This window comes from Oxyura jamaicensis, chromosome 2 (genome assembly GCF_011077185.1).
Source record: "Oxyura jamaicensis isolate SHBP4307 breed ruddy duck chromosome 2, BPBGC_Ojam_1.0, whole genome shotgun sequence".
Classification (NCBI taxonomy): Eukaryota; Metazoa; Chordata; class Aves; order Anseriformes; family Anatidae; genus Oxyura; species Oxyura jamaicensis.
This window is the reverse complement of record NC_048894.1, coordinates 55,056,164-55,174,958: the sequence shown is the minus strand read 5'-3', so window position 1 is coordinate 55,174,958 and position 118,795 is coordinate 55,056,164. Positions and strand designations below refer to the sequence as shown.

General features: G+C 39.0%; 1 protein-coding gene across 3 annotated transcripts; it reads left to right on the top strand.

Moving 5' to 3' along the window:
* The first annotated feature begins 20,615 nt into the window (after nt 1-20,615).
* On the top strand, nt 20,616-72,892 carry RAMP3 (receptor activity modifying protein 3). Of its 3 annotated transcripts, none has more exons than XM_035318525.1 (4): nt 20,616-20,806; nt 39,226-39,270; nt 41,129-41,261; nt 54,029-54,182. In XM_035318525.1, the coding sequence occupies exons 1-4, from the start codon at nt 20,755-20,757 to the stop codon at nt 54,147-54,149; spliced, it is 351 nt and encodes a 116-aa protein (XP_035174416.1). In that variant the 5' UTR covers nt 20,616-20,754; the 3' UTR covers nt 54,150-54,182. The 3 variants fall into 3 exon arrangements, with proteins under 3 accessions (XP_035174416.1, XP_035174415.1, XP_035174414.1); XM_035318524.1 differs by lacking the exon at nt 54,029-54,182 and adding an exon at nt 71,356-72,892 and having other exon boundaries at nt 20,625-20,806; nt 39,226-39,255; XM_035318523.1 differs by lacking the exon at nt 54,029-54,182 and adding an exon at nt 71,356-72,892 and having other exon boundaries at nt 20,630-20,806.
* The last annotated feature ends 45,903 nt before the right edge of the window (nt 72,893-118,795 follow it).

Below are 118,795 nucleotides of genomic sequence, written 5' to 3'. Positions count from 1 at the left end.
AATTGAATATATATCTGTTAACATATATTGAGGGCTTCTGTTTTTAAAGATGAATGATTTGTGATCACCTTAGCCAGATTCCAGCATAGGACATACAACAAATTATATCCTTGCAGCTTTGTCTGTATTTATTATTATTCTTCAGTTTCTAGTTTAAACAAGTTGTGTTGTTTAGCGTAGTTAAATGTCTGTTCTATTCCACTATGGAATAGATTGGATTTTAGGTTATAGCAAATGATTATCAAATTGAATTGACATAATAGCAACAAAAAATAGTACATGTACTGTGTTTTGAGGTCCTCCATAATCTGCAAGGAAATGTGAAAGTGCAAAGATAATTATCCATGTCTGTGGGGGACCGAAACCAGAAAAGGGAGAAGAACCTCCGCTCATGTGCAATCTCTTCTCTGTTCTTTGCTGTAAGGCCAGGAATCCAATCTCCAGACTTTATGAAACTGGCATGACTCCCTCTTGAAAAATACCTTGCCCACACTGCTGCCTTGGGGCTTACCTTGCAGAGAAGCATGTCACGGTGTAGGATGTGATCCTGTCTGGGGTTTTGTGCACCTTTCAATTTAATAAAGAAATTGAGGTATCTGCATCCAATCTGGTGAATGAAACAATTGGGAGAAAAGAAAGAAGGAAAGATTTTTTAAATTTTTCTTCTGTGAGCTTAAAAAAAAAAAAATGAAATTACTGATTTATCAGCCACTTAGCTAGTGGGGCTGTGGAAGAAGACAGCACTTCAGTGCAGGTGGAACACATAAACCATCAGCCCCCTTCCATTGATAAATTCTGATGAAATGGATGAAGACACTGAATTTTGTGATAGTTGTTTCCTCAAAGGACAGGCTTTGAAACCTGTATCTTTGTTAGAAAAGCATGCAAGAAAGTGATTCTTAAATGAGACATCCCAAGAGTGCTTTGATGTTATTGCAAACACTGGGAATGTTCCCTCCTATTCTCTGAGGCACATTGGATATCTATGCAAGTCTTTGGACAGATGGATCTGATAGCATTAGTGTCTGGTGAACTTTTCTGGAGTTCAAGGGAAGACACCAAATGCAGAGAGACAGCAAGAGGCAAGCAGATTATCCACCAGGAGAGGTGGGAATGCTACAGCACTGGTGGTGTAGACATGTTGAAGGGATGAGGAAGTGAGTCTAAGTCAGGTGAAGTTACTGTCGATTTTTCTTCTCTAAACTTCTGTACTCAGGTCAATTTAAAAAGAATGTGTGAGGGACCCTAGCTGAGCTGGAGCAGAAATTAGGGGAAAAAGAGACCTCAAAAGTTATGGGAGTGCATCTGGATATTTAAAGACCTTTCATCATCCGTGTTGTCCCTGTCATTTATAGTGACTTGCAGTGTCTTAAACAGCTTTAAATCTGCCTGTTTCTTCCCATTTCTTGTTATTTACAGATAGTAATTTTCAGCTGTTTTCTGCTTTGGTATTTCTATGTTACCTTATTTCTTGAAGTGATTTCTTCACAGATATGAACACCTTCATCTCCAAAATAATAGAGGCAATGGATTTTCATCAAACTCTTGGTGTCTTTACTAGGTAAATGATTACCTTTCCCAGACTTTAAATTCTTTCTGCACGGTGCTTGCATTTTAATCAGTCAACCACTTGAACACAGGTGTTTCAGCTGTTCACTTCTAAAGCAATGATATTCAATAGCAGAGATCCTGAAATGCTTGTAGGGCTGTCTCTATTCAAAAAGCTAATTTGCTACAGTAGGCAGTTAATTCTGTCTTTCTCTCTTTTACCTTATATTAATTGTTTAGCACTATAATAACACTGCTAAAAGAAAAGTTTGTTGTCTGAGATACAGCTGCATTGATTCTACTTAATTATATCCAAGGAAAAGTACCCTTTAGAATTTTTACAAAGCAATGTTAAAATATCTCAAAATAATATGTTGAGACTTTATGTAGTAATATCACAAGCTTTTAAGTGGAGCACTGTTGCTCATTCAGAGCAAAAACCAATTATGTCTCTTTGGATGAAAGATGCATAAATCTCCACCTTGTTTCCAACTTTAAAATATATTCTGAAACAAAAAATTGTTTGCACATCTAAAAATGCACATCTGCACTGGATAATAATGAAAAGTAGGTGACAGTAATTTGTTGGTTTTGTTTCTAAATCTTTTATAGATTAAATGTTTTCAATCAGAATCAGAATCTTTCTACTTGTCATGGTTTTGGCTGGGACAGTTAATTTTCTTCACAGAGGCTCACACAATGCTGTGTTTTGGATTTTTGATGAAAACAGCGGTGATAACACACTGATGATTTTGGTTGTTGCAGAGCAGTGCTTACACAGAGCCAAGGACTTTTCAGCTTCTCATGCTGCCCAGCCAGTGAGGAGACTGGGGTTGCAACAAAAGCTGAGAGGGGACACAGCCAGGACTGCTGACCCAAACTGGCCAAAGAGATATTTCATATCGTATGATGATGTGTTCTGCAATAAAAGCTGGAGTAAAGAAGGAGGAACGGTGTGGGTTGGGGTGCAGGGGACACGACGATATTTGGAGTGATGGCAATTGTCTTCCCAAGAAACTGTTGTGTGTGATGAGCCCAGCTTTCCTGGACGTGGCCAAATACCTGTCTGCTGATGGGAAGTAGTGAATGAATTCTTGGATTTGCTTTGCTTGCACACAGCTTTTCCTTTACCTAGTAAAATGTCTTTATCTCAACCCATGAGTTCTCACACTTTTACCTTTCTGATTCTCTCCCCCATCCCAGCAGGGGAGAGTGAGCAAGTGGCTGTGTGGTATTTACCTGCCTACTGGGACTAAACCTCAACAATCCTTTTTGGCACCCAATGTAGTGTCTAAAGGGCTTGAGATGATGACAAATTTGATTGCAGTGTGGAGTGTGCTAGATCAAATCAATAGATGTTATAGTTGTTTAACTACTAATTCCCAGGCTTCTTTGCTTGCCATGGAGCTTGCTCGACTTACTCTGTGTTGAGTCCAGTGCTTGTTAGTTGCTGCCTTTGCTTCTGCTCTTTGTTCTGTTCCTTATCTTGCTTTGCTGTGCCTGTGAACATTTTGATAACAGCTACTGCCATGAGCCTGGGCTGGCAGACAGCCAGGGCATTGCTGATGTCCCTTTGCCGCTGTACTGGACAGGCTGGAACTCCAGACTGATCTCGAGTCAGAGGGACTGTAACCTGTAGATGTGTCCATATGGGAGCACGTACATCCCGAAGAAACTCTGGCCATGGATAAGTCCACTCTAGAGCAATTACACCTTGAAGCATCTGTGGCTGCAGAGAAATCCCTACTGGAGGAGGTACACCTTTCCTTGTCCATGTCTGTCAGTATAAGGCCATGCAGAATACCTTGAAACATCTGTGACCCTGGATAAGACCATGGCACAGCAGGTGTCTGAAGGTACTGTAGCCAATGGAAAAGGCCATGCCAGAGTAGGTACACCCAGAAGGTGTGCACTTCTATGTAGAAAATTAACTCTATCCCAGCCAAGACCATGACACGCCTAATGCCTCTACTGTGGACTGTGGCAAAGCACTCACTCAGCTACCACCTACTACTGCCTTTTTCTGTTGTCTTCTTGGACTAAAAACTCTTTTGGGGCCTGAGACTGAGATTCAGAATTGTTTCAGCCCTTCAGAGTTCTTTATTTGTAGGAGATTTTAGAGACTGATAGACAACTTAGTTTGTGCTTCTTGTGACTTTTTTTTATTTTTATTTTTAACATCAGCTAACCTACTCCTGATGAAACAGATCAATGTGTTTCACTGATGTTTAGTAAATGATATAATCTTTTTTTTTTTTTGTTTTTTTTTTTTTTTTTTTGCAGTGGTTTGGTATTTTATGATAACGTACACAGGTGTAGCTGTTCACAGACATGGCATGTATATTGAAGCAAACTGATAAAAATGATTTCCATGAATGTTTTTCATATTGTAATACTGCTTTTCAGGCTTAAATTCTCACAGTATTTCTACCTAAAGGCAGAAGAATAAGGAAGAGAAGTCTCATGGGAATACACTTCTTGTACAAGTCACAACTCAGCTCTTAACACTCAGAAGATTTATAATGAGTTTATTCTCTCTGCATGCTTAGTTAAGTTGAAACTCCAAAACTTTTAAGGATTGTTTTCCTGCATAGAATCATAGAAAGGCTCAGGTTGGAAGGGACCTTGAAGATCATCTAGTTCCACCCCCATGCCATGGGCAGGGGTGCCATTCATTAGTTCAGGTTGCCCAGGGCCTTATCTAACCTGGTCTTGAACACCTCCAGAGATGGGGCATCCACAACCCCTCTGGGCAACCTGTTCCAGTACCTCACCAACCTCTGTGTGAAGAATTTCCTCCTAACCTCTAATCTAAATCTCCCCTCTTTTAGCTTGAAACCATTCCCCCTTGTCTTGTCATTATCTGATTGAGCAAAAAGTCACTCTCTATCTTTTTATAAGCCCCCTTTAAGTACTGAAAAGCTGCAATAGGGTCACATCTGAGCCTTCTCTTCCCCAGGATGAACAGCCTCAGCTCTTTCAGCCTTTCTTCATAGGAGAGGTGCTCCAGCCACTTGATCATCTTTGTGGCCCTTCTCTGGACCTGCTCTGACAGCCCCACATCCTTCTTGTGGTGGGGGTCCGAGACCTGGATGCAGCACTCTAAGTGGGGCTTCAGAAGGGCAGAGTAGAAGGGGGCAATCACCTCTGCTGGCTATGCCTCTGGTGATGTAGCCCAGGTTGCAGTTGGCCTTCTGGGATGCAAGCACACATGGTCGGCTCATGTCAAGCTTTTTACCCATCAAAACCCCCAAGTCCTTCTCTGCAGGGCTGGTCTCAATGGGTTCTTCTCCCAGTCTGTACTCATATCCAGGGTTGCCTCAACCAAGGTGCAGTACCCTGCACTTGGACTTCTTGAACCTCATTAGGTTCACATAAACCCACTTCTCAAGCTTGACCAGGTCCCTTTGGATGGTGTCCCTTCCTTCTGGTGTATTGACTGCACCACTCAGCTTGGTGTGATCTGCAGACTTGCTGAGAGTGCACTCGGTCCCACTGTCTATGTCATTGATAAAGATGTTAAACAGTACCGGTCCCAAGACAGACCCCTGAGGAAAACCACTCATCACTGGTCTCCACTTGGACATAGAGCCATTGACTGCATCTCTCTGGGCATGATACTCAAATCAACTCCTTATCCACTGAATGGTCCACCCATCAAATCCATATCTCTCTAATTTGAAGACCAGGATTTCATGTGGGACTATGTCAAAGGCCTTATAGAAGTCCAGGCAGATGACACCGGTTGGTCTTCCCTTGTCAACTGATGCAGTCACTCCATCACAGAAGGCCACCAGATTGGTCAGGCATGATTTGCCCTTGGTGAATCCATGCTGGCTCTCGGATCACCTTCTTGTCTTGCATGTACCTTGACATTACTTCCAGGAGGATCTTTTCCATGATCTTTACAGGCACAGGGGTGAGGCTCACCAGCCTGTAGTTCCCTGGGTCCTCCTTTCCACCCTTTTTAAAAATGGGAGTGATATTTACTTTCCAGATACCAGGAACTTCACCTTCACTGCCAGGACTTTTCAGATATGATGGAGAGAGGCTTGGCAACTACATCAGCCAATTCCTTCAGGACCCTGGGATGCATGTCATCAGGCTCCATAGACTTGTACTTGTTTAGTTTCATCAGGTGGCCTCGAACCTGCTTGTCACTTACAGTGGGTGGGACTTTGCTCCCCTGGCCTCCATCTACAGCTTCAGGGGAACAAAAGACTTGGGAATCCTGACTGGCAGTGAAGATTGAGGTAAACAAGTTGTAGAGTACCTCAGTGTTCTCCATGTCTGTTGTTACATGTTCACCCTTCTCATCCATTGGAGGGGGCATTGATACCATACACGCTGCTTGGCCTTTCTTTACTGAGCAATATACCTATAGAATCCCCTCCTGTTATTCTTTGGATCCCTTGCCAAGCTCAGTTCCATATGTGCCTTGGATTTACTGATCTCATGTCTGCACATCCGGACAGCATCCCTGTACTCTTCCCAGACCACATATCGCTGCTTCCACTGCCTGTACATTTCATAGAATCATAGAGTCATAGATTATCTGAGTTGGAAGGGACACACAAGGATCATCGAGTCCAACTCCTGGGTCCCCATAGGACTACCCAAAAAATCAGACCATGTGTCTGAGAGCATTGTCCAAATGCTTCTTGAACTCTGTGGGGCTCGATGCTGTGACCACTTTGCTGGGAAGCCTGTTCCATTGCCCAACCACACCCTCTCTGTGAAGAACCTTTTCCTGATATCCAGCCTGAACTTTCCCTGTCACAGCTTCAAGCTGTTCCCTTGGGTCCCATCACTGGTCACCAGGGAGATCAGCACCAGCCTCTCTACTCCCCCTTGTGAGGAAGCTGTAGACCACAATGAGGTCTCCCCTCAGTCTTCTCTTCTCCAGGCTGAACAATCCAAGTTACTTCAGCAGCTCCTCATACACCTTCCCCTCTAGACCCTTCACCATCTTTGTTGCCTTCCTTTGGACACTCTCTAACAGCTAGCTGGGTGATATTTTCTAGAAGGAAATTAAGTTTGTTAGACATGACCTTCCCCTTGTGAACCCATGTTGGCTCTGACCAATGACTGCGTTGTTTTTCAGGTGTTTTTCAATAACTCCCAGAATAATCTTCTCCATAATTTTACTGGGCACTGAAGTGAGACTGACAGGCCTGTAGTTGCCAGGATCTTCCTTCTTGACCTTCTTGAATATTGGGACCACATTTGCCAGCTTCCAGTCAGCTGGGACCTCTCCAGATTCCCAAGACCATTGAAAAATAATTGAGAGAGGTCCCATGATGGCATCAGCCAGCTCTGAGTACTCTGGGATGAATACCATCAGGCCCCATGGGTTTGTATGTATCCAGGTGGAGCAGCAAATGCTACACAAGTTCATTTCCTTAATTTCCGTCTTGTACCTCAGTTTGACCATCAGGCCCTTGCTCAGCCATCCAGGTTGTCTGCCCTCGCTGCCCACTTTCTAACACAGACAGATGGAGAGTTCTTGTGCTCTAAGGAAAACAACCTTAAGAGTCACCAGGTCTGTTCAGTTTCCTTGGTTTGATCCATTTTAGGTAGTTCATAGGCAGTTCTTTTTTTTAGAGGAATTGTTTTTTCTCCTATCAATATAAAGTTTAGCCACTGCACACAAAATCTATCCAAGCAGAGAGGTATTATAAAGAGAATTTAAAGAGATTGGCAATATATTTAAATGTGAGGAGCTTGCATTTTTTCTTTATTGAATAGTATTTCAAAATCCATACGCCTAAAGCATATGTTTTAGTTCTTGCTGTTTAGTGTTTTGGCAGAAGAATATAGACAAACAAAATATTTGTATCCCAACACCTCACCAGCTTGATAGGCAAAAGCAGTGAATTATAACAATAAAAATGTGATGATTGTAGTTACTTAATACATTATCTTCATATATCAGTATATGGTATCAATGTAAAAATGTTGGCAGAAATGGTAAATGGACAGGTGTTTTGAGTAGTCAGGAAAAGAAATGATACCTGAAAAAAACTCCCTGAAATGTAGCCTATGCTGAAGAAAGACCTTTGGATCCTTGTTTTTGATATTTGGAGCCTGAGTTCATGTGTAAATATTACAGGGACAGGTACTCTAGAAGCTCATGGAGTATAAAAAGTTTTCGTGACTGCTCTTTAAATATATTGTTGATCATAGCACTGAAATTAGAGCCCAATAATGGATATTTTAGCTAGTGACAAAGGACACCAGTCCTTAGCCTGGCAGACCAAAACTTATCAGTAATGTCCTTTACTGACCTTGCAATGTATTTCTCTAACACAGAAAATGAAGTGAATTCCATCATCTCCTTTGTCTTATGGCCCAGCTCTTCACCCAGCTAGACAGGTCACTATTTCTTGATACTTTACTTCCAGAGTCCAACCTTCCTTTTTGGTAACAACACAGGACATTGCATTAGTCAGTTACAAGCTGTTCCTTCATAGCTTCTTACAACAATGTTGTTTTTGCTGCTCCCTCCAGCTTGTCTCCCTTTGTCCTGGCTGCAGGTATGCTGTTTCTAGTTGTTATCTTCAGTGCATGCTGAAGACTTATGAATACATTAGACTTCCAAGTACTGTTGTTATGCGAGTGTTTGTTTATGCTAATCTGCAATATATATATATATATAAACACACAGACATACATGCATACATTGAAATCTATATATATATTCACTGATACCATCTGTGTATGTATATATATATATGTATTCATGTGTGTGTGTTACTTTTTCCTGGTTGTTTCTAAGAGGTGATTATGATCATTTTGTACTATGAGTGGGCAGAAGTAAAAGCTGTTTTTAATGCGAATAACAATGTTTTCACTAAAAGAACAGCTTGTTCTGACAAAATCTAAAAAATTCTTCTTTCAGATAGGAACCCAGCTGGGGCTTCTGCAGCCTGCTGTAACATCCACAATAACAAAATCAGTAACTTTCCCTTTTCTCCTTCTACACCACTCAACAAATAAGGCTTATGGAAGACAGACCAGCAGTCATTCTGCATTTAAAGGATGTGAAAAAACTTGCTGGGATGATTAGTCATGAAGTATATATTGTGCCTCTGGCAGTTAACTAAATATTTTATCTCTATACAGTACCCTTTGCTTAAGTGATAGTGTCATGGGAAAACCTCATTCCACATGGGGATGAGTGTGGAACCTCATTCCACATGGGGAATGAGGAAAACCTCATTCCACATGGTTTAAACCAAATAGGATCAAAGTGCTACATTGATCTTTCAACAACATGAAATTAGGCAGCAATCAATGAACTATTGCTCTCAGGATCAATATTAGTAATACAATAGGTAAACCTCCAGACTGGACATAGTAATGTTAGTAAACATCAACAAATTTCTAAACACCCTTTATAACAAATGCAAAATGGATTTCTTAAATGCTAGTCCCATGCTAGGGATCTAATGACTGTTGCCCTTTACTGTGCTATGCTGAGACCTAAAAGGTGTCCAGTGCATCTTCAGTGTGCTTCAGTACATGAGACAGACTGATCCTTTGCTCACTCTGCTTTGCCAGAGCAATTATCCATGCCCAGGATGACAAAGTGATGACAAAACTTTTCAAGACCAGTCATCTTCTGCTTGTGACTTACTTCCTGCATTTATCTTCATCATGAATATGGGTATATCTTTCTCTGCAGTAAACAGCAGTCATTATTGGAATATTTTGCTACTGTCTCGCCTTGAAGTCTTTTATCTGAAAAAAAAAAAAAAAAAAAGTGCTACACTAACATATCTTTTTGGCACTGGAAGCCTTACACTGTGCTTCTACTATTGTAAAATGTCCAATCTAATCCATTTTGTTCTTGATTTTTTTTGAAATCTATTAAACTTTCTAAAGAATGGTTGATGTCTTGCTTATGAAGTGCTGTATACCCTACAATAATATCCCATTATGTGACTGTTGGCTTCCAGATAGTTTTCTGTTAATCATGCAATCATGTTATCTGTTAGCATTGCTATACAAATGCACTTGAGACTCAGTATATGAAAAACTGTGTTTTTCCTTTGCAGTTATTCCTGCAAAGAACTTTCCTACTTGGAATTAATTACCTAATATGTTAAGGAAATGCAGGTCTTTGTTCTTAGTAGCTTGCTGACCTGCTCACAGAGGTGGCTCCACCACAGCACAATAGCTGCGTCTAGATTTTTATATACTGATGTCCACCACATAAAACTGTGCTTATTAAGGAGTATTCAGAGGCTATAGTGAGGCTTGACCAATTACTGTATTGGGATGTCATGCTCTGGGGTAGTTCAGAAATAGGTGTTTGATCCCTGGTTCCTGCCTATTAGCACAGAACAAACTCTGAATTTACTTGCTGGACTCAAGGGAGAAGGATAAAATAACTCAGTGTTTTCTTACATTATTTTTGGTCCAAATCTCTGTCAACTCTGGCTTTAAAATCACTCCCATAACTGATCACTAAACTTCTATTTTAATTTTATTTTTATTTTTATTTTTTTTAACGTTTGCACAGTAGAGGGAGCTGGAAGTTTTAAAAATATATTCAGTGTGTTGTTGCCTATAAAGATAAGAAATGTGGGTGGAATAATGCATGAGGTTTTAACAGTGCAGCTCAGAAAGGTGATGGACATTTATTCCAAGCCATTAAGTGAAGTGAGTCAGAGGACTGTAAGTTAGTAGCATTAATGGTCTTAAATGGCAGCACAACTATGAGTAGAGGCAACATGCTGCTCAACCATATGATTTGCAGCTGATTTTATTAAACTGCAGCTTGCATTGCTGCTGTTGATGTTCACAAATATTTATTTAATGGAACAATTTAAATGAGAGACTTGTACATATATGAGTACATTTTCAGTTACGTTTTATGATTTGAAATCCAGATTTATTTTTTAATTTTTTTTCCCTTATCTTGTATTTTAGTTTCTGTCAGACGGGTTTCAGTACAGCCTCAGATTTGGTCTGTCAGAGCTGCCATTGTGAAAATGATCCAGGTTAACCTCTCATTTTCTTACCTCTGTAGGATTAAACTATCTATGCTAAACCCATTTTGATAAAACTGGGCAAGGGAGAAGCTGTACATTTAGCTGTGCTGCTAGATCTGGAATAAAGTATAAACCAGTCTTATCTCCTGCCTTCCCAGATCTACAGGCACCTCATACGCTCTAATAAAAAGTACCTTCATCAGTGTTTATTTCCAACAGATTCAGGAATGATCAGGAATGATCAAAGAACAAGTAGTCAAGTTTTCTTCATTGTAATTTCTTAAGAGTCTCTAAACAGATGCAGAGGAGTATGGGGAGACTTCCCTGCTCTGCTGAGGACAGAATTTCTTTCAAGTAATTTGGTTATATCCCAGCTTCTTTACTAATTACAGAGAGGGCCAGCTCAATCTGCTTCTTCTCAGGGTGTATCCGCTGTGTGACACAACACCTGTGCTAGGTGGATAGGCAGAGCAGGTGGAGGATAGAGACCTCATAATACTGTTTAGGCACATCACACTGCATATGGCCAAAGCCATGGTGATCTCTGTGGGTGTGAGTGCTTGTGGCATTACCAGTTGGAGAAGCTTTGTTTTCCTTCATGACCTCTGTCTTTTTAAGGATTAGAGATGCATAGGGGAAATGTAAGTGTATAAAGGTATTGGCAAAAGGTAGAGAGGGGAGTGTTTTGTAGGAGTTTTCAAATAAGGACAATTTTGAAAAATGAATTTAAGCAGCAGGATTTCTTAATGTGATGAGCTGGTGAGAGCAGATGAACTGGTGGCTTAAATTACTTCAAATTCAATTAGCAGGGGAAACAATAGAACAAGAACTCTAACAGCATGGATAGACAGACCTTAAGTAATAGGGGAGAGCAGCATGAAAATAAGCAAGCCTTTGATATGTGAACTTAAAGGGGATCACAAAGTTAACTATATCAACAGCTGGGGTGTGTGAAAGACAGTGATGATGACAGTGTTTATCCAAGTGGCAGAATGAGGCTTGGGGGATGAATAGTGTGCTGGAACAGCTCTGAAGAGCTGTCCCTTGACCAAGTCAGCTCACAACTAGCAGTGGGATGTCTCAAAGGAGACATTAGGATGATGGTGTGAGAGGCAGCATTAAGCAGAGAGGGAGAGGTCAAGATTGAAGCAGCAGATTGGAGACAAAATTATCCAGAGACTGTGGGAAACAAAAAGGAACCAAGGAGACTGAGGAGAGAAAAAAGGCTGACTGGAAGATGACAGAGTGACATGTGAGAAACAGGCAGAAAACTAGACAACAGTTATGAACAGATAGAGCTGTCAGGATCCTGAGTTCATTAACAGGCCTTAATAAACCTCTCCCAGGGTCCCCCCACACCACCTCCTCCTCCTCTGGGCCTGGGGGCACACCTCTCTGGCTCAGGCTGAAGTGTCTCATCCTGCCCTGAGCCCCATGGCTGGTGGGCCTGGCCCAGGCCTGCCTCTGGCCCCATCTCTTGGCTGGCTTCCTTGGACAGGTCACGGACACAGCTGGGGCTGTGCCAGAAGCGTGGGCTGGGAGGGTGACGCACTTGGTGGCGTAGGAGGTGGTAGGGTGCAATGAGGACAGAGCAGTAAGAAGTGACGTTGGAAAAATAGTGGGAGTAGCATTTTGGAAACAGAAATTTTCACTTTTCTGTTGGATTTCTGTATTTTCTTAGCTGTGTTATTAGAATAGATTGCTCTATAGTCTATTATTTAATCATTGTAAGTCACTCATTCTTCTGTTTCTTTGCAGGTGACTACAAGAGTGACAGTTTATGCTGTTACCACAGGGTGTCTCTCCCTGGTAGAGTTTGATATCCTATCTCTTATGACCCATATAATCTCTGGTCCGATACTTACTTTCTCTTTTTTAGTTGAGATAACTCACTTCAAAGGATTTTTTTTGATTAAATGTATCCATTAATATTATCTCTAGAAGAAAAAAGGAAATGTGCTTCTTTGCATAAATCTTCTCAATTACTGCTTGGACAGCACATTTTTCTATAGCCCTCTAAGGAAGATTAAGCGTCTTTTGAAGTTTAGTTTGAATAGAAGCCCTTCTATCAATTAATGAATATTTGATAGGTTCCAGAATTAATTAACTGAAGAAAATAAACATCTATGTTATTACTGCAGGAAACATATATGCCCATCTCTTACACAGATTGATTTAATGTAAATCCATGGAACCGTTCACCTGAGAAACAGTATCATTCCTGGGCTTTCTGAACCCATCTCACAAACTATCACAATGCTACCCCATAATGCTGATTTTTTATTTAATAAAGTAGACAAATTAAAGAAATGTTCAAGAAATTTTGATCTTTTTGTTCATTTTAGTCATTTCTTCTAGGAAAGAAAGAAATGTTAAAGGAAATATCTTCCTTTAAGAGATGGAATTGCTATCTTAACCCATGAAAAGAGCTTTCTTTATGAGATCAATTGTAGACATTTATTCAGAGTTAGATTACCAATGTTATGAAGAGCAGATGAAAAGCAGAGATGATCCAGATAGAGGAACAGGTGGAACATGGGCAGAAGACAGGGCAAGTTTAAAATATTTGGGAGTAATACTGCCTTTAAAAGTAGTTGCATGATTTATGGTGTGCACTGATAGATACTTTTGGTTAAACATTTATGCTTTTTTTTTCCCCACAGGCACTTTAAGGACTTTTGGGGAAGTATAATTATATTTTTGTTCTGGGGTATTCTGTCTGGGTTTTCTTTGAAATATGCATTTGCTTTAACCTTTGAGGGATGACTGAGGCAAACGACAGACTTGCAACAGCAGTGCAAAAAAAAAAAAACCACCTTGCAGGTGTTTCACATTGCTTGACATCACTGTGAACTTTAAATCTTGGCTTTTGGTCTTGGGAAATTTCATGTTTTCTGATACCACTTGCTTCCCCTAGCACAAGGCTGTACTTTCCCCTCATGGCTCTTCTACACTGGGATTTACTTCAATTATTCCAGTTACCCTAGCCAATACCAATGAGTAAATTCCACCTGACATCATTGAGCTATAACTGATTTATCAGCCAGCTGATATACTAGATGGAGATGCTGTGTGTGCATGTGTCCTGCTGGTACAACACCTGCTCCGCCTGTCAACCACTTACTCACATCCTTCCTCTGATTTAAAAGTCTCAGGAGACAATGGCTAGGATATCTTGCCTTTGGAATATTTTACATCTATATCTACTGACAAAGGAGCTGCCTATCTCAGTTAATCTAAGTTATTTAAAGAATTCATGCTCATCATGCTCATGCTCATTGTCCACTTCCCTTCTGTGCAACAATGTCTGGTACATTTAACTCATTATGAGGACAATTGCTATCTCTTTTTGTTGCTTGTGATCTCTTCTATCTTGAAAACAAAAAGGACTGATGATAAGAAGATATCCTGTTTAAGATTTCACTGATACTTACATGAGATGTGATAACATTTTACTACTAGAGTTAAAAACAGGGACAGATTTTTAAAGCAAACTGACTAGATATGAAAGGCTAGATATTCTGCTAAACATAATTAAATCTTCCATATAGAGTGAGCATTTCAAAAGAGAATCTTCTTTCCTTTCTACCATAGTTTATACTTTTATTTTAGGATAGATGTTATTTAGTTTTAACTAACCAATAAATGCATGCTTTAGTTTTCTTAATAATAGCTGAAATTTCCTTAAAATATAGGTTAATTCTCAGTGAACTGGTGATTAGCCACATATCTCAGCAGCATATGCTGCTGTTTGACATAGAGTGAAGATAGCAAGTGCTACCAAGATAATTTAATTCATTGTTCCCAGCAATGTCTAGGTCTTATTTCTGTGTTGCTTCAGATGTTTGAAAAGTATAATTTTCTTTTTATTGATTAAATTTAACCTTTATCCAGTTTACTGCACAGTAGTATAAATGCTTTTGGCAGCACCTCAGAGGAAACAGCAAAATGATGGGAATAGGTAGCCCTATTGTTGTGAGGGGAGAGTAGAATTATTTCTCTTGCCTAAAGTGCCAGCTTGTGACTTACAGTAACTCAGCTCATTTAGCTCTTCTCTGTTTTTGGGGTCAGAAGAATCCATGCAGACGCCATATTTTCTGTTTCAATTAAACCTTTAATTGATGCAATGGTAAATGCAAACAGTAATTGCATTGCTATGTCAGGGAAATTATTGGTCTTCTTCACTGAAGTCAGTCAAAGGGGATCCCAAGGCCTATGAATTGAAAAGTACACTCTCATGGAGTGAAAAAACCCAGGTGAATGGATACACGTGAGGTTCCTGGAAAAAGCTATGACAGTAATGAAAAAAAAAGGAGCAATTAAGTTCCTTGGACTCTTTCTTTCCTCCCTTCCCTCTATTCAATGCCAGTGACAATCAGTGATGTGCTTTAGGCACACTGCCAACTAATTTTCTCTGAATTTCACATTGAAAAGCAAAAGCATTTACTGTGCATCACTTCTCAATCAGGGGAAAGGAATGTAGTACTTATAAAGTGAATTCATGACATTAGGTAAGCTCTTTGGGTCTTATCTTGTCCTCAAGTGATGGAAACTGGAGCTCTGTACCATTGTGCTACAAAGGAGATGGGTCAAGTGAAATGTGGTAAAGCAATCTCTGAGTCTGGGCACACATTTTATGCAATTTGTAGCAACTTCTGTGAGACAGAGGTGTAAGTTATCTGTGGATGAACTGTTGTTGCCTTGGGGCTGTAAAGATTACAAGGTTAAAATAATATGATTTATTATGATAGAAGTATAACTGTGAATGCAATAGCGACTTGAAGTCAGCCTTAATAAAATCTTTTTTTTTTTTTTTTTTTTTTAAACTCTATTTTACTTTAGAAGGATAACTGTAATAGTCCTGAATAGTCCATGTCTTGCACTCATTTTATACTTCCAAACAACCCTTTATTAACTATGGCAATATTTTCCATTTTATATAGTGCTGCATTTTTCCATGCTCATTTATGGAATTATCCCATCTAAGAAGTGTCCTGGGCTCCTACCTTGCTCAGCCCTAAAGCCAGTCCTTCATTCATCTAAGAAGGATAATTGATCCATTTTCATGCTAAGGAGATACTGGCTGGCTCATAATTGCAGAGGCAATGCATGCAATCAGAAATCCTAGCCTCACTGAACTAGAAAAGGCTTTCTTGCTTTCTGTTGCAGGTAGGTTGTCATGGCTGTGTGCTGTTTCACCAGTCTCTGCAGAGTCAGCTGAATTTCAAGGGTTATAAAAAGATTTTAAAATATTTCTTCAGATTGCTGCAAAAGAATTAATAACTCAATTTCTGTAAGATTTTGATAAAGAGAAATCATAATATTGTTGTTTCTAAAAAGAAAAAAAAATGTGGTTCCATCTCTCTTCTTGTATCTTTCTCTCTGACTTTCCAAGCTGCAATTGACACATTCCCTGCAGGTATTTCCTAAGCTGTTCAGTCAGTATTAAAACAAACAAACAAACAAACAAACAAAAAAAGGCATCTTCTGAGTGAAAAACCAGGGCCTCTGAAACATATCTGACTGTTGAGTGTTTAAAAAGACATGAATTAATCTTTGCTTTATTTAGTCTGGAAGGAATAGAACATTGTGCACGTTTTATGAACGTTTACATTAAAAATGAAGCCATGATTTGTTTCCTGTGCTGAAGCTAAATTACAAAGACTTTCTTTTATGCTAAAGCTCCTGCCTGATGTACAAAAAGAATGGTAGTGCGCAACAGGAAGAAAAGATCACAATGTGCATGACGTAAACTTACAAACAGCCTTGGGATGGTCCTTTTGATAAGAGAAAAGCAATTGGAAATCAACTACACATTTTAGTTCTTGCAGATTAACTCTCGGGTCCCTTGAAAAGACCAACCAAAAAATTAAAGGCAGATCAGACTGGATGGGATTGAGATCAGAAGAACAGTGTTTGTCCATCTGCACCCATCACAGCTGTGGTGCTGCCATGTCACTGGTACTAGGGGCAGCAAAGCAGGGAGAGCAGAAGTCTTTCAGCTGCAGCCCAGGCTTGCAGTGGTGTGTGTTGGGCTCTCCTGATGCGCTCAAGCCCCCAGCAGAGTGGGCTGTGGGAAAGGTCACGGGCTTTGGCGGAGGGCCCTTGATCAGGGAATTGTTCTCCAGTGGGAGAAGCAGTGACAGAGTTTGCTGCCCAAGAAGGAATGCCAGCTGCCTTCGTTACTATCTGGCATGTGAAGTGAGGCTGGGAGGGATCTACCTGTAGTCCTGGTATCACTGACAACCGATATCGTCTGTAGTTGGATTAACCTAACTGAGCTATTTTAAAAGAGCCTTTCTTCCTGGTTTCCAGAGAGAGGTATTTATAGCTAAATATAGGTTTATATTTATATTTATGGGGGGAAAATAAACAGAGGTCACTTTCTTTAACAGTAAATACAATGCAAAACACATGCAAGCCACTTCAGTTATTTATTTCTTCCTGGAAATAAATGTGTTCTCCCAGAATACTTGTCTGCTTTTCCTCAATCTCTTTAAAAGTAACTTTTATGTTATTAGTCATAGGCATTGGTGTTGATGGTGTAAGATAACCAAGTAGCTTGATTTTTTTGTTTGTTTTGTTATTGCATGAAAACAGTTAACATGCTAGAAACCTAATAAAATAATTGTGTGTTCTGATTTCTTAGAAATAATGTTCAAATTTTCAAGGTTCAAGGCTGCAATGTAATAGCTAGGTCTGTAAAATAAAATAGTTGTAGAGGTGCTAGATAGTCACAGCTCAGCACCTCTGAAATTGAGTGCATTTTGAAATATGTATTGATTGGTTAGGTACTTAACTATGAACTATGCTCAAATCACAGAACATGTGTCTTAAAAAATGCAAATTTTTAGAATACTGTCAAAGTAAGTTTCCTTTCCTAATCCACATCTGCGTTTATGAAAAAAAAGAAAAAAGAAAAAATTTACCTTTTCTATGCACTGTGGTTTTCCATTCATAGGGAGAAGCCTTTTTAACGATGTCTGTTGGCATATTCATACATTTCCTACATTGGTGGTAGAAAGACAGAAGAAAACATAAGTGTGAAATTGTGCAAACAGAATTTGTGCAAACAGGAGGAGGAAATTATTTTAATGACATGCTGGTGCCTGTTATTTTTTTTAAACTTCTGGAGTAGGAAAGTCACATAAGAGCACTGAATGGGAGAGCAAGATGACCTACTTTAGTTGAGAAACACATATGAAGTGAACCTGCTCTTTCAGTCCTCATGCAAGTGAGCAATTCTAATAAAATATGGATTTAAAATCTTAATGTAAAAATGTTGTGTTAGGAAGAGCAGAAAAAAACTTTCCTGTCTGTAACCTAACAAGGTATCTCTCCACAGAAGCAAGTAGGCAGTTTGTCTGGGCTGCGACTTGAGCCTACAGTGAAAGGTGATGTTGCTTTTCATAGTGTAATATCTCCAGCTTTTTTGTTTTATTTTGTAAGCAGGTTTTTCCTTTTTTTTTTTTTTTTTTTTTTTTTGGTTGGATCAGTTCAGCCTCTGGAGTATGAGAGTTTGCTGCTGTATATAATGCTGCCCTTAACACCCTTGTGCTTACAATAACAGTGGTCCTATATGGCTTGGCTCCTTCTATCTTTTCTTGTCACAGACTCCTTGGCAACCTTCAGTGCTGAAAAAACTACTTACCTGTCTATTGCTATTCTTTTATCTATTTATTTATTTATTTATTATCTGCAGGGCACATGAAAAAGTGTGATCTACAGAGGTGGTGTTTTGGGACACTAGGGCAAACTATGGTTTTGAGGTTATTGCAACTGCATAGTGTTGGGGTGGGATTCAGAGCTAAGCACAGCAGAAGGAATTTTTAGCATTTCTTATTTGAAGTGGAATTGGATTTCTACAGGCACAAACACATTATGCTAGTAAGGTAGATTTACAGAATAAAAGAGTTCACAGCCTTTCTAAAGTAAACTTGTTGGCATTAGTGCAGCTGAGGGGGAGAGACAGTCTTAATGAAAACCTTTAAATGTCTTAAGTTTCCTCTTACCAATGGTTCTAACACTGACACTTTTTTTTCAAAGGTACACCTGTGTATCAGACATACTTGTTTTAGTTCATGTTGCTGAAGATATCACCTAGGACACTTGGCCTGTTATATATTACAGCCTGACTGACTCTAAATTAGTGCATTTGCCTATATATTTTAGCTATTTTTTCTGCCTTGAATATTTGCACCATCATAGTGTCTGCTGCAAGCATAAAATTAGAAGTGCTTGCCGAACCTTGCTAGCTGAAAGCAGTAACTTTCACTTGTAAGATCTGTAAATTTCTCATCTGAAGCATGTGAGGATGATGAATACAGATTAGAAGAAACATTAGTGGTGTTATTTCCATATCCTATGTGACAGAAATATTGGCTGTATGCTGTATATTGTAAAATGTTTAATACACAATGCTGCAAATTAAGCATGTATCATAACACTCCTGAAGATCAGTCCAAATTCCTGAAAATACTGATTCTAACTTCTTGATAAGGGGACTTGATAAGGGGAACCAAGATCATAGCGATAGGAAGGATGCAGTGTAAGGAGCTTCATGCTTGTCACTGTGCTGTGCTCTGTACTTCCCTCTGCTCCCTCGTCTTGAAAGTGTGCCTGGCAAAGCAGAAGCAGCAGCTCCTGTGCAGAAGGATGATCTCGTTGAGCTATGGGTAATTTATGGCTTATGGTGTTTTACAAGATTTCATTTCAGTTAAGAGGAAAAGGTGACACACAAATAATAGAAGGTTTATTATAACTGACACACTTTCATGTCTGCAGAGCTATTTCAGCACCTTGGAATCGCAGCCTTCTCTGTGGCTTCCCAGGTTTTCCATTTCCTTCAGCCTAGATAAACTCATCAATCAGAGCTACTCTCAGTTTGTGTATTCAGTAGCTTGCACTTGGATGCACATGCAACGTGTAGTTCTGCTGTGTTTGGGGTTCCACTCTCCAAAAGCATTTTAAAGCACTGTTCTAGGCAAGTGTTTGAAGATTTTGAGAGTGAAATGACTGACATAGAAAAGCACCTATGTTCTTATGCATGGCATGAATATCTTTCTGAAAATTAAACTTTTTTGGTGCATTTGACCTTTAACAATGACCGTGATTTAATGTTCCACTAAAAGGCAGTTACTGAGGTGAACCGTTCCTTGTGCCTAGAAACACACTCTGACTTTTTATTCCCTAGCAGTACAAATATTTTTAGCTAAGAAAAGGTTTCTTTAGCAGCTTCTAAATCTGTTGTTTCTTTCTGGAGATGGTAAATTATTAGAGAGAGGAGAGAATTCAAAGAACAAAGCCTTTAAGTATCGATGAAAAGGAGGAGCTTTACCATCCTCCCTCTGGATAATGCCGCACAGAGATGAAATAGAAACTTAAAAATACTTTAAGTGTTTTTGTAGAGCTCCTGGCCGCTCTGGCTCTGTGTGGGGTTAGGCTAGCTCTCTGCCCATGTTCAGCCGTAAATATTAAGCAAGTTAACATGTTGGTGCTGCATAGGCCAAACTGAAAGGACTGCGGGTGGACTAAGGCAGGTGGCTTCCAGCCCCTTGTGCTTTCAGCGAGGGTGTGGTGGCAGGAGGGGAAAGGCCGTTCCAGCTCCCTAGGGCAGTGGAGTAGGGGTCCCCGACCACCCCCTGCCCCCCGTCCCTCCCCCCCCTCCCCCCCGAGACTGAGGGGGTGGGTGTGTGTGTGTGTGGGTGGGTGGGTGGGGGGGTGGGGGGGGGGGGGGGGGGGGGAGACATTCCTCACGGGCTGGAGGGTCTCTCCTCCACCTTTGGATCAGTGGGGGTGGGAAAGGTATTCGTCTGCTTGTCGTGGCTTTGGGAGGTTCTGGAGGCACAGGCACGTACCCACACAAGCACGCGTGTGCACGCAGAGGCACAGGCACACACTCGTGCATATACCCCCACACTCGCTCTTACATACACACACAGACTCCCTCTCCCTGCCTCCACCCGGAGCACCCCCCCCCCCCCGGTGCAGCCCGCCCAGCCCAGCCCAGCCCAGCCCGGCCTCGGAGCCGCCCCCCCCCGCTGCCGGCAGCCCCCCGGGGGCGGGGAAGCTGCTCCTTGCCCCCCGCGCCCGCCCCCGCTGCCGCCCGGCCGCCGCGGCATGACAAGGAGCCGCCCGCCGGGGGGCTGCGGCTGCCGAGCGGTCGCCCCATGCGGCTTCTGTCCCCCCGCCGCCCAGGCGAGCCGGGATGGAGGCTCCCGGCTGCTGCCGCCGGCATCTTCCCGTCCTGCTGCTGTGGGGTGAGCTGGGGGGGGGCCGGGCCGGGGCGTCCCGGGGCTGGGCGCTGATGCTCCGGGACGCAGCAGCCCCGCGGGAGGCGGCGGGGACCGGCCCAGCATCCGCACGGCGCGGGGGTGAAGCTCGGAAAAGGGAATGGAGTATCTCCTGGGGAGGGAGAGAGGGAAGGGTCGCCTGCCGCAGGGCCCTGCGGGGACCGAGGGTGCTGAGTACGGTGCGGTGCGGGAGGGCGCTCCCCGCTGCGGAGCGGGGTGGGCTGGGGTAGAGCGCAGCATCTGCTCCGCTGGTCCCGCAAGCAGCAGCCCCCTGAGAGAAAGACCCGGCTTGGTCAGCCTCGCGGAGCCTGAATCCGACCCTGGGGGAGGCAGGTTTGATCGCTGGAGAAGGGGAAAGTTTGCAGCTGCCGATTAAGAGGGGCTGTTGTTAGAGTGCTAAGTTACAAATGGGCAGTTGTTAGAAGTGTAGATAGCCTTCAGCTCTTTCGCTTAATGTAAGATTAACTTTATTGCTATAAATACTTGTGTAGGGGTTTTGTGCATGTGCGTGATTTTTTCTTTTTTTCTTTTTTTTTCTTCTTCGTCAGGTAGCTTGTGTTAATACTCCCCGATATAGTATGTGCCGGTCAGGTCAAAAGTTGTTGGGAGAAGGCATTTCTGACCTTCCCTGTACAATAAACTCAGAGATGAGGTTAACTCCCCACAAGTCACAGATAGTGGAGAAGAAAATCAGACCTTGTAGATTTAGAAGGGTTGTCTGAGGACTTTACAAATTCGCTCACTAACTTCACACTCCTACCAAAGTACAAAGCTGGTAAACACTGGACAGCTTTCTATAAAAAGACTCACAAATGCGTGAATAGTTGTATTGATAATGTTCAGTAGCATTGTCTTACCTGTTCTGTCAAAAGAATTACAGGTCAAATACATCAATTTTCTGACCTCTGTGGCTTGAGAATTGCTAAAATCTTATATCGATCACTCATTTTATTTTTCTTCTCATCTGAAAAGGAATTTAAAAAACTGACTAACACCTGCCTTGACAGATGAGGATTTATGCAGTCTTGAAGTTAGGGAACCAAGTAGTGATTTGTTTATTTGTTTTTTTTTTTTTTTTTGACTGTGGAGACATTGTGATGTTTCTGTGACTTTTACAAAACACAATTACTTACTGGAAAATTATTTTCAGAGAATTAGTGGAGTGAAGGACAATATCCCTGTAGCTCAGAAAGGTAGCAGACATTTTTTTTTTTTTACCAGAGACACAGGTAAATCAATTGTGCTAGACATTTTTGACTGTGCTAGTTGCTTTCTTAAAAGCATAAGAGCAAAGAAATGAGTTTAAGGATATGTGTTAACTGATAATACGTCACTTTTGCTTTAAGTCGGAAAGGATATATATAATCAAAAATAAATTAAATCAGAGTAATTTCCTGGTAGAAAAGCCTTTTGGGAGCCTTGAAAGTTTTATGACATGAAATAAGGAAAGTTTTTATTAAGGAAAGCCTTAACGGCTTGAAAACTAAACTTCTTCAAGCAATGCAAACATGCTTTTAGTATCAGTTATTTCAAAAGGTTTTTATTTTGCTTTCCTCCTCATTTTCTAATGGATTCTTTTGATTAACCAGAGACCCATGAACTCTCTGGAAGGTGAAGAGTCTCCAGTGTTAGCTCTCACTGAATTCTGTAGGGAGCTTGGCTTGGTAGGGACTGGGACCTTCTCCCAGCTCAGGTCACTACTTTCTGAGTGTCCTTCTGTCTGTGGCTCTGAAAACGTTATCACTGTATAGAATCATCAGCTGTTTTGTTTCTCCTTGCAAAGATAGCAAAAAAGGCAGTGTGTTTGCTTCTCGGAAGCTCAGAAAATAAAGAAGTTGGGTTTGCAGTGGTGTGCGTATGTATCTGCTGGTGGGAAGGAATCAGTGAACTGAGGCGGCTGGCACAGGAGCACATAATTGATAGTTTCCCATGAGAGTGTAGATGCTTAGAAGGTATCTATGGTTTGCAGGATCTAGGGACTTGGGAAATAGTCATATATTTAAAAGAATCCAGTAGGATATTATGAAATCCACTCCTATGTATGGAAGCTAAGGCAAGGAGAAACTTAAGGGCTTGACCAAGACATTTAACAGACTAAGTAGGCTTTTTATACAAGTAGTTGCTGTTTTGACATCCCTGTCCAAAACTTTGCTCCTTCATTGTTTGCATGATGTACATATTTCAGTGGTGTTATTTGTATATGAGTTGAAAGATGCTATCAGAATAAAGCTGGATATTTTTCAAAATTCTAGAGGAGTCTTTCTCAGTATGTGTATACATACAGCATGTGTATGTATACACATACAGAGAGATTACAATACTTATCAGGAATAGTTTTCCTATGCAGATTTCCAAGATTGTATATAGTTGTTCACATTTCATAATCCTGTTTCACAGGAAAAGCTTAACATTTTGGCAAGAGGTGAACAACCAGACGGTTAGAAAGCTGGGAACGGAGACTGACTTCAGACTCCTGTTCTTACTATCTTTTTTTAAAGACCATATCTCATCCTGTAAACAATCCTGGAAAAAAAAATGTATTAAAATCTGAATTTTCTAAGGTCCTGAGTTCCCCTTGCCTGGAACACAGTGACCATAACTCCTAGGAAGTTTGGACTCTGAGGGGGAACACAAATGGGAAAAAATTTTGCTAGGTTAAAGATTAAAAACCAAATCAACTTGTGTCTGTGTATGTGTGTGTGTATTATTTCCTTATAAATCTATCATGCTGTTCTGCAGCTGCAAAGGGTGGGATGAAGAAAGGGAAAGCCAGTGTGGGAGTGCTGAATTTAGTAGATCCAAGCGGGTGTGCGTGTAAAACAAATAAACCTTTGCAAGGCAGAACATCTGCTTTTGAAACAGAACAGAAGGTTATAACAAAAATTCTTCTCTACCAAAATAAATATGCTTCATTTTGTAAATATATGACTTTCAACCCCAGATGAGCAGGAAGATTAGTGGACCCCATCAACATCTTCTGAAAGCAGAGCATTAAGTGTATAAGCAACCTGTATTCCAACTTGTTGTTGGATCCATATGTTCTTCCCACTGTCCTTCACCCTTTCTGTTTCTCCTGATCCCTTTTCTTGGGAAAGTGTTGTCCTTTCTCTGAGGTCTGCATGGGCAATGGGAGACAGGTTCACACTATGTGTACTTGACAGGGAGACCAGCAGTATTTACTGTTTGAGTTCAGTTATCTAAAGTGTCTGGGGGTGGACTGTAGGTTGCAGCACAGAGCATCAAATGCCATTTCCAACTCGCTTGGTCCCAAAAGCCAGTAGGGATGGTACCAAATGGTTTGAAGGTAACTTCAGATTGAATGTGGGAAGGAAGGAAGTGGGCTTTCTGAACCCAATTTACACCAATCTAAGTGAGATCCAATCCTGAAAACAGTTAAGGTAGTAAACACTTCCTCTTGAATTTGTAAGATTTCCGTGCCTAAATATTAGTTCAGTTTCTAAATAGCTTTGAGGTCTGAGGCCCTAGATTTTAGGTTTGTTTTAGCCATATCTGCAAGAAAAACTATGAGAGGTTGCAAACTGAAGCCAGAAGTCTTTACTGAGATGGGCAGGTAGCACTATAGGTGAAGATACACAAGAACCATGAGATTTTAAGAAAAGGGTCATGAGCAAGAACAGATCACCTCACGGAGAACTGTGGGAGGTTTTGCCAACTAAGTCGTATTTTAAACATTGCAGACGCACCTGTGTTTTTGTTTGTTTGTTTCTTTGTTTTCAGTTTATTCTACCTCTCCATTGATTAGAGATGATTCATGGCTTGGGTTAGAGTCAACTGAATCAAATTTCAGTTTTTCCAACTCAGGAAAGAAACAAAGTGAGGGTGTCCTTTAGAAAACTCCATTTGCTACCATCTGTGTCTTTGCTGTTGAAATTAGTGCTTGAGAGAGAGGTACAAAGAAAGCAAAGCGTGTTTTCATTTAAGGCTCATAAAGAGATTAATTTTCACAAACATAAATGAAGCCTGTTTTAATTCACACCTTTTTATTTTAGCAAAAGCTGTTGCTTTTTCAGCATAGAGGTATATTATTTTGTGTTTTATGAAAACAGCCTGTACTTTTTTTCTAAAATAAGAGTCTCTTCAAAGATAGTCTTGTATTGAGATAAACTGCAAAATATATGACAATATATGACAGAAAAAAAGACATTATTTTAGAGTGGCTGTGTGTGTAGAACAACCTAAAAATCTGCCTGAAGCTTTTGGGTCATGTGGGAGGAAGATATGTGGGTATGAGTATGGGAAGGAAGTGAGTAGATAGCAAAAAAGGAAGTCTTCATTTTCAGAATTTTTTAGGTTTGATCTGCATTCATATTTATGCTTCCCTGAGACCAGACTGAAGAGAGGAAGCAGTTTGGATCCTCTAAAAGGGCTTTAAAAGAAAGTGTAATGGTGCTGTTTAAAATGATCTGAAGGCTAGAGAGGGTCTCAGCCTTTATCTTGAGAGCAGCTTGACATGACCTACTATATTGGCTTGAAAAAGGGGCATGTCTGCGTAACAGCTGGTGGCCTATATTTAGCCCTGGAATAGAGAATTTTATCTGTGTGAAGCAGACGGCCAGATTTATGGCCTTTTGCAGAAAGGATTTTGTTTGCTCCACCTATGCTCAAAGTGAGACTCTGATCTGAAGATGATAATGTGATAGGCCCTCCTGAGGCCATAGCACAGCACTGGACCGACAAAGGCACATCTTGTTCGCATCTAACCTGATTAAGCTGAGTAAGCAAAGGACTATGCAGAAGCACCGCACCCTACAATAAAGCATCTGTTTTATTACTTTCACACCCTAATAAATGGGACTAATTTGCTCTTATTTTGGAGAGCATGATATGGGGAAAAATTCTTCAGGCAGTGTGAGACGAAATACTGTAATTTACATCAGCCAATGACTGTCACTTCGCGTAGTAACTCAGAGTTTTGTTTCCAAATGTTGTAAGTGACCAATTTCTTTTGTGTTCCTCTGTGTGCAAAGAGATTAATGCTAAAGACTGTAATGTTTAGAAAATATTCTTGCACTTTAGATTTTTCAAAAATGCTTAGTTCAAGATGTGACAGGATATGCTATGCTTGGTCTGTGTGGCCCTCCTGTCTTCAATGCCAAGGAAAAGAGAGTTCACAGCTGTTGGGTGTTGTGAACAGACTGGAAGATATTTGGACAGAAATAACACTTTGTAGAAGCCATTCTAGTGTTCATTAATAGGACAGAAAATTTAAGTTTCCTCCAAGGCTTAAGCTCTTGAACTTTAGGTTAGATAGTACTGGGACAGAAGAGGCTTAGAAACTATTGGATTTGATCCATAGTCCTCCCTGTTGCTCACCCCCCTGTGCCTCTTTGTGCACTGGAGAACCTCATTATGGCTGTGAGGAAGATGTCCTCACAGATGTGGTAATAGAGAGGCCATGTGGGTGTCCACAATCAGTCTCACAGAGGAGACTCCACTGTCTGTGGGGTACCTGGACACATTCTGCGGTTTAGAAGTGAAGGGGACCCTTTGTTTGGAGTTATCTCAACCTTGGCATCCGGCTTTGCTGCCGGGTCGCTGCATGGGGCTGTGGAGCAAATTTCTTCATGTTTGTGTTTGGCAAGTCACTGCAGGTGTTGCACAGTCCTTCCACACCTCATGAGTTAATGAGCTATTCCAGCTTTATTCCCAGCAGATCTCCACATATCAAGAACATTATTTGTCTAATGTTAGAAGAGGTTTAATGTTTAGCTATGTTTACTATGTACAGCATTAAGTTTACATCAAGTGAAATATGAAAAAAAAAAAATTGTTTCCAGTTCAAAGACACTCAAAGCTGGAATTTCCATGGGGTCATTGGTTGTAATGCAGTACGTATGAAATCTCCTATATTCTTATTTTAGGAAAGCACATCAGTATATGGTTTTGTTATAAGTTAAGTATCACAAAACAAACAAAAATCTCACACCGTAAAATAACTCAAACTTAGTACTTACTGTATCATATTCAAAAGTCATTGAAATACCTCCTTCCTTGTTTATGATCACTGGACCTAGGCTGGATTTGCATTCAGGCAACCCAGCCTTTGTCATTAGGTTAATGATGCTGCTGAACATATTTCCAGGAGGTTGTTTGGAATGGGAAGTGTTATGCCATAAAATACTTAGTGATGCACAGTGAAATAGAGCTAGTATTGATGCAGTAACTGTGGGTCCAGTTTCTTTTTATTAGCTGTAGTGTAAACCAGAAATGCCAAAGGAAGTCTGAGCAATTTGAAGGAAAGATGAAAGGAAAATTAAGCTCTACAAACTATATGTGTTTTCTTGTCTTTTGGCATTTCAAGATTTTGGAAAGAAATCTTAATGCTCTTCATGCATTAAATTATGTATTTTTAATAAAAGAAAAAAATCTGTGTGGTAGAGTAATATTTTAAATCTGGCATTATTCAGTAGGTTTTAATTAAAGTAGGCTTCAGCTCTATCCTTTTCTTGCTTTTCTGTCAGAGCAGTATGGGACACATAGACTGTCTTAAGGATGTTTGGCATACTGGTCTTCTGGAGATTTGGGCTGTTGCATGCTTAGACATTGTTTGGTTTCCTTTTCCTCTGAGCTACTTCATACTTTATCATGTAATGAATTATAACAAACCTTGCCAAAGAAATAAATATTGGCAGAAACAATCAAACATAAACATCTCCTGTAGGAAGTGGGAATTCTCCATCACTTGCAATCTTGAAATCTACAACTGGAAAGACTTTTGAAGAACATAATGTCATTTGAGCAGAAGTTATTGGCTTGGTGTAGAGATTATTGGAAGAAACTCTTTCCTACTTTCTTGTACTGATTTCTTACATGACTCAAAAATCTTGAGGATAATTTTCCTCAGACTTCAGGGAAAAACAAGTTCACCTCAATATGAGACCAAAGGAGGGGAAAATTTCAGGCCAAGAAGAATGTTTCTGAGACTGTGAAAGCACGCAGACATAGATAAACTGTTTTGCAGCTTCACTGATGGTGTTTGTGCTTCAGAAACTCTTATGGTGTATGGATCAATAGAGAATAGCAAATATTGGTCAGATTATGTCTACGCTTTCATTTTAGTTCCCCCTTTTGGGGATGAAAGACATGAATACACATCGAAGTGACAGGAATTGTATGAAGCACTTTTCTGTAAGTGAGGGTGAATTAAAACACTTCACTTACCCCTCAGTACAGTAGGAAAGAGTTACAGAAACACTGTTACAGTGATGCAGGGAGGCTGGTTTTGTGCAAAACTAAGCAGTCAGCTCAAGTGCCACTAATTAAATTCCCAGTTATGAAACCAAACTCTTATCAGTCACACAGTACAGTTAGCTCTGATGCTTTTTGGAATAGCAAGACATATATCTATATATATTATTGCATCTGAATTTATGCATGTTTATTTGTGCAGTCCCCAAAGTGAGCTTTTGTTTTATTCTTAAATTACTGAAGAAGTTTTTAATTATTTATGGTGTCAAAGTTTGAGAAAAAGGCTAGGCAAATAAGGTATGGATAGTGAAACAATAGGGTTGCTGTGCATCAGGGAACTCTGGATGATGGATCAACCATCACAGAGCTCAGAAATGTCTAGATTTGAGAATCTCAGGAGCCTGCTGTTCAAGTTTGGTTGTATTCACTGTTTTAACCTGACTCCATAAATAATTTCTTCACTCCCTAGCAATTCTTTTACCTCAGGGGACCCAATGGGAGAAATACTTTTTGGTATTTTTCCCTACAGTGTTTACCAGCAATAGGATCTGAATGAATGGCATGAAGCTGTGTTGGGGAGGTTCGTGTTGGATATCAGGTAAAGGGTCTTCACTGAGAGTGATCGGGATGTGGAACATGCTCCCTAGAGAAGTAGCACACCAAGCCTACTGGAGTTCAAGAAGTATTTCAAAAATTCTCTCAAACGTATGGTTTGATTTTTGGATTTGAACTTGATGGTCCTTGGGGGTCCCTTCCAACTTGGGTTATGGTATGATTCTAGAATTCTACAAGCTCTGGAACACTTACAGACTACTTTGTCTACTAAAGTAAACAACCTCACACTTGAATGGTCAACCCAACTTACTCTTTCATGGTAGGAGTATAATTCAGTGAAAATGTTACTTTATTGAAGTTATGTTGGTAAAATAACACAACATGGTAAGTAACAGTATGAGGAGAGGAGTGCGTGTAGCATCAAGACAAGGTGGATTTGCATGCTGGGATTTTTAGTTGTCTGGTCAGAATGTGAAAAAACATTTTCCCAGGCCTTCTGTGTTGGCAGTATCTTCATTTAAATGTTCTGCCTGTCAAGGGAAGAAGAAACTTTTAATGTCTTCAAGTATCTCACAGTTTTAAAGACTTCCTCAGGAGGGAGTGTGCTGTGACCCTTGTCTGTGAAACTTACATGGGTCATTTCCCCTTCACCAGGTTATTTAAAAGAAAATAAAAGAAAAAGCCACCTCTCGGGCTATTCTAGAGAAGCACGTTAGAGTCCGTATTTGCCTTGAGGGACTAGTGTTTTACACTCTTTCACAGGTGGATAGGCATAAAGTCAGTGTGGTGCTGACCTTACATTTCCTTATTATAGGGAACCTTTATGTTCCATCACATTTTCTTTTGTCTTTTCCTGCCTCTTCAGCTAATGACAGGCAGCTGAGTTGCAATAATGAGTACCCATTACATCAAATGCATGCTTCAAGGGTGATCAGATGCTAGTGTCAGACAGGTCCTGCCTGGATATGCATACTGCCTTTTGTGGATATCACTGTTCTCACATAGACTGGGAGAGTGTCTCTCCACTGTAGTTGCAAGTTGGCTGGCTTTTTTGGGAGAGTAAATCTGAACTGTGTTGCCTCATTTATTGATATACCTTTTCCATTAATTACACAGCAGACACATTTCACAGCTATCTCAGGCAGAGAGGGATTGTCATGTACTTCAGTTGCTCTGGCAACATTATCTGAGAGAAGGGGATGGCTGTTTGACAGGTCCTGGCACAGGACTGCTGTTGGGGTGACACTGTGATGTTGATTTCTGTTTCTGGCTTTGGACAAATTTCCAGTTCCATCATTATTTCCGTAGTTGATGTGCAATGGAGATTGCAGTAGCAGTTCCTCACAAGGCTATAATGAACTTGAAGTGCAGACATTTAGGGGGGAAAACAAGGTTTTCACCTCTTGCTAAAAGCATATTTATCTTTGATAATAAATTATTAAGAGCTATGATTTGGTTGGTGAAGAAATTATAAATCTGTGTGACTAGCACTGTATCCCAAGACCCCAAGGACTAGGTCTCACAGAAGTTTAGATGAAAATGAGCACAAGGCTTTTGCAAGGCCTGTAGATACATCCTGAATAGCATTCCTTCCCAGCTACCCTGGGAACAGGGGGCAGAAGTGAATACAACCAGAGATGGTTTGGATTTGTTAGGAAAAGCTGTTCTTATCATTTCTACAGGCAGTAGGCTATAGAACTCCATGAGGAGCATCAGCCTCTGGAACCTTCTTCTGGCCACCATACATTAGATCATGGTCCCTGTAACTTTGCTGATTGTCATGTCTAAACATTTTAAACAGTTTCTAATGCCATGAATTTCTTTCTACTATGGAAACAAATATACTGTTCTTATTCTTCTTCAGTTTTCCTCTCTGGGAGGATCTTGAGTTAGGATTTACTTCAAGGAGCCCATTGATTTATACCACTCTATTAAAACAGTGTGAAGAGAATTTACTTCAAGCAAACCGTTCTGCTTTTGGAATATTTAGTTCATCTACTGTCTGAAAATCAGTGGTTGTAAAAAATACCATTTTATATTTCAGTTACATAGTGCTTCATCAAAAACATCATAATTGGACAGGAAAGAGTTGAAGAAATTTGGCATTTCACATTGAGTCACATGACTTCCATGTAATGCAGATCTAAATATTTGGATGATTGCTAAAAAGTCTCTCTCCTAAGTCTCTTGTTGAACTGGTATGCTTTATTTAAATAAAACTATTTATTTAAATACTGCATACTGGCTATATATTTATTTAAATAAAGAAACATACTAGTTTCAAGCAAAATAATAGAAAACCCATCGAGCAACTCTGGAAGTAGATGCAGGCTGTTCAGAAAGTGTCAAGTATAATTTATATGCTGGCAGCAGTGCTTTAAGCACTTTACAAAGGAATGTGAAAGACATTTGTATTTCTGGTCTGAAAAGTTCACAATTAAAGTATGAGTTCAGAATAATTGGCACGTTTCTTTGTAGTCACTGGAAAGCTAGGGAACTGAACCAACATGAGACTGAACAGTTGATGCCCTCAGTAACGTTCCCTGTTGATTTGCACTGATGAAATGAAAAAGCTTAAATTGCTTCCTTTCATGCTTTTCTTGCTCTGCAGGAAGAAGACTCTAATGTCCAAAATTGTTAACTGTCTGAAATTACTTTACCAATTCAAAGGCAATAACATAATGCCTCAAACCATGATAAAGTGCAGCACTGAACTGCACATTTAGTTTTAAATACTACATTTCTTTGACTAATGTCTTCCACGCAGTTGACACAAGAAAAAAAATACAAAGTATTAAAAAAGCTTCAGCATCAAAGCAAGGAATAATGCAAAGCTGACTTCTGTGTTAGCCTTCATCGCTGGGTAACTTCCTGGGCATAGAGAAACTTTTTTAAGTTTCCAGATTGTACCCTAGTCAAAACCATCTGCATCAGTTAACTGTATCTCTTATGTCTACGTTCCTTTAGCAGACCTGGTAAATTGCTAACCTGGATTAAAAAAGAAAGAAAAAAACACAAACAACTATTTGTCCCACACGAGATCTCCCACTCACTGTCAGCACTGAGAAAATTCCTGAGCTTTCCTTTTGAGTTCAGCCCAGTAACAATCTTTTCATATGTGCCACATTGCACGTTCACATCCCCTAGTTAGCCCAGTGTTCCTTCTCAAAACCAGATTGCTTTGTAGTGTGTTACTGACATGTAGGAGGAGTCACAGAGAGCTGGAATTATATTATACTTTACTGATGCACCAACAGATTGATCTGCCCTGCTGTATACCTTGCACCTGCATGTCCATGTGCTGATACAGGCATGTTTCTTTTGGGGACAATTTTGAATGTAAGTTTGACACTTTTTTTTTTTTTTCCCAAGTACTATATTTATTGCAAGCTTCTGTTTATTTCCAGCATCCTTCCTTTGTGTTGGATTCCTGTCATCGCTTGGCTCCATGAACTTCAGTTGCCTCATTTCCTCTGCTGCTTTCACACTATATGGTGATGTTCCTGTGTCCTGTCCTTGTCCACCCTCCCTGTCCTGATCCTTTAATAAGGAGAAATGTCAAAAGTACAGTTCGTAACTGAGAACAATAGGTAACCTTCTGAGTCATATATATTGTAATAAGAATTATTTAAAGATTGGCAGGTGGGACTTCAGTTTTTGTACCAGTAGCATTATTTTTCCTTTTGTTCTTTTACAGCACCTCCTAGACTTGAAACAATGCAGACATTCATGTTAGTTTTCTCTTAGAGGGTGGGCCACCTGAGAAGATGCGGTTCATTTTGCTATATGTGCTTACATTTCACTGCATAGTGCATAGAGGTACCCAGCTGGACCACTTTTTGAATGATAATGCTGAAATAAGTGAACAAGTTCAATTGCAGTTGCCTTGCAGGGTGGGGAGACTTGGCATGCGCTGTCAGGGAGCAGGAGAGCAGGGTTGATGCTGGGTGGTGGAGCAAGGGGCTGTAGGTAGTGCAGAGCTGTTGGGAAAGCCCTTGCTCAGAGTCAAGTGAAGCACACCAAGTGTGCACACCAAGGCTCTGGGAATATCTTTGACTTGCTTATGTCCTTGCATAACAGAGCAGAAAAAAAGAATACATAGGGAGATGTAAACATTTTGAAATTCAAACTTATCCTAAAGGGGAAGTATTCTTCTAATTAGTTTAACCAGGTGGTAAATTAATACATGACATATCTATGTATTTTAAAAGGTTAGGTTTGCTTTTACAGCCTTTCCCCAACACGTGTTCTCACCTGTAACTTCCTGTTGTTTGTTTCTTGTGCTGTAGGGTTTGAATCACATTCATTAAGACTGGGTAGAAGGCTGGACTTTGCTAGCCACTTGCTCATGTGCTTGTCAGGACTGTCAGTGCATTATAAGTCCCCTGAACAGCCTCACCAGGTCCCCCTGAACCCTGTGTATGGGTCTGGGGGGCTGCACTCACTGATGTGCACCATAGGTGGTCTGGCCCTAGCACATGTTCTGGCTTGCTGGCAAGCTTTCCTGTATGCATTGTGAACCTAAGTAGTGACTCACCTTGTCTCCCATTTTGCCTCTGGCACTATTTCCTCGTTTATGTCCATGCTACCTGGTTTGTCCTCTGCCATGCTGGGGCTGTTGGCGCAGCATGTTATCCACTCAAAGCTCTGCCTGCCTGGTTCAGGCTGGGGGAGCAGCATCCCATTGGCAAAGGTATGACCTGCACCATGGTCACCCCAGCTTGTCCCTCTCACACAGCACCACTCCTGCCGCTCCCTGATAAATGCCCTGACAATGCTGTGCAAAATCAGTCTGGAAATTGTGAGTGGTCCCTGTGCTTTGCCTGTGAGAGCTTGCATCAGAATGGACAGTCCTCAACAATTTTTGCTTTCCTGAGTGTGTTTCAGGCTTTTTTCTCTTAGCAGAAGTTTATGCTTTGCACATCTATGTATAAATTTAATGCTAAATAATCACTATTACCTCTGTTGAGGGTTTACCATCCTGGTGTGATTAGCTGGAGTAAGAACTGGGCTCAGAGAAGTGATTCAACATTTTAAAAACATAACCCAGAGCTGCAGTTTGTGGGAGTATGAATTAGGCCTAAAAGGACAGTAATGATAAAGACTTAGAGCCTTAAGGATGGGCTGCAGCATGGAGAGGACCAGTCAGATGCCTAAGGCACTTGAGCAAGGTATATGGTGTGGTTCCTGGGAGCTATATGACCTTATGCTTTTCACAGCCCTTTATGAAGCTAATGCTGGTAAGACTCTTCTCTTTGAGCTGTAGGCAGTGGCATGGCAGGTTTTAAGATAAATCTGTTTCAGTAATTTGGTTATCATGTTTGCTTTCACTTTTGGTAGATGGGTAAGTCAGCATATGTCAGTCAGATCCTTAGCAAACTGAGATGATTGAAACTCAATGAGTGCTCTTACATGCATCCCATTTTCTCCCAACAGCTGGTGCAGCAAACCTTAGCTTGTAGCAGGAGGTGCAGAAACAATAAGTTCTCTCACGTTTCTCTTGCTGTCAGGTACATGTTTCTGCCCTCGGAGCTCCATAGCCATATTATAACTACGTGTACTTCTGCCCTTCCTTCCAGCACTGTGCTTGAGCTGGCATTACAAACCTGTGTGCTCTAACACAATGCAAAATTGGAATAGAGAGGCGCATGTTCCTCTGCCTTTAGAAAATGCGTACTGTTGATAGTTGGCTGAAGGTAGGTATGGAGGTTATACAGGGAAGGTATATTTGACAAAATGTATTTGAAGGTTTGTCTTACAGTCCTCTTATCCAAAGGTTGTCATTAGGAAACTATTTTTTTTTTTCTCCCAAGACTCCCCATCACCACAGAAAGTTGTGGTAAAGTGAGGGGTGAGATAAAAGTGGATCCAAAGTTGCTCCAGACATGAACTGGCTCCTTCTGTCAGCCCAGGAGGGTTCAGGTGTAGGATCGTCATAAGCTTTCCCATCAAGTTTCAGGACTGCTCAGCCTCTTCATAATCTGAGGTGTCTTGAACACATACATTTGAAAATTCTCCCATACAGCGCTTGTAGAGAGCTCTTTGGAAGGCAGACACATGACATTTATGTTAGCTTACCTTTTCCTTTTGTATTTATACAGACTCTAGTGCAGTGATGTTCTTGAGCTCATAAATGCCCATGACAACAGATAAAGGAATCCTACCCAAGCTGTAGCCAGTATTTTTGTGGTGCAATAGGGTACTTGATGACACTGTGTCAGAGCATAGGTGAAGTTATTTCCACATTATTTTTTATTAGATTAGATACCCTAAAGTGTTTGTGCATTCATGCAAGAAAACTTGTAACAGCATAACTTCGGGTTTAAATAAAAGATTGGTGAATTTACTGGCTATGCAACAGGTAACTTTATGTAACATTGAAATAAATACCTGGAAGAACTTTGGTACAGTTCTGTGAGGTTGATATGCTCAGTATTTAAAATTAGATTTATAAAATAAATGTGAGCAATTAGATTTGATCAATTTGACAAAATCATATTAATAGAATTTTCAAGTCTCTTCTGCATCTCCAACAACTTACAGGTGCATGACTGAAGAGCAACAGATGTCATTTCAAACTGTGGTTTTAATTGCTGTTATGAACTGCGTGTCAGAGCAGTTCTTACACAGTAATGTGCTGCTATCGATAAGATTCTGGAGAAAGGTAGATGATTGTTTAGTGGGTAACTTCCAATATTGGTCTGATGTCCAGAAATGTAGTTACAAATTATATGATGGTGACTGTCAGGATACTCTTTAAAGAAGTAAGTGGGGTATTGATTTGAGGTTCAACTTGAAGTCATTTATTTTTTATTTTTTATTTTGTTGTGAAAAACATGATAGAGAAGAAATACATTTATGGATCAGACCACAGAAATTTCAAAAATTTCAAAGCTGATTGCATCCCAGGCACCATATGCATAGTATTACACTGCTGTAATTGCTGGTGAAAAACTGCACAGTGGTCAGATGAAACAATAATTACTTCATGTCTATTTTGAAGAAGTATTGGAGCCTCTCAAAAATAGTACTGTCTATCTTGTCAGTAGTTGCAGCATTCACAAGAAATGTTAAGCAAGGGAAAATAATATTCTAACATTTCCTTCTTATATACTTATACAAGGTCTTCAAAATTATTACTACCAAGTGATTAGTGGAAGATGCAGTAGGATGTACACACAGCAATCAAAAGGTTGTTTCTGATCTATGAAATTGTTGTGATGTAAAGGCTATAAGCCTCTGAGAAAAAAATAGCAGTGAATAATAACAGTATATTAGAAAAATAAACATAAAGAACTATTTATCTATCTCACAGCAAATCAAGTTTCTATACTTGAAACATTATAGACCAGTTTCTCTCTTATGTATCTGTTGTAGTTTAACCTGGCCGGCAGCTAAACACCACACAGCCGTTTGCTCACCCTCCCCCCTCCCTCTCTGGGATGGGGGAGAGAAATGGGAAAGTGAAGCCTGTGAGCTGAGATTAAGATAGGAAATAATAATAATAATAATAATATGTACAAACAAGTGATGCACAATGCAATTGCTCACCACCTGCTGACCGATGCCCAGCCCAACCCCGAGCAGCCGGCCCCCCACCCTGGTCAGCCACCCCTATATATTGTTTAGCATGACGTCAGATGGTATGGAATACCCCTTTAGCCAGTTTGGGTCAGCTGTCCTGGGTCTGTCCCCTCCCAGCTCTTGCTGCACCCCCAGCCTGCCTGCTGGCAGGACAGAGTGAGAAGCTGAAAAGTCTTTGGCTTAGTGTAAGCACTGCTCTGCAACAATTAAAACATCAGTGTGTTATCAACATTAGTCTCATCCTAAATCCAAAACATAACACCCTACCAGCTACTGGGAAGAAAATTAACTCTCTCATAACTAAAACCAGGACAGTATCCTAATGGTGAATTTACATATTGCTGTGAATCCCATTCTGACTTTCTTTTTTAATGTAAAAATTGTGTCTGTTTACAGAAGGATAGTATAGATAGTAAGAGGCTGCAATACAGGTGTACAAGAATTTGAAGTAGACTGCTAATAAAAGCTTGTTAGATTTTTCTTTGGTTTTCTTATTTTCTACTACTTTATCGTTGTTTGCTTATCTTTTTCTTATGAAAGGCTCTTCAAACCTATTTTTCCTCATCTATACTTTGCTGGTTCTTTCCTTCACCTCTTTCTCTGGCTCCAAGTTGATGGTCTTGTATGATTCCACTAAAGCTAGGGGCAATCATACCTTCTATTACAGTATATGTAGAAAATAGAAGGCCATTTCTGTGATCTATTATTAACATGATTTAACATGCAGGCAACTAGTACAGTTAAACTGAATGTCCTTTTTGTTGGTTCAGGTAGGAGTGTATTGGGATGTATTTTGGCAACTGTTTATTCTGGGATTATGGCAACATCTTCTAGCAGCTGTGACCCACTCATTTTCCCATGTGTTACCTGGTAATGAGATATGATTACATCAGTCTTTCAAGAAATAAACTGAACTTCATCATTCCTAAAAAGGGCTGCCTGAAGGGTCATGTTTTTTTTGTGTGAAAATTGTCACAAACAACAAAATGTAGTCTACTGATTAAATCTTTTTCATGAGTTGAATATCCGAGAGCAAAGAAAACAATGAGGCTTGAGCACAATAGCATGTGCCAGTGTTTATTGTTGTTTTACTCTTATCTGAGTCTATGTGGACTCCTTTGGTTTAGTATAGGTGTGAAACGTCCTGTGCTACTCTGTTTTGATCAGATCAGAAGAGCAAAAAGCAAGTTCTTCAGGGACCAGGGGAATCTGTGATGAGACCACAAATCTGTGAGCCTTTATTCTGTCCTTGGACAACACGGACACATTTTCCCTTACTGGTTCTCTCTCATTGTAAATTGAGTTTCATTTACCTCACCAAGGTCTTGTGAGGATCACTGCAGCAATAACTATAAAGGATTTAGATATTAATGGCAGGAAATAATAGAGTAAGAATTGCAGGTGCAGTCTGTGGTCATCAAGGGGACCATGTATGGTAGTGCATCTAGGTTATTTCCTAAGAACGGGTGGATTTGGCTTCCTCATAGAGTGCGCACTTTAAATTTGATCTTCAGTTTTCTAGACTTGATAAAGCACATTTTCAAGTAGAGATTAAAGAAAAAAACTATGCAGGGAATCAAGTATATTTACTAGTATAATAACTAATAGCCTTGGGGAAAAAAGGGCCTTATTTATGGAAGAGATACAGCCATCAGAGTGTATAGTAATATTTCATGTGTGTGTTTAGTTGCAAAAAAAAAATAATCTGATACATGGATTCCTGCTCTTCACAGTTACAGTACATTCTGGTTCATTGGTAACTAACGTAGAGATTATTGCTTCTCTGGAATAAAAATATATTCCTGATAAGGACCTAAATTCTTCTCAGATGTATGTATGTAACAATTCACTTTTAACAGTTGAGAGCTTGGCATATTTCAGTGAAAGCAAAGAATCAATATGACTGGGACTGGTATTCTGCGACATATATCTTGGTTTATTTTATTGGAGTTACATGCTGGCTCTGAAAAAGGAGCAGGAGGCAACCATCTGTGTGAAATTACTCATTTCATTTCTGATGTAAGGTTAACACTATAAATATTTGACAGCATTTTTTTTTTTTTCAGTAGATCAAAAATAATTGAAGCCACAACCCTCTTAGCTATGTTTGTGAAATCCAAAGTGTGGCTGGTGCTGTGCTAACACAGTGGGCTTCTGTTAATTTCATCCATCTGGATGTAGTGCAAACTGCTGATCAGAAGACTCCTTTTGTTGGCATAGTCTGTTTCCTTTTGGATGCTCTTCTGACATACCTGGGTTAACATGACATCAGCATGAGATGCTTAGGGTTTTTGAACTTTTTTTTTTTTTTTCCCAAAATGCATGGCTCTTTTGTGTAAAAGGTGGAGACCATGAAACGCAGGATTACATTTCCAAATGCACAGGGAACACATTTATGATGAGGATTCATGATTTGGGTGGTGAGGCACAGGAACAGATTACCCAGAGAAGTTGTGGATGCCTCATCACTGTAAGTTTTCAAGGCCAGGTTGGATGGGGCTTTGGGCAACCTGATCTAGTGGGATGTGTCCCTGCTCATGTCAGGGGGTTGGAATTAGATGATCTTTAAGGTCCCTTCCAACCCCAAACCAATCTATGATTCTGTACTTGCTTAATTTTAATAGCAAAGGGATTTTTACGTACTTTACAGTTTAGAATGTGCAGTTGACCTCCATTTCAAGTAGATGTGTTAGCTTCTCCAGCTCTTTCATGTCAGCAGTCTCAAGAACCTAAAAAATGTTGCTGTTCCTAATTCTTTGCATTGGAAATTACAGGAAAGAGTGGTATAGACAGACACATAACAAGTCTGCATGACTCTCCCATTTGAAGGATAGATAAAAAGCAATTTAAAACATAATGTTCTCTAAGTGTTCATTTTTCCTTTCAGACTTACTCTTTAATAAAATCAAAACTAATATTTTGAATCTTCTTATATTCTGTTGAACCATAAATTATGTTCAAGTTTGCTTGTATCTGCATTAATTCTTTTAGATGATAGAATGAAGCTATCTAACTGATCTCTCTTTTCCCCCTTCTAGTTAATGGCCTAATGACGCTTGGATTAGCAGGTGAGGGATTAGCAGGTGAGCTTTACTTCTAAAATTCAAAACTTACAAATTTTTATTTTGTCAGTGACAGCCATTTGAGAAGCACTTCCATTTTATCTCATTTCAATTATTTAACCTTCAGGCATTTTTTTATAGTTGTTCTTGTCCACTGTCTGTATGAACAGAGTGTTTCAGTGTTCTGTAAAGGTCAGTCTCAATAGAGATGGTAAAATTGTAAAATTATTCATAATTTTGAATGCCTTTGGCCAGGGATTTAGACAGACTAGTATGATGTCATATTGTTACTGTCAAATCTCTCTATCAGAAATTCTCTTAGAACCCTGCAAAATACTGAAGTTCTAAAGAGAGCCAACCAAAAATACCAAGGCCATGGAAAATTCATTTTAAACACTCCATTGAGAAGGAGCTGGAGTAAATTGTTGGTATACATTATGTAATGGAGAAGAAACTTGTATTCTGTTTGATTTATAGGATTATAAATCAAGTGATAACTGGCAGTATACATTTTCCTGCCAGGGAAGTCTGAATTGCCTCACGTTTGTCCAAGCATCAATGAAGGATTTAAGCTGTCAGACATAAAACTATCATATCTGATTTTGAATTCTGTCCAGCTTTAATATTCATCTGCACATCTAGCATTGCAGAGTATAATTTACAACTGCTGCAGCTGCCAGATGAATTTGTGGGAATGCTTAAATAAAAAGGTTCATAGTATCATGTTAACTTCCAGAGGATAAAATTACACTCCTCTTATTTCATAATTGTCACCATTTTTGTCACTATTGATTAATTGTAGATCTGATTTTTTTCTGACATTGACAAAGGCTTAGTGTCAGCCATGAGAGCTATGCCAGTCTGATGTGCTGAAGGAGGTATGAAGGAGGGTTTATTCAGATGGCCCCAATTAGTCATCTATACACCTGGAGATGTTTGTGGCTAGTATGAAACAGTAGGCTTAGGGTCTCAGGTTTAGAACAGGCTGTCTAGTTATGAGTGTGCTGTTGTTTGAAAGTTTGTTTTCATGCTTTCAACAGATATGATAGCTGTCTCTTGATTTACACATGAAATTAGTGACTCGGTGACTTCACCATCTGAAGTAAGCTGTGATAGCTTGAGTTAAATCAAAAGGAGCTCCTGTCTGGGCTCTGAAGGAGTCGTCATCTTCATGACGGGGACACGTAACATGCACTTGAGGCTGTTTTACAGTCACATATCCCATTTTGAATGGAGATGTTTGAGTTGCTGATTGACAGGTTAGTCTTCATATGAAGTATGAAACCAATCATCTAGCCTCAGTAATTTTGGACTAAATAGTAAGCAACAGTACACTGTTGAGAGTGAGGGCTGTGTCTGACTTCTCTTTAAGTGAAGACTTGCATACTTCACCTGACTGTATTTGGCCAACACAACATAAAATTAGAACAGAATTAGAAAAGAGGGAGAAGTTGGGAGAAACTGATTATCGTTGTGAAATGTCCTGACAGCCTTAAGTTACTAGTATTTGTTATTTATGTAACAACTGTGAATGAAGTAACTGAAGCTGAGGAAAGAGATAATGAAAATGAAAACCATAAAGCAGTACTTCGTTGTCTAGTAGGCAGCAAGTAATATTCCTTTTTCATGGAAGAAGGTAGGATTTCAGGTTTTCTGGAGCAGCAGAGGATGAAGTAGGAAAAAACCCCACCAGTTCTTTTCAGCAATGATGGGATCCTACTTTTAAAGTAACTAATACAAGGAAAAGAAGTGGAATGTTAGGTTTAGGTTTCCAACAGAAAGAGGCAAGCAGAATTATTTGAAGGAGTTTGCAAATTATGTGTTCATGCTTCTTCTATTTCAATATTTGACATTTAAGGTGCTTTCTTATCTTACCTAGGTGCACATCAACAGACTAAACTCTGCAATGAATCTCTCATGTTAGAAAAGTTGCCTGCCTGTGGAAAATTCTTTGAAGACATGATGAAGAAAGTGGACTCCAAAAAATGGTGCAACCTGACAGAATTTATCATGTAAGAATTAGAGTTTTGATAGTTCTCACTATACAACAATATTTGTCCTTAAGACCAAACAAACAAAAAACCCTGATGATCTCAAATACCTAGAACAGTGAACAGCATTATAAGCATTATACCTATTAAGGATGTGCAAGTTCTCTAAAATTGAATAGTTTGGACATCTCTATTTTATTGCTCACATATAACAGGCTAGGCTTGCCAAATTTGGGTAGTTCTTTTCAGGAAAAAGTTCTACTCTACTCAACATAAATTATATTGAAGTCAGTGAAAGGTGTTTTTGCCTTAGCCATTCACTTGCTTTCATGTTATCATTCAGTTACGACACCAGTGAAAATTCATGATAATGCTTCATGAAGGAATAATTCCACTAATACGCCTTCTTCAGCTTTTTATGTCAGAGCACCTTTCACAACAATTTATGTTTGGTGCTGGATAGCTTTGTCACATAATGGAAGCCAGGATTTATCACTATCCCTAATGCATGTAAAATACTTATGTTCCAGATAAATTAAAATCCTCCTGTATTTGGTTCCCACTTGCATAGAGCTAAGTTGTAGCTCCTAAGTCCCTGAAATGTGGTCCCATGAACACAGGTAGACCCATTTAACTCGAATGTGCATAATAGAACACATTACTGAAAACTAACCAGTAAGTTAATCAACACTAGCTGGTATTATTTTTAACTCAGACAGTTGTTTTTATGTTTACTTTATATTTCATTACATTTTAGACAAATGTTACTTAAATCCTTTTTTTTTTTCTTTTAATTACTAAAGCAATGTACTTTTAAAATCATGCAAGCCTGTTTTCCTCTGTGCAGTTCCCTCTTCTGATTTCCTTCTCAGTAAGATGACAGTAACATTTCTTTGTACACCAATTCAGAAATCCACCTCTTGTATGAAACTATCCTGTCCAAATGTAAAATGATGTGTTGTATTGAAACTGCTGCAGTTTGTTTCTATGCCTCCCAGATAGCATGAAGAGTGAGTGTATTTTGTTTGACTGACCATAGTACTGCAAGACTGACAGCAGTGAGGTTATCTTTGTTTCTGTTTTGTAGTTGCTGGAGCTATTTAAACATCTCTCTACATAGCTGCACACTTCAAACTCTATGCTGTAGGAGACTCACAGGGCTTGTGTAATTTGTGGCATTTTTGGCTTTGTGGAGCATCAGCTTCTTCGATGCATGTCTGCTCATGCATAATGCTTGGTTTTCGGAAGCGCTAAGTACCCTTTACACCAACTGAAATCAGAGAAAACTGCAGGTGTTCAGCACTTCAGAAAATGAGATTCGAATGAATTAGCTCTGGTGTGATACAAGATAGCCTAAAGCAGAACATCTTACCGGATTTGAAACTGCACTGGTGCTTTTTTGAGTGCTGCTCTTGAGGCAGGGTAGTCACAAGGTAGCTGCTGCCACATCTGCCCCAGCTACATTCTCGTCTCATTTGGTCTCTGATCTTTTCTCCTATTTAGTATCACCTTATGTGTATTATGCAAGATTTTAACCAGCTGATAGACCTGATAGGTAATGAAATGTACTTCAGTGCTACGTGCAGTTCCCTATATTTCCCTACCACTGATATCCATGTTGAGATGTTCCACCTGTTGACAGTACTTCATAATTTAATCTTACAACTTAGATGTTTTTCCCTTAGGACTTTTATTTCATAGAATCATAGAATCCTAGAATATTCCAAGTTGGAAGGGACCCATAAGGATCATCAAGTCCAACTCCTTGCACCGCACAGGTCTACCCAAAAGTTTAGACCATGTGACTTAGTGCACAGTCCATACATTTCTTAAATTCATACAGGCTTGGTGCAGTGACTACTTTACTGGGGAGCTTGTTACAGTGCCCAACCACCCTCTCGGTGAGAAATCTCCTCCTGATATCTAGTCTGAACTTCCCCTGCCTCAGCCCCACCCCATTCCCGCGGGTCCTATCACTGGTGTTTATGGAGAACAGGTCACCCCCCTCTCCACTCCCCCTCGCGAGGAAGTTGTAGACCGCAATGAGGTCCCCCCTCAGCCTCCTCTTCTCCAGGCTGAACAGGCCCAGTGACCTCAGCCACTCTTCATACGTCATCCCCTCCAGGCCCTTCACCATCTTCGTCGCCCTCCTCTGGACACTCTCCAACAGTTTAATGTCCTTTTTGTACTGTGGTGCCCAGACCTGCACACAGTAGTCAAGGTGAGGCCGCACCAGCGCAGAGTAGAGCGGGATGATCACTTCACTTGCCCTACTAGCGATGCTGTGCTTGATGCACCCCAGGACACGGTTGGCCCTCCTGGCTGCCAGGGCACACTGCTGGCAACATGCTGTCAACTGGCTGTCAACCACGACCCCCAGATCCCTCTCTGTGGGGCTGCACTCCAGCGTCTTGTCACCACTGTTGCACACAGTGGATGACTTTACAACCTTTCAGCCTTTTAAAGGGTAAAGTGTTAAAGCTCATGGCATTGGAGTGAAAGATGCATTCATGAATTTCCCCTCTAACTGTGGGAAAGAGCACCAGGAGGTAAAGGAAGTAGCCCTTCTTGGTCAGCTAGCACAAATTGCATTTAAATCTGCCAAAGGCATCTGTATACAAAGAAGAAGTCTTGCAATACAGGTACTGCAAATACAAATACCTCTATGTTATAGAGCAATAATTTTAATTTTGCAACTCATAGAATTACAGAGTGAGTTGGGTTGTACTCATCTAAGTAAAAAGGTAATTTTACTTATTTTGAAGAAAGCACTGTAGTTTTGCCCTGTTTGATCTCCTTTACAAATTACGAAACAGAGTTCTTTGGTGATATCTTGTTCATATCGGTAAGTATCCTTAACTAATGGGATTAATTGCAGGAGAGAAGAGTACTTACAGGAGTCAAAGTATTTGACTGCCTTTAATGCAGGTGAAAAAGCAGGCAGCTTTTTACACACTTTGTGCTAAAATTTCTTCAAGAGTTTAAGTATTCTGGTGCAAGATTTTTCCAAGGTTTGGAGGTGATTGATGTTTCTGAATTCTCCTGACATTCAATTAGTTAAGAACCCTTTGATAGGGTTAAAAATGCCTTTGTTCTTTGTGATAGTGCTTCCCCTTTGGTGTTATTTTCATTGCCTTTACGAGAAAATTCCTGCTGTTTTTTTCCTGAAATTACCTGTCAGTCTGAAGCTTTCCTCATTTTTCCTCATATGCAGCACTGGAAGAAGAATGCCATCAATTAATCTGCATTATTTCACAGCTTGGCCAAACAGTCATGAGAGAGATTTCAGTGACTTCAATTTGCTGTCACTTAATTTTAGTGCAAGATTTTCTGACAGCTCTCTTACTTATTTCCCAATTTAATTCTTAACAAACTTGTATTCTTTAAAAACCACACTTTTGGCTAGTTTTAAGCAGACGATGCTGTCATGTATGGCAACTGGTACTGGAAAACAAAATGGGACTTTTAATCTCTGAAGCTGATCCTGATCTTGCTGAAAATGTATAGCAATCAACATATCAACTGCAAAATATCAAGATACCAAGTAACACTTTACAGAAGCACTTCCTGGTAAAATTTTCCCCCTCAGTTTTTTTTTTTTTTTTTTTTTTTTTTTTTCTTCTGTGAGGATTCATACAGAAATCAGGATACACATTCTCTGGGTCAGATTGTCAAAAGTTTTTGAAAGCTTAAATATAATAAGGGTCCAAGTGGGGTTTTCAAATATTTTCAAATTGTTCAGACACATGGGTTTCAATGGTTCATGTTTGGACACTGGAATATGGAAGGCAACCAGAAAATAGAAAAGTAACCCCCCACGCCCCTTTTATTTAAAAAAAAAAAAAAAAAAAAGGCTGGAGACCTTCACTAACAAAAGGGAAGGGGATCAGTCATTCACAGTTTTGTTGGTGCTTTTATGTTATTCAGAAATAGCTCTTAAGATAAAAATACGACTAGGTAGTTAAAATGGCAGGGAATTATGCAACTGAACAATCTGTTTGATTGGCTGCTTTGGTAACAAACACCATACAAATGTAGGAAATACAGATCTACATGGCATGTCAATGCTAAAAACTTTAGTAGCAATTTATACTGAAAAGTGACATATATAAAGAGCTTCGATTAATTAGAAGCTTTTACTTAGTGTATGGTATCAAGCTTTGCTAGATTAATACGTGCTATTGGTTAATCCTGCACCGCATTTCTTAAAGAGAAAGAGTTGTACTACCTTTTTTCACAAGGACGCATCCAGTATCTTGATTCAAAGAGAACATACACTAAAAAAACCTGTCCAAAATAAATGGTATTGTAGCACAGTCCTGTCACCTTTCCTGATTTTACATCATAGTCATCTCTAGAAATTAATATGTTTAGTGATACTGATAGGGCTAATGGCATTTACATACTCATGTCATTTACATACTCCTTTTGTTGACAGATCACCAGGCACCTCTGTTCAGAACTATGTGGATTTCCCATTGATTTGGGCTTGTTTATTTTTTTCTGCAATGAAAAGACTAAAAATACAGAGAAATAAATAATCAAGGGATCACTCCTGGAAAAGTGAAGATGGCCACAATGTAGCTATTTAGGCATAAGCCATCTCCTTTCTCTAATTCAGCTGTTAGAGTTATGTTAATTTTATTGAGCTGCCAGAAGTATCCCTTTTTAGGCCAAAGATGCAAGTTGTATTTTGGAGACACTGAGAAGCAAATGTCACTAAAGAGTGCAATCCTATAACCATCTTTTAAGTAAATATATTGGGAAATAAAAAAGAGGGCAGGATGCTGCATGATTCTGGACAGTGAAAGATATAGTGAAGAGAGTATCCTTATGTTTCCCATTAGAGCTGACCAATTTCTCCGATGTAATTAGGGACAGTGGTGACAGATGAGTCCAGAAAATGATCTTCCTTCAAAGAAATTCCTTTCAGCAAAGACAAATGGATGCCTACTTGTTTTGTATGTGTCTTTTGCTGCACAGTTAGTCATCTTGTATCCTTACACATCTTGTCACTCCAACAATCCTCCCTTAAACTGAATTTCCAGAGAAGCATGGCAAATTGGAGTTCTAAGGAGCACATCCTAAAACTAATTTCTCATGGATAAAAAAGAAAACTATGGAGTGCTTTTTTTTCCAGCTGAATCAGTAAATGAAATAACAATTCATAAGTTAATATCCAAAAGACAGTGTTGTTATGAATTTCCCAGTGCTTGAATCTGCTGACCCCTCCCTGAGGGGACAGACCAGCCTCAGTAACATTTATTTGGTATTGGACTGAAATTGAGAAATAAAGGATTTGATTGTTATCTGTATTCTGTGTTAGTTATGTGTCATCTATTTCAGTGTAAGGCATTCTGTTATCTGAAGGCTATATTACTGTTGCAACAGTCATCTTGTTGCAGTAGTACCTGTTTCCCTGGGAGCTCCCAGCCAATCGTTCTGTGTTTGCCAGCAGTGGATTAAAAGGCTAGGAATGAAACAGCAATTTATGTTTTGGAAGAGAGTTCTGACAGTGTAGTATATATAAGGAGAATGTCTTTTTTTTTTTTTTTTAATAAATTATAAATATATATATATTATTTATTTCAGTGAAATAATTAATTGCAACAGACTTGTTCCTGCTGTTCCTATGTTTCTTTTGACCCCATCATGTCTGTCTATGACCTAGAGAGCCCCTCAGTTTTTCTGAGACATGGTACTGTTTTATGGCACCTGGAAGATGCTACAATTCTGATGTTTCCAAAGTTTTAAATTTGAGTCCTTAGCAGAAGAGGAGATGGAAAAATCTGTCTTTAGCTACATGTCCAAAGCTGACACATTGCAAGTAAACATGTACCTGATGCAATTCTATGCTTTGGCATGAGCATGGTCTAAGGTCCATCCCCACCCTGATCAATTGCTTTCTTTTCAATACACCCTCAGTGTAGTTTTCTGAGAACCCTTTACATCAGAAATGAATTGCATTAACAGAAGCAATAGGCTTCATTCCTACTGAAATTTACTAAGAAGATCCACCCATGTTCTGTACAAATGTTTAAGATTTGAAAAAGGAATTAAGGAAAAAATATGCATATGACTAGAGCCAAACTTGATCTAATCTTCTGAAAAAATAATCCTAAAGCTGTTGCTCAATTTTAAAGTTAACATAAATTTTGCCTATTCAAGTTTGAATTATAGAAGTGACTAGTTTGCAAAGAAACATAGTCAAATATTAAAAGAAAGCCAGTTGACATTAATATCAATGGGAAAACAAACTGTAGAAGGAAACAGGATGATATTATATGCCCCCAGTTCTCAAATCTTTGAGCTAATAAACTTTCTTGACTGAAGTGGGGTAAAAGCCCTCCAAACGGAGTTATTTTCTTGGTCACTTGTGAGTTTTCTTCATCTTTCCTATTGACTGCTGCAAGAAGTCTCATCCAGATGCTGACTGGTGATCACATCCAGCTGCTCATGTCAAAACATCTGTAGAAGAGGAATATGATGTGAAAATCTTAGAAAATCATTGGATTTGTTTTGCAGCTAAGGTGAGGGACTGATTCAAGGGAGCTAATTCTTTTTCACAATAACATATACTTAGAAAGTGGATACCTGTGGTGGTTTTACCGTGCTAGGCAGTTGAACACCACAACCGCTCTCTCACTCCCCCTCCTCAGATGAGGAGGGGAAGAAGTAAAGGAAAGAACAACTCACGGGTTGAGATAAGGATGATTTAATTAAAAAGGGGAAATATATATATATATATATATAATTAAGGAAATATTATTATTAATTAAACAATTCAACTAAAGGGAAAAAAGGGAAAGGGGAAAAGGGAGGGGGAAAGGGAATAACTAAACAAAACAAGTAAAGGCTATGTGGAAGTGCAGAGGAAATAAATTACTCTCTACTTCCCACAAATGAGCGATGCTTGACCACGTCCTTGAAGCAGGGCCTCAACGCACGTAGCCAGTGTTTGGGAGGAGGACAGACGTTTTCGCAACGAGAGCCCACCCCTCCCCTCTTCTTCCTTTTTCCACCTTTTATTGCTGAGTGTGACATCATATGGTATGGAATATCCCTTTGGTTGGTTTAGGTCAGCTGCCCTGCTGATGTTTCTTTCTCACTTTTTGTCCACCCCCTAGGAGGGTCAGAGAGAGTCCTGATGCTGTGCCAGCACTTCTCAGCAGCAGACACAACACTGGTGTGATACCACTGCTGTTCTAGCTACAAGTGCAGAGCGCAGCACTGTATGGGCTGCTGCAGGGAAAGTTAACATCCCAGCCAGACACAATACAATACCTTAGGCTCATTCTTTTCAGCATTATCAGAGTAAAAACTTCGGAATTCTGCATTTGTATTTCTCACATAAAAGATGGGAAAGAACAAAAATGACTGGTAAAGCAGGAGTATACTGTAAGTAAAGACCAACTTTTTGAAACGCTGAGTGCACGTCTTTGGTGTGAGTACTGGCTCTTGCTCTGGTATAGACCTGGTTACCTACATACCTACCTCTAACACTGGCAGGGCACTCCTGAATGAGGAGAGCCAGTTATTAGGAAACACTGGCTGCATGGTCCTGAGGTAGAAGTGGGGATTCCTGGAGCTGAACCTTTGAGCATCCAGCATATGTGTGATTTTAGATCCAGAATAGTACTGATTTAAAGGGAGTACCACTCTTCCTCAATTGTGATGTTTAGGGCTATTTGTGCATTTTTGTGTCAGGATTTATATCTCAGTAGACACATTAATACAGTGGTTATGGTTTATTTTATACAAATTCATGCTGAAATGCTGCAAATCACAGATGTGCTTGCACAGCAAAAGTTCACTGTATTGTTGCTGGGTCCCTGGATCATCTTCTGCAATGTTTTTGAGTAACACTCTATGTCTGAAAAGAATTCTCTTATTTCCCTGAAGATTTATTGGGAAGAGAACCAAAATTCCTTATTTAGCCTGCTGTAACACTTCCCAGTTTTGTCATCCCATATTTCATAGAAGAAAATACTCTTCCTCAGATTACTGTCTCTGTGGAGGAAGGTTAAAGAAACCTGCAGTTTATGTGACCTCTTATTATATGTAGTTTATTTACCTTTAAATGTTTGGTGCTCTGGCATAGAAAGGAGTGTTGTGGTACAGTGCTATTTTGCTTTTTAATAGGGTGGTCTTCCTTCAGGCTTCCTCTATAGACATAGTTGCTGCGTTTTGTTTTTTTTTTTTGAGCTCTCAGTGAAATGCAGATAACAATGGTATTTCATCTGTTCTCCCCATGTATTTCTTTTTTGCCTCTTTAGACAACAAAACTTAAAATATTTTTATATGAAAAAATCATTCTAAAACCTCCTAGAGGTCATGGCAGCAGAGGCAAAACCAGGCTGGTAGTAATTGCCCCAATAACCTTTTATGTTCCTTTTGGGACTCATGCCTTTCTTATCAAAAGCAAAGAAAGTAGTTTATGAATTATAGAATCATTAAGGTTGGAAAAGACCTCCAAGATCCTCTGGTCCAACCATCCCCCTACCACCAATGTCACCCACTAAACTGTATCCCTAAGTACCACATCCAACCTTTCCTTAAACACCCCAGGGATAGTGACTCCAACACCTCCCTGCGCAACCCGTTCCACTGCCTGACTACTCTTTCTGAGAATAAATGTCTGCTAATTTCTAACCTGAACCTCCCCTGGCACAACTTGAGGCCATACCCTCTAGTCCTATCACTAGTTACTTGTGAGAAGAGGCCGACCCCCAGCTCCCCACACTTTCCTTTCAGGTAGTTGTAGAGAGCAATAAGGACTCCCCTGAGCCTCCTCTTCTCCAGACTAAACAACCCCAGCTCCCTCAGCCGCTCCTCATAGGACTTGTGTTCCAGGCCTTTCACCAGCTCCAGGGGCACGCTCCAGGGACACGCTCCAGGGCCTTGATGTCTTTCTTGTAGTGAGTGCCCCAAAACTGAACACAGCACTTGAAGTGTGGCCTCACCAGAGCAGAGTACAGGGGGTCACCTCCCTGAGCCTGCTAGCTATACTATTCCTGACACAAGCCAGTATGCCATTGGCCTTCTTGGCCACCTGGGCACACAAGGCCACGCACAAATTAGTTAGGTGCCAACCAGTAAAATAATGGAAAGGGCTATCACATCTGAGCAGTTGTGTTGTTGTCTTGCTGGTAGCTGAAAATTTTTCATTGCAAAAATAGTAATCTATTATTAAAAAAAATATAAATAAAAAAAAACCCTACAGTTTATAAAATCTCAGTAGACTGCCAGATGCCGGTCTGTGCTGAAAATGTGTGTGTTCACCTGCTGTTTTTGATCAGCTCTAAATCTGAAGGTAATGCAAAGGCACAGCTTTACCCTGAATAAGGCTATATTAGAACATCTTTAAGACGAACTGCATTTCAGGTGAATCTCCATTACTTCCATATAAAAGATACTTGCTTTGTTTATATTGTGTAGGTAAGATTATATCCTGATGAATGTGAATAAAGTGGTTAGTTTGAATTCAGAGATCAGGATTCCTTATTATGCAAGAATATTTATTACTGCATAACTGCTTTCCTCCTGATAGATGCAGTGGCTGAAATATGGTTTCTTAACACAGTTATAAATTTCTTCCTTCACTGCATAGGAAAGGGAAAGACTGTTAATACAAGTCATGGCAGTGAAAATGAATCTAGGTTTGATAATTCCAGATTAGAGGTTTTTTCTCTCTTTAGTATAAAGCTATGGCAATGTGCTCCTATATCAGTCTTCTGTGGCCACCTTACAAGGTCATGAAGAGCATTTAAAAACATCACTTTTTTAATGAACTATTCTAAGTATGACATCTGAATTTTAAGAATTTATTAAGGAAACTGGCATTTATGAATGCTGTGAAAACCTTGCTGATGGTTTTGCTTATAAATCCAAAGCCATGACTGGGCTGCAGCATGCTGTAGAAATAGCAATAAAATCATAGAATCTGGTTGGAAAAGGCCTTCATGATCATCACATTAAACCTTCAACTGATTCCCATCACTAACATCCACACATCATTTAAATACCTCCAGATATGGGGACTCCACCACTTCCCTGGGCAACCCATTCCAATGCTTGCCCAACCTCTCTGTGAAGAAGTTCCTCCTAATCTAAACCTCTGGTGCAATTTGAGACTATGTTCACTAGCAAAGTGTTATTTTTTTAATTTGATGTGATTTCTTGGGTTTTCCAGTTCTGGACACAGAAAATCTTACTTTTTGCAAAGACAACCTCTCTTTGAAGAGCTTCTTTGAAACAGATAAATGGGTTGAATGAAACAGTATAAGGACAAATTGACCAGTTCGGGAGGCTGCACAAAATTCCACGAGTTCAGATGAGATGAACCAAAATAATCTTATTTGTTACATATATACCACAATATATGTTAAAATTGCAGTCTACAAAAGCTTCAGTTCAGCGATGCCACTACTGAGGAATGGGTAAAAGATAAAATAATTGGATTTTTTTTTTTTTTTTTTTTTTTTCTATCTAGGATAACTGTTTCTTTCTTGTTAAACCACTGGAGACTCTAAGAGCTGAGACCTTCCTGTTCATCATTTTACAGAGACTTTTGCAAATCTTTGTGATTGGTTTAACAATCTATTAAGAAAAGAGAAGGATATTCTGAGCCTGCTACTATGTACAGAAAAAAAAAAAAAGACATTTTAATTACCAATAGTTGAAAAACTCATCAATTTTTAATGTCAGATTTCAAGTTTTCAGTTTCACTTTTTCAAGTGCTTCTTCAACATGTTTTCACATTGGTTACGTTTATTTGCCATGACTCGGTGTTTTAAAAAAGAATGAAATCTGGCACTTGTCATTTACCAAAAGGTCACCAGTATAAATATTGGTAATTTCTTCTTAAAGTTAGCAAGGCTGCTGTGACTTAAATTGATCTGATCATACAATTCTGTGATTCTATACTTGTCCCACCTTGTGCATGCAAGTTACCAGCCATTAGTCAGATGAATCCACTGTGGCACAGATCAATCTGAGTCACAGTAGCCTTGCTAAAATGTTGTAACTGGTGGTCTTAACTTCACCACTGTTAAAAACTCTGTCTGAACAATGCTTACTTTACCAAATCATTTAACAAATAGTTTAATATATAAGAATATAATGATCCTAATGATTAAAGTCACTTGGAGGAAATAAGCAATTTAGAAGTGATGTTGGAAACCAATCCCCACTTAAATCTTATGATTGTCAGCTGATAAGTCCTTTCAACATCGTTCATGCTATATTTGAATTTTACTGTGACAAGATCATAGAATCATAGAATAGTTTGGGTTGGAAGAGACCTTAAAGATCATCTAATTCCAACCCCCTGCCATGGGCAGGGACACCTCCCACTAGATCAGGTTGCTCAAATTCCCATCCAGCCTGGCCTTAAACAATTCCAGGGATGGGGCATCCACAGCTTCTCTGGGCAACCTGTTCCAGTGCGTCACCACCCTCTGAGTAAAGATTTTGTTCCTAATATCTAATCTACATCTACCCTCTTTTAGTTTAAAACTGTTACATCTTGTCCTATTACTGTAGTCCCTGCTAAAAAGTTGCTCTGTATCTTTTTTATAAGTCCCCTTTAAGCACTTGAAGGCTGCAATAAGGTCTCCCTGGGGCCTTCTCTTCTTTAGGCTAAACAACTCCAAGTCCCTCCTCCTGTCTTCATAGGAGAGGTGCTCCAGCTTTCTAATCATCTTTATGGCCCTCCTCTGTACCCATTCAAACAAGTCCGTGTCTTTCTTATGCTGTGGGCCCTGTAACTGAATTCAGTACCAGTGGGGGGGGGTCTCAAAAGGGCAGAGCAGAAGGGGAGAATAACCTCCCTTGATCTGATACATACATACATATATATATATACATATTTTTTTTCTGTGCATCCATTGAAGGGATGGGATATGATTGATGATTGAATCATATCCCATTGATGGGATATGATTGGCATTCTGGGCTGCAAGCTCCTGTTCAGTTTTTTATCCACCAGTACCCCTGAGTCCTTCTCCACAGGGTTGCTCTCAATGCACTCATTGCCCAGCCTATATTAATGTTTGGAATTGACCTGACCCAGGTGCAGGACTTTGCACGTGGCCTCTTGAATTTCATTAGGTTCATATGGGACAGCTTCTTCAGGCTGTCAAAATCCCTCGGGATGGCATCCCTTCATTCTAACATGGCAACAGCACCACTCAGCTTGGTTTAATCTGCAAACTTATGTGGGTGCAGTCAGTTCCACTGTCCATATCATCTACAAAGATGTTGAATAATACAGGTCCCAGTACAGACCCTTGAGGCACACCAGTCATCCCTGGTCTCTACCTGGACATCAAGATGTTGTCCACAGAGTTTTGAATGTGACCATCCAGCCAATTTCTTATCCACTGAGTGGTCCATCTATCAAATCCTTGTCACTCCATTTTGTAGACAAGGGTGTTGTGTGGGACAGTATCAAAAGCCTTACACTTACCCAGGTAGATAGCAAAAATGTTGAATACCTCAACCTTCTCCGTGTCAATTTTAGACAGTAATCAATAACAGAAAACAATCTCCATCTGGATCTTATTATTAAAGGTAGCATTTCAATATAAGCAATTTGTATAAATTTGTCTAAAGTTCTTTGGTGGTAAAATAATGTGGCATAACCAATAGACTGATATCAGTTATTCAATACAAATGTTAATCATAGTATGATTTTAGAGACAATTAATATGCAAAAGAATAAAAATATGTTATGAAAATGAATACTTGGTACAAACATTTGTGGTTCTTCTGTTTTCTTTTGCAAGACAGTTTCTACATTTTTGTTTTTCAAATGGATCCACCATGAATAATAGCAATAAGATTAACTCAGCAGAGGCAAAATCTGGATTTTCTTACTTCATGCTAAATGTGGTATTAGTCATGTAGCAATCTGCTGACAGAACAACGAGGTATGAATTAACAGTATCCATTTATTCTGTATTCAGGGTCTTGTTTCAATTACAGACTTTCATTACATAACAATACTTAAAAAAAAAAAAAAAAAGTATTGTACGTGGTTAATTGACAAGGTTCTGGCTTTTCTGTTCACCCTTGCAAAATGGTATGTAATTCAATGTTGGAAAGTAGTTCCAAGACAAGAAATGCTGTGTTCTGCACTCTTAAAGAGATCAGTCACCTTTTCCAGCCTATGGAATAATTTGCAAAGGGCAAACAGATGTGTTACTAGCTCCATTGATTATCTTGATGGCAATGTATAAAATGACTATAGTCACTAGGAAAAATGATACCCCAGAGATACAGCAGCTTTGTAAAACTGAGGATTTTCTTCTATGGTAATAGCTGAATATATAAGGGGTGGAAAGAACAAAAGTTTCCAAGGCATAGTGGATAGGTGAACAATTAAAAGTACCATTCTTTTCAGCTTTCAAGAAACCAATGTTTTACATTTCTCTGGCGTATACAGATCTCCTTCACACATTTCACTGACTGCTAAAGTTGCCCATTTCATATTAAGGTGATTAACATTTCATAACATAGACATGTTTTAAGAGGAAGAAATGTTAAAACAAACATTTTGGTAACATGGGTAAGAGAGGAAGATATAAGAAACTTTTTATTGGATTTGGAATAAACCAGAATGGGGAGGGGTGTGGAAAACTGAAAGAGAAATATAGATAAATATCCAAAGGATATTAGAGTTTATGTAGTATTTACAGGTTTGCTTGTTTACAGTACCCTTGAAGCAACGGGAAGAAAAATCCACCTTCAATGGTGTACAGGCTACACATTCAAAACACATGGGAAAATATAATCATGTACTTGAATAATTGTTAAGCAGAACTTTTCTATACACAGCTTAATCTTTATGCTATCCTTTTCATTCCTTTGTAATGTTGTTACTGTTCCTCTGATTCTGTGGTTAATTTTTCATCAGTTTTGGTATTGTTTGTGAACTGTCCATGGGCAGATAGCAATTTTAAAGAAAACATTTGTTATTCAAATCTGAAAGTGAAATCACTTTTTCATTAATTTATTAGATAGTAGCAGTAATGCTACTCTACTATGAATAGTAGATTTGAAGTTTAAGATCTGTAATCTTAAGATCTTAGTTGCCTGACTTTTGACTCTATTATTTATAGTACGATTTGAGCAGAAAAAACTGCCACTCTCCTCCCACAACAAATGCACTTAGAGGAATTTTATCTGTATTTATAAAAACCAAATGTTTTTCTTAAAATCAGAAAAAAAATATATATTATTATAGTGCTCAAAAAATCAAATAAGGAGGGGTATAGAAATTGTGATGGAAAGTTCTGCTTAGAAGCAGATTAATTTTTGTATTTAGTTTATTTTTCACCATACACCCATGCAGCAGTGGGTATTTCCTAGAGTCTTAGGACTGGCTGAGCTGTGATTTGTGTTTTACAACTGGATATCATCAAATGTTTCTCTATCCTGATTCCACTTTAAGATATGATGCTCTGGAGTTATAAAAGGTGTGTGCTACTCTGGACTAAGTGAAATCTAATAACAGCTTCTACTCAGTAGATGACACTTTAAAAATGGAATCAGAAGCAGTTGTTTGTAAATGAAAGCTGAAGTGAATGTGGGGCGCTCCCATGCCTTTTGTTCCTACTTACCTTGTGATTTTTTTTTCTCTTGGTCAGAAAAATGACTAAACTGACAGGTGCTTTTTTGAAAAAGTCTGGAGGGCCAGCTGTGTAGTGCTGATCTGGATTAGAGCCACATTTTTTCTACTTTTAAGTGAGTTTCATTCATCTACATGGAAAGACAAGCCTAGAGCTGTTGCAATGATATGAGGAGTGTGCTGAGAATTACTAGCTCAGAGCAATACTACCAGGTGGGGAACTGGCTCTTTCCTCATGACTTTGTCTCCTCCTCAAATGTTGGAGGACTGTATTGAACCTAGTTGAGTGTTCATTTCATAAACATTGGTGGAATACTCATTATAGTATGATTGCTGGAGTTGGAACATTTTGAGAAGAGTGGTGTAAAATAAGCCATTATTTTCAGCAGGCTTTATGAAGTGAATTATCAAAGTGACTGATGTATTTGGGAGAAAGCAGAATTGCATCAGCAGATGTCTGATGCTAGGGACTGACCTGCATACCTGCATGCAGTTAGTGCATTTGCACTCAGGTTGATTGGAAGGATAATTGCGCAAACAAATGGTGACTGGTCGTAATATCTCTGGGAAGGAGGTAAGCTTGGATAGATACAAGGAAAGCATATTGTTTGGATGATTCTCTGTCACTGATGGTGGCATATTTGAGCATAATTCTTTGATAACTTGCTTTTTGGTGACTGTCTTGATTCAGGTGTGGGATTCATCTATCCAGTGTACTAGTTCTCCTAGACTTACTTCCTAGCTAATAGGAGCATAAGGAAAATATCTTAAAAGAGATCATGTACACCATGCCTTACAGTTATTCCAATATCTCCACTGACTATAAGAGCATCCCACTTTGTAAGTGTGTGGAAGTTTGTTTTGAAATCTAACCTGACAAGAAATAGTGTGAATGTGTCTTCAAGTGGTGTTAGTAGCTTGGATCATGGCAGTTGTCAAATTAAAAAGATCTCTTTCTCCTTCATTTTATTTTCTCTTTCTTTCTTTCCTTCCCGTGAGCAAAGTTGTATAATATTTGCTTTTAAGCAAGTTTCATTGCAGGATCAGCAGAGAAGATGAGCCCACTGCTTCTCGGGGTTCTCATCACCTTTGTGCTTGGGCTTTTGAAGGAAGATACACGCTAGAAAACAGTAATGATATTCTTAGTGAGACTGAAAGGAGAGGTGAAGTTCGTGGGAAAGAAGAAATTACTGGTCTTCATCTGATTTTGCCTTTACCTTGACATATTATGAAATAATCTGAGTTGTATTGAGAAATAGCTGTTTGTAATAGAGAAAAAGCAGATGAGGCAGCTGAGAATGTGCATCTGTGATTTTTGGCACTGAGAAGTATTTATGAGATGGTCTGATCATCTGGGTCTGAATTCTGGTGTACTTCCTGGTTCCCTTGATAGGTTCTAATACAAGGATTAAAATTTTAGATGTAAAATTTTCAATACTGATGAGTATATTGACACAAAAACACATGATTGAAATTCTTTACTTTGAGGGTGGTGAGGCACTGGAACAGCTTGCCCAGAGAAGCTGTGGATGCCCCATCCCTGGAAGTGTTAATGGCCAGGTTGGATGGGGCTTCAGGCAACCTGATCTAGTGGGAGGTGTCCCTGCCTGTGTCAGGGAGGTTGGAATTAGATGCTCTTTAAAATCCTTTCCAACCCAAACCATTCTGTTATTCTATGATTCTAAGATGTATTTGAATGCCTGTGCCGGAAACATGTCATCTTCATTCATGAGAAACCCAAGAAGGTAAAAGGAGATCAATAATTAACCAAGGTGACAATAGTTTTGAAACTTGATCTTTGAAACTTGGTTTTAAAGTCTTCATTTAATTGACAGAAGCACAAGCTTGAATTGGTAGATATGTAATATCTCCAAGTGGTAGATATGTAATGTTTCATGCTACTTGTAGTGAACTCATGTTGTCTGACATGTATGTTTGTGGTCTGGGAAGTTTGTAAAACCAGGGTGTTCCCTAGCATGTTATCTGGCCAATTGTATTTTTACATAAAGGATATTTCAATTGTGCTAGTTGGAATTGTCACATGTTAACCCTGTTAATTTCAGAACTATACCTCTCTTATTTCATTCCTTTCCTCCCTTTTCTGGTTTTTGTCCTTTACATATGGGTATGTCTTGTGGATATACGTTTTTGGAAAGTTAAAAAAATATATAAAGAAAATGCTCTGAATTCAGACACTACTTTGAGGGGAAAAATTATATGGAAGATATCATGTTTTTACATAAAAAATGTCACCAAGTTTGCACCAGACAATAAGAGGCTGAGACACTAAGAAATAGTGGACAAGATATTTGATGAGCACTGAAAACACAGGCATCAATTCTTGACAGGGTTTTTTGGTATCTCTGTCCAAAATGCTTAAGTTAGAGATCGGCGTAAGGGACTACTGAACATAGACTACTACATACTGAAGTAGCCACCCAGCATTTCATGGGTATTGAAAAGCAAACTAAAAAAAAAAAAGAAGTCAGTCATATAAAAATATATATATTTGGAAGTAAATTCTATGTGGGTCCATAAAGATTCTGATGTTTACTTTTATCTTGTTAGCATGTCAGCATTGCGGGTGTGCATGTGTTAGCAGATCATCTGAGCAAAAAAGCTGTTTTCTAGTAGCAGGCTGTTCATCTTTCTGAAGGAGGTATTGTTCTTGGCAGAAGAACTTTTCTGCTGGGTTTGTCCAGCAGCAGGCAACACAGTTTCGTCTCTCTAAATTCAGTGGTTGGTGACTGTTAGTGACAGAAGAGGTGTCTGCAGAAGTTCAGTTCCCTGTAACTTGTTCTATGTACTCATTGTTGTAATTCCCATTCATTAGAGATGTGTCTATCAAAATTGTAGCATTTGATACCTTGAATTAAGTAAGAATTCAAAGTAACATCCTTACTGTTAAACTGTAAATGTATTGTTTTATGCACTGAAGATATTTTACATGGGTAAAAATTTCCCATTGTAGAAACAGCAAAAAACAGAATGCTGATTTTTAGAGAGAACTGTCCTTAAGTAATATTTCTTTTCCTCAAAAACATACCATGTCACAGACATTTGGAAGTACTCAGTGCTTTTACAAAATGTAGGGTTTAAATGTGTTCAGAGTCAGAAAGATTAAGCTTCAAAGTAATACTCTAATATGAATTACACAGATTTGGGGGGAAAGTTTTTTCTTTTCTTAAAGAAGAATCAGTGCTGAACAGTATTGAATTATTCAGTATAATATTCTTGTATCAAGATAACTGTCCTCACTTAGGATGTTTAATACAATTAAATTCTCTGAGCCATTCAGCTACATACTGCTTTTGTACAATTTCTCCTTTCCAATACTATGTAAAGCTGGAGTTTTGTTCTCTACTGACTGTTAGCAAGTGAATACCAGTTTGTGCATGGAAAGTCCACAGCTACCTGTTTTTTTTTTTTTTTTTTTTTTTTTTTTTTTTTTATTTAAATTTTGGCAGCTGCATGTGGGAGTTAGCAGGTAAAGATAATGAAATAAGTGATGAGTGTAAGTTTGTGATTTTGGTAGGGGTGTTTAAAGATGCAGTGTCACCATCTGACTTGTAAACTTTATGCAACCAAGATTTTCCACATACAGGAAAGGCTTTGCTCAGTCAAAATACTCCAGGAAGGAAGACATATATTTTGTAACAATATGAACTCAAATATAGCTTTCATGAACATTGTTCAGTGTCCTTTCGTTTTGTTGTCTCTGACCCAGCTTACTTGAAGATATCAAGGATTATTTAAAGTAACCTTCCCTCTGTTGTTAGCTTTCATTTATATTCAGCTTTGTTTTTCTTGAAAGAAACTGAGGGAGCAGTAGCAGTCTTGGAACAATGAAGCTCAGTAATCTTTTACAAAAGATTGGGAAAATTTCTGTGGTAAAGTTACCAAAGTTCTTTCCAGCAAATAATTATTCAGAAACTATTATCTTGCTGCTTAGCCAGATTAATACTGTTTAGTCGTTTGCCACTTTATTAAAGGTAGGAGTGTTTTGACATTATGTAGGCCATATACATGGAGGTATTTTTACTGCCATTCCCACTGGAATACCACCTCCTTTATCTGGGTCTGGGTCTGGAACTGATGATTTAAATTGCAATAAAACATTATGGCTGAGGAATTCCACTCTAGGTCTGTGATTTAGCTGTAATTTTATTTCTTTCTGCTATTGAATTTGAGGGTTAGGGTTTTTTTAGTGTGTTCAGTGATTTGGCTGGACGAGGAGCTCTGTTCCTAGGGGAAGGCTACATTTCATTAGACCTAAGTTTAGCAGAACATGGCTATAGTTTTGCAGTGACCACTCCCACATTGCTTTGCCAGTAAAGCAGTTCATTAAAAATGGCCATGCTCATCTAGATTTTCATCTCCATTTGAAAAAGTTAGATTGTCAGTAGCAAGGTTGATGTGATTGGTGTGGGATTAGTTCTCGAAGGATTTGGGCTAATTCATTGTTGCTGAGTTTAATTAACAGGAGAGCTCTTTTTTTTCCCCGCATTTTTTTTTATTATTATATATTATTGATAATAGTCTTGGAGAAGGTCTCTTTGTGTTTTTGTATGCATTTGTTTTACTGTTGAGGCTTAGTTTTTCAACCAATTAGTTATTCAACAGAGATTCTAGCCAGGGCCCCAGGCAAAACTACAAACTGTTGCTGTTCATACAGGTTTCTGTCTTTTAAAATGTACCCATTCATAATTTTGCTTACTGTAAAACTATTAGCACAGTATGTCTTTCCAAAAGCAAAACTTCTGCATTATGGAGAAAAAAAAAAACACAATAGTACTTGGAGAGAGTAGAAAGCGATATCAATTAGTAACATCCACCACGACAGTAGTTCATGTAATCTTAGGACAAACAGGCTGGCAAAACAGGTCTTGTGAGAAGTATGACAAATGTTTTGAAAATACCGAAGAACCTTTTTAGCCACAAGCAATGTAAGTTTAGATGTACAAAAACTGTTCTTCATCTGTCAAGAATCACGTTCCCTTTTTTGGTACCTGAAGAGGTGGCAGGTGGTCACAGATGAGTGTGTGGTGACAAGACTCCATGGGTGATGGCAAGCCTTCTGCAAAAGTACTGCCAGGAGAAAAAAATTGTATTTTAAACTGGAGTCTGTCTCCTGAGCTTACTCTGAAAGATCAGCATCTTTAAGACACATAAATGCTATTGGGTCTTATAAGAACATTCCCAATTCCATGAACATAAGAAACACTTGAGATTTCTTTTGGTGTAGCTGAGCTTAACTGGTCTATAGATAAATGGAACTGTTTATTTCCTGATATGAAATTTTCTGTTATGAAATGTATGTTTTTTCCAAACATCAAAGATCTTTCATGAGGTCATTGTTTTAATGAGAAATTATGGAAGGGAGAAACAACAGGTGTGAAACTCAAGTTTAAAGTAGTTGCAAAAGTATTATGAATCCTTAAATCTGTTTTACTGTTTTATCACATTTACTGACTTGTTTGCAGCATATCTCAAAAGTATGATTTCAAGTTGTTAGGATATGCAAGTTGATGTAACATAAATTTCCTGTAGTGAGCTTTGCTGGAATTGTGCAAAACGTAAAATTGGCAAGTGACTTGCTGAATCTAGGCAGGGTTTTGATCATTGGGTGGAAAATACAAACTCAATACATTTGCAGGGAAATGAAGCAAGATCAAAGTAAGATGTAATGAGTTCCACCTCCATTTTGTGTCTGATTTCTGTTGTTGTGGTTCACTTGCTGTGCAATGCTCCAGAAGCTTTCTTTGATGATAGCCCTTTATCAGGGCTCTGTTGAAGCTTGTCTGGGGGCTCATCTGGCCGGGGTGCTGAGGTCTGCTTTTTGTTGAAACAAAGTGAGATAGGACGTTTATAACTCTGCAGAATTAATTTGTAAGTAAGTATTCTTTAGCCTGGGAACTGTTATGCAATCTTCAGCAACATGGATGTAAAGGGAACTTAACTCCATGAACTCTTTGGAAAAAGAGCCTCTTGCATTTGCTCAGGACTGAGGTACAGGGTATCTTGCATACCAGGTAAATATTGTGAATTAAAGATGGTGGTTCATATAGTCCTTATTTGTAAGCAAGCAGCTTCAGGTCTCAGTCACTGATGGATCTCTTTCATATTGTTGCACTTTTATTTATGTCCTGAGAAAAATGATCAGGTGTAACTTTGTACTTTGCTTTCTGTCCCTGAGTTCAGCATGGACAGCATTTTCCTTTTCTATGCATATCAGTCAGACACAGAGGAAAGAACAGAAAGAAGTTCAGGACATCCTTTCCCCTCTGTCAGATTGTAGAGGACCTGGTGCTCTGTTATCTGAGTAAGTGCAAAGACTGAAGATCGAGCTCTTCTAGAGCTCCACTTCTTCTGAAAAACAGGCAATTTTCTGGCAACTGCCTGGTTTCTTGAGGAATTAAGTCACACGTAGTCATGTTCTGTGTGTGTCAGTGTGCTAGTCCCTCTTAATAGCTGTTGAGCCCCTTAGCTGACTTTAACAACATTTGGAAGAGTAAAGGTAAGCTTAAGACATGAAGTTTCTATAAGTTTCACAAAAGTGGGCAGCTACTTAAAAGAGATTGCTTTCACTGAGGGAAAGGTTGTAGGAGGAGCTTAATTAGTGGGAATTTCACAAGGAGAGAGTTGTTTAGTACCCCAGTTGCTGTTAGAGGAGAATAATCAAAGTTTGTTTTTCATTAGGCAGGAACCAGAAACCTTGACCCCTTGGGCCTTCATAGTTTCCTTACTTACCTTTTAAAAGTGGTAATAAATAATGGCGTCTTCATGCATCTTGACTGCAGTGCTGAGTCTCCCAAATTAGTATCAACTATGCTATATAGAAACTATATAGAAACTATATAGGAACTATATAGAAAACTTGTCCTATCATATTAAAATCTTAAAATGGACTTCAAAATTGAGTGGAAGATGAATATTCATTTTTTTTTCTTTTTTTTTTTTTTTTTTTTTTTTCTTATGGAGTATAGATGCAGATTTATTAGCAATGATAGGATATTTGGTATTTAGTAACAGGAGCAGCCTCACCAGTTTATGTAGGTATAGTCTCTGTTCTTGCCTTGGTTTCTGAGTTGGATTTGGGCACTTCAGCCTCTCCAGATTTTTACAGTCCTAGTAAGCAGCTTGGGTTGTATCTAGGGCCTGGGAGACTCATGTTCTATCTCTATGAACTACTTTGCTGCAGGCAAATTGTGGATCTGCATTACAGTTGAGTTTTGTCATCTATAAGGCAAAGAGAACATTTGCTTCCCGTGTAAATAAATGAGTGTAAGGTATTGGATGAAACATAGGCATTATTAGCCATTCTATTTTTTTTTTTCATATAACCATTAATTAAAAAAATAGAAACCATTTAAATGTTTGGACGTTTCAGTGCAAAAGTCGGTGTCTGAGGTAGCAGTCTTACATGTTTTTTTTTTGTGTTACAATCCCATATTTAGAAACCAGTTGATTTATTTTAGCTAGCATTTCATAACTGCTTTCTGACTTTCAAACCAAAACTATACAGTCGTCCAAAATGGTTTTATTGGCTTACTCATTTTTTCAGTACTATCTGGTCTCTCATTATCACTGCAGGGATGCTTACTTGTGTGGCTTTTTGAATGAAGAAATTGTGAGGTGATGCTGAAAATATGCCACATTTTTTTTGGCTGTTTTATAGCAGAAAATATAAAGGGATGGCTTTATTTTCTTTGCATAACCTATTACCTACAGTTGCAGCAGCACAGCAAACAGAATTGAGAATGAGAAACATACAGCTACTGTAGCTTAATTTTAATACTTGCATGGCAATCTAATACAGGGATTGTTGTTATGTACTTGGGAAGTTTTTGGACTTCTAAACTGAGTGCAGCTATTTGCATATGACTCATATGGTCCCTATTAAGGTAGTCATTAGAGTCTGCATTGTCTCTTAGAGCACAGTATTTTTGTGAGGTTAGACAATGCTACTTTAGCTTCATTTTACAGAGGGACAAAGAAGGAACAGAGATGTATAACTGAAGAGCCCAGACTGTGTTGGCAGTACCTCCCTTTCTTGAGTGTCTGCAGGGCAAGCCACCGCAGTTCCTCATGGTGTTCTAGCGTGGTGCTGCACAGTGCAGTGGCTCAGAAACTGATTCCTGAAAAGTGCAGATCATGGTGCTGGAGTGGGAGGAGTACAACAGAGCATAGAAAACTTGTTACCTCTGCAAAGTTAAACTACCCTTGCTTTTTGGTAATACAATCTGAATTCCCAAATAATTTTGGAATGATTGTAGCTGCAGTTCAGGTACAGACACTTTAGTAGCACCAAGAGAAGAGGGAAAAAACAGGACTTGCATATACTTCACAGGGAATTCATGTGTATCAAGTCATCTGTTTACTGCAGAATAACACACAGTTTCAGGGGCTTTTAGTGACCATAGGGATTTCAACAGTGGTAAAAATCTGTCTTTAAACAACTTACTGTATTTCCCATAATGGCTCATGTCCCTCCATATACAGACTACATGCTTTAACTCCGCTCACAACATAAAATGAATAACAAATGACCCTTCCTGTCCCTCTGTTTTCCATCAAATGTCAGTGTTACTACAGTATCTGCTGGTGTTGCATCAGGGCACAGAACAGGCATTAGACTTCCTAAAATAGTACTGGACCCAGTCTTTGGTTCTGTTTGCAATGTTACACGTTAAGTTCATTTTGAATTGAGTTAGCACGGCTGCTGCTGCAAATCTGAGGACATCTGTTTACTGAGGAGCTTTTTAGCAAACAACTTTGGTATGTCTCGAGAGTTTACACAGAAATGACCTGCTAGTTGTAACTAGGTTTTTATCAGCTGCTCTATCACCGAAGTTGTAATTCAACTTTATAAACTGAGCAGTGGTTTAAAATCAGTGACTCACAAATGATCCTATTTTTACAGCAACATACAATTCTAAGCCAGAAATGTAGTGTCCAGTTAATATTAATATAGCAGCTTAATATCTGTTGCGTTGAACTGATGAAGGGATTTGCCTCACCTTGGCAAATTCCAATAGCACCCATGTTCACCACAGTGATAACTGCCATTAATGTTCGCAAAAATCAAGAAGCATTTTTTTTTCAACAGAATGTGGTAGACGATTGTTTAGCTTTCCATGGCCCCTGAAGTTCAGTTGTATGTATAAGCGTATAAATGTCTATATGCATAAAATCTCATTGCCAGCAGAATTTTGTTGTAATGAACATGAAAAGTACACATTTTTTATGTTCCTCCTGTAAATACTGAGCACACTAAAATAGCGTGTATGTGTTCATTGCTACATACATATTTCCTCTGAAAGCTAGCTCTAGAAGGATTTATTTGGAGTAGTTCTGCCTTCTTCATAACTTGTTGCTCATGGAATAGGATAGTAAATAAAGGTTTTGACTGCATTAAAGACATCGTTCTTGAGCTAGATCACTGCACAGAGCAGAGTGACACTGCAATGTTGTAATAATTTCTAGGATCAAACCAAACTATCTGGAAGATACAGTACACAAATAAATCTTTGCAAGCCAGTTTGAAAAGCAGTTTGGTGTTTGAATCCCATGATGCCAGATCCATGCATAGCATTTTCCCTTAACCTGCCCAGTGCCTTCCCTTTATCTCTGTTTCTCTCTCTGCCACAGAGGTAGGAATTCATGAGGCGACTGACAGCATCTGAGAACCAGTGTGGAATCTTCAGTATATTAAGTACATCCTTTTTTCACACACTGTCACTGATGGCAATGTCTACTTGGGTAGTGAGGTGCATTTATGATGTTATATACATACGCTTAAGTTTTTGCAGGATTAGGATTTCCATCCACCTAGTGTTTTGAATTTGCCTAATACACAGGAGTTATGGGACTGGCTCCTGTTGCCATTGTATAATGTTGGTTTCAGGGAATGCCCCCCCCCCTCTAAACTGGTGTTCCCCCAAAATGGATTGTATTTACAACTAAGTAATTGTTAAAATATAGCTCAGGAGTGCTGGAAGGCAAAGTCCACTTCCTAGTAGTAGCTTCTGCCTTGGTAAAATTCCAGTGCTCCTAAACCTCTGATTTTTATAGTGTAGTACCTGGTGTCAGGCTGTATTTCCCTCCCTGTTCTAGAATTGCTTAATACAGTAGCTTCTGTTGCCTATTGGAGATTAATATTATGTATATATAATATACAGTTACTCTTTACATTTATCTTTTGATATCTACAGTTACCCTTTACATTTATCTTTTCTTGCTATATGTTTAGGAAATTAACAAACATTTAATAATAGTTATGTATTTGGGGGCTTTCTGTTAGATTTATTCAGCCATTTTTCATTTTCTGGCCAGCTGTTGATTTGAAGCCAAGAATGGAGATCTGTAATTGTTTGAAAGGACATCATGTATTTATTATTTTCAAGCCAAGTGAGTAAATCTGTCCATTATTCAGTGGCATGAGTGTAAACTATACTTCATGATATTGTCATTAAACCAGCAAGATTTTTTTTTTCCGCATTCATTTCCTTCCTTACATTTTGTGATGTACTATTTTCTTTTGGCTGAATTCTGTACTAGAAATGCACAACAGCAAATCTGATTAGGAAGTTCAAGTGTTTCTGCAAGAACACTCCTCTTGGCAGCTGTCTTAGTAAAGGAATGGTGAGATATAGTAACAAATCTGCCTGATATGTTAAATGAAAAAATCTCAGAAGCATTCCACTGTACTTGTAGGTTCATAGCTGATAATACTAAGGCTTTCTTTTAAATGTAATAGTGAAACCTCAGCAGATAATTATCTTAAGGTTTGGAATATTATTTGAAATTCATCCAGACATTTACACACTTAAATTATATAAAATCTTGCTAGATATCATACAAGATACGGGGGGGGGGAGGGGTGTTGTTGTTGTTTGGTATTTTCTGCCTCCACTTCAACTGGAAATGATGCAAGAAGAGCCTTTCTCATTGTATGTTATTTATAATTATTATTTCAAAATTTCTCATTCCAGTCTGGATGGAAGTTATGACAAGGATGATCATTCAGTCTGAACTATAATGAAGCATGTGATTTATGTCTAAGAAAATTTCTTGGTTGAATCTTTAAAAAAATAAGATGCTTAAAACATCTTTATTTACTGAAATGTGCCATATAATTAGTAGTACCCTGGAATAGTGATTCTAAACTCTTAATCAGGATTGTGGAGTAGCAGAAATGAGTGCCCCTGAAGTATTTATTGCCTGATTTGTGCCAAGACTTAATTATGCTACATAGAATTTCCCCATATTTTCTGAATACTCAGTAGACTCAAAATAACAAAAAATAACTCATATTATGTGTACCTGTTTGTTTGACAGCAAGACCTTTCCATCATTGCATTATATCACTAATAATGCAGCTGATTTATGTAAAATGGGATAGTGTAACTGTGATGCTTTTTTTTTTTTTTTTCCCCTTAATTCCTGATCCATCTCATTAAGCAATAGCAAAACATCCCTGTCTGCATGTGTGCAGAGAGTCTCAAGGGTGGTCTGTCCGTGAGTGCTGGATAGGAGGCATTCTCTTACTGGAACTGCCAGTGGTCTACTGCCAGTGGCCTTCAAAAGCCTTATTTTGAATAACATGATATATGGTACTCTGCATTATTTTGGGATTTTTTGAAAGAACTGTTTTTCACTGGAAAGTGCTTATTTGTGGAAGCTCTTAATGAAGCAATCTATTTGGTTTCTTGGCCTCACTGTTAATAGAAATTTGAAGGAGGGAGTTGTAGTTTTTCTGTGCAGGGAGCTTGAGGAAAAAGGAGAAAGAATTCACCATTTTCCTCCCTAGGGATGTGGGAAAATGTGGGTAAGATTCAAACCCTCCACTTTGCAGTTTCCTGAGTGGTAGGTGACTACATACCGTGAGATGGGCGAGATGCGATATATCCAGATGTCTATTTAAATGGTGTGAATGGGTAATCCATGACACACTGTCCCATTAAGGCACATGTGTGTGTTAGCATCCCTGATAATAAATAACCATTGTCCAGGTTCTTGGTTCTAAGTATAGATATATATATCTTGGTTATAAATATATATATATATTTACAAAAAACTAACCATGTGATTTTTACTATCTGTTTAAGTGGAAACATAAAGTACTAGGGAAAAAGTATTTGCACTCTGAAAATTATAGTATTGTTCTAGAATATTTAAAATATTTTAGACAGTTGTGTTACAGCTCAGAGAGTGCTTCAAAGAGCATTTAAGTTTTTTTTTTTTTTTTCTTTGAAAGTGAGTATTTTAAATAATATGCGTTATGACCAAGTAGTTGGTTCCTTAATAAAATTTACAGTGATTCTCCTGAGCATACCAGTGGAAAACATATCTTTATATGAATTACAGTGCTCAGACTATGCTTAGTTTTTGTTCTTTGGTAGTGGCCTAGTAAACTGAGCTGAAACTCATGCCTATATTCATTTTTCAACCCACTAGTCACAAAGCTTGTGATATGGCTCCCAGTGAATATACCTTTTCTGAGTATTAACTAATGAGGGTCTTTGTGGCTAGCCTGAAAGAGATGAAAATGTGGCTCAGCAGAGAATAATAACCTTCCCACACATCTTTATAATCCGAGATGTGAAGTATTGGAGCTTGTCCTACTGTACTGCTTTCTAATTACTTGTTCTGGGAATAAGTAGAAAATTGCATTTTTCTTTTCCTTTCACAAAGTGTGTAATTTTTATGCATTTGTGTTGAAGTACCTCATCAGGCCAGGATTTCATTGTGATAGGCATTTTATTTTACAGAAGGAAAGTTTTTCCTACTCTAGCCTTTACAATTCGAATAGAGGGCATTACATAAAGCGTAAGACAATGAAGCATAGGAAAATAAATTTTGCATTAAATATTTATTAAACACTACCTCCTCTTAAAAACAAACAAACAAAAAGAATACTTGCAATCAATTTATCAACTACAAAACTCCCACATTATTGTAATTAGAATTCAGTTGCTCCCCTCTAAAGCAGCTGTTACACAGTACCATACAGAGAATTTTTTGTTAAAATGTGAGCTTTCTGTTGCAGTGTATAAACTCTGAATTGCTAAATTGCACCAACATTTGAGTGAATTGGGCTTTAGTGTTAGACACATAGTTCTCAAATTGTTGAATTTTTGTCTTATTTACATTCTACAATGGAAAGGAAAAAGAGTTACAGTGCAGGTAACCTTTTTGTTTTAAGAGAGAGTATTAAGAGAAAGTTGTGAGGAATTCAAACTATTAAGATGATGTTTATATTCTATTTTGTCTCTTACGGAATCAGACTTTCAATATAATGTAACTCCCTATTTATTTTTATCTGGCCTTTTAGCACCATTTCACCAGATTTTTCTGGCTATGTTTGGGCTTGAAGAGCAAAATCAGTGGGAAATATTTTTGATTACACCATCTAGCGTTTAAGAAAAAACAAACCAAAAAAACACACAAAAAAAAACCACAAAAAAACAAAAACCAACATTTGAACAAAGAATTTGTGGAAGAATAGTGAACTTCCTATACAACTTTATGACCATCCAGAAAAAAAAAAAAAAAAAAAGCATCATGAAATCTTTCGGTTTAGGGTCCATTTCTATGAAGTCTGCAGGTTATCTGGATTTGTTGTTTTTGTTACTCTGCACAAGCAGACAGGCAAACTGAGGTGGCTGTGGGAGCTGGAGCAGCTTTTGTGGAACAGGCTTGCTTGCGAGAGCATGGCACAGAACAGGGCTGGAACAGAGCCTAGCACTCTGGAGTCCTGCCAGGTGTCTGTGCTAGACAGAACATTGACCTGTCTGGGCAACTCAGTGCTAGCTCTGCCATGTTGGCACTGTAGTCCGTCAATCCTCATAGACATGCCCTTAGATGTATTTTATTTCAGGTCCTCTGGGACTGTCTCTTCCATACTCAACTAGACATCTTCAGATTCTAATTTAGTCCAAGAACAAAGAGAATGGATGCATTGGGGTCACATGGAAGAATGGCACTAATAAAATAACAAACAGCTAATATTTGTGTTTTATTTTTAGCTTATTTCCTGTTTTTCTTTTTGGCTGTGGCTGTTGACCTTGTCACAAAAGCTTCCTTTCTAGTTGCTTTGCTTAAAAATATGCATACATTGTGTCTGTATGCAACTGCGTGACAGAGCATCAAGTTGTGGACTTGTGAGATTATCCCAATATAAACTTAAACTCCCCAAGAATGAAAATGGGGCTGCAGAAGAAACCTGCTGTGAGGCCTCTTTTCCTTCTCTGAGAACATTACTGTAGCCTGTATTCCCAGCCTGTACCCTTGTAGCAAGGGCAGGCAGACCCCTTTCTCCTGAGAGACAGGAGTCTTCAGTCTTGACCTAGACACTGAGTATCTCTCCTCCGTGACTTCATAGCAAAGGATTGAGTCAACATCTGTCCCCGATGATACTCAATGTAAGAAAGAGTCATTCATCAGGAGTTACCTTATTTAAGCATACTGAAAGGGAGGTAGGGCTTTCAAATAATAATACAGAATGTTATCCCTTGAGGTATCCTGTGGTTTCTTGTTCTTTCTATTTTTTCTTTCTCTTTGAAGTGAGTTTACTGAGTCACATAAGACTGAAAGATATATATATAAATGCAACAGACAATAATTCAGCTTCCTTATTTCTTCCCCTATTCACGTAATGACCAGAAGTTCTTCATCTTCTTAATTTCTGATCTATTCTCCCATACTCTATTTGCTTCCTGTTTTTTTTTGGCTTATGATAACACCACAAAACCCATCCAGTTATTCATTAGGGCTTATTGTTTGTTTTATTATTATTATGAGGGGGAGCCAATTCTCATAAATACGAGTTATCCCTGTACAGATAAGTTTGTCCTTACAAGAGGCTCCCAATCATTCATGAGTATTGAAAACATACACAAATAGGAATGATTTTTTTTTTCCCCCTGTTGGGTATTTGCTGGAGTTGAGAAGGTTGTCAAAGATAAAGGTTGTCAAAAGCTGACTTTTCTGTGTTTATTTTCCCATTGTCTTCTTGCTGCCTTGGGGTGCAACAGAACTGAAATTATTACACAGTAATGTATGCTGTAGCTCAGTTCCAACATCATATCATCACTGTTGCCACAAACTCTTATCTAATGATGGATGAGGCACGAATTATGCATATTTTGCTCAAAAAGTCCTGTTCATGCCACATTTGCATGCATGTTTTTTAATGATACTGTAGATGTCTCTACTGAGGGATTCTAATTTTGCAGTGCTTAAATGGTTTGGGAGGTCCTGGCTATAGTAACTGTACCCAAAAGCTCAGTATTTCATATGAAATCAGTTCTCCCTCTGACTCATTATGTTGTGTTTGATACCCACAGCTTCCATTAAAGTTCCTTCAGAATATCTACATGATAGACCCAACCTTACAGATCACACCCATTTTTGGTTTCTGTAAGTATAATATACATATGTGTTATATTTAAACTTCTCTTCATTTTCTTCTTTTCCTAGGTATTACGATATCTTTACCCAGTGTACAGAACATGAAGCCTTCTACGCAAGTTGCTTTTGGCCAAACCCCCTTGTAGAGGGATTTATCACTAGAATTCATAAAAAATTTTTTTCAAACTGTACTTCAGAAGAGGTTCTCTGGGAAGATCCACCAGATGAAATTCTCATAACTCTGATCTTGATCCCAGTCATGTTAACATGTGCCATGATAACATTGGTAGTATGGTGCAGTAAGAGAAGTGATATCCTGGCGTAAGTTGTTCCCTTCGGCTTTCTTTTTCCCATTTACTTCTTCCAAAGAAAAACTAAGAAAGGAGGACAAAAAGAGAAACTCAACATAAAGATTTCAGATCTGCAAAAATGGAACCTGCAAGATGCTGAGATAGAGGCAGTGCTTCTGTGAACAAACAGCTGCTTACTTCTGCCAAAAATAGTGCTTCTGAGCTTGGCCATTGGTGTTGCTGGTGCAAAGCTCTCTACTACCATCAGGTGTCATCATCTTGGAATTCACAGGCAATTCTCAGAAACGGGAGTCTCTGAGCAAATGGACCCCTTAGCTGCAAGAGAGAAAAAAGTTACTTTCCCATGGGTAAACCTGTTTGGTAAACTACGTTTTGTAAACCTGTATGTAAGTGTATGTACACACAGTACAACATTAACTATGGGGGAGGTGATATCTCTTGAGTTTTTATTCAGGACACTTGAGGTTTTCATCTGTGAACCTTGTGATTTGGATGGAAGATCATTAGCAAAGGAACTGAATGTGGATATGTAAACAAGTGGCAACTTTTCTGGAAGATAGTTACAAACATAATTATCAAGAACTGGAAATACTGTCTTGCCAAATGGAATAATTTATGCGTCCAGTGACTGTTCACAGAGGAGAAAAGTCATGCCACATTATAAAATAGCTCAGGAAATGCCTTTGAGCGTGGTTAGCTGTAATTGTATGGCTTACAAACTCTGGGAAGGATACAGTTCTTACTTACAGAAAGACTGCGAGAGGATATTGGTTGGTTATAAATGCACTACGGAAGAAACTTTGATATACCGGACTCTTTATTTTTCACTTTTATAATTATTATTCTTGATGAGTTGTGTTCACTGTAAATTCCCTGTTCTCACTTCCATTTGTGCAAGTGACATCCTACAAATAAACACAAAGGTGTGATGTTGATTGAGGTGCCTTTCAGAGGATGATTTTGTACATAAAGCATTTTTCATCCCATGAAGAGTGTGGAAATTGAAGTATGAACATCAAAAGAAGTATGAACATAGCTTGGAATAGACATAGGAGGAAAGAGAAGAAAAATCCACTAAAATGTCTTATTATATAAAGTTATTCCTATATAACAATTTAAATAAATATGCCCAAAATAAATTCTGTTTTTGTATTATAAACCTTTATTTTCTGTCATTTCACATAGTGGCTTCTAGTCAAAAGCTCTTCTATTATAAGTGACCCAAATCTGTTACAAGTAACTGTTTGTTTTGCTATACCTTATACAGATAAATAAAATATAGTTTGAATGGAAAAGTAATGGTCTTTTAAATCTATTCTAGTTAGATTCTCCCCTTTAAGATTCTGGCCTGCTGTTTGAAGTCTGTCTGTATGTGGAGTGTTTTCCAGGTCTGAATCAAATTAGAAGCGCTCCCTTTATAAAATTGTTCATGTGTAGATACATAAAGAACACCTGTAGCTGTATTGTTTTGTTTTCACATCCTTTCACAAGAGTTGAACACACACTGGGTTGTTTTTCCATTACCCTTTGTGGTAGAATAATTCATTTCATAAGGTGTTTCCTGTGTATTTTTTTTTTTTTTTTTCTTTTCATTCTCTGGAAGCTAATAGAAAATTGCTCATTGTAAAAAGAAGAATGAAATATATACTAAAGATTTTCTTTTACTTTTCAACTTAACTATTGTTTTATGTATTAAAAGTTATTGTCCTCCAAAAACAGTGGTGAACAAAAGAAAAACCAAAACAAAAAAGCATTCATTTGAACCAAAAGATTCATCAACCATTTTATGTGTCCAGAACCAAATAATTTTATTTTTGCTTGCATGGAGTTACATTTAACTCATTTCATTTTAAATCTAAACAAGTTTAAAAGCAAAACAGTTATTTGGAAACCACGTAGCAAAAATTCTTACTTTTTCAGAAACATGTTCATTTCAATATGATTGCCTTATTTCCTGCAAGTTCTTGTCCAGTTCTGGCTCATTTGAAACCACGTTCAACTGATCAGCTAGTCAGCTGATAGGTATGAGCCAGTCTAATTTATTATAAAACAGATTGGCCTAGGAAATAATTGGAGAAGAAACTGTCACATTGATGACATCCTACTGCTAGATGTGCATTATGATCTTTAAACAAATGCCATGTTTAAATTGATTTTGTTTAATTTAAAAATAAAACCTAGAGTGAAGGTTTCAAAGTGCATAAGAAACGTAAGATTTAAAGAACAATGGATTTTCCTTCACATGTATGTACTGGGGTAGGGGAAGGATTCTACATCTGCTCTACACTTTGGATATGAAAATGTAATCAGTGGGTGTATGTGTGCGTGTGCATGTCTTCCCCATACTAAGTAGGATCTTGCATTACTTTGTCAATACATTTGACAGAAGGGCAGATAAATTGAAACATTGCATGGGAAAAGACATCACTAATTTAGTGCAGCCTCAGTAGTTAAATCTGTAGAAACACTCCAAGTGTTTGTAAAGAAAAAAGCAACTACAGTGTCCAGTTTTTAACCACTGTGTGCATTAATAGGGAACCAGATTAGTAACTGTTGGATATTTTGACATTACCTGTACTATGTGTTAGCAAGAGTTAGTGGTGACTTTCTGCAGCATGAGGCTACCTTTCCCCCAAAGTCTGTTTGCATTGGCAAGAAAATCACATCTAGGACCAAGAATCCGGCTCATTTTGAAATTGGAATTTGACTTTATGTTGCAACAGTCTCACGGGAAAATAGGCAGAGATTCAAACAGAAAGAAAATAACTGGTCCAAAATTCTTAATCAGAGTAGTGGTTGGACACAGGCAATGCTTAGGCCAGAAGAGAATTGACTAAGTAGCTAGCAAAGACAGTTGGTATCACTGTTGTTGTATGTGGAATTCCTTGCATTCAGGAAAAACTGGGAAAGTATGTATTTCTATGGGTGCTTCAGCAATGAGCTTGACCAGACTGTATCAGAAATCTCAGTTCTTGGAGATTAAAGACTTGGTTTTGAATCTGAGATCCTTGGAAAGCTAAGCAGAGACTTGAAAATAATCTTTTCTTAGCCTATAATGAGCCATTTGAATTGGGAAGAGTCTCTGTGTTCAGGCTGTCTTGGCTTAGTGATTTGTGTGTGTCAGTCATGGCTGAGAAACCCTTTGCCTTTGGGAATGAGACTTAGGATCAACTCTGCCTGGTGGAGGCGGTGGTGTCTCTGCCTATCTAAATATAATCTGTGGATCCTGGTGGCAGATACGTACACATGCAGATACATTGTTTGGATCTCTTGTTACTGGATGTGAAGTATGAATTTTGCTGGGCAGCAGGACATCTCAGAGGTAATTCTGCAATACTGGGTATTATTTTTCTTAAGCCATAATCTTCAAAGATATGACAATAGCTTATTCCCAGAGAATGAGAGGTCTTGAGCAGAGTTTGTGGTGTCTTTGTTCCAATGGGAAAACAAAGGTTACATTTTTTTTTGCCTCATGGATGTGTTGAGAGGATGAGGGCAATTAATGACCGACATTACTTCTGAATTCAAGAATGAAACTGTAGGTGCTTAGACAGAAATATGTAAGAGTATGCAATGGTATATTAATACTGAGAAGTACTTCAGGACAAGGCAAGAGCTATTTAATTTGAGTTAAGAAAGTTCATTTCTCTTTCTCTAACATAATTCTGCAAGAATGCACCAACACCCCAAAACAGCTCTGTGAATTTAATAAGAAAGGCAGATTTTCTGCACCCCCCTACTGAACAAGTTTGGTTTTTGTTTGTTTGTTTGTTTTCTGCAATACTAGAGTACTACGATTTATAGATGATGCATTTTTGTGTCTAGAGTACAATATCATCTGCATACTAGTTGACTTTCTGAAGGCAGGCAGTTGAAACAGGTGAGAATTACAGTTGCTCAGTACTTGAAAGTCAAGTTACCTTTAACTCACTTTAAGCTCTCAAATATAGAAGTTCTGCTTTCATTAGGTTAGAGGTGAGATAACTACAGTTTCAGTCTGTGCTTTGCATTCTATAATGTAAGTGTATAGTGTTTGTATTTAATGTAACGTAAATATTCATTTTCTCCCAATGTGCTTCGTGGTAAGAAATGAGAGTTGCTCTCATTTGCTCTTAGTGGAGTAACAGGGAGACTATCTGGCTGATGACACAAGGTCTTTTCTAAAGCTCTCATCTGGATGTTAAGTGTGCAGATCAATATCACACTACATTCGTGACTGGAAAGTTCTGGGAGAAGTGTGATCACAAGTAGAGAAGTGTATCCTTCATCAGTCTTCTTACACTGTGTTCTTATGAACAGCCAAAAATTTGCACTTCTGGATCTGATACTTCCCAGTCCTTCACTACTCTTTCTGTTCAACACAAACACTTTTGAATCCAATCATGGAGATACTTACTCTCTAGTCTAGAGAATTCAAAGGAGAACTTTCCTTTTGGAACTCAGCATGTGACTACCTTAATAGCTTCTTTTGAAGAGATTAATCTTAATTTTAGCTCAACTTGCTTCAAACAAAGCCAGTTGAATATTAGCTCTACTATTGCCGTTTTCCATTCTCAATGGAAACTGCAGTCCTGCAATCTTTTAGCTTCTATAAATATACCAGTCAGATTTTAAAATACTGCTGGCATTAGTAACGTTAGCAGATGGAAAAAATAACAGTTTTGACTAATGTCTGTCCCTCTGTCTTTCTCTCTCTCTCTCCCCCTTCCTCCATTGGCAGTTCTTTCCCTTACTGTTTTTGTGGCCTTCTCTTCCTTTTGTTTCACAGAATAGCTGAAAGACCATGACAAGTTTCATATGTATTTCATGCTAGAACTTGCAGTTCTCATGGGATGTCCAAGTTGATGTTTAAAACTTGCAACAAAATGATCATCATGACTGACAGCTGGAAATACAGGCAGTCTTTGTGCAAGTGGAGGTAGCATGATTACACCATGCAATACAGAAGACTGTAAATCATAGAATCATAGAATGGCCTGGGTTGGAAGGGACCTCAGATACCATCTAGATCCAAACCCCCTGCTATAGGCAGGGACACCACCCACTAGATCAGGTTGCTCAGGGCCTCATCCAACCTGGTCTTGAACACCTCCAGGGATGGGGCATCCACAACCTCTCTGGGCAACCTGTTCCAGTGCCTCACCACTCCCTGAGTGAAGAATTTCCTCCTAACCTCTAATCTAAATCTCCCCTCTCAGTTTAAAACCATTCTCCTTCATCCTGTCAGTATCTGATTGAGAAAAAAAGTTGTTCTCCATCTTTTTTTTAAGTCCCCTTCAAATACTGAAAGGTTGCAATGAAGTCACCCCGGAGACTTCTCTTCTGTAGGCTGAACAGCCCCAACTTTCTCAGCCTTTCTTCACAGGAGAGGTGCTCCAGTCTTCTGATCACCTTGTGGCCCTCGTCTGAACCCATTCTAAGAACCCCACATCCTTCTTGTGCTGGGGGCCCCAGACCTGGACACAGTACTCCAAGTGGGTGCACAAAAGGGGAGAGTAGTGGGGGACAATCCCCCCGCTTGACCTGCTGGCCACTCCTCTTTTGATGCAGCCCAGGATGCAGTTGGCCGCCTAGGCTGCAAGCATGCAATGTCAGCTCATGTAGAGTTTTTGATGCATTAGAACCCCCAAGTCTTTCTCTGCAAGGCTGCTCTCAGTGAGTTCTCCCAGTCTGTGCTCATGTCTGGGATTGTTCCTGCCCAGGTGCAGCACCTTGAACTTGGGCTTATTGAACCTTGTTAGGTTCATGTGGGCCCACTTCTCAAGCTTGTCCAGGTCACTTTGGATGGCATCCCTTCTTCCTTTTGTATCAGTTGCACCACTCAGCTTGGTGTCATCTGCAAACTTGCTGAGATTGCACACAATCCCACTGTTTATGTCACTGATAAAGATATTAAACAGTACCAGTCTCAGGACAGACCCCTGAGGTACACCAGGCCTGACTAGCACAGGGCTGGAGGGTACTAAATTTTTCTTTGGCATAAACCCGTTTTAGAAGACTTTTTTAGGGGACAGACCAGGATGGACGGGGCTTTGGGCAAACTGATCTCATGTAATGCATCCCTGCCCAAGGCAGGAGCATTGGAACTAGATGATCTTTAAGGTCCCTTCCAATCTAAACCACTCTTTGATTCTCTAGTTGCCTAAATGCAACATTTTTTTTTCTTTTACAAATACTTTAGTTGAGAAAAAAAGGCTCTCTCTAAAAAGGCTCTCTTCTTCACAGAAAATACATCTATCTTCCCTCATCTTGACTTCTACATATATTAGAACTATGTTTATGTCTACATATAAGGAGAAGTGAGAAGAAACAGTCATGCATTTTCTTGAGAAAAGCAAGGATGACAAAATTGCTAACTTATGTAAAACTTAATGGAAATTTTACAGCAGCTGTAGCAAGCATGGTGACAAATGGCATATGAGCAATATTAAGTACCAATTTAAATTTTCTTTATATTGGTAAAATTAATTAATGCAAAAACAGTTATGTCCAGATATTTTCCTTTGGTTTCCAAATTTCCCCAGTGTATTAAATCAAATATTGTACAGAGGTTTTATAAAACAAATCAGGACAAGTAGGATGAATCAGTCATACTCAACATATGCTGTTGTGCCCAAAGCTAATATTAAAATCAAAGCATTCAGAGGAGAAAGGCCAGTTGCATTAACCATTGGACCACCCAAGTCACAGGCAAAAATAGAAGCAGCATTCTCTTTTTTGAATATATGCTATTCTACCTCATGGGAATACTTAATTAGAAGGAAAAATGTGGCTGTTTATCTTCCAAACACTTTTTCTAAATGGAATGCTTCACTTCTTTCCCCCCGGAAAGTAATATACTATCCAGAAAAAAAAAAGAAAAAGAAAAAAGAAAGTCTTGAAATAAATAATAATAATAATAATGTTCCCTGCATCTCTTATGAAGCATTTGTCATTTGTTTCAGCGTTCAAAGATACTACCAAGGGAATAGATGCCTATCTGGGTTTAGTGGAGTTTATAAGTGGCCAGCCATACAGTGTGATGAACATCCAACAAAAGTAGCCTTCATTTTACACTTATGCAATATACATTGACACAGAGAATGAATTTCTCACTTCTTGTTGTTTGTTAACACTTCTAATTAATGAATTAGGATTTCCAAGTCATCTTTTGATACATGGCTTCTGTGAAGTGTCACATTTCACTGCTAGCCAGGACAGACAGTAAATATCCTCGATCAAAACTGAGTGTGACCGAATGACATTAAGAGTAAAAGCTTCTATACAAGGTCCTCTCCATCTTTTTCAGTCCAGCCAGGAAGAAGGCTTCTACCAGAAGAAGTTGGCTGCTTCTCATTTACTGCACAGTGAAGGAAGCACAGTGTAGAAACTAAGTGTAGAAACTATGGCTCTGTGGTGGCATGCAAGGCATTGGCATTGCTATTACCTGAGATAGCTGCATCATTTGACCACCTGCTTAGGGAAACATAGAGGATTTGGGGATGTGGGCTTTTAAAGGAGGGAAAATAGTGAAGTCAGTGCACACTAGCTATGAAAAACAAACAAACAAAAAAGAAAACACTCCATTAAGGAGGATCTTATTCCTACTGAGATAACCTAAAACTGTCATGACCTATCTGTGCCCAACAATGTCCTTTCCATTGACACGGCTTCTCAACCAGGCCTCATCCACACAGCCCACTTGCTGTGGCAGAGCCCAGAGCCATGTCACCTGACTGGGTACTGCAGGGGTGAGGCCCAACAGCCTTACATCGCCAGTAGCCCCTGGATCCCCTGCTGTGATGGTTTTACTCAGGTGGGCGACTGAGCTCTACCACAACCGCTCTCTCACTCCCCCTCCTCAAAGAGGAGCAGGGAGAAAATACAATGAAAGGGGCACAGGGGTTGAGATAAGGACGAGGAGATTGCACAGTAATTATTGTGATGGGCAAAACAGACTCAGCATAGGGAGATAATAAGATTTATTGCTAATTACTAACAAGCTAGAGAAGTGAGAAACAAAGCAAAGAAACCAAAAGCACCTTCCCCCCCCCATCCACCCTCTTCCACCTCCTCCCCCCGAGCAGCGCAGGGGAACGGGGGAATGGGGGTTATGGTCAGTTTATAGAAGTTCTTCTCCGCCACTCCTTCTTGGCCACTCTCGTCCCCTGTGCTGTGGGGTCCCTCCCACGGGATGCAGTCCTTGCTGAACTGATCTGGTGTGGGCTTCCCACAGGCAGCAGCTCTTCAAGAACTGCTCCAGACATGGGTCCATACCACGGGGTCCATCCCTCAGGAGCAAACTGCTCCAACCTGGGACCCCCACAGGAAGCAGCTCCTGCCAGGTCACCTGCTCATGCGTGGTCTCCTCTCCACAGGCTGCAGGTCCGGCCCAGAATCTGCTCCAGCAAGGGTCTTCCACAGGCCGCAGTCTCCGTTGGTGCAGGTCCACCTGCTCCACCATGGTCTCCTCCATGGGCTGCACAGTGGAACCCTGCTCCACTGTGGTACTCCATGGGCTGCAGGGGGACAGCCTGCTTCACCATGGTCCTCACCACAGGCCACAGGGGACTTCTGCTCCGGCACCTGGAGTACCTCTCCCCCTCCTTCTTCACTGACCTTGGTGCCTGCAAGGCTGTTCCTCACTCCTCTCACTCTCCCAACTGCTGTGTGGCACAGAGTTTTTTTTCCCTGTCTTAAATATGCTCTCACAGAGGCGCAAACAACATCACTTATTGGCTCAGCTCTGGTCAGCAGTGGGGCCCTTACTAAACATGGGGCAGCTTCTAGATCCTTCTCACAGTAGCCACCCCAATGGCCCCCTGCTACCAAAACCTTGCCACATAAACCCACTACACCTGCCCAGGGCCTGGCCCATTGTCTTACTTCCTGACACCTGAACATAAGGAACTTTGATTAACTTGTTACACCTATTTCTGTGTCTTAAAAGAGTACCACAAAAAGTTTTTATTTTCAGAAGTCTGATTAATAACAATTGTAAGGTACTTCTGTTCCATCCCCTTTACATTAAAGAAACCACTACAAATCAGGATAAAAGAATGGATTATGACTCTGTGATTTAGAAGTAATATCCAGGTCTGATGTCACTTGATGTTAGTATGTTAACAGCAATAAGACCAGTTGAGCTAAATCATTGGGTTAACCTGGGAACGTTTTCATTGAATTGAAGCCAGAAAGCAACTTGAGTTAAAATGCATATTTCTACCAAAATGCAATCTACAAGTCAGTAGTACTCTTAGGGTGGCATTTAACCCACTGACCTGGGAAGTTTGTGTGTTTTGGTTAAAAAATTAGATTATCTTAAATTAACCTTTTAAATTCATAGGAAATTAAATATAAGTTTTTTATTTTGCAGATGTTGTGAGCAACAACAGTGCCTAAAGAAGTCAGTGGAATGAGTGCCATACTCTGAATGTTTAGTTTGTATATTCTTTGGACAAGAACCTCCTTTTTTCCTTTGGGGTTTGTACAGCAAAGACTCAGCTCATTACTTAAATTGATAATGCTTTAGATAAAATATTAGAGAAGTTATAGCAAGGCAGAGATACATGTAGTCCTGGATGCTCATATCTGTTCTCTGCAGAAGAGGTGCATTTTAGGGAAGACTTGCGTACCTGGCCACTCTAACAACCTTTTCCTCACATATTCCTTCAATGCACCAGACAGTTATTTTAGAATTCTGTGAGATACCTATGTAGGTGTACGTATAACAAAGGTAGGTGTATAGATAACAAAATATTGGTCACAAATGATTTCTTAGAAGATGTTGGTGTTATAATGTTGATTTTGTTTTCAGTTGCTTCATTCGTTTGCTGCATAACACTATCAGCTTGTAAGCTTGTACATTTCCATATTGTTGTTTCCATGTATTGTTTTCATGTTAAAGGAATTAAGGAACTTATCACACACCAATGATGTCAACAGAAGTTTTGATCAATTGATCTGCTTTTGACTGTATCAAAATATTGACAGAACAAAAAAATCATTTTTAGCAGCAATCCATATATGAGAACAGCAGCAGTAACTATGAAGCATGCTGCAAACCACACATTTGCTGAGACTGATGATCTAGGCTAAAAGCTAATGATTGCTGCTAATGTTACCAGTGTGTACTGTTCATTAGGATCCCTCCAGAGACAGTTCATATCAGAGCAATGATTTCAGTAACTCCCAGGATCATATGATCAGCCTCCTCAGTCTTATTTCTACTCTCTGGGGTGAAAAAAGTGCCTGAGAAAAAAAAGAAAAGGGTAATATTTATAGCATTGTGCTATATGTTTTTCTCCTAAGTTATTTGTTGTTAACAGGGTTACTGGCTGCTGCAGTGAATCAGAATCATGCAGTGACTACTCTGCCTTATATATATTCCTTTTCCTGGGACTAGCATTAGACTGAAGAGAAATCATCTAAGCAGTTGGCAATGCAATTCATAAGAAATGTACTTGGTGGTGTAAGTAATTTTTATTTCCATTAACTTGTGGTTCTGGAGGGTTCCAAAGAAACTGCAGAATCTACCTCACACAAGGAGAGTTCACTCTGACCATACCCTAGCCTAGTCTTGGATTTGCCCCAGCCTGCTGGATATGTTTGCCCCATTAATCACTGTTGTGCCTTAAGGCTACTTTTCCTTAGTGCTTATAATATGATGACGAAGCTCAGGAGAGTGAGTCCAATTGATAATCTCTCAAAAAGGTGTCATATTTTGGATCTCTTTGAGTCAATACAGAGGGTATTAAGCATGACACCTATGTTACAGACCCTTGGCACATAATCTGAATAGGGGAGCCTACCAAATTCTATTGACTTTACAGGTCTGCATAGACTAAAGTCACAGTTATAAATATTGGAGAGTTTTGAGAAGTTTCTTCACAAACCATTAGCCAAACACAAATGTTAGGGGATGGAGATTTGCACAAAAATGTAAAATTAACAATTAATTGTGTACCTATTATCATTATTTTAAAATAAAAATCTGAAGAAAGAAGATAAGATTTTTACCACTTAGCAGATATGTAAGTAGTAGTATGAGACAGCTGCACAGCACAATGACACTGAAAAGTAAATTTATTTTCCAGGGGATGTTTTATTAGTCCTTGAAGGATGAGAATTAAGTGATGATACTGCTTTTTGGGATTTGGTTTTCTTGAGTTCTGAGGATGCCATAGATCAGTAACCTTAGTGAAAACAAAAGTAATCAGATTTGGTGATAACTAAAATAGTCATAATTTGCTTAAGTTTGTTCAAAATACAGTTGCCTTCAGTTAGAATGAAGTATATTCACATTGTAGGTAGGAAAGTCTCAGTTCATATTTCTCCCTAAGTTTTTTTAAAACTTTGATGAGAGAATTGTGACAAAATATACATCACTTTTTATTATTATTATTATTATTAATGAAATCCAGCAGATTCTATGAAGTGCCTTGGGTTTTCAAATAAGATTATTATTATTATTATTTATTAGACACATTTTCCCTGGTATGTAACAAAGGAGCTGGAAAGATTAGGTAGATTTAATAGGCAGGTATGAATTTCGCATCTAGTAAATTACTTTCTCATATGAAATAGGATTATGTTGGGGTGCTTAATTGCGCTGGAATGTTATTGAGATGAAGATTTTAGTGAAAGTGAAAAACAGGTTGACTTATTGTATGGAAATCAAGAATATTGATGTTACTAAAGCATGCAGTTAGTTAGTTTTGGAGACCTTATAGGTTTCTGCCTTAAAATCTAAATCTAAGAAATGTAATGCACAGAGTTTCTGTGGAGGAACATCAGATAATTGTGTGTATGCTTCTTATTCTTGACATATAAATTTCAACTTTAATTTGGTACCTCTCAGACTCAGTGCCTGGTGAAAACTGAAAGAGCAATTCAGGAAGTGAAGTACCAGCTTAGCATAACCTCATAGGAGAAAACAAGGTGCCATTTAGCATAGGGAGGATTGTACTCTGAAGTGAAGTTGAAATTTCCCCAAGGGATCTCATTTGGCTCACCAGCCACAGCTGAGCTTCCCAGTGATTTCTGAGAGGGGAAAAGGAAGGAGAGAGAGGGGGAAGATTTCTTAGCTAGTACAGCCTCCAATACTTTTCCAAAGTAAAGCTACTTGCCAGCAAAAATATCTGTCTCCTGGATACATACAAACTTGAGCTAGCTGTGAAGTAGCTGGGAGAGTAGATACCTTCCCAGTGCAGAGCTGTACACAAGCTAACAATGTAGGCCAGATTTACTAGCGCACCTTGAAATTTATTCCCACTTGATGAGCAGGCTACAAGTCAGTTAATTTTCAGATAGTTAAATAGTCTGCAGTGTAACTGAAGTGCCAGTGTACTCCCAGAATGGAGATGGTATGACTACAGAGACCTTTTACTATCATTACGTAGATACTATTTAGTTAGAGCTCTAATTATCCTTAAGTAGCTTCTGTATTAAGCATGGGCTGGGAGGATTTCTCTGAGAATTTGGGATGTCTAAAAATGGTATGTGTAATTGTGAAAGAATAAACACTATTGAATATAGAAATAACGGACTAAGTCCAGTCTAGTAAAAAATGAAGAACAGCGGATGGTAGTGTAGGTGAAGTGGATGGTAGGGTAGGTGAATTATTGTATGTTATGCTGTAGGGAGTTTAGTGAGAAGCTCAGTTTTGCTATCTCACCTGTTGTTGACATTTGTGAAGGGAAAGCGCATCTCCTTGTTATTCAGATCATTCTTTTCAGTGAGACTTGTAAATCAAATTCTAATGCAAATTAAAGTATTAAAAAGAACAAGTATTTGTTTTAAGGTGACTACATATATGGCACCTAGAACATATATTAGCACCTTGTCAAAACCTCTCTAATTAGGTTTGAAAATATTTATGTGTGATTGAAACATAAGTGGTCAAGCCCTGTATTTGGGCTACCAAACTTTCAAGTTATTTACTTGAACTGTCACCTCTCTCTATTTTCCATATTTTTTCTAGCAGGACCGTCCCATAGGCCTTACCAAAAGTTTTTTAATGGTTTTGTTTTTGGTACCCTTTGATGTCTCATCTTACTCTTAATGTTCTCACAAGCAATTGATTTTGACAATGATAGAAATTTTACAAATCAGTTGTGAACAAGACCAGGCCCTGAACATGGAGAACGATTTTTCCACATGAAGCAATACTGCTCCTTACCATTTTTCAGGCTCTCACTCACTATTGTACCAATTTGGAGGAAAAAACATTTCATGTTTGCTTGCTAGTTTCCCTCAGAAGGGATTGGTTACAACAGTGCTCAGGGCTATACTGATAAAGATAACTTTTCAGGTTTTGATCTTTTTCAATTACAAAATGTATATATATATATGTTAACCAAATATTTTGATGAATTAAATACGTTGCTGGACTGTGTTGACCTAAATAGACCCCCAAATTATTTATATTGATATTTCTTTATGGGAATAATGTAAAGAAAACATATTTGCCACTTTACAAAAATCCAAACATATGACTTTGGATGATTTTTTTTTCCTTTCTGAATGTGCATGTTGCATAGTAAATAATGTTTACTCCTCACAAAGTAGCTACGAGGAGAAAAATACTTTTCTTGAATATTAGATTCAAACTTGGCAGCAGTTAAAAGAAAAGTATTAAAGTGTAGAGGGTCATATTGGATTGTTCAGTGAATTATTTGCTTTATAGTACTGCTGTTGACATTCATGCATCTCTCAGGACCCCTTTGGAAATTAAATAGATATATCTCATGGGAAAGATGCACATGAAGCAGAGCTAGGGAAGTGATTTATAATGATTTCAGAGCTGAAACTAGGGTATATTTCATTCCCATAAGCAAAGAAGGACCTTTCCAAATCTAACAGTGTAGTCTGTCATTTCCCATTACCTTAAATTGGCCAGCTTTTTGGAGTTTGAATGCTCAGTGATTCCTAAAACTAGTGTCCTTTAAGGCTAATGGTAGAGTCAAGCCTCCTGAGCCTAATTCTGGTGCCCTGTTCCCAGGATCACTTTCCCTTGAGTGTTCCTTGTGTTTTCCAACAGATCTTTTGACTTTAATAATTTTTCCCTGTTCTACTTCTTCCAGTACTTTCCTTCCAGCTTGAATACAGACAGGTTCTTTATGTTCTAATTCAGCTTCATCTTGTTAATTAGTTTTTAATTTTGCAAGCAAACTTCAGGACATTTAGTCTTGCTGATGTTATGTTTCTAATAACTGCTGCACTCTTTTGGCTTCTGCTTTGCTTACTCAAAGACCACACTGTGATTTTGCAGGCCTGTCTACTGAGGTGGTCCACCAAGTGAGAACACTTGTATTTTGCTAATTGGCTCTATGGATTTGTACATTTATGCAAGGAACATAAAACTTCACTTGAACTATACACAATTAGTGGCAAAAACTTCAACATTATTAAAAAAAAAAAAAAAGAAAAAAGTGATATTAAGTGGGAATGAATGACAGGTAGTTTTATTCATGGTTTTGGCTGGGATAGAGTTAATTTTCTTTGTAAAGGCCCACACAATACTGTATTTTGGATTTTTTGTGAAAATAGTAGTGATAACACACCAATACTTTTGGTTGTTGCACAACAATGTTGGCATAGAGCCAAGAACTTTTTTGCTTCTTAAGATGCCCTGCCATTGAGGAGGCTGGCAGTGCACAAGCTGGGAGAGGACACAGCCAGGACAGCTGAAGTAAATTGACCAAAGGGATATACCATACCATATGATGTCATGCTCACTAATAAAAGCTGGGGTAAAGAAGGAGGAAGTGTGTGTGTGGGGGGGACATTGGAGTGATGTCATTTATCTTCCCAAGAAACACGTAATGTGCCCTGCTTTCCTGGAATTGCCTGAACACCTACCTGCTGATGGGAAGTATGAATGAATTCCTACTTTTTTTTTTTTCTTTTTTTTTTTTTTTTGATAGCACACATGGCGTTTTCTTTACCTATTAAAGTACCTTAATCTCAGCCCATGAGTTCTCACACTTTTACATTTCTGATTCTCTTCCCTATCCCACCTGAGGAGAGTGAACATATGGCTGTGTGGTGCTTACCTGCCTACCAGGTCTAAACCACAACACACTCTCTTCTTTGTAACATATAACAAGAACCCTGTAATATGTCTTACTTCACTAATGTGGTCTTCTGGTCATCAGTAAAGGTATGACTATAGTGCTAGAAGATAAATGCTTTGTACAAATAACAGTGACGATGACTGATTAGCACAGTCAAGATGGATAATTTTCACTGTTTTACATGGCATACAGGGCATATATCCTATTTTTCCATTAATTTTTAGGTGGAAATATGCCCCAAACTTCTGTTGCATGCTGAAGATTTTTACACTTACCTCTTCACTGTGTATTAATTGCCTCTTGAGAAATGCTTCTTCAGCATATGATACCTGTGGGTGGTCCAAAATTCTGATATTCTCAGTTCTGGATCTGCTGCAGAATTTAACTGTATCTCTTCCCTGGAAGAGTTTAAGGATACAGGCCTTCTTCTGACAAGTGCAAGGACATTGCCAGAATCTACATTGTGGCAGACATATAATACAAAATTAATTCAGACTTTGGAAAAATCTGTTTTGTTTCACACAAGCTACCACTTTTTCCTGCATCAGGCAAATCCTGTATAGACAATTGTGAATAGTATATTTACACATGAATTTCTGTAATAATCTTCCACATGCTCTATTCCTCTTGCATCAAAACTAGGCAGTGGTTTATCTGTAAAAAGATGTCAGGCCTTTATTTATATTTATTGTGCAAGAAATTGCTGCAGTAGTCAAGAGAAGCTAAGTGGTGAACAAAGATGGGGCACTAGTTGATTAACTTGGTGAAATTTTTGATTTGGCAGAGATGTCAAAAGACCAATCAGTAGCTCATCTGATGAAAAACTGTGAATAACCTTGGGTTAGCTACATAGTTCTGACTTGATATATGTAATGCTTGATATATGCCATAACCTTATGGCTTGAATCTGTAACCGTTACTTAGAAAAAAAAAAAAAAAAAAGATCAAATAAGCAACTAGAAAAATGCAAAGAAGAAAAATTCATAAAAGGTTAATAAATACTCTAGTCTGATGCAACTTCTGATTTTCTCCAAGGCACTAATTGCTGGATCTGGAAGGAGTTTGTGCAAGTATAGTTTACACTTACCTTATTTCTTCTACTTTCCTTACGTCTTTATGATTTCTGTGAGGCATCAGCAGATGGACCTTTGGCTGGATCAGCAGCATTTATCTTGAGTAATCCTCATGTACAGTTATTAACTTCAAGAGTAATAAAGTCCTATCCCATCCCCTAGATAAACAACTTTTCCTACACGTATGGTAGGGACATATAGGCCATTGGTGGCCTAGATATTGGCTTGAAATTCAGCCTTTTGAAATACCATATGTGGTAGTAGAGTGGAGACAGTAGATGAGGGTGCAGGGTTGGAGTATTTGTTTGGGAAGTCTGGTGATGTAACACAAGTGTTGGCTGCCACAGCTGAGCTTCTGGTTTGAGAAATCAGAAAGTTCAAGAGTCTAGCAGAGGAAACAGAAGATGTCACAGCCACTCGTACCAGTGGTATTACCAGAACAAAGTATGTTATGGTTTTCATCAGCAAGAACATTTAAACATCTTAAAAGAAACATTTAAAAGAATTTGAATACAAAAGTTCTTTGCAAGGGTCTGAAGTATTCCACTCACAATAATCCTGATATATTTTTGACAGCTTCTATATACAAGGGATTTTAGCATATGACTTGGCTGACTGCTGTGAATTGGTGTTCTCAGTGACTCCTCCTATGGCGAAAGATTTCTCTGAATCTGTCAAGACAACATTACAGCAATTTTCAAAAAGATCAGTCCTGTATTTGGATTTTGTTTTATTAAATGATTTACAAACATATTATTTGGTACGTCCAGTGGATATCATGCTAATAAGAAAATACTGCATTTCTTCTGAAGAACAGTAAGAACACATTCCTGTAAAGGAACAGTTGTTTGTTGAATTATTTTACGAATTTTATTGTGTGTGAGATAAAAAGATAGGGATGAAGAGAAAAGCAATGCAACCTTCTTTATTTTTCAGTTGCTCTTTTCATAAAAACCTCTTGCTACACCACTGAAATCACTTTACACTGAGACATTTACTTCCCATCTGCAAACTATAATTTCCTATGGGATTTGTAATGGAAAAGCTGGATCCACATGTAATTTGACTGTGTTTCACTGTTCTCAGGGAGGTTATAGTATCTTTGGTTTGGAACCCATTCTCTTTTGGAAAATACTACAAAACAGCTGTCTTCTTTCTCAATTCATAGTTCAGCGGAAGTATCTGTAATGCTAAGCTTTAAATCCTGTACTCAGACTGAACTTGGGGATGGCAAAACTGCAGCATAGATCAACTGTAATTCTGTCATAACATCTGCAAAGAACACGTGCCTTATACATTCTGGAAAGTTTTGTTGTGGCTACTGAGTATATAGATCCAAGCACAATGTATGGTTTTGAATTTTGTTCATTTTACATGGAACTGAAGAGCTCAAATAGACTCATAGTTTTTAGCAGCTACACAGGGAGAGGCAATATTGCATTTTTATTTTAAAATCTCATCCTGAGTTTCCAGAAACAGGAAAAAATATCTTCACTCGTACAACTTGCTTAATTTTATTTTCGAATTTACTGTCAAAGACTGTATGCAGAAATTAGAGTATTAGTTCAGGATAAAATCCATCTTAAAATTCATTCTGTGAAGTGATGGGTTATCTCATTTTCATCTGAATTCAAAATAACATTCTATTATTTGGCATTTATTAAAATTATGAATAAAGTTTGCTAGGGAAATGATTCAGCAACCTATAACGAATGGGGAATGTTTGGTGGCATTCCAGGTGGATGGTTATAAGAGACAACTTTATTATAGTAAATACACATGCAAAGAACACTGTCAGAAGTGCAGATCAAACTCAATAGACTGTGGAGTTAATAAAGAACATGATATATGGGATATGAGAACACATGGCAACAAAATAAAAGCAATGGAAAAAGATACTAAAGAAGAAAGGGGAAATATTGCAATATATAGAAAATTGCAATGCAAATGAAGTAACAGCTTGGGTCAGGGATTTACAGGCAGACTATAACAAAAATCTCACAATGACAGTGGACTCCGTAATGAGACAATTTCTGCTTTATTTATATATTTATCTTTAGATTCCCCTAACCTGATGGACAAAAATATTCTTAAATTACCAAAGAGCTTTCTTGTAACAAAAAATTTAGTCTTTACTGCATGGTTAATATATGGTTCTAAAGATGTAGAAGAAAAGGGGATATCTCTGATCCCTTGGGACTTGAGTGTATTTGAGTTGTTTATTTTTGTTCCAAAAAGGAAACACATTCATGTATTTGTCCTTTTTGGACCTTCCAGACTTTCTGAATACACTTAACTCCAGCACATGCACAGACAGTACTCTATGGTTATTCATTCTCTTTAGGGAATGTGGGGATTGCATAACAAATGTTTAAAGATGACTTATAAATCCCAGGAGGTTTAGAACAAAAGCACTGAACAATTCTTAAGTGTACAACAGAGATTTGCCACAATAAAATTTCCAATGAATTTCATTAAAATTGAAAGGGTAGTTCTGTGGCTTTAAACAAACATGTAAAAATTAAAATCAGTAAGTAACAACAAACTCATCTGTTTCCTTCAGCACAAAGTTAGAAATGAAATAAGGCCCCTATCTCAGTATAAAAAGTAAATCTGAAGGGATTAAACCTCCAGTAAACTGAATAATTTTGGCTTTACTTGGTCTTAAATAGTAGTTCTACTCCAGATAATGAAAACGGCATTCCATTTGATGGAATCCTTATTTGAAATACTCAGTTTATCCATATATCTAATAATGTGGTCTCCACAAAAAGCCAGACCTGCAGTTGACATTAGGTTACCCACATGTACCTATCCTAGTTTACCACAAGTTTGATAGATAGTGCATTACCTCCAAGACCATTTTTCTCTTGAACAAATAAAAATACAAAGGTATTTCCCATGCTGTTCTTTAGTTTCATACATGTGAATGAGATCAAAGTCTTCTGAACTAAAACCACATTTAAATCACAGACTGGGTAAAATCATTCTTAATCAAGAATCACCTGTATGGAATAATGAATATGTTCCTTTTGTAATGTGTAATGCTGAATTACAATTATTGGTTTTACTTCTGGAAGCAAAACAATGTCATGCAAATGCATTTTGCAGGTATCTCTTAAAATCAAGCAATCAAAAAACAACAACAACAAAAGCAAACAAACAAACACAAAAACAAAGGTTGTTGCAAGACAATGTGAAATTGTATTGAGGGAGACAGTGAAAGAAAGCACTAATTGAATACAAGAGGGCTTTCACTTTGTGTTGATTTTATTTTATAGGAGATGATCAGCAAATAACACTATGCAAAAGACCAAATAACATTCTGATAATTTGGCCAAGATCCTCAGAATAAACTGACTTCCCCTGAGTTGTGTGAGGAGCAGGCTGTAGAAGAAAACAATAGATTCAGTTTCTTACAGTAGAAATGCATATACTTGCTGCTGCATTTCTAGAGGTTTCAATTATATTGTTTCTTCCTAGCTGGCCTGATTTTATATGACTATACTTACAGTGTACTTACTTTTCCACTTTTTCATTTTTCAAGTAGAATCATGATACCATAGTCATTTATGATTACTCTGCTGTAGGTGAGAACTAAATTTACACTAAATGTGGATGTTCCAGGTTATTGTGAAAAGTGTCTAGCAGCTTGAACCTAATGTAACTTGTGCTGTGGTGGAAATCTGATTAGCTTTCTTCTAACAGTATAGGAAGTCAGTTGTCTGTCTAAGATCATAAAACACATTCAAAACAAGATTATTCTGAAGCCTTCTAATTTGAACTCTGTCTATATTGCTCTTTAAAGAGATTGAGAGATTATCTGTATGTAATCATCATACTTAGGTGTAGTGGGTTTACATGGCAAGGTTTTGGTAGCAGGGGGCCATAAGGGTGGCTTTTGTGAGAAGGATCTAGAAGCTGCCCCATGTTTAGTAAGGGCCCCACTGCTGACCAGAGCTGAGCCAATAAGTGATGTTGTTTGCGCCTCTGTGAGAGCATAATAAGACAGAAAACAACAACAACAAAAAACTGTGCCACACAGCAGTTGGGAGAGTGAGAGGAGTGAGGAACAGCCTTGCAGGCACCAAGGTCAGTGAAGAAGGAGGGGGAGAGGTGCTCCAGGCGCCGGAGCAGAAGTCCCCTGTGGCCTGTGGTGAAGCAGGCTGTCCCCCTGCAGCCCATGGAGTACCACAGTGGAGCAGGGTTCCATGCTGCAGCCCATGGAGGAGACCATGGTGGAGCAGGTGGACCTGCACCAACGGAGACTGCAGCCCATGGAAGACCCCTGCTGAAGCAGATTCCAGGCCGGACCTGTAGTCTGTGGAGAGGAGACCATGCAGGAGCAGGTGACCTGGAAGGAGCTCCTGCCCATGGGCGACCGAGGTTGGAGCAGTTTGCTCCTGAGGGATGGACCCCGTGGTACGGACCCATGTCTGGAGCAGTTCTTGAAGAGCTGCTGCCTGTGGGAAGCCCACACCAGATCAGTTCAGCAAGGACTGCATCCCGTGAGAGGGACCCCACAGCACAGGGGACAAGAGTGACTGAGAAGGAGCAGCAGAGAAGAAGCGCTATAGACTGACCATAACCCCCATTCCCCCATTCCCCTGCGCTGCTCGCTCGGGGGGGAGGAGGTGGAAGAGGGAGGATGTGGGGGGGGTGAAGGGGGGGGGGAGGGAGGGGGGAGGTGCTTTTGGTTTCTTTGCTTTGTTTCTCACTTCTCTAGCTTGTTATTAATTAGCAATAAATCTTACTGTCTCTTTATGCTGAGTCTGTTTTGCCCATCACAATAATTACCGCGCGATCTCCTTGTCCTTATCTCGGCCCTTGAGCCCCTTTCGTCGTATTTTCTCAGAATTTAACTTTTTAGAAAAGCACGATTTTTTTTTTTTTTTTGGCTGTACATTCTGATGTGTTTTCGACCAAGACTTTCAAATAACTACATCTTAACCAGTTAAGTTTTCTAGCAATGTGATTACATACTTGTTTCTGGACAACCTGCTCTAGTTTATCCAGTTTTGAGCAAGAGGGCTAGACTAGATGATATCTAGAGGTACCTTTCAGCCTCAGTGATTCTCTGTTTTTGTGATTATACTCCTCATTTCAAGTGTGAGCTTTCATTTTATTTCACAAAAGTATCACAAATGGTGAAGGTACCCCCAAATTAGATTTGTTTAGGAAACATCTTGGCAGAAATTGGTTGGTTAATTTTATTTATCTTTTTTTCAGGCTTGGTGTCTGGATCTCTACAGAAGAGGTCTTCAACTACACAGGAAGGAAGGATTATATAAAAAAAAGAAAACTAATGTTGTCATTTAAAATTTGGTATTGATATTCTAGCTATACCAAATGAAACTGTTTCATAGAATCATTGAATGATTTGGGTTGGAAGGGACCTTAAAGATCATCTAGTTCCAACCTCCTTGTCATGGGCAGGGATACCTTTCACTAGAACAGGTTGCTCAAAGCCCCATCCAACCTGCCCTTGAACACTTTCAGGGGTGGGGCATCCACAGCTTCTCTGGGCAGCCTGGTCCAGTACCTCACCACCCTCTGAGTAAAGAATTTCTCCCCAATATCTAATCTAAATGTACTATTTTTTAGTTTAAAGCCATTACCCCTTGTCCTATCACTACAATCCTGACAAAGAGTCTCTCTCCAGCTTTCCTGTAGGCCCCCTCTAGGTACTGGAAGGCCACAATAAGGTCTCCCCAGAGTCTTTTCTTCTCCAGGCCAAACAACCCCAGCTTCTCTCAGCCTGTCTTCGTAACAGTGATGCTCTAGCCTTTTGATCATCTTTGTGGCCCTTCTCTGGACTCATTCTAATACATCCATGTTCATTTCAGATATAGTGTGTTCACATTATTCCTTAACCTACCTCTTAATTAGTGATGTTTCAGAATTTTCTTAGTTCCAGCTTCATTCCTTTGTATTTTTCCTAGAAATTAACTCATTGACTCTGGCTAGAGGACTTTTAATTTAATACATACCTCCTGTGTCACATCTGTGTATGGTGCTCAAGGCACAATTTAATACATTTTGAAATTTTCCTGATTTTCTATGAGCAAAAATGACTGGATTAGTTTAAGAAGTATTAGAGATGAGTGAAACATGCTCTGCAATATCACACAAGCTAGAATTCAAGTCATTAAGAGATAACGTGCTTTTAAAATGTTTGAGAATTAGAACATTTACATCTGCACCACATATTTTTTATCTGAAGTCCATATTTAACTCCATTTTTATGGTTTTTATCCATTAAATGTTTTTCCCTCAGAAAACTTGGATCCAAAGGTAACATTGTAGTTCTTTTCCCTGGAGTGTATTTGTCATCTGGCTTGGTTCAAATGCTTAAACTGCCCAAAGCTAAAATTTCAAAACAAAATATAAAAGGGAAACACTGTTTCCATTTTGATACTTTAAGACGATATTCACAACAGACAGATTTCTCATAAAATCATGTTTCCACCATTGATAATAAGTCTTCCTTAGGGATGGAGGCGACCTATATCAAAGGCTGTAGCACCTGGAAGTCTATTATGCCTGCATACAAGTACTAGCATAAAAAGTCACTGCACCTACGGAAAGTTGACATATTACAGAAAAAATGGAAGAAAACTAGTAAGTTGAATGGCTGTTCAAAATTTCTCTGCAGTGCAAGAAAAAAATATATATTTTTTCTGAGCCAAGGATGTCAGACTACAGTGCAGCTCTGGCATGGTTGCCATGGTTACACGAAGTGGTAACCACTGCTATTGAAGTAACAAGCACCAAAACCATAAGTACCTGTCCTGTTAAATAATTGCATTCTTCCTGAATTTTGGAACTGGCTGAACTGGCAGAAGAGCCATGGTGTAATTTGTCTTACCATGTATAGAAGTTAGTTCTCAGTCTAGCTGTGTTTAAGAGCAATTCAGCTGGAGACAGACCCTGTGTTAAATCCAGATCACTCTCATAAGATGAAATTTGTTCTCTAGAATTACAGATTAATGTAAAAAAAATAAATAAAAAATAAAAAATAAAGGTTTCTGTAACCTTCATACAAGCTAGTCTGGGTTTTACATCAGCTGAAAAATTATCCAAGCATATATTTTAAACAGAAACTGCTTGAAGAATTCATCTTAGTATTATATAATGTATAACATATATAACAAGGTAGAAGTCAGGGACACAATTTGCTAAGCAATGAACCTAAAGAGTCCTAAGTAGTGGTTCCTGTCTTGAAGATGTTACAGTCTTAAGAAGACAAAGACAGTAAAGATGCATAATTAAATGACAAAAAATGCCAGAGAAAGGAAATGAGAGAAAAGCTCAAAGTTAACAGTGTGACTGTTTCACACTGAAGGCTAGCTAAGCTCACCACAATGTTCTCTTAATCCCCTCCTCAGAAGGGCAGGGAGAGAAAATATGATGAAAAAAAGCTCATGGGTTGAGATTAGGACAGGGCGATCACTCGCCAGTTACCATCACATACAAAACAGGTTCAGCATAAGGGAGATTAATGAAATTTATTGCCTAATAATAACAGACTAGAGTAGTGAAAACAGCTGTGAGCAGCAAGCTAAAAACATCTTTCACCCATCCACCCTCCTCTACCTCCTCCCCCTAAGGAGCACAGGAGTAGGGCCTGTAGTAAGTCCATAATGATCCATCTCTGCTGCACTCTCTTGCCCTGCTCTCTTGCCATGGGGCCTGTCCAATTGGATGAAGTCCTTCCCAAACCGATCCTACGTAGGCTTCCCAGAGACAGAAGCGCTTCAATAAGTGCTCCGATATGGGTCTGTACCATGGAGTGCAGTCCTTCAGGAATGGACCCTATGGGTGGCAGCTCCCACCAGACCTCCTGCTCCACCATGGACTCCTCTACATGGGTTGCAATTCTGGCCCTGAGTCTAGTCATGAGAGGGCTCTCCAAGGACCACAGCCTTCTTCAGGCCACATCCACTTGCTCCAGCATGGGCTACAGAATGGAGAACTGCTCTGCCGCGGTACTCCATGGTCTGCAGCCTGCTCCAACAGGGGCCTCTCCACAGGCTGCAGGGAAACTTCTGCTCTGGCACCTGGAGCACCTCCTCCCTGTCCTTCTTTGCTGACCTTGGTGTCTACCAAGGCTGTTTCTTTCAACATTTCTTACTCCTCTCTCCCAGTTGCTGCACAGGATTTTTTTCCTTTCCTAAATGTACTGTCAGAGAGGCACAACCAACGCTGTTCTTTGGCTCAGCTTTATCCAGCAGTGGGTTCCTTTGCAATTGGCTGGAACTAGCTCTTGTCTAATATGAAGCAGCTTTTGGATTTCTCTTACAGAGACCAGCACTGAAGCACCCTCTGCTACCAAAACCTTGCCATGTAAGCCCATTATGAATATCAGTAGTGAAAACAGACTGACAGTTTGTTCAGTCTTGACATGAGACTTTACAGACAGTAAATTGCTTTACAGACAGAAAGCAGGTTGACACCAAGATGAAGTGGATCTTTTTTCAACCATTTTCCAACCCTCTCCATTCAACCCTCTCCCAGTGAAACCTTCAACATGCATCTTGTTTGCAAATTCTATTTTCTGTTCATAAACTGGGTATCATTTACCACTATGAGTCCTGAGTATTGAAACTGTGATTGACAAATAAGGACTGAGCTTTGCATGAACATGTCTTGAGCTGTATTTCTGGATAGAAGCCAGTGTGAGTCATTGATATCAGAGGCTTATAATGTGAAGAATGGTGTACGTTGCCACTTACAGTTTGTGCTTTGCTTTATAACATAAAGGCAAATAGAAAGGGTCTAAACACAAACTGGTCAATACTTCCAACCAGTGTCAAAGTTTATGGCAATAATTAACAAATGATAACCTGTACTAGCTCATGATGCTGAGCTTCAAACAGCTTATTTTGACTAGTGCTATGTCTGAGTGTGCTCAGCTGTCTAGAGCAGCCATTAGGACTGATGGTTTTCTCTGCTACTGCTAACAGTCTGTCTTTTTTTTTTTTTTTTTTTTTTTTACATTCATAGCATGGAAAACTGAAAAATACTTTGAAGACCAATTTTATCAAGAAGGGGTATAAGAAGTTGAAGACATAACAAGAGAGAGACAAAACTGGAGATCATTCTTGTAATCTTCAGGTTACACTGAAATTCTGTAATTATATTTATAATTTTATTTAATTTGAAACATATGCAGTTCTGCCTAAAGGAATACACCTTTCAGTGATTCATGGAATGAAAATGATAGCTCAAAGACATGAAGCCTAGCAAATCCAAAGCAAAACAAGAGGTTTAACCTCATACCTACTCTATTTTAATAAAGATTTCGCTTTCATAATGGCCTTGGAGCACACTCAGAATATAACATTATATATCAGTTAAGAAGTAAGATGTCCCCTCAACAAGTACTGAGTTCCTTTCCAGAATACTATCAATGTTATGTTAGTTATTCTTATTACAAAAAGAATAACAATTGGGTATGAGACGTGATATACTTGTGAAGAGAATAATGTCATTGCCTGGCTGAGGAGTGTGAAATACAGTCCAAATTGGCAATGTTAATGTAAGCAGATTCATAAATGTTAGATCTCATGGGCATAAAACAGGTAAAAAGTAAAATGCCTACTAAGTACATTATTGATTTAAACAGGAAGATTTCCAACCCTTCCAAAGTGTTTATAAGCTGCTTCCTGAAAAATTGAAGCCAAGAAACAAATATTATATGAAATTTCAAACAGATGATTAGCCATTTCAAAATATTCCAAAATATTTTCAGTTCAGTTCACTGATTCCTGTGGAATTCAGTCAGCTTTGATAGTTAGTTTTTATTATTTTATTTTATTTTATTTTATTTTATTATTTCATTTCATTTCATTTTATTTCATTTCATTTCATTTCATTTCATTTCATTTCATTTTATATTTAACCTTATTTTAAGTCTGTAAAGATGCTGTTGCTCTGTTGGCCTTCTCCTCTAAAGTATGTCCTGCCAGGATTTTTCTATAGGATTTCTGGAGATTCACCCTGTGCTCTCAGTGTTTTGAGGTGGGCAGATCTCAGGAAAATGCTCCCACCAATACTGATGCATTTTAATGCAACTACATCTTTGCCTGAAATGGCTAGCTTGCACAGTGAACACAATGCAGAACTCTATGCATTGGGTAAGTGGATATAAGTATGAATACACTAAATAAATTGTATCACACAACAGTATCACTGCTGTGCCATTAACAAATTAGTAACCTGAGATGTGTACACTGCCTGTTGATTGCATATATGGGATTTTTTTTTTTTTTCCATTAATGTAGTGAGAAAATGTTTGTAAGGAGTAATTTGCAATTGATTAGGTCTCATTGGGTCTCTAATGCTAGGACCGTTCAAATATTGTAGCTCTCCTGTTTCATTTGTTTCAATTTGTAAGCTGTTTGGGGAACAAAGGGAAAGGATTTGTTTGATTCAGCTGACTGTGTTTACATCATAATACTGTATCACTATTATACATATGGAAAACTGGCTTATAAACGGAGAAAGAGGTAAGTTATATATATATATATATTTTCCTTTTCTGCTAATGGACTAAACAGAATGAGAAAATTAGATCTTATGGTACAATCTTGTAAAGTGATGAGACTTTCTATATCTTGTGAAATCAAGCTGTGAGTGGCTTACAGTTCCACAGCTGTTGACTTGCCTAGTGTAGTTGTGTGTGCTTTGTCATTGCCTATTCAAAATTCATCTGCACTTTAACAAGGAGTTATAATTTAAATGTCTTCTTGCATCAGTATGCAGCAGGTAATACTGAAGAGGAGTGATGAGGTGGAAAAATAGAGACAAAATATATCCTTTGCAATCTTTATGTAATTCTTTAAACCAGAACAGTTTGTGCTGCTGTATGATTCACTGAGGTGCTAGACTACCTCTGACATTTTGTGTTTTCAGAAAAGAAGGGATAGAACTGGTGAAAAATCTATGAGCTCCTTTATGCAGACTTCGTTCAGATTTTTCCAGCCCACAAGCTCTACACCATCCTAAGAGTGGAAACATGTGCTTCATTCCCATGTATTCAAAATGAGTTCCATGTGAGACTCATATAAGTGATCCTCTAAAATGGGCCAAAACTCCTGTAAGCAAAATAATTTGTGCGTGATGCAGTTTATGTAACAATTCTCTTAAAGCTTTTCCTTTCTATTTGTTTGGAAGTTTGGAACTTCTAAGGAAGTTTCCCTTCCTTCACAAAATTTAGTCCAATTTGCATAGCAACTGGCAACAACTGCATATAATCCTTGTACATATTATTTACTGCAATCAAGCTTTTCCCATCTATTTACACATGCAGTCATTCATTGGTGATAAACTGCTCTGGGCAGTCTATGTTTTGTAACTTCAATATTCCATACGGTTCTCATAGTTTGCCTCTTTACTGCCCTCTGTTATGCAATGTTTCTATTTGTACTATCTTCTTAGTGGATGGGGAGAATTGGCCTTTGGCAAGAACAAGTAGTGAAATGAATATAAATGCATTTGTAATCAATTGATTTTTATTTGTTTGTTTCTTTTATGTAAACAAAAAAAGATATCTGTAATTTGGGCTAAATGGTAACCAGGGTTAAGTGCTAAAGAAAGTTCAGTGCGGGTTTAGTTTATTTTAAATTTCACTAGGCTATAATGGCTGAATTAAGCCATCATAAATCTTGAAAAAATATAGTTATGCCACTTACATAAGTAGCTGATGATTTCAAAAGACTTACATGAGTTTTATTGGAGAGAAAAGTAGATGGCAAGCTCCTGCTGTATCCCTCACTGCCAAGAGATAATTATGCTTTTTTATTTTTATTTTTTTGGACTACAACTGAGCAGTTTTGTATCAGTTATTCTTCTTCACAACTTCTCTTTGGTACAAAATCTGCAATTTAAATTGGTATGGTCCATTGCTTTCTTTACATCCTGTGCTTACATCCAATGCACTGTGCAGCCCTCCACACATCTTTTTCTCTTGAACATCTGTTAAAATATGAAAGAATTAAAGTGGAAGTGTCAGCAAGTCAACATGAAATAGATGTTAGCTTAGTGTGGCGTGACAACTCTGGTACTTGGTATTTGGGAAATATTCAATGTAGCTCCATATTTATCAGGTACTTTTATTAACCATGCTGTTCTCTCTATTTAGGATGTCACATACTTGGTTTTCTGCATTACTTGCTCTCAAATTTTAAATATTTACTCTATACAGATATTCAGAATCACAGAATCATAGAACTATCTAGGTCAAAAAAAATCAAGTTCAACCACCGGCCTAATCTAACAAGTCCCGTAACTGAACCATGTCCATTAGTGACACGTCTGTAATATTCTCTTAAATACCTCCAGGGATGGCGACAATTTGATACCTTTTGATTTTAGTTCAGATTCCCAGCTAAGAATTAGTGATAAACATAGTCCATGTTTGTCTTGCTTGAATTTGAATCATAAAGGGTAGAAATTAACCTTCATCCCCAAGTAAATAAAGGTGTGGCATTAAAAAATATAAATCTGTTTTCATGAAAAGACATATTTAAAGTTGTACTTGTTCTTATTTATCTCCTATGAAAACTGTGCAGTCTGCACCTTTAGTGTCTCCTTATATGGTGTCATTCTTGTTCTCTAACAATTTTTCTTACCTGCCTCTGACTTCTCTCTTTCTACTATAAAATGTATATCTATCATTGCAAAGCTGTTACCAGGTACCTACTGTACAACATAATACCAACTTGCACTATTCACTTATATATGAAATCTAGTGTATTCTGTATTTCAAGTTTTAGCTATTCTCTTTAATCTGTATTGCTATACCAGATTTAAACTCTTGTCTTCATGGTGTAATGAGACCTACAGAGCACTAGAAAACAACAGGAACCTGTGACTATAATTTGACATGCATGTTCTCCTTCATCAGATAGCTAAACACTGCTACAGTGTGCCTCTCCATAGACTTTGTTTTAACTCTATACTGCATTCTGAGTGTCTCCCTGTGGTGGTTTTACTCAGCTGGGCAGCTGAGCTCCACCACAACCACTCTCTCACTCCCCCTCCTCAAAGGGAAAGGGGGAGAAAATACAATGAAAAGGGCTCAAGGGTTGAGATAAGGACAGGAAGATCACTCAGCAATTATCATCATGGACTAAACAGACTAATAGGGAGATTAATGAAATTTATTACTTCCTCCCCCCGAGCAGCGCAGGGGAACAGGGAATGAGGGCTGTGGTCAGTCTCTAACACTTCATCACCGCTGCTCCTTCACCATCACTCCCTTCCCCTGCTCCACCTGGGGTCCCTCCCACAGGATGCCATCCTTCCCAAACGGATCCTGCAGGGGCTGCCCACAGGCAGCAGCTCTTCAAGAACTGCTCCCACACAGCTCCGTAGCACAGGGTCCATCCCCCAGGAGCAAACTGCTCCAGCACGGGTCCCAGTGGGCGGCAGCTCCCCCCAGACCCCCTGCTAATGCATGGGCTCCTCTCCACGGGCTGCAGCTCCAGCCCGGGGCCTGCTCCTGCAGGGGCTTTCCATGGGCCGCAGCCTCCTCCAGGCCACATCTGCCTGCTCCACCGGAGGCTCCTCCATGGACTGCATCGTGGAGATCTGCTCCATTTGGGACCCATGGGCTGCACAGGGGCAGCCTGCTCCACCAGGGGCCTCTCCACAGGCTGCAGGGGAACTGCTGCTGCACACCTGGAGCACCTCCTGCCCTCCTTGTTCACAGACCTTGGGGGTTTACATGGCTGGTTCTCACTCTTTGCTCTCCCAGATGCTGTTGCATAGCAGTTTTTTTCCTTTCTTAAATCTGCTTTCCCAGACACCCAGCTGACATTGCTCATTGGCCTGGCTCTGGCCAGCGGCAGGTCCCTTTTGGAACTGGCTGGAGCCAGCTCTTATCTAACATGGGGCAGCTGCTGGGCTCTTCTTACAGAGGCCACCCCTGCAGCCCCCCCTGCTACCAAGCCCTTGCCATGTAAACCCAAGACACCCAATCCTAACCCCTGGGAGGCACTGCTAGCTACAGGTCTCCAACTGGACTGCACTGCTGAGCACAACCCTCTGTGCTCTGCCATCCAGCCAGGTCTCAATTCACCTCAACTATCCACCCTTCCTGAGCTTGCCTGTTAGAATGTTGTGGGAGACAGTGTCAAAAGCTTTGCTGAAGTCAAGGTAGAAATCAGGCAGTGCTCTCCCCTCATCTACCCAGCCAGTCATCGCATCATAGAAGGCTATTAGGTTGCTTACAAAGGCCTGTACAAGAGTGAATGAGGTTCTGCAGGAGACACTGCCATCAATAAACTGCCCTGGTGCAGCCCAAAAGGCTACTGCATTCTACAAAGATAAGAGAAGAGGTCTTAGTGTGACATTTAGATTACTTGTTGCAGGCCACAACAAGGTTTTTGTCAGATACTGACCAAAAAATAATCAGTCCTGTACTGGGTCTGTCTGGGATATTAACTTTCCCTGCAGCAGCCCATACAGTGCTGCGCTCTGCACTTGTAGCTAGAACAGCAGTGGTATCACACCAGTGTTGTGTCTGCTGCTGAGAAGTGCTGGCACAGCATCAGGACTCTCTCTAACCCTCCTAGGGGGTGGGCAAAAAAGTGAGAAAGAAACATCAGCAGGGCAGCTGACCTAAACCAACCAAAGGGATATTCCATACCATACGATGTTACACTCAGCAATAAAAGGTGGAAAAAGGAAGAAGAGGGGAGGGGTGGGCTCTTGTTGCAAAAACGTCTGTCCTCCTCCCAAACATCAGCTACGTGCGTGGAGGCCCTGCTTCAAAGACATGGTCAAGCATCGCTCATTTGTGGGAAGTAGAGAGTAATTTCTTTCCTCTACGCTTCCACATAGCCTTTACTTGTTTTGTTTAGTTATTCCCTTTCCCCCTCCCTTTTCCCCTTTCCCTTTTTTTCCCTTTAGTTGAATTGTTTAATTAATAATAATATTTCCTTAATAATTATTTTTTCCCTTTAATTAAATTATCCCTATCTCAACCCATAAGATGTTATTTCCTTTACTTCTTCCCCTCCTCATCTGAGGAGGGGGAGTGAGAGAGCGCTTGTGGTGTTCAGCTGCCTAGCACAGTAAAACCACCACAGTCCTTACTGATAATGTTTTCTAGGCTTGCTTTCTTTAACTGATAGAGAGTTATAGAGAATAGCTATGTTTTGATTTAATTTCATATATTCAACAAATCTAAGTTCTGATTCAGGATTCTGTAACACATATCAAAGGAAAAGTAAAATATCTTTTTTTTTTTTTGATAAACAGACTATTGATAAAATTGTCAAGTAGATTAGTATTCTGTAATATAGGTAGAACATCAAAGAATCCTCCTGATCTTTCATAGGAAGATGCTGCAAAGCATATAGTTCACATGGTTTTGATAAGAAATTTGTAACCACTGACAGTGTTTCAAAGTTAGCCACATGAACTACTCTTTTTTCTCTGGTTTCTCAGGATGCAGGGTTAAGAAGGACAAAGCTGCAAGGCTGAGAATAATGAATCACATTTTGAAGTGGTGGAAGACCATGGCAGATTATATTACATTCCTCATCATAGGAGATGGTGCTCAACACTGACAGAAAAGGCTTCACCTTTTAATACTGCAATAGCAAAGAGAAAAATACTGAAAAAGCAGAAAAGATCCTTTTCCAGTAGTTGCCATAATGCAGGAAAACTTTTGGAAAAAGTCAGGGAAAAAAAAAAAAAAAAAAAAAAAAGCTGCAATTTCTTTTCTGTTCCATGTTCCCCTGGACTAGGGGAATTCAGTTCCCTGGAGATTCATACTCCAGTAAGAATACTAACACATAACAATGGTAATGTGGCTCTCTCATTGTGTTTGGGAACTGGAGCTGTGGGGATTCCCATGAAATTAAGGAAACAAAGCCTCTTTTTCCTCCAATAGTTTTTACTTTGTATGGGAGAGAGGTTACAAAGTCAACTGAACTGTATAAAATAAAACACTAGAACATATTGACCTGAACAAAGAGATCTAAAACTAGTGTAAGCAACAGATAGGCTGTTATAAACTGATTTATGGTTCACAAGTTCCCTAGGGAACTCAGTTCCCTGACTTATACTACGGCAGGATTTTGTCAATAAGCAGCAGAGCCTCAGTAATGATTGAATATGATTGGAAACCAGTGTCCTAGCACATGTGATACTTACTGGACCTTGATGTCCCAGATGAGGTGTGCACACCTCTGTACACCTGGGTGGCAATGGTTGGGGAGCACTAGATAGTAGGTCAGGTTGGCAAGTGAAAACATTCCAAACCTAAGTCTATTATACAGGTCTTTTGGAAGAAAAGCAAAAGGTGATGGAAGGACGTATTGAAACTTCTCCTGAGCAAAGGCGTTTTCTGACAAACTTTATCAGAAATATCAATACCTGTTACACATAAAAAGCATGCTAAAATTCAAGGTTTCCCTTTTCTGAGGGATGTTAGTTGATGCCCTTTAGAGTTAATCATTAAGCTTGTTATTTCTCAAAGCCTGAAAAAAAAATAAAATACTTCCTTCTCTCAAGAAGTTGCCATAGGAAAGTTTAGGTGGAGTAGATACAAGAACAGAGCCAACACTGTGTAACAGATAATTCATGGTTTGCTTGTTAAGTGGATGGACATTGCAGGCAAACAGTGATTTCTGTATTATGACACTTTTCTCAACCTCTCTCGTCCAGTCCAGACTAGCATCATGGACTCTGGGGAACAAGATGCTCGCTTTAACCACCTGATGTGCCCAAGTTCTGGCTGGCAGGTTTGTGAGTAGCAATTCTGCTTGGGATTCAGCCTTTTACATGATGTTAGGTGCCTATGCATGTGTTTCTCCTCTTTCCTCCTAACAGTAGCCAAGACGCTACTGTTCTCTCTAATTTATTTATAAATACATATATAATTTTTATATATTTATTATTTATTAACTACATGAGGTTTCTGTCAAAAACTGCCAATTGCCTCAGTAACCACATAGTCCCAGGCCAATGTTTTTGACTTTCTCCATGTCCAAAGCTAATTAGCAGATGTTACTGAGGTTTCTATCACATCCTGGTTTCCCACTCCAAATGTATCATGGAATTGTTATAGCTGTTGCTGACTTCACAAAATTCACCTACAGTTCCCATTGTCTAGCTGCTAGAAAACTAAATTAATATAGTTACAGAAGGCACATGCAGTTAAATTCTCACTTATACGTGAAGTTCTTTCAGTTTGACTTCACACCAGGACAGCAGTAAATTAAATGCATATATTTCCCTGTCACTTCTCAGCTTTGGTATGTGCAGCTTAAACATTGCCTTATCAGACACCTTCTATCTGCAGCTTCAAACAACTTTATGCCTTCTGCTCTTCCTGTTTGTTCCGGTTTAACCTGGTAGGCAGCTAAACATCACACAGCTGTTTTCTCACTGCCCCCTAAGTGGAATGGGGAGAGAATCAGAAAAGGTAAAAGTGTGAGAACTCATCAGTGGGGATTAAGACAATCCAATAAGAAAGAGGAAGAAAAACAAAACAGATAATAAATTAAAGCAAAGAAACAAGCAACAAAAAGTTATGCACAATGCAATTGCTTGCCAAAAGCCAACCAATGCCCAGCTAGTGCCTGAGCAATGGTAGCCCTCCTGGCCAACTCCTTCCAGTTTTGCTGGTCAGCATGACACCATATGGTATAGAATATCCCTTTAATCATTTGGGGTCATCTGTCCTGGCTGTGTCTGCTCCCAGCCTTTTGTGTATCCCCAGCCTCCTCAATGGCAGGGCAGCGTGAGAAGCTGAAAAGTCTTCAGCTCTGTGCAAGCACTGCTTTACAACAACTAAAACATAGGTGTGTTATCACTACTATTTTCATCCAAAATTGAAAACAGCACCATGTCAATTACTATGTAGAAAATTGAACTCTGTCCTAGAAAAAACCAGGACACCTGCTCTACCAAGTACGCAGTCTGGCTCCAAGTTCAGGATTAAAGCACCACTTTGGTGATCAGAGCTATGGTTAGAGGATTTGCTGGTGGACTGCATTATACCTCATATTAAAATAAAACTAAGACGTATTACTTTGGGCTAGTTTTGATCTGGGTTTATGCAGACTGTTACGTTGAGATCTGAAAGAAAAGGTTTTTAAACTTCTGAAAGCCAAATTTATTAAATAAGATCTGTAATACTCCATGCACACTATTTTCTTGCAAGGAAGTGTTTTCTTATTGCCAATTCAGTGTCTTTCTTAGACTTTTCCTAGTTGCCTTCAGTCTCAAAAAGGTACTCTTTGGTCTTTTCCAAGGATTGGCTGGGAAATTCCTGATCCTTTCAGCAGACTTGCTTTCTCTGCATGAATTACAGCTTCCAACTCAGTGCTACAGTCCTCTGGCCCTGTCACCTCTTTGACCTCACTAGCATACAGAGCAACTTCCCAGAGGAAGGAGTGTCTCTTCTCCTTTCTCTACTAATCTTTTTTTCAACCAATTTTCATAATGAAATTTAAGAGCAGTGCACAAAACTAAATGGAACAAAATCAATACCAAGTCCTTTCTGTCACATTTCTTCCATCTTCTTGTGAGCAATGTGTTTCTATCCAGGATATCAGTTTATTATCTGATTTCTGCCATGCAATCACTACACTTTCTGATAATCTAATCACAGAGGATGAGAGGGATGAGAGCAGAGCACTTGTGTGGCTCATCTCATTAGTAAGGTTATTTTCTTGCTGTTCTGTTTTGTTGGTAGGGTACCCTTGGCAGATGGTAGACATGAAGTAGTTACTGTCTGCTGGTAACATCCCTATTGCTCTTCCAGATTCTGTATGCCATTTTAGGTATCAATAAAGTTTTTCCTTCACACTTTCAGAAATGAAGTCTGAATGTACCAGTGCCTTAGTAATGAAATGCTTGGTATTGTTGCCAGATGACATGGTTTATAAAAGTAATTTTGTTCTTGTCACAAGAGTGTAGGTGCTAAAGGAACAATCCAGTGGGGGCTAATTTGTAATATTGCTTTTCTGGCAGAGATAAATGCTACTTCAAATAGGTGTAGGCAGTTGTGTGTAGTTGGACCTATGGGAGCCCATTTAAGATTTCATCTGAGACTTCTTATGCCCTCTAGGCTTAGACCAGTAATTCATTGCAGGGGTAATGGTGCTGGAGACTAGAGTTTGGGGACAGTAAAGACACCATAATGAAAGCATCTAAGGACTGTTCTAACTTTTTAACAAAAATCTTATTGAAAAGATACACCAGCAGCTGAACATTAGAGTTGGTATTCAGCAGAGTAGAAGATTGGATCAGGTAAGTCCTTTGATTTTTGTAGTTGCTTGTATTAAGAAAATGGTTTAAATGTTAGATACCTACATTGAAGAAATTGTGTCCTGTGTGTTGGTGAGACACATACAGATGATATGCCTAAAGTAATACCTGATGCTTTAGAGAAGAGAATGGAATCTGTTCAGGGATCACTTCTGAATCATTCCAAAACTACAAAAAAAAAAAATATTTAAGCATTTTCAGAAGTTCAAGGATGTCCAAAAAAGCATAGAAAAAGTTTATTCTGTCATGGACATAATGCTTGTGAATGAAACTAAGAAATGCAGAAGACTCTTGCAGGAAGACTCAGGCTTTCCCATTATTACCAAGCCATTTCTGGAGCCAGACGTTAGCTGTCTGATTTTAGACTTTCAACAAAGTGTGTGAACCTTTCAACTCCTCACACTTCTCATACTCGAGTTCTTTTTGAAGTATGGGCCAAGTTTTTGAAAAGAACCCAAATTCATAAATAAGATTTGAACTAAAAAGTCCCTTGAGTTCATTAAAAATCACAAACTCGGGCTATAGTCCTCTAAGCAATTAAGTAATTAATTAAATACATTTGAATGATTTCCTTAAAACTCTGCATGTCAATGTAAAATTAAGGACACAGTACATATTTGGAAGATTGGGGTGTAAGTTGCTAAGAATTTTTGCAGTCCAAATTAACATATCCCATATCCCATATATGACATATGTGGGTAACAAATATTTTCACATTTGTTCTTCGAGGCAATTCTTCCCTATAGGATTTCATCCTTAATTATGTTGCCACAGCATTAGCACCTTTCTTATATTCAGTTATTTCTTTCCTCTTTGATTTTCTTTGAGACAAGATGTCAGTTCTGTGTAGTCACTTCCTCTCAGGAGAAATGTATTGCTTTTCTGCTCAATGCCAGTGTTTAATTGTTAGTGAAAGTTTGGGTGGTTCCATTCTGTGTTCCAACAGAGCCAGACAATACAGTACTGAACCAGCAGTTCCCACCAACTCTCAGAACGGTTGAGCTGGTTTGGTGGAGCTCTGAAGGGATCAAAATATTTCTGATGAACTGTTTTTTCTGCTCAGAAGTATTCTGCAATTTCTCAGAAATTTTCCATCTCAGTGTAAAAACATAGTATTTACCAAAAAACAAAACAAAACAAAAAAAAACAAACACAAAAGCAAACAAACAAAAAACCCACCAACTTTCAGCTGTATGAAAAGTTTTTTATTTTTCTTTTTTATACTGAAAATACTTTTGCTTTCTATTTTTTTCCTACCTACAAAAAAAATAGGAAAAAACAACTTCCATAAAGCAACAAATAAAACACACCTTATCAAGTAGTTGACTACTTGTTAGATACTCTTATTAGCCATTCAAACATTTCTGCAGATTACCCGAACTACCTACTGTGCTCTTCATACTGTCCCTTATACTTTCCAGAATTTCTTTGAATTGGTGGTACTTTTTTCACACTTATTTTCTTTTGAGATAAAGGCACTTCATGTGCTTTGAGAAAAGTACATAGGCTCTTGTGTAAGGTGGCTGTGCATAGACTAGATGTCTGGTAACCAAGCCCAGATCTCTGTGTTACATGGTTTCTCACACTTCAGTTAGTTATGCTCTGCCAAGGTCAAACATCTGTTTGACCATACATTAATATAGGAAGACTTCTATGTAATATATGTAGAAGTCAGAAACTTAAGTGATCTACCTATCAGTTTCTGGTAGGGTTTTCTGTTAGAGCTGGAAATCCTGTGTTTATTACTGTAATCTATGCTATTAAATTCAAATTACTGTGTGTAGGTCTGCTTGGGCAACACTGCAGAGGTTTTTTATTTATTTATTTATTTTTATTTTTATTTTTTTTATTTGCTTTCCAGAGTGATTTCATCTTAGGCATGAGGGGATATATGCCTCAGAGATCTTTCTTAACTGAGGCCTCTCATCCTTCTCCCTGTGTGCTCCATTTATCTTTTTCGCTTTCTCTCTAACTTAATTTCTGTTTCTTTCTTTCTGCCTACTCATGAAGATGATGCTTTCATCCAAATGTTGCTGTCCTGTCTTCCAAAGGCTGAATCCCAGGATATTTAGGCATACTTAATCTTCTTCATGTTCTATTATTACATGTTATTTGCCGTTTTTGATTTTCTGGTGGCTTATAGTCATTTTTGAAATATAAAATTAATCAATTATATTTCTATTTTCTTTTAAACTGAATTTCATTTTGCCAGGCCACAAGAAGAATATTTGAATCTTGATTAGGTATGAAGCAAGCTTAAAAAAATTATAGGGGCTCTGTTTTTGAGTTAAGCTAGGTACTTTTCTGGTGTATTTCTGTTAACCTGGTTAGATAATATATACAATATGCATATTTTTATTGTATTCACATTGTACATCTCCAAAGACCATCTTGAGTTCAGCTGAAAACAGTGCCTCTGGTCCATGATGACATCTGAGTATTCACATGAAGATGCCACAGCTCATTTCAAAGGCATGAAATAGATGGAAAATGATGTTTTGCTATTCTTCCTTGCAGTATAAACACAAAAGGATAACATGATACAGTGAAATATGTTCACCTAATTTTCCCAGGTAAACTCAGATGTCCTAGCCAATATAATGCAATGCTATGCACAAATCCTAGCCGAGGTCATAAGAATTAAACAGGAGTTGTATAATATGGAGTACAGTGCTCCTTAGTTCAGCTGCAATGTTTTGAAGATACAACTATAGATCTTCTTATTTTGATAAAAACTTTCTTTACTGTTCCTGGGAGACATTAGCACCACATCAGATTGTGTGACATAGATGTATCTTAAATGAGTTGCCATGAATAATTTTCCATGAGCAAGTGAGTTGCCAGGAAGCTTCAGATAAGCATGGAAACAGTCTTCTAACTGGAATCTGCTTTCTCAGAGTGAGTTTATTGTCAGCCAAATATTGGCAGGCCATTTCTGCCTTAACACTCTAGCCTTGATGATAGAAGTTATTTTAGCATAGAATAAACATCAGCAAATGTCAGGTATAACCATAACTTTGCCAAAGTAGCTACAAAACATTGCTCTTCCTAGATGTGTAAAACAGGGACAGAACATTGCTGATTCATGAAATGGCCCACATGAGCCTCAGCAGCAAACTGAACATGTTAGTTTTGACATTTGTCTCTCTAGTGGAAGATGGAACTGTCATTTTTACAAAAGTAGGCCTTCTGTCAGGATTTGATTTGCAGCAGCAAGGTCTGGATTCAAATCTAAAAGTGTTCTTAGGGAAAACTGGTGTCACACAGAAACCTGGGAAAGTGTAATAATCTTTCTGGGGCTCCACATGGTAATTTTCATCATATATGAATCAAAATGCTAACATGTAATGCTTTTACAAAAGGTAGGAAGGAAAACTCTAAAGCAGATAAAACACTCATGCCAGGAAGAGTTTTGGGGCTTAACTTCATTCTTCACAGAGCTATTCAGTTCTAATAAATACACATACAAGACAACTGTTTCATTTAGTGTTTGATCATGAGTTAAAAGAGTTCTTGATTTTTGGAAAAGTAAGGAGGAGGGGTAGCAGAGCTGCCACCCTGGACTTCTGGAGGGCAGACTTTGGCCTGTTTAGGAGAGTGGTTGGCTGAGTCCCTTGGGAGGCAGTCCTGAGGGGTAAAGGAGTTCAGGAAGGCAGGACACTCTTCAAGAAGGGAAAATTAAACGTGCACGAGCCAGCTGTCCCCACATGCTGAAAGACAATGTGGTGGGGAAGAAGATCAGCCTGGCTGAACTGGCATAGCCTAGCTGTGGCTAGAGCTCAGGAAGAAAAAGAGAGTTTATTACCTTTGGAAGAAGAAGCAGGACACTCAGGAGGACTATGAAGATGACATAAGGCTATGCAGGGAGAAAACTAAAAGGGCCCAAAACCCATCTGGAAGTTAATTTGGCTACTGCCATTAAAGACAATAAAAATGTTTCTATAAATACATTATGAACAAAAGAAAGATGAAGGAGAGTCTCCATTCTTTATTGGATTCAGGTGGAAACATAGTGACAAAGGAGGAGGAAAAGGCTGAGGTACTTAATGCCTTCTTTGCCTTAGTTTTTAGTAGTAAGACCAGTTTTCTGGGTACCTAGCACCCTGAGCTGGAAGATAGGGACAGGGAGCAGAATGAAACCCATGAAATACAGAAATTCATGTGGAAATGGTTAGTGACCTGGTAAACTACTTGGATGAAAATATATGGGGCCAGATGTCATCCACCCAAGGGCACTGAGGGAGCTGGTGGAAGGGCTCACCAAGCTGCTTTCCATCATCTATCATCAGTCCTGGCTATCTGGAGAGGTCCCAGTTGACTAGAGGCTAGTGAATGTGATGCCCATCTACAGGAAGGGCTGGAAAGGAGGACCAAGGGAACTACAGGCCTGTAAGTCAGACTTCAGTGCTGGGGAAGCTCATGGAGCAGATTATCTTGAGTGCTGTCATGCAGCACATACAAGACAACCAGGTGATCAGTCCCAGTCAGCATGGGTTTATGAAAGGCAGATCCTGCTTGACTAACCTGATCACCCTCTATGACAAGTTGAAGTGCTCAGTGAATGAGGGAAAAGCCGTGGATGTTTTCTACCTAGACTTTAGTAAAGCTCTTGACACTGTTTCCCACAGCCAGAAGGAACTTTTCCTGAAGAAACTGGCTGCTTATGGCTTAGATGGGCATGCAGTTTTTTTGGTAAAAAACTAATTGGGTGGCCAGGCCCAAAGAGTCAGGGTGAATGGAGTTACATTTAGTTGGAGGCCAGTCACTAGTGGTATCCTCAGGGCTCATTACTGGGGCCAGTTCTTTTCAATATCTTTATCAATGATGTGGACAAGGGGAAGTTTGCAGACAACACCAAGTTAGAAGTGAGTGTTGATCTGCTTTAGGGCAGGAGGGCTCTGCGGAGGGGTCTGGATAAGCTGGACTGATGGGATGAGGCCAACTGTATGAGGTTCAACAAGGCTAAGTGCCAGGTCCTGCACCTGAGGCACAACAACCCCATGAAATACTACAAGTTGGGGGGAGAGCGGCTGGAAATCTGCCCAGCAGAGAGGGACCAGGTGGTATTGGTTGACAGCCATTTGAATGTGAGCCAGCCGTGTGCTCAGGTGACCAAGAAGGCCAACAGCATCCTGCCTTGTATCAGAAATAATGTGGTCAGCAGGACTAGAGAAGTGATTGTCCCCCTGTACTCGTTTCTGGTGAAGCTGCGCCTGGAATACTGTGTTCAGTTTTGGCCCCTCACTACAAGAAAGACATTGAGGTGCTGGAGCGTGTCCAGATAAGGACTATGAAGATGGTGAAGGGCCTGGAGAACAAGTCTTATGAGGAGTGTCTGAAGCATTATAAAAGGCTGTTCAGGGAAGTAGCTGAGTCACCATCTGTTGTGGTTTAACCCGGCTGGCAGCTAAACACCACACAACTGTTTGCTCACCCTCCCCCATCCCTCTCTGGGATGGGGGAGAGAAATGGGAAAGTGAAGCCTGTGAGTTGAGATAAAGACAGTTTATTAGGACATAATAATAATAGTAATAGTACTACTAGTAGTAATGTGTACAAAACAAGTGATGCACAATGCTATTGCTCACCACCTGCTGACCAATGCCCAGCCTATCTCCGAGCAGCTTCCCCACCCCTGCCCCCAGCTAGCCACCCCTATATATTGTTTAGAATGACATCAGATGGTATGGAATACCCCTTTGGCCAGTTTGGGTCAGCTGTCCTGGGTCTGTCCCCTCCCAGCTCCTGCTGCACCCCCAGCCTGCCCGCTGGCAGGACAGAATGAGAAGCTGACAAGTCCTTGGCTTGGTGTAAGCACTGCTCTGCAACAACTAAAACATCAGCATGTTATCAGCACTCTTCTCACCCTAATCCAAAACATAGCACCCTACCAGCTACTAGGAGGAAAATTAACTCTATCCTAACTGAAACCAGGACACCATCCCTGGAGGTATTTAAAAGACATGTCAATGTGGTGTTTAAGGATATGGTTTAGTGGCAGACTTGTTTGTGCTACGCTAATGGTTGGATTTGATGATGTTAGAGGCCTTTTCCAACCAAAATGATTCTATGATTCTGTTTGTCCTTTCTGTTTCTCTCTCCTTTGCTCCATGACATTCTGAACTTCTTCCCTCTCTCTGTGATCAGATCAGAATTTCACCACATGGAAGGAAAATCAGTCCTTCAAATATGAGCAATTTGTCCTTCAAGAGGTGTATGCTTTCCACTGGCCTGAGAGTAAAGACTGATCAGATCTTGTTCTGCATCTGTCTAGTTTCATTAATATGAAGAGATTAGTGAAGGACAAGAGTAAATTTTAATCAATTGGCTGAGATGTCAGCAGATGTCAGCAATACATGGAAAGACATGGAAAACCTGTTTGAAAAGTTGAGTCTCTAGTAAGCCACAAGACCCTCCTTCAGAAAATACTACCTTTCTTTCCTTCTATGAACAGTGAATGTCTATGTGCCTGTGTGGAAGCAAAATAATTGTGGTTCTGGGAAGGAAAAAAGGTAACTCAAGTAGTGCAGAGCTGACTGGGAGAAAGGAGTTGAAAGGTATTGCAAATCAGCTTGGAAAAATCAACTTCTTAGATATGAAAATTTACCTTTTATAATTTCAAGGAGACTCTAAGATTCCTTTTTTTGAGGAAAAAAAGAACACTATAACACTGCAGGTTTTTTTTTTTTTTTTTTTTTTTTGGGGGGGGGGGAGGGGGAGAGGGAGGGAGCAGGATGGGATTACTCATGCATTTGAGTTGGCTAAATATAGTTAAGATTAATGTTTTCCCTAGCATGATAAAAGTCACCTTTTGGTTTATTGGCTAGTTCACATACAAGTAGGAGAGAGGAAAAATATGTAGAGTAACAGGAAAGGGCAGAGTTCCCAATTCTTATTATTTTTCATATAGCTAAATTAATGAGCTTCTGATCTTATGGAAATGAATAAGAACCTAATAGTCCCTAGAAATAAACATTCTGCTGCTTCATAGAAAAAGCTTAGCTGTTTGGGCTTATACTAGTTTGTGACATCAGAAGAAGGCAAATGAGAAGGACAGTTTGTAAGAATGAGAGATTAACTGAATTTTTATATCTGACCTTCCATGATTTTGCATGTGATGGTTTAAAAAATTAGGTCAGCAATAATTCAAGTGCTTTTATAAAGCACAGAATGGCTGTATCATATAGGAATATTTCCTTAAAGGAAACAAAACAAAAGCAAAAACAAAAACAATCAAACAACAACGACAGACAACACAAACCAACCAACCAACCAACCAAACAAAAAATACTACAACTCCCAACAGCCTATTTTTTAAAGTAATAAAGTTCATTGTACAGTACTGAATGAACAATCAAGCAACCAGACTTTGAAAACACTGCAAATGTTTTATGGAAGTGACAGAAACCTCAGTGAAAAAGGAGGTAGTGTAAGAGTTGCAAAATTCAAGAATACACTTACATTGCATGTTAAGCCTGTTTGAAGCCTTTGTCCATCTCATTTCTGTACTATAATGACCTTAAACCAGACCAAAAAAACCTAGGGCCGTGAAGCCACGGTCTCCCTACTTATTGGGTCAGTATTATGGGACCAGCCTCAATGAGGTTTGTGTTTAAAAAGAACTGATCAGCATCTGAACTAGGATGAGTGCTTATGTCCTGCTTTCCAGCTGGAATTTACAATAAGACAACATTGATTCATCCATGAGTCAAAGGTCTTAACACATTATGTGGTGTTAATATGACAACAAAAAATCTGTTAAGTGAGGAAGGAACTGGGGAAGCAGAAACCATAAATTAAGAAATGCTTCCCAAATAAACCTGTGGGGCTGACCTCGGAGAGATAAGGCAGAAAAGCAGTCAGTCACTGCACAAGGCTCATGCAGAGTTGCTCTCACCTGCAGGCAGTCTGCTCCAGAGAGTGTAAGACCACCCAATACCAGAGCATCTCACAGCCATGGAATTCTGCAGGGATAGTGGGAAACCTGCAGGACGTGTCTGTGGGAAGCAAATGAAATGGAGTAAGTTGGGTGAGCAATGGCAAATGGGGTTATAATGAAAAGATACATGGAAAGTACAGGGAATCAAGCTGCAAGGAGCAAATAGAAAGAAGGGAAGGGAGAAATAACACTGTGTATACTAAGCAAAACTGTGTGGTTTGAAAAGGGGACATATGAGGAAAACACAGCATGGCTTTGAGATTGCTTTCCCAGAATGTCAGATCACTTTTCCTCCTTTCCCAGAATGTAAGATCACATTCCTCAGACATCAGTTCCTCCCTTCCTATTACCCCACCTTCCCATTTTGGCCTTCAGTTGATGGGCTTGCTTGGTACCTGCCTCCCAGGCTGTATTATAAGAATTGAGTTTTCCCATTTTCCTTTGTGCTCCAGGAATATGCCAGTCACCCCCTTTACTGAACATGATTTTCTTTCCACATGCACAGACAGAAGGTACGATATTTAGAAAGGCATGTTCCTTACCCATAGACAAGGCAAAGGACCAAGTCCCAACACAATTATCAGTCCTTGTACTGAAAAGAAGGAAAGGTATCATCACCTGTTTGAAGATGTCTCGTCTGACTTTATCAATTTACTCTGTACAAAAGAGTGTAAAATCTGACTCACATGGCATTGCCAACTAAAATTCATTTCCTTCCTTGAGTAGTGAGGATGAGCTGTTAGTAACAGTCCCAGGCTTTGGAAGGAAGTGACTCTGTATCAAACTCTGGGGGATTTAAAATCTGAATGTTGTTCATAACTGGCCAATTCACAGGAATAAACATGTCAGAACATGTACATTTGTAAATTGTTTTGTTCCTTTTGAATTAAAAGTGCTATAAAGGGGTTTTGCAGTATGCTGTTTTATCCCAGGCACCTCAGGGAAATGGGTAGTACTCCTGAAATAAATGTATGTTATGTTATGTTATGTTATGTTATTTATTTATTTCCAAAAGGGAGGCTGAGAACTGCTTCTATGGAAAACTAAGTACAGTAGTTACTTCAGATAAGAATACATAATAAAAGTTTTTTATTCTTCCTTACACAGACATAGCAGAGCAACAAGCAAAACACAATGAACTGGAAAGGCCATTGTTTTGGAGAGTGCTTCTTGAGATGCTCCTGACAAATAGAGTGTTAAACAGCAAACAAAAGGCTCTGTTCCTATTGGCTGCATTTCCCTTTCCATTGCTTGGCTCCCTCAAAACTTCTGGGAATAAAAGCACTGCACTTCTGGTTGCTTTCTTTAAATCAAAATGAGGAAGGACCAAAGACAGGGTGAACTCTGCTGGTTTTGATTTGATAGCATTTCCTGAACAGACTGGCCTTTTTTCCTAGCTGTACATTTCCATTAGGATTGTGTGAACCTAGTTATATTACAAGAGTTGTCCTGAGCAGAGAAAACCTTTGTTTTCCAGAAGGGATCCTTAAAAAGGGTGCGGTGTAGTTTTCTTACTGTTTGCGTATGTCTCCACAGAGGCTGGCTTACTAGGCAGGTCAAAAATAAAATAGCAATCTACATAAATCACCTAAAAGCGGACCTCTTAGAGCAGGTCCAGAGGAGGGCCATGATTGGAAAACTAGAACTCGTCTCTTACAAAGAAAGGCTGAGAGAGCTGGGGTTGTTTAGCCTAGAGATGAGAAGGCTCTGGGAAGACCTTATACCAGCCTTTCAATACTTAAAGGGGGCTTATAAGAAAGATGGTCAGAGGCTTTTTACAGGCCTGTAGTGATAGGACAGGGGGTGATGGTTTTAACCTGAAAGAGAGTAGATTCAGGTTAGATATAAGGAAGAAACTCTTCACTATTACAGCAGTGATGCACTGGAACATACTGCCCAGCAAAGCTGTGGTTCACTGAAAAAGTTCAAGGCCAGGCTGGATGGTGCTTTGGAGAGCCTGGTCTAGTGGAAAGCATCCCTGCCCATGGCAGGGGTTTGAACCTAGATGATCTTTAAGGTCCCTTCCAACCCAAACCATTCTGTGATTCTACAATTCTATGTCACAGCAGTGAGCATGTACCCAGCAGTGAGCAGTGAGCAGTGAGCATGTACCCAGCCTGCTAAGTACCCAAAAGGTGTGGCTCAACCATGCAGAACCTAATAACTTCACAAAAACTGTAGGCTGGATCACATTTCATCAGAATGGTATAACATGTCAAGAGCAATTGTAAAGCAGAAAAAAAGACCAAAAAAAAAAAAAAAAAAAAAAGGGATTGTGAAGAAGAGACACTGGAAAGTATAAATAGATTCATTAGTGTTGTGGTTTAGTTAATTTAACAATTAGTTAAATTATTGTTTTCAGAGAAACCTGCAAGATTTCCTAACAATTGGCATGCAAAAAAGGCCCAGTGATAGGCTTCTTGTTAGTATATATGTATAATGCAACTTTGCGAAACGATGTTGGAGCCTGCAATTTATCTGAGAGTTGCTTCTTTTCCAGTCACTTACTAAAAAATTCAGAGGAGATTAAAAAATAAAATAAAAATACAGCAATTCAGAATGCCTTTGGAGCATGAATGCAATTACTATTTCAGTTATGGGTAACTGTTCTTTATATTGTAACTCAGAAGCATTTTAGCTGTTAGTAGGTATGCTTGGATGCCACTTTCATCATTCAGAAAGGCTCAGCAGGATTCTGTCATGCAATTTCTAGCTGAGCATGTATCCAGGAATAAAATAAATGCTCAACTGTCAGACCACTGATCTGAGCAGGAATGATGGAATGAAGAAGGAGGAAAATTTCAGTAGCTATAACACTAACCTAGGATGTTAGAAACATTTCAATAGCTATAACACTACTTCCCTCCACACCTCTCAAGCTTACCTTATGACCAAATTAGACTGAAAATCAGCAATGGTAATTCAGAGACTTTTTCAGCATTTTAAAGTTCTTAGATACAAGGTATTTGCTATTTAAAGAAGGATTACTTTAAATAATCATGTAAAATTAGGGACAGTTGCGATAGAAATATTTCATTGTCATTGTATGCTATGCTATGATTGCATCCTTAATTCCATGTACATTTCTATCGTTTCATTAATATGATTGGTAATCCTGACACTTCCATCTAGTAGTGCACCAAGAATGCCTATTTTTTTGAATATACACAGACAAACCTAAATTTATTAACTAGCATGACCTACTTATAATTCACAGGATATTTGTGTAGCTAGTTAAATGATTGTAAATAATTTTCTACCATTATTCACATTTTTCCTTTTGAATTCTCTCTGCTGATCGTTATGGATCCTAGCTGCTCACCACTTTGTGCAGCTAGCCATTTTAAGACCTGAAGCATATATATATACACATTCACATATACAGCTCATATGTACTGCTTTATTCTGTTTGCAACAATAAGAGTAAATTACTAAAATCTGGGACTGTATGATCTGTAGAGCACATTCAACCAGTATGTCATATTAGATAATTCTATGCATCTGAATGAATTTCAGAGCAAAGCTAACCACTACGTCCTACATGAGTCACATAAGCATACACTCATCTGGGTACTGACACAGCTCTACAATTTCTCTAAATTCTTCTACAGCTCTAAATATAAGTAAAACAAAGTAAAACAAGGACAGTTGACATTCTGAAATGTACTTTAAACTCACTAAACAATGGGTCAGGCCAGCTGTGCAGTGAGAGTAAAGGAAGCAGGCTTCTTGACCAACACTGAAACAGGATTTGCTAACACTGGGGGAAAAGGAAAGGAAAGGAAAGGAAAGGAAAGGAAAGGAAAGGAAAGGAAAGGAAAGGAAAGGAAAGGAAAG

What these genes read in the sequence shown, in the direction of transcription:
- RAMP3 (XM_035318523.1), top strand. Translation starts at nt 20,755, where the DNA reads ATGGAGGCTCCCGGCTGCTGCCGCCGGCATCTTCCCGTCCTGCTGCTG. An exon ending in TCCCGTCCTGCTGCTGTGGG is followed by an intron (nt 20,807 to 39,225) that starts GTGAGCTGGGGG and finishes TCCCCCTTCTAG; the next exon opens with TTAATGGCCTAATGACGCTT. An exon ending in AGCAGGTGAGGGATTAGCAG is followed by an intron (nt 39,271 to 41,128) that starts GTGAGCTTTACT and finishes TATCTTACCTAG; the next exon opens with GTGCACATCAACAGACTAAA.